At 43.8% G+C, this 144,179-nt stretch overlaps 2 protein-coding genes across 3 annotated transcripts in view; one reads left to right on the forward strand and one right to left on the reverse strand.

The window, feature by feature from the left end:
- Window positions 1–20,026: 20,026 nt before the first annotated feature.
- Window positions 20,027–83,323, reverse strand: C1H4orf48 (chromosome 1 C4orf48 homolog). The gene is made up of 4 exons (XM_033931674.1): window positions 83,212–83,323; window positions 58,512–58,660; window positions 43,263–43,351; window positions 20,027–21,238 (listed from the first exon to the last, which is right to left on the reverse strand). The coding sequence occupies exons 2-4, from the start codon at window positions 58,633–58,635 to the stop codon at window positions 21,167–21,169; spliced, it is 285 nt and encodes a 94-aa protein (XP_033787565.1). The 5' UTR covers window positions 58,636–58,660; window positions 83,212–83,323; the 3' UTR covers window positions 20,027–21,166.
- A 19,771-nt stretch (window positions 83,324–103,094) lies between these two features.
- NELFA (negative elongation factor complex member A) overlaps window positions 103,095–144,179 on the forward strand; it is a 167,887-nt gene continuing 126,802 nt past the window's right edge. Inside the window, exons 1-4 of one of the 2 annotated variants that reach the window (XM_033950882.1) lie at window positions 103,095–103,110; window positions 103,457–103,666; window positions 125,830–126,001; window positions 142,334–142,495. In XM_033950882.1, the coding sequence (XP_033806773.1) occupies window positions 103,457–103,666; window positions 125,830–126,001; window positions 142,334–142,495 (544 nt within the window). In that variant the 5' untranslated portion in view covers window positions 103,095–103,110. Of the gene's footprint in view, window positions 103,111–103,140; window positions 103,194–103,456; window positions 103,667–125,829; window positions 126,002–142,333; window positions 142,496–144,179 lie in introns of those variants that run through there. The other variant, XM_033950873.1, reaches the window with a different exon arrangement.

Genomic DNA, 144,179 nt, shown 5'->3' on the forward strand with positions numbered 1-144,179 from the left:
ATCACAGATTAACTCCGTGCTCTCCTTGCACATTGTACATTTCAAATATCAATGCCAAATAACAAACAAAAAAAAAAATCCTAAATCAAATATAACTTTTAAGGGCCAGCTATCCCTCCCCCAGCTAGATTAAACCGCGATTAAACCACTCCCCATTTCTACGCAGTGAAGTCCGAAAGAGCTAGCGCATGCGTTATCAGCTTCAAAACCAACAAGGATACAGTGCACATGCGCGTCGATCGATGTTTCAGCACTAATAGCGGTGTGTTTACGATTGGATCATTTGCATGGACAAGCTTTACTGAATCGATTGGCTAAAATGACTCGGAAATGGATAGGACACGAATAGGATAGATTTCGGGACTTTAGTGAATCCTGCCCTGTCTTAATGATACACTGCAACAACCAGCAAGGTACATAACTATAATCTACCTGCTAGGGGTGTTGCTAGCATGGAACAGATAGTTAATCCCTCCCTAGAATCAGAGGTTACTGACACCAGCTGTGAATGCCTGTCTGAAGGGAAAAACGTTCCTTATGATATAGAAATTTCTCAGGATTTAACAGTGTCTGATAGTGAAGAAAATACTGCTTTATGTGATCAGGATATGCTCTGGGAGGAGGCCAGTAGCTGTTGTGACATACAAACCTTGAATGTTTTAAACTCACATTGCAGTAGTGTTGAAGTAGGGGGAAGGGAACTTCCCTATCCACTTAATTACACCTCCTGCCGTTATAGTTGCTTACCTAAACTCTAAGAACATTGGGCTAGATTCACAAAGCAAACCGATCGGTTTGCGACCCCTTAGCGATCCCGGCCTGATTCACTTACCTCTCTGCCGACCATCCTCCGATCCGCGCATGCAAATGAGGGCAACGGCATGCAAAGTAGGCAGGGACGCGATTCACTAAACAAAACCCTGCAACACCAACTGGGCTGGCCGATCAAAAAAAAGCGACTTCTGAGGACCAGTCGCTGAAGCCCTTTGCGACTGCCCTGCCTTCTGCAGCCCTGCTCTCTGCCCTGTCAGCCCCGATCTCCTGCTGCCCCGAATGCCTCCTGCAGCCCTTAACTTGCCTACCTGCCTGCCCCGAACACGCCTGCCTTCCAGCCCCAAACCCCCTGCCTGCCTGCCCCGACTCTCCCACCCTTCCCCGCACTGCAAGCCCGTGGTTTTAACCCGCAGGCTTAAGTGGGTTAAAACCATGGGCTCCCAAAAGTTCGTCGATCCACCTATTTCCTCGATCGCTCAAAAAAAATAGAAGAAAAAAACCAACAAAAAAACCAACTCTGATGGCCCGGAGGTCCTGCACATGCTCAGACCATGTACACTATAGCACAGTTCTTCAACCGCCGGTCCGCGGACCGGTATCGGTCCGCAGGAAATTTTTGCCGGTCCGCGCAGGACCGGCAAGATTGACTCATTTGAACTTCCTGCCGGTCCGCGCAGGACCGGCAAGATCAGCATCGGAAGCGTGCGCTGGGCTGGAGAGATCTTGGGGAGCCTCCGACAGTGGCTTTCTCCCCTCTCTGCAGCTCTCCTTTACTTCCCAGCGCAGCGATTCACGAAGGCAGCCTCGGGGCTTTTGCTGAGTCGCGGCTACCTCTGATGATGCAACTTCCTCTTTCCTCAGAGGCGGCGCGACACAACAAAGGACCCGAGGCTGCCTTCGTGAATCGCTGCGCTGGGAAGTAAGAAGAGCTGCTGGGAGGGGAGAAAACCACTATCAGTCTGGGAAGCTGCTGGGCAGGGGAAAAAAGGGACAGCTGCTACTGGAAAGGGAGAAGGAGAGATGCTTCTGGGAGGGGAGGAGGGAAAGGAATCTGGGAAGCTGCTGGGCAAGGAAAAAAAGGTACAGCTGCTACTGGAGAGGGAGAAGGAGAGATGCTTCTGGGAGGGGAGGAGGGAAAGGAATCTGGGAAGCTGCTGGGCAAGGAAAAAAAAGGGACAGCTGCTACTGGAGAGGGAGACGGAGAGATGCTGCTGGGAGGGGAGGAAGGGAAGAGAGTTACTGCTGGACAGGAGGAGGAGGGAAGGGAGAATGAAAAAAGGAAGGAAACAGCTGGCAGAGAGATTAGAGGAGGGGAAGGGGAGACACAGGCATGAGAAAGTAGAGAGATTGATGATAGGAAGGGGTCAGCAGAAAAATAAGCAGAGGGACAACGATGATAGATCTGGTGTAGGAGAGATAAAAATGAAGAGAGCAGTGAAGCTGGAATGAATCATGTAAATAGGAGAGAGGGGCACAAGCTGGATGGAAAGGGGAGAGGGACATAGAAAGAAGACAGATACCATATGGAAGGGGGAGAGGACAGATAGTGGATGGAAGGGGCAGATGCTGGATTGAAGAGACAGAGAGGGCATACGCTGGAAGGAAGAGAGTGAAAAAAAGATTGAAAGCAGAAACCAGAGACGACAAAAGGTAGAAAAAAATAATTTTATTTCTATTTTGTGATTAGAATATATCAGATTTGAAATATATATCCTGCTAGAGCTGGTGTTAGACATAACTGGGGACTGCAAAACCCAGGCAGTGCTTCTTTAGCTTTCAGCTGGCTTAGGGCGCTCTCTGACCAGGGGGCAGTTGCCCTAGTTGCACTCCCCTAAAACTATTCCTGTCATGTGTTACTTCAGTATTCTGTTAGCATGATATTTCTGTGTAGCATTCTGTAATAATTTGGCTTGTTCAGTTTTCTTGATAGTAGAGGGGATATATGTGAAGGGGAGGGGAGACAGGGGTTTTGTTGATCCTTGCTCTGAATTATTTGTATTTATAAAATGACAATTCTACAGAATATTGTTTCTTTTTATACTTTAATAAAATACATTCAATATAAAATCATAACTGAGGCTTGTGTGGATGGGATCAGATGATTTGTGGGGACCGAGCTCGCGGAGATGGGGCGGAAACGGGATTTTTAAATTTTACTCCTAGTAGTTTGCCGGTCCACAAAATAATTATTTTTTTTCTACCGGTCCACGGGTGTAAAAAGGTTGAAGAACACTGCACTATAGTGTGATCCATGCCTGCAGATGGGGGTGTTCCTCCAATCGCCCTCATCTGCATGTTGGAGTTTGATGAATTCGTCGGGCCCAGATCGGGCAGGTTAGTGAATCTTTGCCCTTGCACCATATTTAAGGTAATGCTAGCAGAGACAATCAGTTGTGGAAACGGTTTCAGAGTGAATTACCTTATACTGAACAGTAACAATAATAAAGAGCAGCATAAACTCAGTGTGTAGCACGTGGCAGTCAGTGTGCAGAGACTAATTGAAACAGCTGATGCAGCCACACTTGCACAGGACTGTGTGAAACGTATGCGAAGAATACTTTGCAAACTTGTTTTGTTTGAACCAAATCAGCATTTTGGTGATATCTGTTTTATTTTGTTTTGGACTGTGTTTGCACAAGTGTGAAGTGGAACCATTTTCCAAAAACTCATGATTTGTTTGAATGCTGAACCTGGAAGGGAAAAATAAAGAAAATCTTTAATTTTGAATAAATGTTTGCTGTGCTTTATTTGGGGGGTAAAGCTCACTGGCCACTCCAGTATACTGCTCGGCTGGGCTGAGCTGTGTTGAGGGCGAGGTTCAGTATTCACTGACCCTGCACCCCGCCACAATATTTATTTATTATTTCAGACCCCTGAAGCAGGCTTTTTGCCAAAACACTGACAGTGTTGGGTCTTTTATTAACAAATTAGTCCCAGTTCTTTAGGCCTTTGTGCTGTTTTTGTGGTTGGCCTTTACCTTTGAAAAGGAGGATTGATGAGAATACCACCTGCACATCTGTCTGCTTCACCTTCTCTCCCAGAGTCTTGAAGGCACTTTTGATACTTTGGAGGGGTACCTGGCAATATATATAGTTAGAGCTAGGGACAGTTGCCATAGTAACACCAGAATACTAAGTCAAATTTAAAGGAATAGTGGGAGGACAGCATGCATTCCCCAGTACATTTCTTTTCCAGCAGTTTTGCACTAAATTTATCATCAGCAACAATAGGCAGATTTTACATTATAATGGTATCCTGCAAACATATCATTGAAGCATGAGTAAGTGCATATATTTAATAAAATTTTGAAAAGGAGGAACATTTTGCTGGGTCAAGAAACATTTGCAGGGATTGGCTGAATGTGCAAATCTTACAAGGGGAGGGGAAAGGGGAGAGGGGAAGTGCATCCAAAGATTCTCTCATCTCCAGCCTACCTTAAAACAATGGTACTGTTATTCATCTCCAACTTTATTTCACAAACTTTATGTAACAGAAATGGGCCAATTTCTTTTATTATGGAATTGAGATACACCACTCAACTGGAAATTTTTAAAACATTGTACTGATTTATAAATATGCAGACACAGAAGAACCAATATCCCACGCGTAAAGATCATGAAGCAAAACTGGTCTTCTCAGTTTCACCTCCTGGGTCAACCCTGAGTTACACACAAAAATATTACTTTATTTTTTATTTTTATTATTCTTTATTCATTTTTGACATCAAATACATAGTGCAAGCATATGAACAATCAAGTAATATAACATACTGCACACGCAAAATATCTGCCCCATAAAAAAATGAATAAAAAAGATAGGCAAGCCTGTCAAAAGTACCCCCACACACACAAACGCGCCCCCCCCAAGCACGGCCACCCCCACCCTCGACTGGCACGGCCCTCGCCCGCCCTCCCTCCCTCCCCGCGACCGGCACGGCACTGCCCTCGACCCCCTCCCAGCACAGCCCTCGTAGCACCAAAAAGTTGGAAGCAGGAGGAGTGCTCAGTCTCTCCTGCTCCTAGTCCTCCCACCCCCTGGCCCACCCCTGGTCGGCCCAGGTGGTTAGGCCCAGCCCACTCACCCCAGTACCTTTAAAATAGTTGGAAGCAGGAGGAGTGCCCAGTCCCTCCTGCTCCTTCGAGACTCCCATCTTCTGGAGCAGGAGGGGTGCCTGGTCCCTCCTGCTCCTTGGAGGCTCCCATCTTCAGGAGCAGGAGGGTGCCTGCACCCTCCTACTCCAACGGTCTTCTCTTTGGGAGCAGGAGAAAAATCCTCCTGCTCCTGCTGCTCTGGCCCGCCGCCACCCAATATTAGCCTTAGGCTCCACCCCGCGCATCATCTGATGCACAGGGAGAGGCCTAAGGCCCTGATTGGCTGAGGCACTTCAGGCTCCTCCCTTTGGAGGGGCCTGGGGCACCTCAGCCAATCAGGGACTTCCTTAGGGAGGAGTCTAGGGAAGTCCCTGATTGGCCATTGTATATTCTTTCTCCCAAAAAAGAAACTTGCTTCAAGTTGTAGTAAAGTTTCAGAATCAGTTCTTTATCCTGATAAAATACCAGGGAAACTATTAGTGTAGCTCGTCCTGACAATTCAAGGTTTGATGACTCCAAAAGTGCTGATAATTCTTGTTCAGTTGTTGTATTAATTTCTTTTATTGTTCTTTTTAGGTAATACATCTTTTGCAAAGGTGGTATGTTCACTTCCGGTGAATTTTGTTTCTTAACTATGAGCACAATTTTCATAACACATTTTTGTTCTTAGGCACTGCACACTGCAAATAAAATCAATATAAAAAGCAAGACACGATGAACTGGATATCACTGGCATAACAGAAACATGGTGGAATGATGAAAACAAATGGGACACAGTACTACAGGGATACAAACTATACAGAAGAGATAGAGTAGGGAAGAAAGGTGGAGGTATTGCCCTATATGTTCAGAAAGGAGTAGAATCTGTTAGAGAGGCTACGACAGAAAGGATAGAGGAGCTGGAGTCCCTCTGGATCAAGATTCCTAGACACAATGGTGCTGACACAAAAATTGGCCTTTACTATCAACCCCCAGGACAGATGGAGGAGACAGACGCAGAAATGATAGAGGAAATTAAGCAAGAATGTAAGACAGGTAATGTAATAATCATGGGAGACTTCAATTTCCCGGGGATAGACTGGAACCTGGGAACCTTGAACTGCGCAAGATGGATGTAGGGCAGAAACTGAGGAGAGAGAGAAAAACAGCAAATGGATAAGAAGGTCCTGAAAACACAGTTAAGAACACAGACAGAAGGAAGTACAACCAGAGACTGGGAAAAGATTAGAAAAATAAAATCACAGGACAACAAAGGTAGGAAAAATGATTTTATTTTCAATTTAGTGATTGAAATGTGTCAGTTTTGAGAATTTATATTTGCTGTCTATATTTTGCAACATTCAGGAAGAAATTAATTTCTGTTCAGACAAAAATGAATTTATTGCCATTTCTCTGGTGTTATACTGTCATCTTAGGGTTTCGTTTGTGTATATTAGTACTTTTAGTTTGTGATCCTGTATTTGCATAGGGGTTATCTGAATTCTGCATGTGTGACCGAGGCATACATTGTGCTTTATGTAGTTTAATTTTGTGATTAATCATTATGTATTGTTAATAGGATTATATTGTGTGTATATATGAAAAATAAATGGAAAAATGGTATTACAACTAGTACTATTACCGTATTATGGGGCGTGATCAGGGGCAGAGTGTTCTGCTGCCTATGCTTTAAAGTATAATTTGAGAGTAGATTACTACAATTTGCAAATGGGATGGTCCAAGAGATAACAATTTCCCACCACCATCTAAGTGAACTGCTTGTTCACTACTGGCAACATGAAGTATTTCAGATTCACTCATCAGAAATCTGATAACCTTCCTCAAGCCATTGCACCCGTTAACAGTGTTACATCTTATGAAGTTATTGTTGGGACTACAGAAAAGCTCTTGAAGGCCTCTGCTAGAATCCATGGTTGGGAGGGGAGGAGGAGGTACAGCAGGAGGGCAGCACCAGCCTTATATGTGATGAACTCATATTTGCCCAAATGTGTTTTCTACTTTTTCTATTCTACCCTTCAATTGTCATCTGTATTGAACAGTATAAGGAATTCTTAATACCTTGTATAATTTAAAAGGTCATTAATGAAATCTACATATTCAGATTACAATAAATGTTCAGTAGTTAAAAACAAGGTCAGAACTCATCAAAGATATGTACATTATTTTTTTATTGGAATAATTAAAATGACAACTTAAAAAATAATAAACTGTTATACTGATTGCTTTATTTAGTTTCCATTCTACTGCAAGGATCATTCATGCCCACTTTCCTTAAAACATCTTTCATGTATATCCTTTTCTCAAGTACTAGCTTAGTAACCCTTGATGCTACTCATTATCCTAGATAATTAACCCAAGAAAAGGGGAAAGGGTTTAAAAATCAGGAAATGGAGACCAGACTTTCAATATAGAAATAAATGACATTTGTGAAGTCAGTGACGTATTACGAAGACAAAGATAATTTCAGCAATAAAGTCCGATTTGTTTAAGTGAGATATTTGGGTTGTCTGTATATGACTGTTCAGAGTTTTCTGTCATACCTACTCAGTTTAAAAATCACATTTTATATACAGTACATGATCACAATGAATTAGGTAATTCAAGAGAACAGTTTCAGAATCGACAACAATCAGGACATCCTGAATCTTAAAGGCAGTTGATCCAAGTTAATTTGCCTATGACATTTAGGGCTCCTTTTATGAAACTTTGTTAGCGGCTTTATCGCACACAACTTTTTAGAGCGCGCTAAAACCCCGCGCTAGCTGAAAAATTACCTCCTGCTCAAGAGGAGGCGGTAGCGGCTAGCACGGCTGGCAAATTAGCGCATGCTATTATGCGCATTAAACCGCTAACGCGGCTTCGTAAAAGGAGCCCTTAAATAACTAATTCTGACAATTCTTTTGGTAAATCAAAAATTTCAACATTTTTAATATTATAAAATGAGACTTTTAACAATTTCTTTAAATACATAATCTAGAAAGATTTCAGCCAGTATTTTTTTTACTAGAAAGAAAATTTTCACACTGTACGAGATCTTTACAAAGGAGTTGCATACTCTGCAGAGAAGGTACTGAAAGTTCTCAACCCAACCATCCAACTTCCTAAATTCTGAGCGTAATTTTGCCACTGTAGCTGAAAAGAGTGTTATTTTATTTCGTTAAGTGCCAATTTGCAGAAAGAAATTCTATGTTTTGACAGTTTCAGATCATTAATTGAACCATATCTACGTCATTCCCTTCTTGGCTGGGCTGAGAACTTTTCAGCACCCCCTCGTACAGCAGGTTTGAAACTTAATACAGGGACAGGCATCTTGGAAGAATATAAGGAGCTAAACAGCCCAAGATTTTTTTCTGCAGTATGTGCTTGTTCTAAGTATATGTACAGACTGCCCCACCAAACCTCAAATTTAAATTGCAGCTACCTCCCAAAATTAATCCATGTGTGCTGACATGAAGCAGCAAGCAATATGTTCCAAGGTTCCTATCTCTGTAACCTGCCTCCGTTGAATAGGAAGTGCATATAGAGGAAGAAAGTGGGGTACCAAGAAAGGTGCTGCAGATTGAGCTGCATACTGTTCCATGAGGTGGTTGGCAGAGTCAGCCTCAGGTGGGAAAGTGAGAATCAAATGCCCTGGGGACAGCCTCCCTCCACCACAAAGGTCCTCTTCTATTAAACTGTGCTAGCAGTTTCTAGCGTGGGGAGCCACGATGAATGGCCTGCGCTGCTCCCGAAGCTCATAGAGTTCCTATGAGGGTCAGGAGCAGCGCGGACCATTCAGCACGGCTCTCTGTGTTAAAAACTTCGAGGGCAGTTTAATAGAAGAGGGGGAAAACCTTTTTCAATGTTTCAGTGTCAGCATGCATGGATTGAGAAAGGACATAAATACAGCCACCACTACCTCAGTTTTCAGATCCTGTGGGTGGTACTGTTCAGAACAGTTTCAATAGGATGAGAGGTGGGGGCATAGGAGAGAGAAAGGGATAAGGGAAAAATGGAAGCAGGGTGGCAGAGAAAGATGGAGGAAAATAAATAAGGTGGTAAAATTAATGAGAGAGAGGGGGAAAGAAAGGACTGAAAGAAGAAACAGAGATGAAATGGAGAGAGCAATGGAAAAGAGAGGCAACTACAGACGGGAGTAATATAAGATACAGAAGAGGGAAGGTTGGAGGAAAATGAAGATGAAGGAAGGAAGAAGGATTTATGTGTGACGGAGGAGGTTGGGGAAGGATAAGATTAGATTCTTACCTTGCTAATATCTTTTCCAGTAGATAGGTGTGTCATTCTGGACAAGCGGGTTATATCTCCATGGCCACGAGCCTGTGCAGAAGGAATCCACTCTGGATTTTTTTCTATAACCCTCCTACTTCACTGAAAGCTCTACTGCCATCTACAGTTAGTCTTTAGGCAAACAAGAGCTCTTCCGTAATCAGGTGAAGGAGGGATATGGGAAAACTTCCCAACTAAGTCTACTAACAATAAAGCAGAGGAATAAACATGCCAACAGAAGCATCAAAGGAGCTCAAACAGTACCACAAAATACACCAGTCCAATAATAAATTATTCTTCATGGCCCAAAGGGCTGACTAGCCTCCAAGCACCAGACTTGGAGAAGAACATTCTTAATGAGACAGTAGGCAGGTGCAGGAAAGAAAAGACAGGACAGGGGTCTAGAATGACACACCTATCTACTGGAAAAGATATTAGCAAGGTAAGAACCTAATCTTTTTTTCCAGTGCAACAAGTATGTCATTCTGGACAAGCAGGACATACAAAAGCAGTCCCAGAAAACTAGATAACTGTGCTGGCATTGAGCACTGAGGACCCAAAGGCAGAATCCTCCCTCATCACCACATCTACTCTGTAAAACTTAGAAATGTATGCAGAGTGGACCAAGTTGCCACCCTACAAATCTTTGCTGGAGAAAGATCACTAAAATCCAAGATGGCTGCCCTCAGGATTTTGGCACCAAAAATCACTAAAAAAAACTAAATAAAAGTAAAAAATTGGTGAATTTAGGATTTTTTAGGAGGAGAAACAAAGGAACAAGCATAAAAGAGTGAAAACTGGATTATCTGACACCCTCCCCACACACATACAATTCACCTCACAGGCTGTAACAGCCTTACTTACTATGACTTGTGTGCTGCAGCTTGCCTCAGCTCTGAAAAACAGTAGCTGGAAAGGGAGAAGAAATCACTGCCTTATCCAGAACTTCTTCTCAAATGCTGATCTTTGGAATGCCACTCAGACATGGTGGTGTCTGACTAATGGATGTACAACTAGAAGGGGGAGATGAAAAATGCAGCTGGCACCCTGCGAGACACCGCTGAGAATACTACGGAAGCCTGACAGCCTGCACTCAACCTCCTGCCAAGCAGTAGGTGAGCAATTATAATCAGGGACGGCCTCGAGCTCCAAAAATGTTCTGCAGGCTGGCCAACACGTACCACAAGGAATTGGCCTGTCAGCTGCAGACACTGTCCGCTTCTTTTCTATGCAGGCAGAGTTAGACCCACAAACAGGGAAGCTCCAAGTACTGAAAAACTGAGAAATATGAATAGAACTCGAATAAAATAAAGAGAGCAGAACAGAAACATTCCTTCCGACTCACATGCAAAAGGAAAAAAACTATAGACGGCAATAGAGCTCTCAGTGAAGTAGGAGGGTTATAGAAAAAATCCAGAGTGGATTCCTTCTGCATAGGCTCGTGGCCATGAGGTAATAACCCCCTTGTTCAGAATGACACACCTATTACACTGGAAGAATGTGCTAGCAAGAAGGGAGTGAGGTATATGTTTCAGAGAAGAGGGGAAAGGAGAGAAACAAATACCTTAGAATAGTTAAAGATAAGAAAAAGAAAAAAAATAGGTCCTGAGAATAAGATTAGCAAGAAAAGAGGCAGTAGGAAGGAGGCATAAAAAAATTAAGAGAATAAAATGGGTAGAACTTGAAAAAAATTTAGGAATCATAAGGGAGAGAAAATATAGCAAAATGAAAGAAAATAAAGCTAATAAATGAAAATAAGAAACATAAATATAATAAATGAAACACATGAAATGAACTCATAAGAGATCACAAGAAAGGGTCAAGAAACAAATGATGTAGGCAAGGAGAAAAAGTGATAAATATAAGGGCTTCAAAACATTTTATTGAAAAATATTGGGCTCCTTTTATCAAGCCGTGCTAGCAGGGCTAGCGCACGTGACTTTTAATCATGTGCTAACCCCCGCACTGGCTAAAAACTACCGCCTGCTCAAGGCAGGCATTAGCGGCTAGCGCGGCCAGCGGTTTAATGCGCTCTATTACGTGCGTTAAACCGCTAGTGCAGCTTGATAAGAGAAGCCCATTGTGTTAGATTTAAGAATAAACTGGCAGATCAGACGTACCAGGAAATGGTGGCCTTAGGATTATTCAGGCCCTGGAAAAGGGAGCCATCTGAGGCCTATTAAAGTCTCATTTTTGATGACATATTAGCAAGTGGGCAGATTTTGTCTGGGTCATGCCCTCCCCCCATGTTGGGCAGCAGTGACATGGTGGTGCCTCGCATTGTGCAGGAGAGGGCAGTGGCAAACCACTCCTGCATTATACCAAAAAAATCCTGAAAGAGATCCCTCATAGTTTGGTCACAGGAAGCAGTTTGACTTGAGGACATAACTGGATTTGATAAGCAAGTGGGACATTTTCAATTTCACTTTGTTCAATAGTTTCAAGTTTAATCATAAATTTTCTATCTCAACCATCAGAGCTCTTACAATCTAATAAAGGATAAGAGAAACAGGGTTGAAAACAAACAGAAAAAGAAAGTCAGGAAGAAAGGAGTGAAATTACAATGTTCATGAAACTGCAATAAAAGTATTTAAATAGCAAACTTGTGTTACCAAAGAGACTCAAAAACGAAGAAAGCAGTTTTTGTTATTAAAACCTGGTGTAATTTCAGTGGGAGGGAAATTTTTCCTTAGATTTCCTTGCAAATGTATTGTTCATTATGGTTCTGATAAATATGTTTTCTTTGATCCGACACACCTAACCAAATTTGTGGCATTGAAACGTCTTGAGAAAGGTGAAAAAATAGAAGTAACAACAGAAATACAAGATTAGCTCCCCGCGATTTCATCCATTTAGATTTTCTTAAGTATAAGATTAATCTTATGATCTTCTTGTTTTAATCCACCCTATTGAAGTCTAGGATCCAATTATTGTGGACTAGAGATTGTCTTTATAAGGAGAAGATGTTATGATATTTAATATCTTCTATATTGTATTGTAATTTGTTTTCTTTTTCTTTATTTGTATTCAAAACAATCTTACTGTACAAGATGTTTATGCTTGGAAATAATGTATAAAATTATAAATAAATAAATAAATTAAAAAAAAAAAATAAATAGCAAACTTGGGTGTGATTTATTGCTCTATTATGTAAAACTTTTTCACTCAGTTAAAAAAATTGGGGGGTGCCATAAGATGTGAGGCCTTGCTATTTCCTAAAGCCACCTCTGGTAGTGTGCTTAGTAAGTACTGAATAAGAGACTATAATGCAGAGCACCATTATTATGAGCTCCATTATTCTTGTTTGCACACTACAAGTCTGTGAGGGAGAGAGAAACGTTAGGCCCAAAACGTCCAAACAGCAAAGGTAGAAACACATTTTATTTCTGGTTTACATATTCAAAATATGTCAGCTTTTGGAATGTGAATGTGCAGCATCTTTGATATCTTTACATTTTGCACAGAACAGGAAGAAACATTTCTGATATGCTGTTGCCCAGTTGCAAAGTCTGGGGTTTTTTTTTTGGCGTTTCCATTTTATGAGTATTACTGAATTTGATACATCACCTTTCATAATAGCAAATAAAGGTGGTTTATGATCAAATATAAAAGGAAAAAGGAGGACAAAGAACTCCATTAAACTGATAGAACAGCCTAGCAGGAGAGAGAAAGAAGTTAAACTTAACGAGGAAACAAGTGTAAGGCTTTGCTGGTCTGTTCAGTGCATTAAAGGCCAGGGTTAATAAGTAGGACTTTTTGGGGTCTTTCCTGAACATTTTATATGAAAGTTCAGATCGAACAGAGAGAGGCAGAGCATGCCAAAAGGTGCCAAAGTAAAGGTGGTATGCCTAGTTACCTCTAGTCCAGCACATGTTGCAGGGGGAATTGGTAGCCATCAATCATGCAAAGATGAAGTGTCCATGCAGGAGTGTGTGGGGCAATCAAAGATGAGAGAAAGGGAGGATAGAGCCTTAGGAGCCAAGGATGCTGGAAAAGGAGAATCGATGCATGTTTGAACTTATCTGTGAGACGCAGCATCCTAAAGGCTGTATTCTGAACTGATGGAAGACATTTACAGGGCCATTCCATAACCTAGGCACTCCCATTTACATCTACATTATGCATGTACATGTTTAGAATACAAGCATTTACCTGTGTATGTGCACAGATACATGCATAAGTGCTGGCATGGCACCAAAATGTTGTTTTGCAAATATCCACTTAACTTACACTGTATGCATTTGCTCCCATTAGGTCATATTTCTTTATTTAGTGGCACAGTCATTCAACACAATTTACAACAGACTAATGGACAATCACAATAAAACCAAAAATACACTAAAACATATAAAAATACAGTTAAGACCATTTCGCCCTTTATTCCAGCAGTAGATCAACACAACCCTTTGCCCATCCCAGGTAGGGTTACAAGATATCTGTGGAAACCTGGACATGTCTTCTTTTTACATAGTAACATAGTAGATGACGGCAGATAAAGACCCGAATGGTCCATCCAGTCTGCCCAACCTGATTCAATTAAAATATATATATATTTTTTTAATTTTTTCTTCTTAGCTATTTCTGGGCAAGAATCCAAAGCTTTACCCGGTACTGTGCTTGGGTTCCAACTGCCGAAATCTCTGTTAAGACTTACTCCAGCCCATCTACACCCTCCCAGCCATTGAAGCCCTCCCCTGCCCATCCTCCACCAAACAGCCATACACAGACACAGACCGTGCAAGTCTGCCCAGTAACTGGCCTAGTTCAATATTTAATATTATTTTCTGATTCTAAATCTTCTGTGTTCATCCCACGCTTCTTTGAACTCAGTCACAGTTTTACTCTCCACCACCTCTCTCGGGAGCACATTCCAGGCATCCACTACCCTCTCCGTAAAGTAGAATTTCCTAACATTGCCCCTGAATCTACCACCCCTCAACCTCAAATTATGTCCTCTGGTTTTACCATTTTCCTTTCTCTGGAAAATATTTTGTTCTGGAAAAGATTGTCTGGATGCCCAGAAGGACTTTCTAGAACCCTGAAGTTTTCCAGATTTTGGAAAACACTGGCCACATCTGGAGGGCCTCTGAGCATGCTTGGATGACATCACACGCATCCACCCATGCTCAGAGGCCCTCAGACGCAGGTCGGAGGTCAGGAATAAAAAATGAAGCTCTCTGGAGGTGGGGCTAGGGGCGTGGCTGGAGGTAGAATGGGAAATGGCTAAGGCGAAACAAGGCGGGGCTGGGGGCAGAATTGGGCATGGCCATGCGTATGAGATTTTCAGCGCAAAATATGGTAACCCTAAGCCCAAAAAGATTAACCAAAAGGAAAAAGATTTGGGCTAATATTCAGCACACCGCAGTCAGTGTTTATTTAAATGACGGCTGTCATGGCCTTTTTATACCTGGATATTCAGTGCTTGGTCATATCCTGATACCAGTCCTAACTATCTGGATAAAACAATGACCAATGGATAAGACCCATTGAACATTTACCCTAGTGTTTTTAACCTTTTCCTGAAAGCTAAAAAGTTAACCTACCAATGTAAATGATGCTAGAAGCTTCTTCTTACTTAGACTTCAGGAAATTACTAAAGACTCAATTATTTAATAGGCCGATATTATAATGATCTTACTTTTTCTCTCTTACTTTAACCATGTTTCCATTTGATTTTCATGCTTCTTATTTGCATGGTTTACCCTTTTATCTTGTTCAATTTTATTGTAATATTTGTACTTTTATTCCAATCAATTTTATTGAAATGTATGCATCATTTTATTGTGATTTTCATTGAATATGTATGTATTGTTTTCCTCATGCTGTGAGCCGCTTAGAACCTCCCTGGTATGGCGGCATATAAATAAAATTATTATTATTATTAAATCCAGGGGGAGATTATTCCATTAAACAGGGGCTGCCACCGCAAAGGCCCTCATCCTCCAATACGATTTTTCCAACATTCTCATTAAAAGAACTACTAACTGACTTCCTTAACAAAACACAGGTTCCTCCCCAGCGTGCACCAACACAGTTTTCAACCAAATATTTGGGTTTAATAATATGTAATGCTTTAAATCACAAACTGATAATTTTGAAAAAGATGGATTCTTTAATCAGTAACGAAAGAAGCTTCTTCAGGGCAGGGCAGACTACATTTACGGTTTCTGTACTTAGATGTTTATAAATTATAGAGTCAATATTCAGTCAGCAACAGTAAGTGTTTTTTTAAACTCTGACCATCGCCAGCAAAGTTAGACCCAGGTATTCAATGCCAGACTATGGCTAGGCACTGCCATTGAATACCTAGGTTAGCCATGAAACACAGAAGTTATGTAGGTATGGTGAATATTCAGCGTCATAGCTAGCCAGACATTAGGAGCAGGGCCAGATCAACCTATGAACAAGGTGAGGCTCCGGACTAGGGCACCAGTGATAAAGGGCGCCTAAACTCCCAGTTTGATCTACCGTCAACCTTCTAGAAAGATAGATGCCAGACTGGGATTTTAGTGATCTGAGCCAGTGACTCATCTGGTCCTGCAAGAGGGGGAGACTTGAGAGAGAGAGGGAAATACGAGATCACAGGTAGAGGGAAGATTGGGGGGTGCCAATGCAAAAGCTGGCTCAGAGTGCCACAGTCCTTTGAGTCATCACTGATTAGGAGTGCTATTTATGTGACCTGCTTGCCCACTTTGCTTTATGGACACTGGCACTGCATATCACCAGTGCCCATATATCTTCCAGGACTATCCCAAGTCCACCCACAGACCGCCCCTCAACTGGTTGGATTCATATGGCCAGTTGGAGTCAATATTCAGCAGCACTGCCTGGTTAAGTGTCACTGAATATCAGTAGGTGGCATGCTCAGCCTCTCCTGCCCAGTTAAACCCTTTTAAATATCAACACCTATAAATTTATCTATTTATTATTGCCCCCCTCAGTGTTTCAGTGTTTTTGCACCACAGAGACTATTGTTGAGTACCTTTTCTGGAAGAAACAAATTATGCCCCCCCTTTTCTCAAGTCACGTTAGGTATTTTTAATCGCCAATCGCTGTGGTAAAAGCTCTGACACTCTAGGAATTCTATGAGTGTTGGAGCTTTTACTGCAGCAGCCAGCGATTTTTAAAAAAAAAACCCTAATGCGGCTTGATAAAAGGAGGCCAATGTCATCACTGATAAGGCACGGAAACTGAGCAAAAGACAAATCAAGGATGAGGTGAATAGGCACTAGGGGAAATGACGTTTTTCTAATGTTTAACCCAGAAGTTAACCATAGAAAAAGTTAGGAAAATCTTTTTTTTCTGTCCTAACTTTATCTGCTTACGTAAATAGTTAGCAGACTATATATCACCACTAACTGGTTATTATTATGAAACTTTTTTTATTGGTAAATAGAATAACAACTCACAGCAACAGAATGCAGAAAAGGATTGTAACATATCCCTAAACAGTCAAAGGAGGCCACCTCCCCCCCCCCAAAGAGGACTGGACTCAGATGTCCTCTCAGGGAACGAAGAGGCCCAAATACCCCCCAACAGGCCCATACCCCCCCTGTTCCCCCCCAAACCCCTCCTCCCCCCTACCCCAACAGAAAAGCATCCCAGGTCAGACAGGTGGTGCAGAATACAATTGCAATCTATTCACAATTTGACTACGACTTCGCGGCGGCAAACTGTCCAAGTAAGGAGACCAAGTGTGAATAAAGTCACTGCTCTTACGCCGAGAGGAACAAGCCAGCCGGGTCTCCCAACTCAGCAACTCATGGAGTTTGTTTCTCCAATACCAAAAGGAGGGAGGAACATCGGCCAGCCAATAGTTCAAGATACACTTCTTCCCTAAAATATAACATTTGCTCAAAAACAATTTTTCAGCAGAAGAAAAAACAGAAAAGGCAGGGAAGTGAGCAAACAACATGTGATAGACAGAAAGAGGGACAGGAACCCAAAGAAGGCCCTGCAGGAAGGAGGCCAAAGCCCCCCAAAAACCCTGTATACTCTCACAACTCCAAAAGCCATGAAAGTAAGAATTCACTTCAGTGTTACAGGTGAGACAAAACTGGGTATCCACACATCCCATATAAAAGGCCTGGCTCTGGGAGGTATAGGCCCGCAACAGGGTCCTGTAATGGCACTCACGCAGTTCCGCATTAAATACTAAGGCCGGAACCCGGCGTATAGCGCGGAGCAACCAATCCGCCCCAAGCTCCTTTCCCAAATCCCTCCGCCAAGCCTCCAAAACGGAGGAAAAATCACGAGGAGGCCCCAGGGCCGCAAGCCTCCGCTGAAAAAAAGAAACTGAGATCTGAGGTTCCGGATCCTCTCCCCCCTCCAAAAAAGCCCTAAATTGCTTCCCAAAGGATAATGAAATGGAGGCTCTAGGAAGCGAGTGCACATAGTGCTGCAACTGACAATGCGCGTAAGCAAGACCAAGAGAGGGAAGACCCCCATGCTGCAAATCAACGCAGGACTGCAGATCCCCGCCTTCTCGCAAAACCTGAAAGAGAAATTCACATCCCTTAGCCCGCCATCTTCCAAAAATGGAAGGCACCAACCCCGGAGGGAAAGAAAGATTACCGGCCATAGGCAACAACACGCTAACCCGGGGGTCCTGATGCCACAGACGAAGAATCCGCCACCACACCTCCCAAAGAGGGCGAAACAAGACACTACGCCTACCAGGAATAGGCACCTCCACCAACCGAGCGTGAAGACGAGACAAGGGATGAGCAGGATAGAAATAATCTCGCTCGAAGGAGATGTCCGTATAGAGAGCGGTACCCAAAGCCCAATCTCGAATATGCTGCAATAGACAAGCCCAGTTATAAAACATGAGATTCAGCACCCCAAAGCCTCCCTGGACCCACGAGCCCACCAGTAAGCGCCACCTCAACTTAGGCTTCCGGCCCCCCCAACAGAACCGCGAAAGCAAAGAGTAAAAGGTCCGAATGTCCCGTTGCAAAAGACATAAGGGAAGCGTCTGCAGAACGTGCAACCATCTAGGGAAGAGCACCATCCGAAAGAGATGCACTCTCCTCATCAGGGAGAGCGGCAAATCTCGCCAAGAAGCCAGAATCGATCCCATAGAAGTCAAGAGACGCGTAACGTTCAATCTATAAAGTTCCTGCACATCCATAGAAAGCCGAATTCCCAGATAGCGAAAGGAAGAATCAGCCCATTTCAATGGAAAAGTCCCTACCCAGGATTCCCGGAGCCCCGCCGAAGAGGCCAACGCCTCAGATTTAGTCAGATTCAGTGCAAACCCCGAGAAGTCCCCAAATTCCCGAACGCTCTCCAAGAGAGTAGATAAGGAGCGGCATGGATCTGACAAAAATACCAAAAGATCATCCGCAAAAGCTGCCACCTTAAAATGTGTGGCCCCCAATTGAAGGCCACAGATGTCCACATTAGATTGCAGCTCCCGAATCAACGGATCCAAATAAAGAGCAAAAAGCAAGGGCGATAACGGGCAGCCCTGGCGGGTACCCCTACAAATTGGGAAGGGGGCCGAAAGGCCCCCGTTCACCGAGATCTGCGCCGTTGGATCACCATACAGCGCCTGAAGTGCATTGAAAAAGAAAGGGCCAAATCCGTACGCACGAAGCACAGCAAAGAGGAATCCCCACCCCACCCGGTCAAAGGCCTTTTCAGCATCAAAACTAATAAGTAGGGCAGGGGTGCCCTCCACGCCAGCCTTCTCCAAAGCCAACAAAATGCGACGAATGTTTTTGGAACCACTAACTGGTTAAATGCTGGCTCTGCCCAAGTTCCACCCAGACATCGTCAGCATTAACTTGTTAGTACTTTGGCATTCAGAACCATCCAGTTAAGTGCCACTGAATATCTAGGCATGGCCAGCTCAGCAAGGTTTAATCAGGTCAGAGCTTTTCCTGTGAGTTAAGCCCTTTGGAATATTGGGCCCTAAGGGGCTCATAATCGAAAGAGAAAAACATCCAAAAAACGGCCTAAGTCGGCACTTGGTCAAACATTTCCCAAATACGTCCAAGTGCCAATATTAAAAACGGGTTCTGGACATATTTCTAAATGACCTAGGCCTTCATAGTGCCGCTGAATGACCAAAGCTAAACGGGGCGTTTTGGGAGGAGTGTCGAGGTTGGGAGTTGGGTGGGACATGGGCCGACTTAGACTTAGTCATACAGCATGTATAACCAAAGATTATACAGCCAACGATCGACGGAACTTGGACGTTGTGACTTAGACCATGTAAAACATGGTCTAAGTCACAAAAACCCACCTAAAGTCAGCAGAGAAGCACTGCAAACACATAAAACAGACCCCAGTGATCCCTGACTCCTCATCTCCCATAAAAATATTAATCACACCTTTAAAATTCAGCCTCCAGACCATCATCACCTGGATGCCTGGCATAGGAAAGCCTAGTCGTCCAGCACAGAGGCAGCTTAAGTCGTCTTGGGGGTGGGTTAGGGACTCATGGAAAGGAGGACCCATGCCCATAAGCCCCTGTAATCACTGCATTGATACTTAAACATGTGCACTCCCCTATACACCCCCACAACCCTTTTTTACTGGCATATAAGTGGCTCCTGCAGCCATAAGGGCTATTGGAGTGGTAGATAAGTGGGTCTAGGGGATTCTGGAGGTGGTTTTAAGAGCTGTAGTGAGGAGAAAACATGGCACCCTTTTTGTGAAGTTCACAGCAGTGCCCTGTAAGGTACCCCACTATTTAGGTGGCATGTCTGGGTGTTCACTCCATCACTTTGCAGACCCCTCCCACATCCAACAGGGCTTGTTCTAGGCGTTTTGGACTTGGACAAAAAGTTAGACGAAAATGTGGTATGAAGATGTACGATTTAGCGACTTGGACAATCAGATCTGCAGGACATATAATTAGACGATTTTCAAAAGTAAAAACATTTTGGACGTATTTTTCAAAAATGTGTCCTAGGCTGTTTTTTACTTTGGACGACTTGCGAGTTGGACGTAAACGGACTTAGACGTCCCTTTCGATTATGCCCCTCCACGTATTCAGCTGAGAACATCTTAATTTAGGAGTGTAAAATTTACGGACCTAATGTTCAAAATCAGCTGAGCTCCTAATTTTATGCTTCTAAATTTGTACCCTATTTTTCTTTCTCGATTATCTGTCCTATAAATATTGGCGCTCTTTTCCTTTTAAATTGTCATACACCACGCTGATGTTGCAATGAAGAGCGGTATATAAATACTAATAAAAATGTATATAAACATTTTCAGCCAAATTGAAGAGCATTAAGAGTGGAATTCAACAAGCATCTTATTGCTTTAACGCACATTAAGGGAATTACCACGAACTAAATGCTAAGAAGTCCATTTTATATCTATGGGCTTCGTAGCATTTAGAGAGCGTTAATTCCCTTAACACATATTAAGGCCTTGTCACCCATGTAAAGGCCCTAATACTGTTTGATGAATTTTCTCTCTAAGTTTTCAGCTGAAAGTTCATCTAAAATTAAGAGTTTAAAAGGTGTGCCTGTAAATTGATGCCTACTATTCATTTGCCTAGATTTATAAGTCTAATTTATGAGTGTAGTGCTGAAAATCAGTGCTAACTTTTCCCCCCACCCTAAATCAGACCCTATTGCCACTCACTTTTTATGCTCCTAATAGTAAGCACTTAAGCCCTTAGTGACATTTTGAATGTAAATTTAGCCCTTAGCCCTAGTAAAATTTCAATGAAGCCAATTTAACAGCATAATTTTCAAACCCCCCCCCCTCTTTTACAAAGCCGTGTTAGCGGCTGCCGCATGGCAAAAGCCCTGAAGCCCTTTAAATCCCTCTGGGCTTCGGGGCAGTTACAGCTTTGTAAAAGGGGGGAAAGTGAGAAGCATAAATCCTTTGAATATTGGGCCATTAGAACATCTGGCCCAATGTTTACAACAACAACAAAAAATTTAAAGTGATTGCTAAAGGTAAGAGCCCCCTTTTAGTTCAACATGATTAGGAGGCCTGTCATGTCTGCTTCATAACGGTACCAGTATTTCATAAATTTAGCGGCATTGGTCGCCTATTTCCAGGGTTTAGCTCAGTGCATTTGCTGTTGTGCAGTCACACAGAGTCCGTTTTTCCACCTGGAGGAGAAGTGTTTCTGTCTAGAAAATAAAAGCAACGGCACAGAATTAGCAACAGCCTGTTAATAAAAAAAAATTCATTGCAATTCTTTCCAAAAAGAAGCTTCATAGGTTTTACCACTTGCTGCCATGTTACCAAGAAGATAATTCTTTAACAGTGCACTCTCATGTTTTAGGGACCGAGAACTGGAGCCTATTCTATAAGGAAAAGTAGCACCTACTTTTCTATAGAGAATATTGGCATAACAGGTCAAATACGAGCACTTACATCTGCCATAAAGCTGGTGTAAATGCTAGTGCCTAGATTATGAAAGTACATACCTTTGGTGAATTTCATCATAAAGAGTTAATAAATAAATAGATTATAGCATTTTATAACCTGTAGGGCATGTTTGCTAAAAAGCATTAGGTGTTTGCATGGGTAGTTAAGACGTGCTCACCTAACGCTACCTCAGTAGGTTGCATTAGATGCATCAGTGCTTACTGTGCCTGAATGTAAGGCATGTTAGAGCTTACCTGTGTGGAAACAGCAGGGGGGGGAATGTTGGACATTCCCCCAACAGTTACTGCAGAACTTTTGCACTTAAGGCAAGTTTCTTTTTAACCTGTGCCAGAAATCAGTGCTAAGCTCCTAACTCCTTTTCCATGCCTTAACCCCTACCCCTTGCGGCCACCCATTTTTATGCTCTTAAATTTAAGAGTTTAATAAAATTTTGAGCAAAATTTTATGCACGCAGCCCTAGTAAATTTTCAAAGAGGCCAATGTAGGAGCATAATTCTCAAAGGGGCCCTTTTACTAAAACGTAGCACACGCTAACGGATAACAGTATGCATAAATGCTACGTGGTCCACAGGTATAAAATAAAATGCAGCATTTACTGCAAGCTATTGTCCATTATCATGCGTCAAACCTTAGTAGGACCCCAAAGATGGGAACATAAATCCTTTGAATTTTGGGCTCATACAGGTTGATATTGAGATGCCAGGAGGCAGCCTGGCTACTTCTTGGCGAATCCAGAAATTCAATGCCAGGGCCATATCCGGCCATCGGCATCGAATTTCCAGTATAAGTTCAGCCATGGTAGACATTGCCAGCTGGCCGGCTAAGTAATAATGGCCAAAGACAGACCTGCTATTTAGGAAAGTCTGGTCAGCCAGTGAATATTGGCGCTGACATAACCAGTGACCAGGATATTCAGTAGGAGACAGCCAGCTATTTCCTGCTGAATATCGGCAGTTAGTTGGCTTAGTGCCAGGAGCCGTTCCCAGCTGGCTAAATTGTGCTGAATATCAAGTGGATAATGTTTATTATACTAGCCTAATAGGTTGATAAAATTCAGGGAGGACAATTCTTCAGCAATTTCATCCAGTTAACTAGGTAGCTACCTACAGAAAAATCCTCAGCTGAAACTAGGCTTACCATATAGCTCCAAAAAATGGAGGATGGATTGAGACATCCGAGTTTTACTTCCATTGCTTTCAATGGAAGTAAAGCCCAAATGTCTGAATCCCGTCCTCCTTTTTCTGGAACCATATGGTAACCCTAGCTGAAACCTGCCTTATCCTCTGTAAAAAGACTTGTACTGTATCATAGCATGGAGTTCTTTTACCTACATCATAAAGGAATGGGGCAAGGTGGTTTGCAGATAAATATGCAGGTATTTCAACTGAATTGATTAAAACAGAGTGTGTTTCCATTCATTCCTGTTGTAGGATTTTTCAGTATTGTATGTGGCCTAGCATCAGATATGGTGGTAAGAGGGATAGCTTGTTTTCAATAGTAAAGCAACCATTCATATGTTCTGGGGGGGTTTCATATAATTTTTATTGAAAACTGCAACAATGACTGTACAACCAGGAACTAGTACAACCAAGCTCTTCCATGGTCTTCTCTGATCATACAGACTTTTTTTTCATTCACGTATTGGAGTCGCAGATTTATCACAGCTTGGTTCTAATTTTCCTGAAGTGCAAAGATTGCTCCAGTTAAATACAATGGGATTTTTTTTTTAACTTTTTGTCATTAAACATCAAGTATGTTACCTTGAATTAAAAACAAACATAGTTAAATTGAACTTCAACAGTAGAAATTAACTCTTTAAAACCAGATCCACAAGAAGTAAGGGAAACAAAACAAAGCAAAGAAAATATAAGGGATTAATTAAACAACTAACATAAGTGGGAGCCCCTTGGCTGGTGCTCCCCATGCATAAAAAAGCCTGTCTGAAGACTACCAGATATTTTATTTCCTCTCCCCTAAACTATGGAACAATTTTCCATCTTCTATTCATGGAGAATTGACATTCAGATAATTTAAAAACAAGCTGATAAAAATATTTTTTCTCCATGGTCATTGGGCAGCAGGCCTCAACCGATATGTGTAATTGAACATTTTTCCCAGTATACTGTTTCCAACAGTGGCCAACCCAAGTCCCAAGTACCTAGCTAGATCCCAAGTAGTAAAACAAATTTTATTCTGCATAGCCTAGGAATAAACAATGGATTTCCCCCAAGCCATCTCAATAATGGACTATGGACTTCCCTTTTAGGAATTTATCCATACCTTTGTAAAACCCCACCAAGCTAACTGATTTCACCACATTCTTAGACAATGAATTCCAGAGTTTAATTACACGTTGTGTGAAGAAATATTTTATCCGGTTTGTTTTAAATCTACTACTTAGTAGTTTCACCACATGCCCCCCTAGTCCTAGTATTTTGTAAAGAGTAAACAAATGATTTACATCTACCCTTTCCACTCCACTCAGTATTTTATAGCCCTCTATCATAACTCCCCTGAGCAATCTCTTCTCCAAACTGAAGAGCCCCAGCTACTTTAGCCTTTCCTAATAGGGAAGTTGTCTCATCCCTTTTATCATGTTCGTTGCCCTTCTCTGTACTTTTCCTAATCCCACTATATCTTTTTTGAGATACAGAATTGCGCACAGTATTTGAGGTGCAGCCATACCATAGAGCGATACAAGGGCATTATAACATTTCCATCTTTGTTTTCCATTCCTTTCCTGATCATTCCTAATATTCTATTTGCTTTCTTAGCCACCGCCACACATTGAGCTGAGGGTATTAACGTATCCTGAACAATGACACCTAGATTCTTTTCCTGAGCAGTAACTCCTAATATAGAACCTTGCAACACGTAGCTATAGTTCAGGTTCTTCTTTCCATGGGCATTGAAACAGGGGTGGCCACAGGGGCCATGGCCCCCCAAAAAAATTGGTGGTCAATCAGAAGAGTTGGCTCTCCAGCCTCCCCCACCCACCATCTCCTCAGCCACTCTCATTTTAAATCTTTGGCCAGCAGCAACGAGTGAGCCTGCTGTCGTTGGCCATGGACGTCTTCATTCGGCAGTGTCCAGTTGCTGCAGAATGAAGACTTCCGGGGCAGGTCGATGACAGCAGATTCACTCATTGCTTTCCAAAATTAAACTATTTAGAGCTAAAGAAACCTTTTTTATTTTATTTCCTTTTGTCAAAAGGGTAAGTTTTAAAAGGCTTCTTGAATGTTCTATAAATTTCCAAGCAGTTGAATTCTGGAATTTATTATGTGAATTAAAAAATGTTAAGTCTAATTTCATATTTTGTCACTCCCTTAAGGCTTTCTTATTTAAAAAATATTTAGGTTAATTTTATATTTAACTATCATTTAATTTTTTTGTGTATAACTCCAAGGGTTCTGACTTGGCTTTGAGTTTAAGTTGTAATCTGTTTTGAACCCCTAGGGGGAGCTGGCAAAATACAAGTGCTATTAGATTAGAATATTGGCCCCATTACTTTCAATCCTGCCAAACCATGACCCTGAGAATGCTTCCACTAAATGCAGCAAAATGTATGTGAGTTATAAAACAACAGACAGACTTCTAGATATACTGTGGAGGGCACTTTTCACACAGCCAGTTTACATCTGTAAATCACTACTGTGCTCTCTAATAGTATTTAATTTAACATTTATATTTCATATCATATCCATTATTAAAGAGCTAGATAGTATTTACAAGACCAAGAATAAAAACAGAAAAACAAATACAATTAAATGGATTCTATAGCAATAAAACTTAATTAACAAATATAATATAGAAACTAAAATCAACTCAAAATAATTAATAATGCCCCAAGAAAGAACTGGAGACATTCCAGCTGTGAGTTGCCATCAAACTGATTGTTTCATTCATCACTTTGCTAGTAAAATACCTTAAAGAAGATCTCTCAATAATGCTGTGGTTTCTCATGTTACAGAACAAAGAAAACTGAGGAAATGCTATTTCATAGTAACATAGATGACAGCAGATAAAAGGGGATAAGGACTTGTATACTGCCTTTTTATAGTTACACAACCAATTCAAAGTGGTTTACATACAGGTACTCAAGTATTTTCCCTATCTGTCCCAATGCCAAGGCCAACCCAGTGTGCTAAATAAGCCTGGTATGCAGCACCCAGCTAAGTTAAAAGACCATACTGCGAGACAGTACCAACCAATTCAGCAGTAGTGTCCAATAAACAAAAAGCATAATATATTGGTGAGGCAAGATTTCCCTTGACTAAATCCATGTTGTCTTTTTCTCATTAATCCATTCTTATGTATATGTTCCATCATTTTGTTGTTTATAATAGTCTCTACCATTTTGCCTGGCATCAACATTAGATTCACTGGTCTATAATTTCCCAGATCTCCTCTGGTACCTTTTTTAAAAATTGGTGTCATGTTGGACACCCTCCAGTCTTCCGGTATTATGCTGGAGTTTAAAGAAAAATTACAAATTACTAACAATAGCTCCCTGTGTCCTCCTTGTTATTTATCCTATTTAGAAGTTATCCATTGCTTTGATATGAACTGAGGGAGAAGGGCACTGCTTGGTGACACAAGGAGGTAGAACTGAAGAAATTGTGTTTGATGCCTTCTACAAGTTTCCCCGCGAGTATGGGGATAAAACCTATGGTCCAGACTATTATACCCATTTAGTGGAAAGAAGATTATCGATGAAAGAAACTAATCTTTCCTTACTCCCGATTCTACTGTCCCCCCCCCCAACATAATTTCCATCTTATGTTAAGACCCTGGCCCCTGATTTTCTAAGATTCTTTGCCTGTTGAAAGGTCTACAAATCTATCCCCTCCCGTGGAGTTTGCTGGTCATCATGGGGAACCAGGTGGCTGGACAGTATAAAACACAATAAAACAAAACAATATACAAATAACATTTCCATTACTCACTTCATTCTTTCACTCTTAACCACTTATAAAGCTTCTATAAAATATTTTTTTTTTAATTTTTAAATTTATTTTATTTATAAGTTTTCAATATACAATCAAGATAAACTTGTACAGAAAGAGGATTCATGACAAGAAAAATTAACTATAACACCAAAACTAAATAAGCTTTAATATGTTAACATAAATCTTCTCAAGTTCTCAAATTGATCCAAATTGTAATTCAAAAGCGAGTTAACAAAGAAAAATATTCTTTATTAAATCATAAGCTATCAGAAAGTAAGGACATTTATTCTATTGAGCACTCTCCTTCTCCAATCGGGACAGGGACAGGAAAGTCGTCAGCTGAAGAGGCTGAAAGAAAACATACTTCTGAGTCTTATAGTGAATTACACAATTACAAGGATGTCTAAGAAAAAAAGTTGCCCCCCAAAGCCAAAACACCAGGTTTCAACAAAAGAAATTATTTTCTACGCCTTTGGGTCTCCCTTGCCAAATCTGGAAACATTTGTACCTTGTAACCTAGAAATTATTTTTGCCTATGTTTATAAAACATTCTCATGAGCCAACTCTTATCGGGGATAAATGCAAGTGTCAATAATAAAGTAGCTGGAACAGACATTTCCCTATCTGATGATTCTAATACTGCTGAAATGTCTATTGGTTCTTGATTTGCCACATGTTGAATCTCTCGAGTCTTAGTCGGAAGATAATAAACTTGCGTAAAAGGTGGTAATGAAGACTCGGGAATTTCCAATATTTCTTGAAGATGTCGTTTCAACATTTCTCTAGGTGTTATCATAGGGACTTTTGGAAAGTTAATCAATCTCAAGTTATTTTTCCTAGAAAAATTCTCCAGTGATTCAATCTTTAATCAATGTCTCTTAGAGTTTCTTTGATAGTCCCATATCTTCTTGTAAATTATTTGTTAAAGATTTAGAGACTTCTAGTTCTTTTATCAAATTCCCAATTTCACTATCATGACTTTTAATTTTCCCTTCTATTTGTTGGAACTGAGAATTAAAGGTTTTTCCCAAATTAGATATCAAGTCCCAAAGGGATTCTTGTGTGATTTCATGGGGGTTTTGTGGCAAGAAAGGTTGTAAAGTTAATTCAAACTGCTCACCAGCTGCTAATTCTTCCTGCCTCTGTATCATCTGGGATGATCTTGCTCCAGTTGGTGTTAAATCTTCACTTTCCAAGTTCAGGCTCTCTTGAAGAAAATGAGAGCCTAAGCTTCTACTCTCTGGATTGATTTCTCTGGCCTCTGGCATCTCCCGGCAACACCCCCTCCCACAGAGAGCTAGTGGTGTGAGGTTGTTGGGGCGGTGCTCTAGCGTCGGGGCTAAGTGTTGTTTCTAGCCCCAAAGAGATCGCCTGCACCTCGCCTCATTGCCACGCCTCCAGCGGGGAGTCTACCGATGCCGCTGTCATGCCCTACATACGCCGCAGGAGTTCATCAATATTGCCAAATGCAGCCAGCCCGGAGCGCCGCAAGGCACCAGCCGTGCTCCTGCCTCTTCTCTTCTGCATACCCAGGAAAAGTCACTCTCGGTGAGAAGAAATAAAAGGGTAAATTATTGATGAGTTCCCAGGCGTCCTCTCGTTGAGCTCAGACAAACGCCATCTTGGATCCTATATGAAAGATGTTTTTAATAATTTTTAAAACTCTGAAAGTAATTATTCATTCTCAATTGTCCAATCAGATTATTCCAAAGTTTCACCCCTACCACCAAATAGCCATAACTATGGTGATACTATCATACCTCACATTCTAGGATCCTCCAAAATTATGCCAATTTTTATAAAGTCAACCTAGGAATCTGAGTTCCAGAGCCAACACCAATATGAGTCACGGCCTAGGAAAACGATCTAGGTATCATCACTGATGAATTGTTGAAATCTTCTGTTCATGGTGGCTAAGAAAGTAAATAGAATGTTAGGCATTTTAACAAAAGAATGGAGAACAAAGCAATGTTATAATGCCTTTATATCATTTTATAGTGACCACACATTGAATACTGTGTGCAAATTTGTTACCAAATCTCCAAAAAGATATAGTGGAATTAGGAAAGGTACAGAGAAGGGCAATGAAAATGATAAAGGAGATAGGGCGATACCTTTATGAGAAAAGGCTAAAGAAGTTAGGGTTCTTCAGCTTGGAGAAGAGATGGCTGAGGGGAGACATAATAGATTTATAAATTTACTCAGTGGAATGGAATGGGTAGACGTAAATCACTTGTTTTACTCTTTCCCAAAATACTAGGACTAGAGGGCATGCAATGAAGCTACTAAGTAGTAAATTTAAAACTAATCTAAGAAAATATTTCTTCACTCAAGAGAATGTAGTGAAAGCAATTAGCTTAGAAAGGTTTTTTAAATGGTTTGGACAATTTCCTAAAAGAAAAGCCATTATTATGATGAACTTGGGAGCATCCATTGCTTATTTCCAGGATATGTTTCAACATTTCTCTAGGTGTAGCATAAAGTCTGCTTTACTCTTTTGGGATCTTGCCTGGTACTTGTGGCCTGGATTAGATACTGATAGAAACAGGAAAGGGCTTGATGGACCTTCGGTCTGTCCCAGTATGGCAATATTTATATTCTAATAGCATGCAAATGCCAATGCAATTTGCCCATGCTCTGAAGATAGTGTAAATTTGTGTGTGCATGCTCCACATATACCCTTGTATTTTATAAAATAAGCACATAAATTGCAACTTCACCTTCACTCGATGCAATCTATGCCCTGAGAACAGTTTTATGCACAGTAAATATATACAAGTCATGCCCAAAGTTAAACACCAAGTGCATGCCAAAGTTTATAGAATAGTGACACGTGCAGGATTGGCACCATTAATTGGCCCTTATGCAGGTAAATGCTTGGCGCTATTCTATAAACTTGGTTGTTGTTGTGAGGTGCCATTGACTCGTGCTGGGAAGGGGTAAAACGCAGACCTCCCGGACCTCGTGGATCTAAAACCACACGTCCTTAAAAATCTGAGGTCCGTGTCCGTGCCACTTGTAGTTTCTGTCTCTTACAGACCTCTATGACATTTTAGCTCTGAGGGATCTGTCTCAGCATAGGGAGGGAAAAGTATTAGGATCTGTCAGCGCTAAAATGTCATAGAGGTCTGTCAGAGCCAGAGACTAGTGCTGGAGCGGCTCTAAAACGAATCCTTTAAACCAGTTTTCTAAAATATGAGGTCCCCACCACTTTTAGTCTCTGGTTCTGACAGACCTCTATGACATTTCAGAGCTGATGGATCCTAATAATTTTCCCTCCCTATGCTGAGACAGATCCGTCAGAACTAAAATGTCATAGAGGTCTGTAAGAGGCAGAAACTACAAGTGGCACGGACGGATCTCAGATTTTTAAGGACGTGCGGTTTTAGATCTATGAGGTCCATCAGGTCCGTGAGGTCCGCATTTTACCCCTTCCCACTTGTGCTCAAGTCCTAGCGACTTGATGAATTGCGGATCTAAAATGAAATCAGTTTTGTGCTAGTCCAGTAAGGTCCTCCAGCTTCATCCCCATGGTTGTTTTCAACGTGTCCAGCCATCTGATTGCAGATTGCCCTCTTCGCCTGGTTCCTTTGATCTTCCCAAACATGATGTCCTTCTCCAATGATCTTTCTCTTCTGACAGTGACCAAAATAAGACAGTCGTAACTTCATCATTTGGGCTTCGAGTGACATAGCTGGTTTGATATCTTCCAGAATCGATTTGTTAGTTCTTCTGGCAGTCCACGGCATGCCTAAAATCCTTCTCCTGCAGAAAAGCTCAAATGAGTCAATCTTCTTTCTGTCTTGTTTACTTAGTGTCCAGCTTTTGCATCCGTAACAGACCATTGAGAAAATGAGTGCATGGACAAGTCTGATCTTCGTTTGGAGTGTTACCTCCTTATCTTTGAATACTTTGTTGTGAGCCTTCTTTGAAGAGCGACCAAGTGCTATTCTGTGGAGTATTTCCTCCCTGTTAGTTGCTTCTTTGTTTACAACTTAAATAGTATATACCTGAAAGTGGGCTATAGCCATGGGTGATGCACTAGTGAGTCATAGGTGTGTCACCATGCAACACTTGCAATTTATTAAATATGCTGCATAGTGCACTCAGGCGTGGCAATTTACGCCAGCCATTAAGCTGGCATAAATAGTCATATCTAAGATTCAGCATGCTAAAATAGCTTTGCGTTTGTATACTATACTAGGTTAGGTGTGCCATAACACTGTTATAGAATTGGCACCAAGTGTGCCCATTGTGGTGCCTTAATTTATGTGCCCCCGTGGAGGGGCATAATCGAAAGGGACGTCTAAGTCCTTTTACGTCCATCTCGCAAATCGTCCAAAGTTAAAAAAGAGTCTAAGACACATTTTTGAAAGATACGTCCAACTTTTTTTGACTTTCGAAAATCGTCTAATTATACGTCCTGCCAATCTGATCGTCCAAGCCGCTAAATCATCCATCTTTATACCACATTTCCGTCCAACTTTCTGTCCAAGTCCAAAATGCCTAGAACAAGCCCTGTTGGACGTGGGAGGGGTGTGCAAAGTGCACACCCAGACATGCCACCTAAATAGTGGGGGTAAATTACAGGGCACTGCTGTGAACTTCACAAAAAGGGTGTCATGGCTTCTCCTCACTACAGCTCCCTTATAGGTGATGGTAAGCCCCCCAACCCACCTCCAGAATCCCCTAGACCCACTTATGTACCACCTCAATAGCCCTTAAATGCCACTACAAAAGGATTTTGGGGTGTATAGGGCAGTGCACATGTTTAAGTATCAATGCAGTGATTACAGGGGCTTATGGGCATGGGTCCTCCTCTCCATGAGTCCCTAACCCACCCCCAAGACGACTTAAGCTGCCTCTGGGCTGGACGACTAGGCTTTCCTATGCCAGGTGGTCAGGTGATGATGGTCTGGAGGCTGAAATTTAAAATTGTGAATAAAATTGGGGGTGGGGGTGGGGGGGTTGTTGATCACTGGGGTAGTGTGTGGGGGTCTGTGTTATGTGTTTGCAGTGCTTATCTGGTGAGTTTAGGTGGGTTTTTGTGACTTAGACCATATTTTACATGGTCTAAATCACAACGTCCAAGTTCCGTCGATCGTCAGCTGTATAATCTTTGGTTATACATGCTGTACGACTAAGTCTAAGCCGGCCCACGTCCCGCCCAACTCCCGCCCTCGACACACCTCCCGAAACGCCCAGTTTAGCTTTGGACGTTGAGCGGCACTATGAAGGCCTAAGTTATTTAGAAATGCGTCCAACACCCGGTTTTATTATCGGCGCTTGGACGTTTTTGAGAAATGTTCGTCCAAGTGCCAACTTAGGCCGGTTTTTGGACGTTTTTCTCTTTCAATTATGAGCCCCATAGTGTATACACTCCTTTTGATGCATTTACCTATATACACATATATGGCTGAAAAATTATATTAGTGTCCCTTTCCTTGTGTAAAACAGGCTTTACTTGGGGTGTAGGGGGGAACCTTTATAAAATTACCATCTTAATATTTTTCTAGATACTGGACTTAATACAAATCCAGTAAAATGAAACCTCTCAAATGGAGAGCCTCATTATTGTCTTTTAACAAATTAATATTATCAGTTAGCAGACTTGTTGAAGTTAATGCAAGATAACATCAGCCCTGTCTGATGAAACCATATGTAAGCCCTTCCCACATGTCTTGACTCTTTTCCTCTGTGAAGCACCCTGGGGATCTGTGAAGCAATGGCTTCCTCCCTGGACTACCTCAGTTATATATATTTTTTCAGCTCTTATATTATATCAAACCACAGAGAAGCAGCTTTTTTGCACCCCATTTTCAGTGGCTGCTGGCTGTTTACATGGTGCCAGTAAATATATGTGTAAGTGGTGACTACACTACTTCTACACATAAAATAGACCTTTTACAGCTTTTTCGCTAGCTTAACTTATGTGTGGATATTATATAAAGAACATTCATTGCTCTGTGTATAATATAACTGCCTACAACAACCCTATCTCCCAGTTCATGCATATGTCTTATGCAAAGAACCCATACATATAAAATTCTGCATAAGACAGGAGGTGGGGTTGGGATCAGTACTGACTGCATAAGTCTATTTAAATACAGCTCCTAGTTATCTAGACCTATATATTTTATTTCTCCTAGGACAAGCAGGCCTCAATTCTCATATTAGGGTGACATCCTCAACAAAGCCCGGCATGGTTCTTGGCTAGCTTAAAATATGCAGAAATTTCTAACCACATCATACCTTGCATGTGCAAGTAATGGTCCCTCAATCTTTCTTTATCCGCAGAGCAGATAAGATGTGTACATTGTGGTTCTTTGTGTTGTGTGTGAAGTGGAGCCTTCTCTTCGGGTTTGCCTTCTTATTTTCTTTATTTTTTTCTCTCATAACTTTTTTAGTTTTCAAAGTAGCTTTTTTTTTTTGTTTGTTTCCTTTAATTTTCGTTGGGCTAGGCCTGTGTTTGTGTTGGAGAATTATCCTCGAGTTGAACATGTCCTCCTTTCAACTCAAAATTGAGGAATTTGGTTGCGATACTTTTCAAGATGTCTAAGAAGACCCCCAGTGGTTTCATTATCTCTCTTATCATTCCCTCTGCAATTCTCCCACCTGAGCACAGTGTATTGATGCACCTTCTTGACCAGTTTGTCTGTCTTGACTAAATTGTAAGCTCTTTTGAACAGGGACTGCCTCTTCTATGTTTTGAAGCACAGTACTGCATAAGTCTAGTAGCACTATAGAAATGATTAGTAATAGTAGTAGTAAGAGATGTACCCAGTGTAATTGGGTCATACCAGTGATGGACCACATAGTTGGTGCATCGGGTGCCTTGGATTTGACCATGATCCTAATGCTTGTTCTCTACATTCTCAAATGCAGACTAGAACTCATAAGGCTTAGCAAGTTCAACAAAAGAAGCCTTTTGGCTCCTCAATGGCCAGTTCATTGACATTGATAGCTGCCCAGGCATCAAAATCCACTGGCATAAAGTGGGTCTCCACTTGTCTTGACATTAGGCGTTGTTAGTCAGCCCCAGGAACAGTTTGAATCGGACCCAACATCGAGGATGCATAAGGGTTTGATGTCATCCTCACTGGCTCCTCCCTTTACGTACGGATCTTAAGGCGGTTCCCTTGGACGTAGCTTCCCTGGTGGCTGAATTGAAAGCAGAAATCCAGGAATTAGGCACTAGAGTCAAGGATGCCGAATGCCTCGACGATCAGGCTGAATTAATGACCACGGTAGATAAACATCTAACCACCCTCCAAGAGGGCTATACCTCCTTGCAAGACAAATTGGAGGACTTGGAAAATCACAGTAGACACCATAATCTATGCTTCAGGGGTGTCCCTGAAGTACCTACCTATAACTGTGTGCAGCAGATTGCCAGTTCTCTACTGCAGGTAGAGGCCGAAACTATTCTTCTAGACAGAGCACATTATATCTTGGGCTCAGCATATACTAACTGCCCAAAGAACATTGTAGCCTGCTTTACAAGCTACCAGATTAAAGAGCAAGTGCGGCAAGCAATAACGAAAACAGACAACTTTTCCAGGGACTCTTATTCAATTGAGATTTATCAGGACTTATCCAGTACAACACTATGTTGCCACAAAGACCTGAAGCCCTTTACTCGGTATCTTCGTGAGCTGAATATTAAATATAAATGGCAACACCCCTTTGCTTTACTTTTTTATAAAGAGGGGAAATTGCATCAAATCCGTGCCCTGCAGGAAGCTCAAGACAACTTTCCCCAGGAAGAAGCAGCCACTATTTCGTCACCGAGCTCGGGCCCTTCAGTCTTGAATATACGGCCCTAGCCTAAATGGCAACAAGTCTCAGTCTTGAATATACGGCCCTAGCCTAAATGGCAACAAGTCACCAAGGGAAAGGGTCGACTGAGGTGCCAACAATTGTTCTCTGGAGGAACTGTGGCAGCGACTGACACTTGAGTGAACAGTTCTTTTTCTTTTGTCTTATAGGCTAGTGCTATCATGTGGAGGTATGGGAGCAAATCACCATGGACAGATGGGTACTAGATATCATTCGAGAAGGCTACAAGCTCAAATTTGCCCTTCCTCTGCCAGATTTGTTTGCAAACTCACTGGCTGGCAGGTCAGAGAAAGTAAGCAAAATTCTCACTACAGTGCAAACATATTCAAGCCATAGAGCCTGTTCCTCCTGAAGAATCGAGCTCAGGCGAATACTTTGTCGTGCCCAAGAAAGGATCAGACAGATGTACTCCATATATTTCATCATGCCCAAGAAAGGATCAGACAAATGGAGACCTATTCTGGTCCTCAAATCTGTCAACACGGCTCTGAAAATTCCACGATTCCACATGGAGACCGTCCGGTCAGTCATTGCAGCTTTAATGCTGGGGGAATTCCGGTCTTCCTTTGACCTGATGGAGGCTTAGCTCCATATCCCCATTTTCAGGTGCACAGAAAGATTTTAAGATTCCATGTGCTGCAGAGACATTATCAGTTCTCAGTAGTTCCCTTCAGACTGGCAACAACACCTCGCACATTTACCAAGGTGATGGTGGTAGCAGTTCTTAATCCATAAAAGGACACTACCTCCTATCCCATGACTTTCTAATTTCCTCAGAAGTCTTTCATTAGGTACTTTGACAAATGCCTTTTGAAAATCCAAATTACACAATATCAACCAGCTCACCTTTATCCACATGTTCATTCACCCCTTCAAAGAAATGCAGTATATTGGTGAGGCAAGATTTCCCTTAACTAAATCCATGATAGCTTTCTCTCATTAGTCCATGCTTATGTATATGCTCTGTTATTTTGTTCTTTATAATAGTCTCTACCATTTTGCCTTGCACCGACGTCAGCCTCACTGGTGTATAATTTCCCAGATCAGCTCTGGAACCCTTTTTAAAAATTAGCATCATGTTGGCCACCCTCCAGTCTATGCTGGATTTTAAAGAAAAATTACAAATTACTAGCAATATCTCTGCAAGTTCATATTTCAATTCTAGCAGCACTCTGGGATGTATACCATCATGTCCAGGTGATTTGCTACTGTTCAATTTCTCAAATTGCCCCTTTAGATCATCCAGTGTTACAGAGATTTTTTTAAAAAAATTTTCTCTGAATCATCAAAATTAAATACCATTTCTGGCACTGGTAACTCCCCCACATTTTCCTTGGTGAAGGCCAAGGCAAAAGATTAATTTAATCTCTCCGCTATGGCCTTGTCTTCCCTGAGAGCCCCTTTTATCCCTCAGTCATCTAGTGGTCTAACTGATTCTCTTCCCGGCTTCTTGCTTTTAATATACATAAAAAAGTTTTTAGTGTGTGTTTTTTGCTTCCAGCGCAATCTTCCTTTCAAGGTTTCTCTTCACCTTCCTTATTAGCACCTTGCATTTGACTTGACATTCCTTGTGCTGTTTACCATTATCTTCAGTCGGATCCTTCTTCCACTTTCTGAAGGATTCTCTTTTAGCTCTAATATCTTCCATCACCTCACTCATTGACCACATCAGCTGCCATTTGGTGGTCTTCCTTCCACCTTTTTAAAACCAATAGGAGGAAATACATGGAATATATCTAGGTTGGTATTTTTGAATAACATCCATGCCTGATGTATATTTTTGACCTTTGCAGCTGCTCTTCTAAGTTTCTTTTTTTACCATTCTCCTGTTATCATAGTCTCCTTTTTAAAGTTAAGTGCTGTTCTATTGGATTTCCTGTGCGAATTTATTCTAGGGATTATAACAAATCTGATAATGTTATGATCACTGTTATCATCAGGCCCCATCTAAGAACTAGATCTAGAATTGCTTCACCTCTTGTTGGTTTTTGAACCAACTGCTCCATAAAGCAGACCGTGATTTTATTTCCCTAGCATGCCTTGGTGTTACATTTACCCAGTCAATATCGGGGTAGTTTAAATCACCCATTATTATTGTGTTACCCAGTTTGTTAGCCTCCCCAGTTTCTGATAAAATTTCAGCATCTGTCTAGATACATTGATAAAGAAAGCTAAGAAAGAATATGAAGAGAAATTTGCCAAAGAGGCAAAAACTCATAACAATTTCTTTAGGTACATCAGGAAGCAGAAAACCAGTGAGGGAATCCGTGGGACCGTTAGATGATCAAGGAGCAAAAGGGGCACTCAGGGAGGATAAGGCCATAGCGGAGAGACTGAATGAATTCTTTGCTTCGGTCTTTACAGAAGAAGATGTAAGAGATCTACCAGAACTGGAAATAGTATTCAAGAGTTATGATGCGGAGGAACTGAAAGAAATCTCTGTGAATCTGGAAGATGTAGTAAGCCATATCGACAAGTTAAAAAGTAATAAATCACCTAGACCAGATGGTATTCATTCTAGTGTTCAAATATGAAATTGCTAACCTATTGTTAGTGACCTGTCACTAAAATCATCTGTAATACCTGAAGATTGGAGGGTGGCCAATGTTACGCCGATTTTTAAAAAGGGTTCTAGGGGAGATCTGGGAAATTACAGACCGGTAAGCCTGACTTCAGTACTGGGCAAAATGGTGAAAACAATTTAAAAAAATTAAATTGTGGAACACGTAGACAAACATGATTTAATGAGACAGAGTTATGCTGACTCTGTCTCATTAAATCATGTTTGTCTACGTGTTCAGTCGAGGAAGATCTTGCCTTACCAATTTGCTTGACTTCTTTAAAGGTATGAATACACATGTGGATAAAGGTGAGCCGGTTGATATAGTTATCTAGATCAGGGCTGCCCAAGTCCGATCCTCAAGATCTACTGGCAGGCCAGGTTTTCAGGATATCCACAATGAACATGCATGAGAGAAATTTGCATACCAAGAAGGTAGTGCAGGCAAATCTCTCTCATGCATATTCATTGTGGATATCCTGAAAACCTAGCCTGCTTGTAGATCTCAAGGACCGGACTTGGGCAGCTCTGATCTAGATATTCAGAAAGCTTTTGACAAAGTTCCTCATGAAAGGTTCCTGAGAAAATTAAAGAGTCATGGGATAGGAGGCAAAGTTCAGTTGTGGATTAGTAACTGGTTATCGGATAGAAAACAGAGGGTAGGATTAAATGGTCACTTTTCTCAATGGAAGAGAGTAATCAGTGGAGTGCCACAGGGATCTGTACTGGAACTGGTGCTATATATAAACGATCTGGAAATTGTAACGACGAGTGAGGTGATTAAATTTGCAGATGACATTAAACTGTTCAAAGTTGTTAAAACACATGCGGATTGTGAAACGTTGCAGGCAGACCTTAGGAAATTGGAAGACTGGGTGTCCAAGTGGCAGATTAAATTTAATGTGACCAAATACAAAGTGATGCACATTGGGAAGAATAACCCAAATCATAGTTACCAGATGCTAGATTACACCTTGGGAGTTAGCGACCAAGAAAGGGATCTCAGTATCATTGTAAACAATACGATGAAACCTTCCACCCAATGTTGATCGGCGTCCAAAAAAACCAAACACAAACAGCTGCAGTGGGTCTCAAGTTGTTCTACTAACCACTAGGCTGTTTACATATACTTCACTAGTTACAAATACTGCATGAAGCACTAACCATTGTACATAAGTGAAATATTGCACATGCACTCTCCCATATGCACTCTTTTAGAGTGTGTCCTCTTTGCATTCATGACATTGCTCTGAGACAAAATAACCAAGAAAGCACAAATGAAATTAACATTCCTGGAAATGACATGAAACCAATATTTTCCTGCTGCCCATCCTTACAAGATATACTGTATACAATCTATATATTTAATAGTTACAATTGTAACCCAACTTAAGTAATCCAATTGGAAAAATGAATAACAAATCTCTATAAATAAGTAAATTATTTTATCACAGCAACAACCTATTCCAGATGTATTATTAAAATTTGCCAGTGCATTGAATGGGAACAATTTCTGCAGTTTGGGAAAACTGAAACCATGCTGTGATAAATCTGTACCTCCTACACCAATGTGAAAAAAAAAATAAATTTCAACAGCGAAGGCTATGGAAGAACTAGTTTTCTCTTCACATTAGAATTTATGAATGGTTTCTTTACTATTGAAAAGATACTGTCCCCCTTGTCATTATTTTGGCATATAGTACTTGCCATAGGGGCCAACAATTCCAAATGACTGGGGATGCTAAGCACAACATTTTTATCCATAAAAACAAATAGGTTTATACCAGATGCCAAAGTACACCAAATAAATCAATACAGATTAGACGGGTACTCAAAACTCATTTGTTTGTGAAGGAGTTTTGTTGCTGAACTCAACAGAAAAGAAAAAAGGGTATTATGTGCTAATGTGTGTAGTCGTTGTCTTCTCTGTAAACAAATTGTATATGTGTAGTTGTGACCCACCTAGATGTTTGGTGGGAAATACGTTTTTAAAATAAATAAATATAATGCGATCTTTGCAAAGAAATTTAAAGATATCGTTTTTTAGCAAATCTTTATATCTAAGATAAAATGGAAGATTAGGTTCTTACCTTTGCTAATCTTCTTTCTTGTAAATCCACACTCTACTCCTGGACTAGTGGGTTATTTTCCCATACTTGCCAGAGCTTGTAGGAAGCCCCAATACATAGTCTTGAGCCCCTCCCCTCTTATCTTGAGCAAAACTGCCCCCCAGGAATCCAGTCTGTGACAAAGCAGCCAGGAACATTTGTAGAGGACAAAGGCATAAGAAATAGAGAATGACACGGTGAAAAAATTGGTCCCCGTCACCGCCCCGTCCCCGTCTCACCATCCCCGTCACCGCCCCGTCCCCGTCTCACCATCCCCGTCACCGCCCCGTCCCCGTCTCACCATCCTCTTCACCGCCCCGTCACCGCCACTGCCACCCCATTCACCGCCCCGTCACCGCCACTGCAATCCCATTCACTTTTCTTTATTTACGTATAAAGGAAACATTCTTTAAAACTTTAAAACTTAGTTAAATATTAGTTAATAACTATACAAAAACAAAACACGCAGAGAAAAAATTAATTAATATAAATTCCCTGACTTCCCGGCACTGTCCCCCCTTGAAGGTCTGTCCCCATCCTGAAAGCCTGATGCCCCCCCCCCCCGACGTCCGATACATCCCTCCCCCCGAAGGACCGCCGACTCCCCAACAATATCGGGCCAGGAGGGAGCCCAAATCCTCCTGGCCACGGCGACCCTCTAACCCCACCCCGCACTACATTACGGGCAGGAGGGATCCCAGGCCCTCCTGCCCTCGACGCAAACCCCCCTCCCCCCAACGACCGCCCCCCCCAAGAACCTCCGACCGCCCCCCCAGCCGACCCGCGATCCCCCTGGCGACCCCCACGACCCCCCCACCCCCCTTCCCCGTACCTTTGGTAGTTGGCCGGACAGACGGGAGCCAAACCCGCCTGTCCGGCAGGCAGCCAACGAAGGAATGAGGCCGGATTGGCCCATCCATCCTAAAGCTCCGCCTACTGGTGGGGCCTAAGGCGCGTGGGCCAATCAGAATAGGCCCTGGAGCCTTAGGTCCCACCTGGGGGCGCGGCCTGAGGCACATGGTCGGGTTGGGCCCATGTGCCTCAGGCCGCGCCCCCAGGTGGGACCTAAGGCTCCAGAGCCTATTCTGATTGGCCCACGCGCCTTAGGCCCCACCAGTAGGCGGAGCTTTAGGATGGATGGGCCAATCCGGCCTCATTCCTTCGTTGGCTGCCTGCCGGACAGGCGGGTTTGGCTCCCGTCTGTCCGGCCAACTACCAAAGGTACGGGGAAGGGGGGTGGGGGGGTCGTGGGGGTCGCCAGGGGGATCGCGGGTCGGCTGGGGGGGCGGTCGGAGGTTCTTGGGGGTGGCGGTCGTTGGGGGGGAGGGGGGTTTGCGTCGAGGGCAGGAGGGCCTGGGATCCCTCCTGCCCGTAATGTAGTGCGGGCTGGGGTTAGGGGGTCGCCGTGGCCAGGAGGGTTTGGGCTCCCTTCTGGCCCGATATTGTCGGGAAGTCGGCGGTCCTTCGGGGTGGGGGTGCGAGTGGTCCTGCCGGGGGGGGGATGTATCGGACGTCGGGGAGTCGGCCGGGCAAGAGGGCTTGGGCTCCCTCTTGCTCCGATCGCGGGTGCGGGTGGGAGCGCGTGCGAGCGGTCGTTCGGGGTGGGGGTGCGAGCGGTCCTGCTGGGGGGGTGAATCGGGCGTCGGGCGGGGTGGAAACTATGTTTTAAAACTTTTGTATACCATGCGTGAAAATACGGTAAATAGCGGTTCCTAGAAGGGGGTACATTGGCCCGCGGGGACAAACCTGTTCACCGTTTCCGCGGTCGGTGAATGGCCTTGTCCCCGTCACCGCAGCGACTGCTAGTTTTCTTCCCCGTTTTCGGCGGTGACCCGCGGCTTAAATGCGGTGGCCGCGGGTAAACCGTCACCGTGTCATTCTCTAATAAGAAAGGGATACAGGGACACTATGTGACAAATAAGTCTAATTGCTTATAACAAGAAATTTAGAACAAACAGCAACAATTGAAACAGGTTATTAAACATTAGAAACCTGAATGACAAAAAAACAGTGCTATAAGGAGACACAGCCTGCACTGTCAGAAGGGGTGCCTGAACTAAGGACCCCCAAAATGAAGTGCTAAACCCATTCTGATGACACTCTTATAAAGGCTGGTCAGAAAACAGAAATACAGCTTACCAGTACTTGTAAAGGCAGACAATCAGTGAATCAGCAAATCCCAAAGTGGGTTCCAGGAATAGAGTGTGGATTTACAAGAAAGAAGATTAGCAAAGGGTAAGCACCTAATATTTCGTTCTTGTACAATCCCACTCTATTTCTGGACTAGTGGGATGTAACAGAGCAGTCCCAGAGAGCTAGGGTGGGACTGATGAGCCTGTTACCAAAACAGAGGAACCAAAAGCAGCATCCTGCTTGGCTGCCACACCAATCTTGTAAAACTTGATGAACGTATGGAAAGAGGACCAGGTAGTGGCCCTGCAAATCTCCTCCAAAGAGACCACCAAAAATTCTGCCCAAAGGAAGAGATGCCTTTGCTAGCCCTCAGTGCAAGGAGGGGGGGGGCTTCTTTCCAGCTGCTACTTAAGCAAATGATATGGTCATATGGATCCATCTGGAAATGGTAGCCTTGGAAGCCGGCCTGCCTGACCCGCCAGAACAAAGAGATGGTAGGAGAGATGAAAATCATTCGTAACCCCCAGGTACCGCAAAAGGATCTTGCATACATCCAGGGACCGCAACACCTGATCCTGTTCCCTTGACCCAGAGGAAGCAAAAGCAGGAAGCTGGATTTTCTGATTAACATGGAAAGCCAAGACCACTTGCAGAGGACAGTGCACAGTACCACGCCAGAATCTGAATCAGAAAGGGATCCCAGCAGGAAAGAGCATGAAGCTCCAAAAACCTGTGGGCGGAAGTAATAGCCACTAGGAAAACAGTTGATGGAAAGATCTATTAAGGATGTTTGCTCCAGAGGACCATAAGGTAGACGAGCCAGAGAATGGCAAACCAGGTTGAGATTCCAAATCAGACAGGGGAGCTGCAATGGGGGCCGAAGCCTCATAGCACCGCACAGAAAACAGACGACATCCAGATGAGTGGCTAGGGAACCCTTCAAGGGATTAGGGCCTATACAAGAAAGACTAGCAATCTGAACTCAGAGAGAAGCCACTTCCAGGTCTTTCGTTAGGCCGTCCTGGAGGAATTCCAGAATACGAAGAACCAACAGGATAGATGTATCCTCATGCTTCTGGATGCACCATGCCTAATAACATCTCAAGCCTTCATGTAGGCCACCACTGTGGACTTCTTCTTGCTGCAGAAAATAGAAACAACAATGACCAAAGAATAGCCCCTGCTAACTAAGGTCGCACACTCAATAGCTAGGCTGTAAGATCAAAGCAGTCTGGATCCTGCAGCGTGAATGGGCTCTTTGTAAGAAGGCAAGGAAGCCAGAGCCCCTGATCTCGCTGTAACCGAACCAGGTCGGCATACCATGGGCGCCTCAGCCAGTCAGGCACGACAAGGATCACTTGACCCCTGTAGACTGCTATCCATCTCAACAGACGCCCGATCATGGACCACGGAGGGAAGATATTCAGAAGACATTCTTGTGGCCAGAGCTGAACCAGAGCATCCAGGCCTTCGCTGGCAGCCTCATGACATCGACTGAAGAACTGATCTGCTTTCTTGTTGGCCGCCGATGCCATGAGGTCGAACATGGGATGACCCCAGTGTTCCACTATGTAGTTGAACACTCTGTGGGACAGGGACCACTCCACAGGATCCAGACTTACGACTGAGATAATCTGCCTGGACGCTTTCCACTCTGGCCACATGCACAACTGAAAGCGCCATGAGGTGTCTCTCTGCCCACCGGAAGAGAATACAAACTCCTACAGTCTGGCTTGTAGGAAAGAAACTAGATGTCTGGGGGGCAGACCTGAGGTAAGAGAGGAAGGGCTCAAAACTCTGTAATGAGGCTTCCTACAAGCTCTGGCGAGTATGGGAAAATAATCCACCAGTCCAGGAGTAGAGTGGGATTGTACAAGAATGACTCTTAGGGGTCCTTTTACTAAACGGCAGTAGAGATTTCTACTGCAAGCCGGCAAGGTAAATGCTCCAACGCTCATAGGAATTCTATGAGTATCAAAGCATTTACCTTGCTGGCCCACAGTAGAAACCTCTACTGCTATTTAATAAAACCCAGCACTAGTTTTTTAATATTAGGTAATAAAATATTTTCTCAGTGCAGTTTGCAGTGTGTGTTTGATTTTAGGAATCTTACTCATATTAAATACTGTATTGTGCAACAATACCAAGTTTTTCATGCATATCTTGTCCTTACCCGGGAATCTAGGTTATAAGCTGTCTTCTTCAAATCCTGCAAAGCACGCTGCATGAATTCAAATGCATGGCAGTCAACACAAGGGCGGCCTGCAGAAGAAGGAAATCAGAGCAAATTTGTCCAAAAACTGAATGAAATGCCTAATACATGAAACAGAAAAATATTGCTTCTCATCTAAAAAAAAAAAAAAATAGATAAATGAAAGGGGTACTGTCCTAAGCTACACAATGGACCGGAAATGATTGCAAATATTTCCTACACTGTTCCATAGCCAGTACACTAGTATACCATAAAACAGGTAACACAATTAAGATGTAGTATCAAAATGGATTCCAATAAATGTATGTTCAGGTTTCATAGCACATAGAATTCCTCCCAAATTACTTGTTTACTCTTTCCATATGTACAAAAGCTAGGGGGCAATTATTAAAATTGTTAAGTAATATATTTAGAACAAATCAACATGTAATTAAGCTCTGGAATGAATTGTCAGATAATGTGGTAAAAGCGTTAGCATAGCAAGGTTTAAAAAGAGGTTGGACAAATTCCTGGAAGCTCATAAACTGTTGTTAAGGTGGAATTTAGGAAAATCTAATGCTTATCCCTGGGATAAAATCTATTTTACCTTTTTTAGGATCATGTCAGAACCTTTTGACATGGATTGGCCACTGTTGGAAACAGGATAAAGGGCTTGATAGATCTTCAGTCTATTCATGTTTTGACGGCCTCAAGAATTCTTTTAGCTGGGACTCCTGAGCAGATGATTCAGCAACAGATTCTGGAGTTAAGCTACAGTGCTCCAGTGAAAAGAGGGGGGGGGGGGGGTAAGCCATCCCACTCCTTGCAGGATGATCTCTTGCTGAATCTTCCAGCTCTTCAGAAATAGACATGGGGCTCCTTTTATCAAGCCGCGCTAGCGGGGTTAACGAGCGCGACTTTTCATCACGCGTTAACCCCCTCACTGGCCCAAAACTACTGCCTGCTCAAGAGGAGGCGGTAGCGGCTAGCGCATCCGGCGGTTTAGCGGGCGCTATTACGCGCATTAAACCGCTAGCGCGGCTTAGTAAAAGGAGCCCATGATCTATGGGGTGTCAGCCTCAACCCCCTTGCGCCCCATCAAGGCTAACCCTGCCTCTATTCCTCCTGCAGTGAGGAATAGGTTTATGGGACTCTGGGTTCAAGGTGACATCAAGCTCCACTGACTACACAGGGCCTTCTTCTATCCCTTTTGAAGCAAGTGAGCTTCCCAGAATTACAACATCCATTAGAACAAACAACTTACATATTCATCTGAACAGATACTTGCTGTCTATCTATCCAATTATGGCCCATCAGTAACAAGCAAAGAAATGTCTTTAAAGGAAAAAATAGTGACAGCTAGCAGCATACCATCTTGAGTTCCCTTCTGTCTTATGTTTTTAATTCTCTCTGTCCCTGAGCTTCACTTGCACTTACATGGATCAGATTCTACTTGTAGAAAATGATGCAAGTTGAAGAAATGATTTTCTTGTGTCTCTGGAGGATGCTTATGATGAATAAGAAGAGCTAAAGTGTCCATTATAAACCAACTTCTCATAGCCCTACACTGAAACAGATGCTACAATACTGAGAAAAAAAGGTATTAACCCAAAAGTATTAGAATGTGAATTGCAAGTTCTTACCATGATACTGGTTTCAGTTAAATTCAGGTCTTTTCTTACATAACAGAAAACATTTAAAAAATACACCAGGAAGGAGCCTAAAGCCCTGATTGGCCCAGATGCTTAAGGCTCCTCCTATGGGAGAGGTCTTTGACATCTGGGCCAATCAGAGCCTTAGGCCCCTCCCAGTGCATCCCAGAATGCACTGGGAAGGAGAAGGCCTGTCATTTTAAAGAGGTGGGCCTGCAGTCCAGAAGGAGTAGGCATCCCTCCTGCCGTCTTTCTTCTCTAAGGTACAGGAGGGCAGGGGGCTGACAAGGGGAGGGGGCAGGGGTGGGGGACCCCAGTAGCAGGAGGGAGAGGGCAACCCTCCTGCCATCCTTCATCTTTAAGGTACAGGGGGCGGGGGACCCCGGCAGCAGGAGGGAGTGGGCATCCTTCCTGCTTTCCTTCATCTCTAAGATATAGGGGGTAGGGGAATGTCGGGGGGGATTTGGGGGACAAGGGACCACAGTTGCAGGAGGGATTGGGCATTCCTCCTGACGTCCTTTGTCTGTAAGGTATGGAGGATGGAGGACCCTGGCAGCAGGAGGGAATGGGCATCCCTCCTGCCGTCTTTTGTCTTTAAGGTACAGGGACAGGGGTCTTTCGAGGGCGGGGGACCCTGGTGGCAGGAAGGAGTGGGCATCCCTCCTGCTGATCTTATACAGGATGTGGGGGGAGGGTGGACAGGCAGAGGCAGGCGCGGGGGGGGGGGGGTTGGCTGGAGTGGGAACTTTTCTCTCTGCTGCTCTCCCTTCCAGTTAATCAGCTCTAGCCAGTAAGACTTGGGGAGACCTACAGCTCAGTTGATTAGTGCAGGAAGAGCAGCTTTGACTTGAGGAAGGAGCTGTACATAGCAATTACTTTTCTGAGCAAGAGCCAGGCACATTTCTTTCCCCCATTTACTGGTGATTCTCTACACAAATAGCATGCATATGATTTGCATGCTATTATGCTTAGAATCGTCAAAAAAAGAAAAATTGTTCCCACTATGGCCACTACATTAACCTGCAGGATTTTAATTGATAAATTTTTAGAATCCGCCCTCATTCTCTGAGAGCTAGGAGCTCTTTGCAGTGAGCACACACATATAACTTCTCGCCAAATGGGCGATAATCATACATGCAGGGCATGCTGGCCATCTTGCTGATGGACTCTTGTCTTATTATTGTGATAATTAATTAAACCCTTTTAAGGTACTAGGAATATATTAGACTAGTATAGAAAGCCTTATGATTATATTGTAAACATTATTTAGTGTTTGATTCTTAGAATATAATGCAAACACTAAGACCATTAACAAATCAAAAAGGACTGTAGACTGATGAACTAAATAGTTAATAAATATTTTAGTTAAGATTTTAGATGGAAGGTTAATTAAAGAATTTAATAAGAATGAAATAGTATTCAAAAATTAGCATTTTAAAAAAAAATTAGCATTTTTGTAAAAATATCAATTTGAATTAAAATTAGTAGTAGAGTTAGAAGTCAGTAATTAATTTGATAGGTAGGTTAGGTCAAGCCGGTGATGTTATAAAAGAGTAAGAGAAAGATGGCGTCTTTTCTCTTGAAGAAATCCCAGAACGGGACGATCTACTCCACAATCTGAGGCTTGTCCCTATATATAAAAAAATCTTTAATTAACCTTCCATCTAAAATCTCAACTACAATATTGATTAACTATTTAGTTCATCGGTCTACAGTCCTTTTTGATTTGTTAATGGTTCTTAGTGTTTGCATTTAATCAATAGATAACCACTTAAATTTGGATTTTTTTTTTATATATTAGAATATGTAATAAAGAGGGGAGTGTGTGGTACAGTGGTTAAAGCTACAGCTTCAGCACCCTGAGATTGTGGGTTCAAACTCACACTGTTCCTTATGACCCTGGGCAAATCACTTAATTCCCCCCCCCCCCATTGTCCCAGGTAATTGTGAGCCCACCAGGACAGACAGGGAAAAATGCTTGAGTACCTGAGCAAATTAATGTAAAGCATTCTGAGCTCCATTGGGAGAATGGTATAGAAAATTGAATAAATAAGTAATAAAGAGAATGACACAGGGACAAATTTGTCTCCATCCCCACAGAATCTCAATTTCCCCATCCCATCCCCATGAGTTCTATTCCTGTCCCTGCCCCATTCCTGTAAGCTCTGCCTTAACTGCACAGGCCTCAAACACTTAGGATTTTAAATTGTTTGAGGCTTGTGCAGATGAGGACAGAGTTTGCAAGAGTGGGGCAGGGACAGGAATAGAACTCATGGGGTTGGGACAGGAAAATGAATTCCCACGGGGACGGGGAAAAATTTGTTCCCATGTCATTCTCTACTCCTGTTGTCCTAATTAGAATAATTGACTGTAAATTAAGACTAAGCAAAGAAATGAGCTAGGAGTGGGTGGGAGTGGTGAGCCGCTGTACTGTTGCCTGGACTCTGACTGCTTTCTCCGGATGTCCTCCGGTAGAGTTCACAAAGAGATCCAGCAAAAGGCAAGAGAATCCCAGTTTTTAGCCATCTCGAATAATGTCCAGCATCCACTGGTCTAAGCAAATAGCTGCCCAGGCCTCCCAGTGGACCAAAAGCCACCCTCCTATGCAGGACAGGTCGGTTTCTAGCCTGGCATCATTGTGGCTTTTTGGGAGTCCCTGCAGAACATGGGACTGCTCCTTGGGCATGTCTGGTCCTAAAGTTTTGTCTAGAGACTTGAAATGCCCTCTGGGTATAAGATCCCATGGCAGTCTGATGAAAATGTTGAGACCCTTGAAAGGAATCATACCCAGTCCAGCCAGAGGCATGTGGTCTGCTATCTAGGAGCAACTTAAGCTAACAATTTGCTACACTGGCCATAAGATCATCCAGTCCCTTACCAAAAAGCATAAGTGTGGCACAGTAGTTAAAGTTACAGCCTCAGCACCCTGGGGTTGTGGGTTTAAACCCATGCTGCTCCTTGTGACCCTGGGCAAGTCACTTAATCCCCCCATTGCCCCAGGTACATTAGATAGATTGTGAGCCCGCCGGGACAGACAGGGGAAAATGCTTGAGTAAATAAACTCATGTAAAACCGTTCTGAGCTCTCCTGGGAGAACGGAATAGAAAATTGAATGAATGAATGAATGAAAATGAATGAAAGAATGTTCAAGGTAGCTTTAGATGCTGCATCTCCAGCCCATTGTCAAATCCATATCATTCTCCAGGCAGAAATAGAAAAGCCGAGACTTTGAGAAAATAAGAATCACCGCTACTGGGTCAGACCAGTGGTCCATTGTGCCCAGCAGTCTGCACATGCGGCAACCCTTGGTTTAAAGACCAGTGCCCTATCCGAGCCTAGCCTGCGTACTTTCTGGTTCAGCAGGAACTTGTCTAACTTTATCTTGAATCCCTGGAGAGTGTTTTCTCCTATAACAGCCTCCGGAAGAGCATTCCAGTTTTCCACCACTCTCTGGGAGAAGGAGAACTTCCTTACGTTTGTACGGAATCTATCCCCCTTTTTTTAAAATCTATCCCCTTTTAACTTTAAAGAGTTAAAGGTGTCACTCTACCATAGAGAGAATGAACAACCTATCTCTATCAACTAAGTCTATTCCCTTCATTATCTTGAATGTTTTGATCATGTCCCCTCTCAGTCTCCGCTTTTCAAGGGAAAAGAGGCCCAGTTTCTCTAATCTCTCACTGTACGGCAACTCCTCCAGCCCTTTAACCATTTTAGTCATTCTTCTCTGGACCCTTTCGAGTAGTACCATGTCCTTTTTCATGTACGGCAACCAGTGCTGGACGCAGTATTCCAGGTGGGGAAGTACCATGGCCCGGTACAGCGGCATGATAACCTTCTCCGATCTGCTCGTGATCCCCTTCTTAATCATTCCTAGCATTCTGTTCACTCTTTTCGCCGCCGCCACACATTGCGCTGATGGCTTCATCGACTTGTCAACCAGTACTCCCAGGTCTCTTTCCTGGGGGGTCTCTCTGAGTACCGCACCAGACATCCTGTATTCATGAATAAGATTTTTGTTACCGACATGCATCACCTTACACTTATCTATGTTAAACCTCATTTGCCATGTAGCGGCCCATTTCTCTTGAGGATGACCCTGAAGATATCATAGAGAGTACTGGCTACATAATCCACCCCAGAACTAAAAGCTGAGGATAGGCATCCTCCTCTCTGGTCAGGGTCTGACACAAAAGAGTTTGGCAGGCTCAGGATATAAAAGAAGTCACTGCTGCTTCTTTTAGCCCCAAAGGCAGAGATTCAAACTGGTATTTAAGCACTAAGTCTACCCTGTGACCTTGAACATACTTAAGGGCCACCCCACCTTCGCTAGGTAAAGAAATACATCTGTCTGATAACCTGCTCTACCAAGAAATCCACTTTTGGCGGGACAATGAACTCCTGAAACTCTAGAGCCATCAAATACAGTTTAGCTATGGTCAGAGCTACTTGCAGGGGTCTTTCTGGGGCATTCCAGTGTTCTGTGAGCATCATAGTGATATCTGAGTGCGAGGGAAAGAAATTAGATTGAGTCTTATTACTGCTCTTCATTACTAAAGCTAAGTATTATTTAGTTTAACATAAGTAGATAAAATTAAAAAAAAAACTTTTGAAAAAAAGAAACAAATATAAGTTAGTCTTGATTCAATGAAGATCGGGTTCTGTGATCTGTCTCACATGAACCAGTGGGGATAATAATTATTTCAAATGATGATCTGGTTTAGATCTGTAATGAATGTTAAGAACCTGATATACTGGAAGTTTTGAAGTTGAATTATATGTATAAAATTCCAGTAAGTGGATAGCCATTTATATATTGCTGACAAACAGACACCATACCGCTGGGTCTTCTCCCAGTCCAGAGGTATTAGATACTCCTGACTCTAAGCTCCCATCTGGGACCCTATATCCTCCCAAACTGAGAATCCTGTTTGAGAGAGCAGGGGCATCGACTCAGACCCCCCAGTCCTCTCACTCTTTTTCCAACTGGACTTCTATCTCCATCATGGAAGGGGGGGGGACACTGATTGAGGGACAAAACCCCAGTGAGAGGCGAAACTTCAGCGGGGATAGATGGGCCCTGATAACCCATATACGAGTCGGACAAAGGCAGGTGTAAAGCCCTGAGACGGTGGCGATGTGCTGACATCCAAAGATTTCTCCTGCCTTTCTGCAGTCCTAGATACTCCCGTGTGTCACCTTTGACAAAGTTCCTCATGAGAGACTCCTGAGAAAAATAAAGAGTCATGAGTTAGGAGGCAAAGTTCAGTTGTGAATTAGGAAATGGTTATCAGATAGAAAACAGAGGGTAGGGTTAAATGGCCATTTTTCTCAATGGAGGAGGATAAATAGTAGAGTGCCACAGGGATCCATACTGGAATGGGTGCCATTTAACTTATTTATAAATGATCTGGAAATTGGAATGAGTGAGGTGATTAAATTTGCAGATGACACTAAACTGTTCAAAGTTGTTAAAACACATGCAGATTATGAAAAATTGCAGGCAGACATGAGGAAATTAGAAGACTGAGCATGCAAAAGACAGATGAAATTTAATGTAGACAAACGCAAAGTGATGCACATTGGGAAGAATAACCCAAATCATAGTTACGAGATGCTAGGGTCAACCTTGGGGGTTAGTGCCCAAGATAAAGACCTGGCTTTCAATGTAGACAATACACTAAAACCTTCTGCCCAATGTGTGGTGGCGGCCAAGAGCAAATAAGATCCTAGAAATTATTATAAAAGGGATGTTATAATGTTATAATGTTATAATGCCTCTTTATTGCTCCATAGTGTAACCTCACCTTGAGAATTGCGTTCAATTCTGGTCACCTTATCTCAAGAAAGATATAGCAAAATTAGTAAAGGTTCAAAGAAGAGTGACCAAGATGATAAAGGGGATGGAACTCTTCTCATATGAAGAAAGACTATAAAGGTTAGGACTCTTCAGCTTTGAAAAGAAATGATTGAGGGGAGATATGATTGAAGTCTACAAAATACTGAATGGTGTAGAATGGGTACAAATGGATTGATTTTTTACTCAATGAAGTTATAGGTAAATACTTTTAAAACCAATATGAGGTTGCCAGAGGTTGTGGTAAGAGTGGTTAACATAGCTGGTTTTAAGAAAGGTTTGAACAATTTCTGGGAGGAAAAGTCCATAGTCTGTTATTGAGACAGACATGGAGAAGCCACTGCTTGCCCTGGATTGGTAGCATAAAATGTTTCTATTTCGGTTTTTGCCAGGTACTAGTAACCAGGATTAGTCTCCATGAAGACGGACTACCGGGATAGATCGACTCTTTGGCTGCCCCAGTAAGGCAATTCTTAAATTTCCCCAACACCAAGCCACCTGTGACTTTGAGGGCCTAGCAGGTCCAGAGGGGCTGCATTCAGTGCACCTTCCCCCTCACATGATCCGTGACACATGGAATGAAGGAAGCTTCTCAGGTGGCCATCCAGCGCAAATCTAGCATGAATCGGGGTGCAACATCTTAGGAGTCCATCACAATTGATTTTGGCCAAATTGATAAAATTCTGAGGCAAATAAAAGCTTTAACAAATCAGATTAAAAATCCAAGATGGCCACCGTGGTAGTGTTTTGGCGCCAAAAAATGTCCCGGGGCAACTAAATAAATACCCCCAAAATATGGGAAAGGGTTTTCTTGAGGTGGGAAACCCAAATCTCAGCTACAAAAACCTGCCAAACCCCCCACAGCTCCTCAATCCTCTTTGGGAGGGTTGCAGCCAGCATCCAATAAAGTCCCCAGGACCGACATGTATGCCACTCAGCCTGCGCTCCAGCCCTGGCATAGCCTGGGGAAAGCATAGCTTCAAGGGGAACAGTACCCAAGCCTTAAGGGAATTAATGCAGGCCAGCTAGGTAGGTGCCCTATAACAGGGTGACCCTCCCAGATACAGACCTCTGCCACAGAGGCTCTATGTCTTCACAAAGGCAGAGCTGACCCAGGGAAACTGGGTGCCTCTTTAGCACTATACAGAGCAGACCACATTGACACCTTCAACTCGCATGAAGAAGGATGAAACTGAACAACACAGAATAATGCAGAGGAGGTGGAACCAAAGAATTTAAAGTGATATCTTCTACACAGACTCATGAGTAGGATTACAAAACCCACTTGTCAAGACTCATGCCTTTTGCACTAGAAACCTCCTTTTTCTTACTAGCCTTTCCTCTCTCTATGCACCCAAGCATCCTTCCAGCTTTCGCCATCACAATTTCAACCTGTCTGGCCACCTTCAGATCATTACATACTATCATACCCAAATCCTACTTCTCTTTTGTGCACAAAAGTTTTTCACCTCCTAAACTATACTGTTCCTCAGGTTTTTGCAGCCCAAATGCCTGACCTTGCATTTCTTAGCAATGGAAGTAAACCTGGATGTCTCAATCCATCCTCCTTTTTCTGGAGCCATATGGTAACCCTAGGCAAATCAGGATCTGGTATCTGATTGAGCTCATGGGTATAGTGCAATGAAGTAATATGTTTTAAGCTGACTTTCTTATTTTCTAAATGACATTGCTGAATGAAGGAATAAATACGAGGCGGTGCTGAAGAGTTGTCAGCATAACCAAGAAGAGAATGATGTGGATATGGTTCAATAAATGTTCTGAAACAATGTCAAAACATAGAATTTTGTTTCTGCAAATTGGCATTTAATGAAATAAGATAACACTCTTTTCAGCTACAGTGGCAAAATAATTGTCAGAATTTAGGAAGTTGGTTGGTTGGGCTGAGAACTTTTCGGCACCCCCTCGTATATAAATGAAGAGAGCCCAATGCTCCCTGTTTTATCGGATGCCACCTGATGATCATCTGACTCAGAACTGAAGATGAAAGAGATGGATGATTCTTTGAGAGAGGTAAAGATTGCTCTTAGCTCCAAAGACAATTGATGTGAAGGAGTTCCTTAGCTGTTGACCAGATGCCCTTTGCATGCTGTTGGCTGAGTTAGGCTCTAAGGTAAAGAACTCATAGTGAGATTATACTGAATTTTAAGGATAAATGGGAGTCCTTTAGTAGGCTGATTTCTTCAATCAACCACTGCAGTATTAATTACAGGCAGGCAGAAGGGAAGGTCTGACTGTATAAAGAATGGTCAGTTTTGATTCCATAGAAACTTAAGAACATAAGAATTAATGCTGCTGGGTCAGATCAGTGGTCCATCGTGCCCAGCAGTCCACTCCCGTGGCAGCCCTTAGGTCAAAGACCAGTGCCCTATTGAGTCTAGCCTTACTTGCGTACGTTCTGGTTCAACAGGAACTTGTCTAACCTTGTCTTGAATCCCTGGAGGGTGTTTTCTCCTCTAACAGCCTCCGGAAGAGCGTCCCAGCTCTCCACCACTCTCTGGGTGAAGAAGAACTTCCTTACATTTGTACGGAATCTATCCCTTTTTAACTTTATAGAGTGCCCTCTCGTTCTCTCTACCTTGGAGAGGGTAAACAACCTGTCTTTATCTACTAAATCTATTCCCTTTTATCTTGAATGTTTCGATTATGTCCCCTCTCAGTCTCCTCTTTTCAAGGGAGAAGAGGCCCAGTTTCTCTAATCTCTCACCGTACGGCAACTCCTCTAGCCCCTTAACCATTTTAGTCGCTCTTCTCTGGACTTTTTTGAGTAGTACTATGTTCTTCTTCATATACGGCGACCAGTGCTGGACACAGTATTCCAGGTGGGGGCATACCATGGCCCGGTACAGCAGCATGATAACCTTCTCCGGTCTGTTTCTGATCCCCTTCTTAATCATTCCTAGCATTCTGTTTGCCCTTTTTGCCGCTGCCACACATTGGGCGGACAGCTTCATTGACTTGTTTACCAGTACTCCCAAGTCTCTTTCTTGGGAGGGTCTCTCTGAGTACTGCACCGGATATCCTGTATTCGTGTATAAGATTTTTGTTACCGACATGCATCACCTTACACTTATCCACGTTAAACCTCATTTGCCATGTCGCAGCCCATTTCTTGAGCGTGTTTATGTCACGTTGCAGGTCTTCGCAATCCTTCTGTGTCTTCACTACTCTGAACAACTTTGTATCTTCTGCAAATTTAATCACCTCACGCGTCTTACCAATTTCCAGGTCTTTTATAAATATGTTGAAGAGCACGGGCCCAAGCACCGAACCCTGCGGCACTCCACTCGTGACGCTTTTCCAGTCCGAGTATTGTCCATTTACCCCCACTCTCTGTTTCCTATTCGCCAACCAGTTTTTAATCCACTTGAGTATTTCACCCTCGATTCCATGGCTCGCAATTTTTCGAAGTAGTCGTTCATGCGGGACCTTGTCAAACTTTAAGTGCCATTACAGTTTTCTCATCTTGATATATTTAAAGAGAACTACATGCACTTAGGAAGCCATATGCCCCAGCAGCAGAGCACAGACCCATTTCAACAGGCTGGTCAATAATTGTCCTAAACAAGAAAAGTTTTTACTTGTTCTGTGTCCAGAACTTCCCCCAACAAAGGATATCTTTCATTGTGACAGGAGGGCTGAGTTGTAAAACTATATGCAGAACCCCAAGGACTGAGGAAAGTGTATGCCTAAGGTCCTTAAAATAATTATAACATCTTAGGGTGATGCTGCCAGCAGCCAGTTGTGAAGGTAAGGGAAACCAGGAAACCTGTCTGTGTGAGTGATATGAGACTACAATAAAACACTTGATGGGCACCTGGGAAGCTAAAGAAAGTCTAAAAGGAAAACTTTGCATTGGTAGTGATTGGCCTGCGATGAATTGCTACATGGACGGAAATGTTCCTGAGGTCCAGAGAACAAAGCCAGTCTCCTCTGTTCAAATGAAGGGTTTCTTCTATTGTGAAAGGAGGCCTGAGGTGCTGAAGTTTATGAGGAATTCTATGACTATGTCCTATAACAAAGATCTTGAGGCAACAAAGACCATTTTTGATTTAGCCTTCAGTCCATAACCCTACTCCCCTCTGCTCACCACCCTAGTCAGCAGATTGTCCTGTCCATCCCCCCTAACTGTATCCCTAACCTAGCATCCTGTTCGTTTGTCTGTCAGGTCTGTTCAGATTGTAAGCTTTTTCGAGCAGGGACTGTCTTCTTTGTGACTCTGTACAGTGCTGCATACATCTGGTAGCACTCTAGAAATCATTAATAGTAGTAGTAATAGTAGGACATTCTGCCACACATGCTTCTAATAGTCTTTCTGCTGGAGAGTGGGCCTAAATAGAGCGCATACAATTTGTATGCATCGCTGCTAGTAATTCTTCCCATACAAATGCCTGGACCTAGTATTCTGTGGTTCTCCCTGTCCTGGGAGGCCGTTCTATCTTCTATCATCAGCTTCAGCTAAGTCGGCTTTTTGACCTTATTGGGAGTTCTCTGGGGGAGGTTCTCAGAGTGACCTTGCATGGCCTTACTTGTGTTATTATTGTGCTTTATTTTGCACTTTTTTCACGTTTTGATTTATTTATTTCACACATCACGGTAGTACTCTATGATGGTGTGGGGGCAGGGACTGGTTGGCCCTTGTCTCAGATGTGAAGTGTAGGAGTATTGCTCCCTTCGCTGCTTTATCATACTGAGGGTACACCATTATCTAATTACTTTAATTTCAAATGTGACTCTTCACTATTGGTGTTCATAGGCTGGTCAGCAAACAGTTTCTCTCAGAACCATATGATCTTTACTGCCTCCTTGTTGGTGGCTTGTTCTGCAGCATGTTCCATGACTGGAAAAGAAATCAAAGCAAAGAAAGAAAAGAAAATTGATAGATCCTCAGCATAAACAAGAGAATTTCTTGAAATAAGTTTTGGGACAGTTTTATTTTCATATTCATTTGGCAGAGCAGAAAATAAGAATCAAGACTGAAGAGACTGAGGTGAGTTGCTGCGCATTCAAAGAGCAGTACATGCTCAGAACTTTAGAGCAGTTATGAGCTCTGGGGTAAATAGTCCATCTCGTTGCCATCAGAAAACATCAGTCCACTTATGTACCTGATTCAATTCTGCTTGTCAACAGAGAATTTATATAACCAGGATCTTTTCCCTCAATCATGTCTTCCAAGCTGAAGAGTCCTAATTATTTGCTCTCCTTGGGTGGAAGATATCTAAGGAAGGCAATAGACAAACAAGTAACATTTTCTACATCTACGATCAATATCATTGCCCTTCTCTTCAGCTTCCGGAAGTGTATATTTTTTATTTGTGATGGAGATAAAAAGAATTGCACATCACAGCTTTTAAAACAGCATACTGCATCACTTCCCAAATCTGTCATGGGGAAGAAACATAGAAAGATGACGGCAGAAAAGGGCCACAGCCCATCAAGTCTGCCCACTCTATTGACCCACCCCATTAAGTCTGAGTGCTAGTGACCTGGTTTCTTAACTCGACCCTCGAAGGGATCCCACGTGGGTGTCCCTTTTTTCTTAAAGTCGAGCACGCTGGTGGCCTTGATCACCTGCACTGGTAGTTTGTTCCAGTGATCTACCACCCTTTCTGTGAAGAAATACTTCCTGGTGTCACCACTAAATTTCCCTCCTCTGAGTTTGAGTGGGTGCCCCCTTGTGACCGAGGGTCCCTTGGGAAAGAATATATCGTTTTCCACCTCGACACGACCTGTGACGTACTTAAACGTCTCAATCATGTCACCCCTTTCCCTGCGCTCCTCTAGGGTATAGAGCTGCAGTTTGCCCAGTCTTTCTTCGTATGAGAGACCCTTGAGTCCGGAGACCATCCTAGTGGCCATCCGCTGGACCGACTCGGCTCGAAGCACATCTTTCCGGTAATGTGGCCTCCAGAATTGCACACAGTATTCCAGATGAGGTCTCACCATGGTTCTGTAGAGTGGCATTATGACTTCAGGTTTGCGGCTGACGAAGCTTCTATTGATACATCCCTTCATTTGCCTTGCCTTGGATGAGGCCTTCTCTACTTGTTTGGCAGCCTTCATGTCTGCACTGATGATTACCCCCAAGTCCCGTTCCTCTGTAGTCCTAGCTAGTGTTTCTCCATTCAAGGAGTATGTTCTGTATGGATTTCTGCTGTTGAGATGCATGACTACATTTTTTTGCATTGAAGCCCAGCTGCCATGTCGAGGACCAGTTTTCCAACTTGATCAGATCCTGCTACAGGCAGTCAGGTTTTCAAGATATCCATAGTTCATATGCATCAGAAAAAGTCTGCGTACAGTGAAGAGTTTTCTGATGCATGTTTATTTAGATATCCTAATAACCTAACTGGTTTTGGAATACCTGGCACAGTGGTGGCCTCTCTTTTGTTTCTAAATTATTTCTTCTATTCCTTTAACGTTTTTGAATGACGCTGCACATGGGGCCATTGTTTGATGAGAACTATCCACAGTGACTGAAAGATCTTTTACAAGCTGACAATAATACACATTATACACTCAGCAGGATGTTAACCTAGCTTTTAAGCATTCTGACTAGTTGAAGCACAAAGCTCAAATTCTCTTGATGCACTCTGCCTCATGAATTTCACAGTTCTGAATGACTGAATCAACTTTTAATATCATGAGAATCGAAAACACAAAAGAAACCACATTTTAGTCCAGAATGCCAACAATCCCCTGTGGACAGGATATTTTTTGGAGCTAATGCTGTATCCCAGGCATAAAGTCAAAGCTAGACTCTCCTGGACATGGCATTAAATGTTGACAAATACTCAAGTCTACTGGGGATTATTGCATAAAGAATATCAAAGGGGTGCACCCAGGGCAGGATTAATTTGTCGAGGGCCCCTAGGCACACAAGTACACTGGGTCCCCCTGCCCCGCCCCACCCCACCATATGCCCAGGCAGAAACAGGAAGTTGCATCAGAGGGAAGCTTTGGGCATGCAGCACCGCTTGCAAAATTACAGTTCCCGTTGCCTTTTTTACCTGTGTTGCTTGCTTGTCTTACTTTCTGTCGATGGGGGGGGGGGGGGTGCGTTGCCGATTGGGGGGCCCATGTTGCCGATCGATGCTGGAGGGGCCCATCACTGTTTGGAAAAAACAATGTTGATGCCCTCCTTCAGCGGGCCCCCCTGACCATTTCAGGCCCTAGCCAGTGCCTACTGGGCCTATTGGTTAATCCTGCCCTGGGTGCACCAACAGTGAACTCTGTGAAGTCTCAGTTTCCTGCTCTCAAGCAAGCAATGACAGCAGCAAAAGAGCATTGCATCATCCATCTCCCTACACAATTAATTCCCAGCGCTGTCTCATAAGCACTGCATAAAAAAGGACCTTAGGATACAGTACTAGAGAGCTGTAACAGGGAGAATGAACAGGAGAAGAGGGCTAACACAGTGCTGGGATTCAAGGAGGTACAAGGACGAGCATAAAGGATCCTTAGCAGAGAGAAAACAAGAGTGAAGCTACAGAGCCAGTAGGATCTGCAGCACTGCAGCCAGCCGGTAAGGAAAACAGGCAGACTAGAGGGGTCTGTGTGGGCCTTTTGTTGTCATTGGTTTCTATGCTGTTATGTCTAGTAGGCACATCTTGCATGTAAGAAATAATGAACATTAAGTTTTTCCTGCGCTCACTGAATGGCTTGAAGTAATACTGATATGCTTTGGTGCAGTATCCTACATACTTTCTGCTGGAATAGTAGTTCCTGATTCTTGATCGGCTGCAGTAGGTTCCATGTACAGCAGCCCAGCCACTAAAATGAGAAGGAGCATGAAGTCTGTTCTTGCTGAGGGACAAAACAAAGCCATTCTCTGAGCAAGGTCTTTCTTTGTACTAGAAAAGGGGAAAAAAAGGCACAGGGGAAAAATAATAAATGAACAGGAAGTGATACCAAACAAGAAGGTATAAGACAAAACTGATTTTGCATTTACAATAAATTCCTGGAAAAATTATACATATTACAGTATATGTTGACAAAAAGCAAAAATTATTTTGGTCTAAAGTCTTTGCCCATAGCATGTTAACAACTGTGCAAGGCTTCCTGATAACAATTCCCACTAATGAACAAAATCATCCAAAGTTTTATAAAATTTCCTGCACTTTTCCTAAATCGGTTATTTTTTCAGATCCATTGCTGCATTTGGGAAATCCTAGCTGGCTGGGTTGGTACCTTTTTTCTATCTTTAAAGCATAAAGTTGAAATTGAATGGACCCATAATCCCTCCAAATCTATAAACTTGGGCACACAATGTTGCAACTAGTGTGCAAAAAAATGCTAGGTTTTTAGTTCTAGCGCATAACTGTAAAGGGAGCATAAACATGGGAGGGGCATGGATGGGTCAGGCACTTACGCGCTAGGGGCTCATAATCAAAACTTAAACACGTCTAAAAACCCGCCCAAGTCGGCACTTTGAAGACCTAAAAGACAGGTCATCCAAGTGCCGATAATTAATCCAACTTTTTGGACATGCCACGGGACTTTTATGCTTCTGAATGCCACTGTGCGCTGAAAGGGGCATATCTCGAGGAGCGGTTAGGGCAGTATGTGGGAGGGATGGGGGGGACCAACCTAGACTTAGTTGTCCTGGATATCCTGGACAAAACTTAAACGTTGTGAGTGCCAAAAAGGTATCCAGATAACCACTGCAGAGACAAAGTAAAGACCCCCACATACTCTCCCAGTGTTCACTGACCCCCCTCACACCCCCACAAAGATCAGAATTAAAAGTTCATACCTGTTTCCAGAACATCAGCACCTGATATAGGAAAGCCTGCTAGAGCTGCACACAGGTGTCTTAAATAGCCTAGGGGGGGGTGGGCTAGTGAACCATAGAGAGGAGGACCCAGGCCCATAAGCCACTCTAACCATTATATATACGGTGGAACATGTGTGCCCCCCAAAAAAAACCCCAAACCCTATTCTACTGCCATATAGGTGTCACCTGCAACCATAAGGGCTATTGGAGTTGTAGACAGGTGGGTATAGTGGGTTTTGAGGGGACTCATCATAACCTATAAGGGAGTTCTGGTGAGATGTTTATCTGGCACGCTTTTTGTGAAGTTCATATCAATGCCCCACTGCTCTGTTGCTATGTCTGGGTGGCCAGTCCATTACAAGACTGGCGTCTCCCATGTCCAAATGTTCTTGTTCTGGGCGTTTGGGACTTGGATGAAATTTTGGTCGAAAATGTGGTATAAAAATAGACGTCCTGGAAGTCTGGATGAATAATAGCCTGGATGTCCAGATAGAAGATTTTAAAAATATATATATATTCTAGATGTATTTTTCAAAAATGGGCATTTTCCCACTACCGACTTTGGGTATCTTAGTGCCATACACCCAAATTGGACTTAGACATATGTTTTGATTATGCCCCTCCATGGTTATAGAATACTGTTAACTACATGCACAACTAACATTATTTAGGCATGAGCATGTACACCAACCTTTGACATGGTGGAAATGCTCATGCCTATAATTTGGCGCTCAAATACCAAGTATCAAGTCTACAGTGATAATAAGCAATCCTGCAGTTGGGTAAACTCTTGCGGAGTTCCGCAGGGTTCTCCTTTGTCTCCTACTTTGTTTAACATTTATATTGCCTCTTTAGGGAACTTACTGCAAAGTTTAAAAGTAACATTTTATATCTATGCAGATGATAGCACTATAGTTATTCATTTTACTAATCTGACTTCTTGAGATAAAAAATCATCTGTCTTTTATTTTAAAGCAAATTGAATTGTGGATGATTGCATTTAAACTGAAACTCAGTTCTGACAAAACCAAGGGATCCTTTTACAATGGTGCATTATAGCCTTAACGCGCGGAATAGCGCATGTTAGCCGCTACCGTCTCCTCTTGAGCAGGCAGTAGTTTTTTGGCTAGTGTGTGCTATAACCGGTACATGCGCTAAAAACGCTAGTGCACCTTTGTAAAAGGAGCCCCAAATTCTTTCTGGCAAGCCCAAATGACAAAATTAAAGATTTATTGATTTTTTTGAATGTCAGGTCTTTCCAATTGACTATTCCATAAAAATTTTGGGAGTGACATTGGATCGATCCCTGACTTTAGATGAACATGCATTGGTTAGAAAATGCTTCTCAGTATTATGGAAACTTAGATCCATCAGAAAATATTTTGATGCTGTATCATTCCGTTTATTGGTTCAATCTTCCATTCTAAACATGCTTGATTACTGTAACATCATTTACTTGGGAACTTTTAAGAAAACCCTTCAGCGACTTCGAGTTATTCAAAACTCAGCTGTTAGATTGATCTTTAGTTTGAAAAAATGGGAATATATAAGTCCCTACTATCAAAAATTACACTGGTTGCCCCTGGAGGCAAGAGTTCTGTTCAAATTTTCTTGTCTCTGTTTTAAATCAATATTTGGGTTGGCCCCTATGTATCTGGTCTCTCATTTTAAACTGAACTGTTCTAACAGGCCTACTCGTAGAATTCATATGTTCACATATCCTACAATAAAGGCCTGTCGATTTAAAAGATTATTGGATAGAACTCTTGCTTTCCAGGCAGGTATATTAAATTAATGGTTGGATAATATCATCATGCATTCTTCATCCTACTTTAGTTTTAGAAAATTAGTAAAAACAAAATTATTTAATCGATTTTTAAGTTAAGGATTTACTGTTTTACTTTTACACAGTATGTATGTACTGATGATTTTATATTGTGTTTTATTCCCTGATTGTCCAGCACTTCTTGTTGTAAACCGCCTTGAACTATTATGGCTTTGGCGGTATATGCTTCTGTGCCCAACTTTGCCATTACAGAGTACAATGGTCCCTTGGAATCTGAACTTAATCCGTTCCAGAACCCTGTTCGAGTTCCAAAACGTTCGAGTTCTAAGACAATTTTTCCCATTGAAAAGAATAGAAACTGGATTAATCCATTCCTTGGTCCCACAAACTCTGCAAGATCAGGCCTACCTGGCAGAAACAGCAACATCGGGACCCCCAGCAGCAGAGGTAGCAAGATCGGGATCCCCAGCAGCAAGAAAGCAAGATCGGCAATGGCAGCTGCAAGTGGTGTTCAGCCCAAAGCTTCCCTCCCAGGCAGAAACAGGAAGCTGCGTCAGAGGGGAAGCTTTGGGCTGAGCACTGCTTGCAGTTCAGATTCCAAAGCAGCATTTGGATTCCGGGGCAAAAATAAAGAAAAAAAAAAGTTCAGATTCCAAATCGTTCGAGTTCTGGGGCTTTCGGATTCCGAGGTACCACTGTACTTGTTTAGTGCTCAGTGTTCTTGTGCCTAACTTTTGGAACTCTTTATTGAATCTACCCCAATATATACTGAATTTCTTTTTAAGTATACATCAACGTTCTGAAATTCCATTTTCACTTTGCACTAACATGGGCAAAGGTGCCTGAGTTTACATAAGCACATTCAGTGCAAGCATTTAGCCTGAAACACAATGCTTTGGACTAGGCAGAATAGCATGACAAATTAATGCATCAAACTGATAGGCAGACATTTCAAATACCATAAATGGTTTTTCATGGTTAGGTAATGAAAAATCATTGGCAGTAGTTTTAAACTACTTAGATGTACAAATGAATGGTCCAGGACTGTTTCTATAGAGGTGACCTGGGTTCATCTCATATACTTTGTTTCTCGAGCCTGTGAGGACTGAGGTTGCTATGGAGGCAGGGTGCCAACCAGCTAGTATATGGCTGGCATGGCAGCTTTTTAAAATGAGATGCTAGCAGCAAGATCAAAAACTGGCCAATGTAAGAACCAATTTTCTGCTGACAACAACCAAACTCAGGGTTAATTCTCTGCTGCAACTTTCCCATACCTGCATGAGCTGAGATAGAAGTAATAGCAAGAAGAACATGCCTTCCGCATATGCACACTGAAGCCAGTCCCAACCCATAGAAACAGGAAGCTTGCGTCAGAGAAGAAGGAACCAGCAACACTTCAGTGTGTATTTGTGAAGAGCAAGCTTCGCATCTCTTTTACTTCTATTGTGACTCTAAGGTTTGTACTTTGAATGCTGCAACAGGCAGAGAGGAGAGATTGGGGAGACATGCTGGGGCAGTGGGGTGGGAAATAAGGAAACAGATGGGGGAGATGTTGGACTGGAGGATGGTGAGGTTGGAGGAGACATGAAGTCATGATGGGGCTGTGGAAGAAAGAACAGAGACAAAGACAGGGAGGATGCAGTACCACGAAGGGACAGGGAACTAGGGAGACAGAAAGGAAATGCTGGATGTAAGATACTGGGTGAAGGGTAAGACAGAAGGAATATGTTGGACTTAGGGAAGCAGAAAGAGAAAGGGGAAGGAGAGAGCAAGATGGAATGACAGGGCTGAGATGAAGGAAAGAGATAAAAAGTTGTAAGTAGATACAGTTAAAAAAAAGTAAGACTGAGGTATGAAAAAAAAGTAAAATCTGAATAAAGAAGCAAAAAATGTATAAAAGAAAGCTGAAAGGAAAAGATCAATGTTAGAGGTGTATTTAAGAGTGAAGACAGAAGCAGAGAGGAGAAATGGTCAATGGACAGGTAACTGTGGAAACAAAGTTAGGAAAAGAGAAACAGAAACTACAGCCTGGAACCAACACAATTAGAAAAATAGAATAGCCAGATAACAAAGGCAAAAAAAATAATTTTATGTTCTATTTTGTGATTGGAATATGTCAGTTTTTGAAATGTAATCAGCCAGGGCTGTGTTAGAAGTGGCCCAGGGCAGAAATTTGAGAGAGGATACCGAGGTCCACTAGCAGGTTATGCCTTCTTCAGCTTTATGCAAGCTTGGGGCCCTTTCTGGCCTTGAAGCCCCCAACACCAGCCCCCATATTGTTATCTTTAGAACTTCCACAGTACATTGCCTACTGCACTACATACAATGCTTTCGTTAACTAGGTAGAGGTCCTTAGAAACATAGAAAAATGAAGGCAGATAGGCCATATCCATCTACTATCTACTAACCATGCCATTTACTATCCCTTTCTCTCCCTTAGAGATCCAATATACTTGTCCCTTGTGTGAGATTTGGAAGTTAGTAATTAAATGGCTTTAGATTCTGAGTGACGTTTTTGTAGACTTCACAATATGCCTAGTACTAAAAGAGTTTATATTGTTTTTAATGAGATTACACTAGAATCAGAAATGGGTTTTGTATGGTAAGTTCTATGGGGAAATGTCCTATTTTGTTCTGCAGCCACAACTGGTAGAGGAATCAGAGAAGGGTTCTCTGGTGGTTGAATATGTTTGAATTTATAGGAGGAAGTGCTGAAAAGTTCTCAGCCCAACTAACTTCCTAAATTCTGAGGGTTTTTTTTGCCACTGTTAGAGTGTTATTTTATTTTGCAAAGTGCCAATTTGCAGCATTGTTATGCTATGTTTTGACATTGTTTCAGATCATTGATTGAACCATGTCAATGAAAAGTGTGGAATATTCAAGTGTGGAACTCTGAGCCATTATGAAGTTCCTATTCCTACAGAAGAAAACTCCAAAGGAAATCCATGAATGTATGATGCAAACATTGAGGGCTTCTTTGACGAAGGCGCGTTAGGGCCTTAACGCATGGAATAGCACTTGCTAAAATGCCCCACGTGCTAGCCGCTACCACCTCCTCTTGAGCAGGCAGTAGTTTTTCGGCTAGTGCGCACTTAGCGCGCACTAATCCAGTGTGTGCACTAAAAACCCTAGCGTACCTTTGTAAAAGGAGCCCTGAGTGATAAATGACTATCATACTCCACAATGAAGAAATGGTGTGCAGACTTTCAGGATGGAAATTTTGAGACCGATAATGCAGCAAGGGCTGGGAGGCCTCAAACAGTGTCAGCTCTTGAAATTGTTGACCATGTCCATAACCTGATTTTGGCAGATCGGCAAATATCAGCTAAAACAATTGCTGACACACTACAGATATCCAGGGAACATGTTGGGTGTATGATCCACGAACAACTGGGTATGCAGAAGCTGTCAGCCAAGTGGGTGCCCAAATGTTTGAATGCTGACGAGAAATGAAGTCAAGTAGACACTTCCAAGTTGATTTTGCAGCATTTTAAGTGAGCTGGTGCCAACTTTTTGGAACGACTAGTTACAGTTGATGAAACAGGGTTATACCACTATGATCCTGAGACAAAACAACAGTCCATGCAATTGCAGCACTCATGTTCTCCAAGGCCAAGGAAATTCAAGACCCAAAAGTCAGCAGGAAAAGTCATGGCCACAGTGTTTTGGGATCAGGAAGGTGTTGTAATGACCGACTATTTTCCAAAGGGCCAAACAGTTAATGCAGACTACTACTGTAACTTGCTGTGCCAATTAAAGGAGGCATTTAAAAAAAAAAATGAGAGGGAAGCTGCGGAAAGGAGTTCTCTTTTTGCAAGACAATGCACCTGCTCACAAGGCTGTAAAAACGATGGATGTTTTGACACAGTTAGTGTTTCAGTACAAAGACCATCCACTTTACTCACCAGATCTTGCACCATCTGACTATTTTCTGTTTCCAAACTTTAAAAAGAGTTTGAAAGGATAACAACTTTCAAGTGATTGGAGGTGATTGCAGCAGCACAGCAGTATTTCACTGACCAGACATCAGAGTATTTTTTAAAAGGGTTACAGAAACTTCAGACACCAAGGCCCCGATTTTAGGCAGCTGTAGGCGTCCTACTTGGGAGAGTCTTTGGACGTCGTGTACCTGGACTTCAGTAAAGCTTTTGACAGTGTCCCACACCGCAGGCTGCTAAGCAAGATGGAATCGATGGGGTTAGGAGAGACACTAACTGCATGGGTCAATGATTGGCTGAGTGGCAGACTTCAGAGGGTGGTGGTTAATGGTACCCTCTCTAAAACATCAGAGGTGACCAGTGGAGTGCCGCAGGGCTCGGTCCTGGGTCCATTCCTTTTCAACATATTCATAGGGGATCTGACTCAAGGGCTTCAAGGTAAAATAACACTATTCGCCGATGACGCCAAACTATGTAATATAGTAAGTGAATGCAGTTTACAGAATTATATGGCGCAGGACCTGCTTACATTGGAAAGTTGGTCCTCAACCTCGCAGCTAGGCTTCAGTGCTAAGAAATGTAAGGTCATGCACCTCGGAAGCGGAAATCCATGCAGGACGTACTTCTTGAACGGAGAAACTTTAACTAGGACTTCAGCAGAACGAGATTTAGGAGTAATCATCAGTGCAGACATGAAAACTGCCAATCAAGTGGAGAAGGCTTCATCTAAGGCAAGGCAGATATTGGGTTGTATCAATAGAAGTTTCGTCAGCCGAAAGCCTGAAGTCATAATGCCATTGTACAGGGCCATGGTGAGACCTCATCTGGAGTACTGTGTGCAATTCTGGAGGCCACATTACAGTAAAGATGTACGCAGAATTGAATCGGTTTAGCGGACGGCCACCAGGATGATCTCAGGGCTCAAGGGTCTCTCGTACGAAGAGAGACTGAACAAATTGCAGCTCTACACTCTTGAGGAACATAGGGAGAGGGGAGACATGATTGAAACATTTAAGTACCTCACGGGACATGTCGAAGTGGAAGATGATATTTTCTTTCTCAAGGGACCCTCGGCCACAAGAGGGCACCTGCTCAAACTCAGGGGCGGAAAATTTCACGGCGACACCAGAAAGTATTTCTTCACAGAGAGAGTGGTTGATCATTGGAACAAGCTTCCAGTGCAGGTGATCGAGGCAGACAGCGTGCCAGATTTTAAGAATAAATGGGATACCCATGTGGGATCCCTACGAGGGTCAAGATAAGGAAATTGGGTCATTAGGGCTTAGACAGGGGGTGGGTAAGCAGAGTGGGCAGACTTGATGGGCTGTAGCCCTTTTCTGCCGTCATCTTCTATGTTTCTATGTTTCTACAGCTGTCTAATCAGCCAATCGGGATGCATATTTTTTTAAAAAAATGCTCCCCAGGCAGGCCGCCTATATTGAAGGCGCCTCCGGAAGCCCAGGGAGGCCCGCAAGACGCCTAAGCTCGCCTAAGGGCCTTAGGCGGATCTTAGGCGAACCTAGGCAGCCCTACGCGTCTCCCTAGTAGAGGAAGAGATGCTTACAATGTAGGCCAACAAAATGCTGGTCTACATTGTAAGTAGACGCGGCCGCTATACTTATTGCGGCAAGGGATCTCTCTGCCGCTATAAGTACAGCGGGCAGCGGCCGCCTGTCCAATTGCCGGCAGGAGGGTGCCCAAACCCTCCTGCCAGAAGATGCCCCCCTGACACTACCGATCGCTGGCAGGAGGGTGCCCAAACCCTCCTGCCGCCCCCCCCCCGACACTACCGATCACCGGCAGGAGGTTGCCCAATCCCTCCTGCCGGAAGACGCACCCCCCCTGCGCTAACAGCCCCCAAACCTCCCCCTCACCAAACTAACCTTTTCTTGTTGGCCAGACGGAACTTGCCCATCCAACCGGCAGGCCCGCCTCGTCGAAATGAGGCGGGCCCCCCCTTCACGGCCCATCCTTCCGAAGCCTAAGTGGGGATGGGCGGACCCGCTATGCCTAAGGCCTGATTGGTCCAGGCTTCTAGAGCCTGGGCCAATCAGGCCTTAGGCTTCGGAAGGATGGGCCGGGAAGGGGCAGGCCTGCCTCATTTCGACGAGGCAAGCCTGCCGGATGGACGGGCAACACCCGTCTGGCCAAGAAAAGGTTAGTTTGGTGGGGGGGAGGTTTGGGGGCTGTTAGCGCGGGGGGGGTGCGGAGGGGGTGCCGGTGATCGGTAGTGTCGGGGGGGGCAGCAGGAGGGTTTGGGCACCCTCCTACCAGTGATCGGTAGTGTCGGGTGGGGGGGCGGTCGGTAGTGTCTGGGGGGCATCTTCCGGCAGGAGGGTTTGGGCACTCTCCTGCCGGCAATCGGACAAGTGGCCGCAGCCCGCTATACTTATAGCGGCAGAGAGATCCCTTGCCGCGATAAGTGTAGCGGGCCATGTCTAATCTAACCCGATTCTCTAACCAGCGTCTGTACCATGGACGCTGGTTACAGAATCGGGGTTTAGTGTAGGCCCGATTCTGAATAGGACACCTCTCCCCGGCGTCCTATACAGAATCAGGGCCCAAGTGTGTCAAGTGTGTTGAACTCAGGGGTGAATATGTGGAATAACTTATACGTTTCAAATCTAGACAGAAAATTGAACCTGCCACATTCTGGGATAAAGTGGATCCTGTAATCGTCCCCACTGACCCTACTGACTTCGTAAATCACTGGCGCACCCTAAGTGAAACAACCTTGAACGAGTTAGCCCCTGAAAAAACCAAACATAGAACCTGCAGACCCTCAGACAAGTGGTTCGACTCCGAACTCCTCCTACAAAAAAGGCATTGCAGACAACTTGAAAGATCTTGGAGAAAAAAGAAAAATGATCAAACCAAATCCGCTTGGAGAACCCAAATCAAACTATATAACATCAAACTTAAGGAAAAGCGCAAAACATACTACACTAAACTAATTGGCACAAACACCTCTGACACAAAAACACTCTTCAACTTAGTAAAAAAACTTACGGACACAAACCCATTCCTTGCCACTCAAGGCAATAAACCACCAACAGCTTCCCAACTAGCAGACCATTTCAAACACAAGATCATTACAATTAGAACTACCTTCAACAACTCAACTACCAAACTCTACGAGATAATAACAACCCCCACAACGGAAGAAGCCATATCTGCAGACAGAACATGGACCACCTTCCCAACTCTACAATGGCCTGATTTGAACCGACTATACAAAAAATACAGCCACACCTCATGCGACTTGAACTACTGCCCATCGTATCTGCTTACAAATGCCTCCCTTAAATTCAAAACCAGCCTCATGCAATGGATACAAAGCACTCTCATTGAAGGTCAATTCCCACAAGATCTTGGAGAGATTATAATCACACCCCTACTGAAAGACCAAAAAGGCCCTATAGACGCTCCTACCAACTATAGACCTATCGCTTCGATCCCATTATATGTCAAACTGATTGAAGGACTTGTGGCTCAATACCTCACCAACTACCTAGTTGACCATAATATACTTCATTCCTCTCAATCAGGATTTAGATCTCACCACAGCACGGAAACACTACTAGCAACACTACTAGACATATCCCGACAATACCTCAGTAAAGGACACAGGATCCTAATTATCCAACTAGATCTTTCCGCCGCCTTCGATCTAGTTGATCATACCATACTACTCCAGATACTTGATGCAATAGGGATCTCAGGGGTGGTTTACAACTGGTTCCAAGGATTCCTTAAAACAAGAACGTACAGAGTTAAGACAAACGACACGAAATCTAACCCATGGTCAAATCCATGCGGAGTCCCGCAGGGGTCTCCACTATCGCCCATTCTATTCAATCTCTTCATCTCCTCCCTCGGTACCACTTTAGACAACCTAAATGTAACATCATTCAGCTACGCAGATGACATAACTATTCTCCTCCCCTTCGAAACCCAAGACCACACCTCAACAGGACACCTGGAAATAATTCTGGATGAAGTAGAAAAATGGATGACAAACCATAAACTGAAACTAAACTCGGACAAAACCAAATTCCTAATGCTTGAAACGGACAAAAACCCATCCATAACAGACCTAGAAATTAAAGCAACCAAATACCCAATCCAGACCTCACTCAAAATCCTGGGAGTGCTGATAGACAGATGCTGCACTATGCAGACTCAAATCAACAAAACTACCCAAAAAGCATTCTTCACAATGCGCAACTTAAGAAAAATAAGGAAATTCTTTGACAAAGAACACTACAGGATCATTGTACAATCCCTGGTACTAGGTCTTGTGGACTACTGCAATATCCTATATCTACCATGCCCCACAAACATGATCAAAAAACTACAGACCGTTCAGTACACAGCTCTTAGACTAATCTACTCACTCGGAAAATTTGACCACATCACCAATGCCTACCTAGACTCACATTGGCTACCGATTCGAGCCAGAATTCAATTCAAACTATACTGTCTACTCTTCAAAGTAATTAACGGTACTGCACCTACCTATCTAAACGATCGCCTAAACCGTAACCTTCCACCCAGAACAAGAAGAACACTGACACCATTCTCATACCCACCACTCAAGGGTACTCATCGCAAAAAGCTTTATGATAGCCTCCTGGCAACACATGCAGCAAAACTTGAACCCTCCATCACCAGATTGTTAACCACAACATCTGACCTCAAGGCATTCCGTAAAGAAATCAAAACGACTGTTAAAAATATGTTCAGAGTGGACCAAGATGGCGGCGATGTAGAGAAGCTGCGAGAGACGCTGACAACAAGCTCCTAGCCTGTATTTTCATTATACCTGATATTGATGCCTTCTAAGAGGAAAGGAGTGCTTAGGGTCTCTGCCTCGTCGGCCCTGACGTCCACCCCGATTCAACAGACGATGGATCGTTTCTTCGCGCCTTCTCGGGCGCCCATACAAGCTGAAGTGGAGAGCTCGGCTTTGGGCAGTGACGGGAGGGAGTCACTGGCCCTTTCGGGCACTGAGACATCGCTGTCTCCTTCGGCCCCAATGACGCCTTCGTGTCTGGCAACAGCCGAAACGCTGTGGCGAGAGACACACGCTTCCGGAAGTGAAAGTGTGGGGTCTCTCGGCGAGGACACAGCGTTGTCGGCAGAACGGCAGATGGAAACAACAACAGCAGAGAGAGGGGATTTTTCTCTCTCCCAGATGGAGGTCTCCATGAATAGTATCTGGCAATTGCTGCAGAGGATGGAAGGGAAAATTGAAAAATCAACTGAAGAGGTAACAAAATTAAATGAGAAATTGGAATTATTGACTGGGTCAGTTGAATCTATGAAGTTAGAGTATACAGGCCAAGCCAAGCAAATGCAGGTGGATATACAACAATTGCAACAATTCAAATTGGCTTCAATCAAAGACAGCTCCACCATTCATAAGAAATTAGAACAATTTGAAAATTTTAATAGGCGTTTGAACCTCCGCTTTCTAAATTTTCCTCAAATTTCAGGAATGTTACCTATTGATTTGTTGAAAAGATACTTCATTGAGAATTTGGAAATTTCTTCAAACTGTATTCCTCCAATTAATAAAATTTATTACCTACCAAATAAAAAGATGCCTGACGGAAAAGGAAAGGTAAATGGAAATGAGATTGGGAAAGTAAGAGAAGGAGAGACAAATGTGATAGATTTTGCAAATGTGACGGCTTTACTGGAACAAACGATAACATCTGAAATGGACAGAGCAACATTACTAGTATCATTTGTTTTTGAAAAGGATGTGAATATGATTATGAAATTGTTTTTTAAAAATTCCCAAAAATTATTTGGGGGACGGAAAATATGGATATATCCTGATGTAGCTAAGACTACACAAGAACGGAGGAAAGAATTTCTTGCAATGCGACAACAGACTATAAATATTGGAGCAACATTTTTATTGGTGTATCCCTGCAAATGCCTGGTTAGGTACTTGGGTGTTAAATATGTTTTTTTCTCTCCTAACCATCTGAAGGAATTTCTAGATGTTAAGCAGATCATTAAGGATTAAGGGATAATAATAGTAATGGGCGCTAGATACATTATGCCTTTTTTGTTTGTATTATTCCTCTAAATTTCTCTCTAATTTTAGTTTTGGTCACCCCCTGTTTATTGTGGTCTAAGAAGGGGTATATCACTATGATAAATGTTGTAAAAGTATTATTGTGTTAAAAAATTTCTTCCCTGTATTCAATGTAACAAGAATTAATTCTTGTAAAATAAGATTGTATAATTATAAATAAAAAATAAAAAAAAAAGAAATCAAAACACTGCTGTTCAAAAAGTATATACAATCTACCTAATCTCCCTCTCCTCATCCCCCAAAGAAATCAAAACACTGCTGTTCAAAAAGTATAAACAATCTACCTAATCTCCCTCTCCTCTTCCCCACTTCTCCGACCAGGCTCTGCTCACTCCCTGGCACCATACCCTCAATCAACCAATAAAAAACAATAAACAAAAAAATAAATAAATACAAAAAAAAAAAAAAAAAAGGCAAATAAAGCTAACTGAAACCTAAATTATCTCACTGAAATCGACTATCCACCAACGTATGGAATCAGACTACTTACTATGTAATGTAATGTAACCTGACTTATCTTCCGATGTTATTAAGTCTTTACCATCATTCTGTTATTAAGTCTATATCCTCAATCTGTATTCTCCAATGTCATGTACCCTCCTGGAAATGTCCAGTTCTCTTCTTATGTAATCCGCTTTGAACCACAAGGTACAAGCGGAATAAAAATCACTAATGTAATGTAATGTAATGTTTCATGGCTGCACGTCATTCCCTTCTTGGTTAGGCTGAGAACTTTTCAACACCCCCCTCGTATGGGGGGGAATGTGTGTATGTTGGAAGACCTTGCAAAAATATTAGACTGGTTCACACACCTGATCACATGTTACCAGGGCCATTCCGAAGGCTGTGTGAGTAGCATAAGAGAGAAAGATGTGCAAAAATTGCTCCCTATTCATTGTTTCCCCTGCTTGGTTGCAGCATAGTGAGCAAGACAGATCAGAATGGGCTGGAGTTAGCTTTGACGGCAACTCCAGCAGTGGGGGCAAGGTAACCGATGTCAGACATGACTTCTACAGTCTGTATCCTGGATCACAAGCAAATGTGCATATTTTATACCACCTTCACATCAATTGAGTACAGGTCTTACCTATCCCGTGGGGGGGGGGGGGGGTTGACATCTTATAGTGGAACTTAGCAAGTAAAATGAATACAGTAATTACTGGATTGTTCTCTTGGACTTCCGCGGCTGGTGTCATGATCGTTGCTGTTGTCCGGGACTTGCTGCATCTGGGTAGGGTACCCTGAAGAAAGCCACAGTATGATGGTTGAAATGTTGGTTCTACCTACCCAGACGTGGTGAGATCCGGAAAACAGCAACAATATTTCTGGATTGTTAGTTAAACATTGCTTTAATTAATGTGACTGTTGGGAAGACTGGATGAACCACACAGATCTTTACTATTACTGTTACTAAGTTACAAGGGGACATTTCGCACAGGGTGTGATTCTGGATCAGGATGTTCTCCCTATAATTTTTTTCACAGTAGGAGATATACTCAGTACATTGCAGATCACAAGCTTTGTTAGTGGTGGTTCCAACAATAACAATTGTTGGATATTTTTTCTTTTAGACAAGTTAGATTATTTATGTATAGAGAGTCAATGTTTCAGATTGAAGGAGCAAAGAGATGGAATGAACTGCCTTTTGATTTATGTGTTACATTTTTGTAAGCAGCTAAAAACATTATTATTCACTCAAGTGTATTGCACTTAAGCATTAGATATATTCCTACTGTATGTGATTAATGATTACATGATTTATTTAAGTACTGTATTAGATATCCAAAGCAGTATGTAATATTTGGATGGGTTTTTTGGTTTTTTTTTTTGTATGTCTTGTCTTGTGTATTGTTTTATTGTGTATGTATTAATGATTTGCACCCTGTTTAGAAGTATGGGATAATGCAGTCTATAAATATTTTAAATAAAATAAATATAGAAAAAACATGTCATTAGACATTCAGCCTGAGAAGGCAAAAATAGTTTATGACATGGAAATTTCCTAATCTCCAAAAAAAACAAAAACCTGTGGTTTTAACTAAGACTAGAGAAGATTTAAAGAGGGTTGCTTCTGTTTGGATTTCAGGTGCCACTAGCTGACTTCCATACAATCTTTTAGTTGTTTACTTAGGGCTCCTTTTACGAAAAGGCAGCAGAGATTTCTACTGCAGGCCGGCAAAGAATTCTATGAGCATGAGAGCATTTACCTTGCTGGCCCACAGTAAAAACCTTTACTGCCATTTAGTAAAACCCAGCATTAATGTTATCCTTTGGAAGATTCAGGAAATGGCAGGATGGGAGATTTCTTCACTCACAGATGGAAAATATTTTTGCTGTTTTTGTACGCTCTCTTTTTATTAGCAGATTCAGAAGGCTACAATTGGATGTAGGTGTGATAGTGATCCTCCTTGCTCTGAGAGATCTCATTGGTTCTTTGGTTTCCATATATATTCATTTGTTACATTTGATGGCACAGTCTCTAAAAAAAATCAAAATTTAGAGAAATGAATGGACTATATTTCCATAAAGATGAGCTAATTATACTGAACATGGACTGTCACTCCTATTAAAAATCTGGAAGCAAGAACAAAAAATTTAGAACTTTAAATGATATACAGCTGGGGGCCCACACTTTTTTGGCTTGCGAGCTACTTTTAAAATAACCAAGTCACAATGATCTACCAACAATAAAAATCCTAAACATATACCCCCTCTTTTACTAAGGCTAGCATGCGCTAAGTACTAATGCGCCCATTATATTCTATGGATTAGCGAGCGCTAAATCGGCTAGCGTGCCTTAGTAAAAGACCCCCATATTTATTTATATATATACTGAGTGCACCTCTTCTGTCCTCCAGACCTCGTTCCATTCCCCAACCAACATATCTCTCTGTCCCTCCAGGAATCCAACTTTTCTTCCTCCCTCCTCCACCCCTTTTGGCAACATGTCTCCCTCTCTCTCCCTCCTCTGTTATGATCTTGAATCTCTCTGTTCTTCCTCAGGGTCTCTCCCCCTCTGTCTCTTCTGTCTGCACCTCTCATAGTCCAATATCTGCCCCCCTCTCTTCTGCCTCCCCTTTGTTTCAGGTTTCTCCCTCTCTCTTACTTCTGCTAACATTTTGAGTCCTCCCACCTTTGGTCCAGGTCTTTCTGTCTCTTTCACTCTCTTTGTCTTCCCCCTCCCCAGTGCCTGTCATCTCTCTCTCCTCGGTTCAGGGTGTTTCCCCTCTCTACTCCCTCTAGTCCAGCATCTGCCCTGTCTTCCCCCTCCCTTTTGGTTCAAGTCTGCTTTACCTTCCCTCCTCAAGGTCCTTTTTTCTCTCCCCCCCCCACCCCCCGATTCAGCATCTCTAAGGCAACCCCCATCCCGACGGGGCCCTCACGACGGGCATAGCCTTACCCCAACGGGCGGGATCTTATCTCTGCTGCTTCCTGCACACAGTGACTGTCAGGTCCTCAGACTGGATCATCCAGCAGGATTGCAACTGTCAGTTCTCGCCTCCGTTCTTCCCTCTGGGCCTAACTACCACAGTTTAAAGTTAATTATGGCAGCCTGCAGAGCAAACCTAGCAGGCTACCGTCGGTCTCTGTAGCACATTCCCTCTGCTGCAGTCCCGCACCTCCTCTGACGTCAGGGGCAGGACCGCGGCAGAGGGAATGTGCTGTGGAGGCTGATGGCAGCCTGCTAGGTTCACTCTGCAGGCTGCTGTAATTACTTTAAAGGTGAGACAGTGACAAAAGACGCTAGGGAGAACACTGGCTCTGCGATCTATCGACGTTGCCTTTGCGATTGATGTTTTGGGCACCCCTGGTATACAGCATTGGTAAAGAAGTAACGTCAAGGAGGTGGGGATACCTAGGTTTAGGTGACAAGAATGCATCTAAATTCCAGTATACTAGTCATTTATGGGGGCAGTTTTATAATACTATAACTCCAGTTACAGTATGTGTCCAGATAATTGTGATAGGAGCATATAAATGACTCCTGGATGCCTGGTGTTATAGTATACTAGTGTAACCCAATATCTAGCAGTGCCTGGCATTTATAGACAAACATTTACACCAGCCATAGAGTTGGCATAATTGTAGCCATATTAATGTGAATGAACACATGCAACTTACAATATTCCATAAGTTACACATGTGAGAGCTCCCACCACTCATGCTCTGTTCATGTATATACCCCTCATGCATTTATTTTGTGAATTCATGCATACAACAGGCATGAATCTGTGAGTGCCTAGTTATAGAACTACCCTTCAGATGTATAGGTGATCACATATGTGCATAAATGGCAATATTCTGGATATACACTATTCTGTAGCAGAAAGAAAGGAACTGTGCGCAAGGAAATCCTCATCTCCGAGATCTGGAGAAATTGTTAAGAACATAAGAATTGCCACTGCTGGGTCAGACCAGTGGTCCATCGCGCCCAGCGTCCGCTCCCACAGCGGCATCCAGGTCAAAGGTCAGAGCCTAAACTGAGATCAATCCTGCGTACGTTCCGGTTCAGCAGGAACTTGTCCAACCTTGTCTTGAATCCCTGGAGGGTGTTTTCCCCTATAACAACCTCTGGAAGAGCATTCCAGTTTTCCACCACTCTCTGGGTGAAGAACTTCCTTACGTTTGTACGGAATCTATCCCCTTTTAACTTTAGAGAGAGCCCTCTCGTTCTTCTTACCTTGGAAAGGGTGAACAACCTGTCTTTATCTACTAAGTCTATTCCCTTCAGTATCTTGAATGTTTCTATCATGTCCCCTCTCAGTCTCCTCTTTTCGAGGGAGAAGAGGCCCAGTTTCTCTAATCTCTCGCTGTATGGCAACTCCTCCAGCCCCTTAACCATTTTAGTTGCTCTTCTCTGGACCCTTTCGAGTAGTACTGTGTCTTCTTCTTTTACGGCGAACAGTGCTGGACGCAATATTCCAGGTGAGGGCGTACCATGGCTCGGTACAGCGGCATGATAACCTTCTTCGATTTGTTCGTGATCCCCTTAATCATTCCTAGCATTCTGTTCGCCCTCTTCGCTGCCACCGCATATTGCGCGGATAGCTTCATCGACTTATCGACCAGTACTCCTAAGTCTCTTTCCTAGCAGTCTCACCAAGAACCGCTCCGGACATTCTGTATTCGTGTATAAGATTTTTGTTACCGCCATGCATCACCTTACACTTATCCACGTTAAACCTCATTTGCCATGTCGCAGCCCATTTCTTAAGCATGTTTATGTCCTGTTGCAGGTCTTCACAATCCTTCTGCGTCTTCACTACTCTGAATAGCTTTGTATCGTCTGCAAATTTAATCACCTCGCTTGTCGTACCAATTTATAGGTCGTTTATAAATATGTTGAAGAGCAAGGGTCCAAGCACCGAACCCTGCGGCACTCTGCTTGTGATGCTTTTACATTACATTACATTACTGATTTCTATTCCGCCTCAACCTTGCAGTTCTGGGAGGATTACAAAAGAGACAACTGGACATTTCCAGGATAATTACAGAGAGAATTCTGGTCATTTCCAGGAGAAGTTACAAGAATAATGGAGCTGTATATTTCAAGAGCTACAAAATAGGAAATAGTGCAGATCCAGTATATATACCGTTAGGGAAGCAGTTGACATGCTTGAGGCTAAAGAGAAGGGAACTGGTGAAGGGGGGAGGAGGGGGGAATTGCGTTGAGGGGGGTCTGTTTGGGGTTAAGCCATCTGTATAAATTTTTTGAATAGGTGGGTTTTGATTTCTTTGCGAAAATATTTGTAGTCGTTTGTTGTTATCAGCAGGTTGGAGATAGTGTGGTCCAGTTTCGCTGCATTCGTCACCAGCATACTGTCAAATATCTTCTTGCGCTGGGTGCCTTTGAGTGGGGGGTAGGTAAAAGGGGTCTTATTTCTTCTTTGCCTAGTGGTGGCATTTTGGTACAGGCGGTTGTTTAGGTAATTGGGGGCTATGCCATTTATTGCTTTGAATAATAGACAGTATAGTTTGAATTGAATTCGTGCTTGTATTGGTAACCAGTGTGAGTCCAGGTAGGCCGCGGTGACGTGGTCAAATTTTCTCAGTGAGTAGATTAATCTGAGTGCAGTGTTTTGAATTGTCTGTAGTTGTTTTATCATTGTTGCAGGGCTTTTCCAGTCCGAGTATTGTCCATTTACCCCCACTCTCTGTTTCCTATCCGCCAACCAGTTTTTTATCCACATGAGTATGTCACCCTCGATTCCATGGTTCGCAATTTTTCATAGTAGTTGATCATGCGGGACCTTGTCAAACGCCTTCTGAAAATCCAGATATACAATGTTGACTGGCTCACCCTTGTCTATCTGCCTGTTTAATCCCTCAAAGAAGTGCAACAAGTTTGTCAAGCAAGATCGCCCCTTGCTGAAGCCATGCTGGCTGGTCCTCATCAGATTGTGTCCGTCAAGGTGATCAATGATGCGGTCCTTTATCAGCGCCTCTACCATTTTTCTCGGTACCGAGGTCAGATTCACCAGTTTGTAGTTTCCCAGGTCTCCTCTCAAACCTTTCTTGAAGATCAGCGTAACATTCGCCACTTTCCAGTCTTCCGGAATCCTTCCCGATTTGATCAACAGATTGGCTATCAGTTGAAGCAGTTCAGCTATAGTCCCTTTCAGTTCCTTGATTACCATCGAATGGATGCCATCCGGTCCCGGGGATTTATCATTTTTAAGCCTATCAATCTGCCTGCATTCCTCTTCTAGACTAACCAGCAACCCTGTCAGTTTCCCGTCTTCGTTTCCCACTTATAGCCTGTCAGCTTCCAGTATGTTGTGTATATCCTCTTCAGTAAATACAGATGAATAAAATGTGTTCAGTTTGTCGGCGATGGCTTTGTCCTCCTTTAGCACTCCCTTTATTCCATGGTCATCCAACGGCCCCACCGCTTCCTTCGCGGATCGTTTCCCCTTAATATATCAAAAGAACAGCTTGAAGTTTTTCGCCTCTTTGGCTATTTTGTTCCTCGTAGTCTCTTTTGGCCCCTCTTACCGCCTTGTGGGACCTTCTTTGATGCTGTTTGTGCTTTTTCCAGTTTTCATCCATTTTTGACCTTTTCCATTCCTTAAACAAAGTCTTGTCTCTGATTGCTTCCTTCACCGCTACAATGAGCCACACCAGTTCCTTGTTCTTTTTCCTCTTGGATCCCTTGTTGATATGTGGTATATATAGATTTTGTGCCTCGGTGACCGTGTCCTTAAAAAGGGACCATGCTTCACTACAAGAAAGAGCCTGGAGTTCAGAGACATGCCTTGCTGATGGAATAGCGACCAGAAAGACCATTTTGAGTGTCAAGTCCAAGATGGAAGCATCCCTAAGGGGCTCAAAGGGAGTCTTGGAAAGACTAGACAGCACCAGGTTGCGATCCCATGAAGGGAACAGCAGAGTAATTGATGGTCTAATGCAAAGAGCCCCTTACAGAAATCTGGCCGTCAGGGTGAAACACCAAAGACAAAGGACGACCCCGGGCTCGAAAACAAGAGAACTCAGCCACTTAGACCCAAAGAGATGTCGCAATGAGACCGTGATCAAGACCAGCCTAGAAAAAAGCCAGCACAACCGAAAGTGGAGCGGAATACAGCTCCGCTTGGTCCTGAGCTAACCAAGGCTGGAAAGTCTTCCATGCCATAGCTTAAGAAGATACAGTAGTCAACTTCTTAGAGATGAGAAAAGTGCTAAGGACCATATCAGAAGAGCCCTTGTGGTCTAAAACTGCACACTCAAGAGCCATGCCATAAGAGCAAAGTGACCCGAGTTCTGCATAAGTGGGTCAGGATGGCCACTCAACCGAAGGTTACGACCCTAACTAAGATGCATCAGATCAGTCTGGAGCCACTAGAATGATACAGCCCGGATGGTCCACAATCTGCCAACTCGGCCTATCTTGGGCCAGGAAGGAAAGACATACAGGAGGATTCCCTGAGACCACAGTGTCAAAACCCTCGCTTCCGAGCTCAGACCTTTAACTAAAGAATTGATCTGCTTTCATGTTCTTTGCCTTGGACATGAGGTTGAAGCGGAACTGATCTTAGCACCGCACAATGGTTCAGAATGCCGCCGGTGCCAGCACCACCTCACCCTGATACAAGGGCTGTCTGCTGAGGAAGTCGGCCTGAACAATGTCGACTCCCGCCACATCCACTGCTGAGAGCACCTGGAGGTGGTGTTCCGCCCACAGAAAGAGAAGGTGGACCTCCTAAGCCAGAAAGTTGCTCCTGGCACTTCCCTGGCAGTGCTACTGCCATTACATTGTCAGAGAAGACTGTCTTGCTTGGCCCTCCAGAGTCTTCTGCAAGCACATTAGAGCCAGCCGAATGGCTCTGAGCTCCAACTGGTTGATCGACCATTTCCACTGAGAGGGTATCAAATATCCCTGAAGGGGATGCCAAGTGCAGTGGACTCCCCAGAAGGTTGGCATCTGTCAGCACCATGACCCAGGAGGCAATCTGCAGGGATATGCCCTTGTATAGTGATTGCAGGAGAAACCACCAATCATGCTGGCCCAAGCCTCCAGAGTCCACGTAAGACTGGTCTATAACACATCTCTGTGCAGAGCCTAGCGAGAAAGTAAGACATGCTGGAAAGGATGCATGCATGCTCTCGCCCAAGGAACCAGATCCAATGTGGCAGCCATGGATCCAAGAACCTGAAGATAATCCCACACCGTAGGAACTGGAGAAGTGAAGAAATCTGGGAAAGCAGATTCTGTCTGCATGCTCCTGGAAGACAGACGCAGCCCACAGCCATGTCGAAGAGAATACCCAGGTACTCCAAAGACTGCATGGATGAGAGACTGCCCTTTTTGTAATGCACAAACCAACCAAGGTCCTCTAGCATCGCCTGGATCACCTTATCCACTGTGTATAGACCCTCAGCCAACGAGGGAGGTCTGATTAGCCAGTCATCCAATACAAGGTGTACTTGCAGACCTATCTTACTGAAATAAGCCGCTACGAATAAGAATAAGAAGGTATGAGGAGCCGTCACTAGTCCAAATGGCAGAGCCAAAAACTGGTAATGGTTGTGTAAAACATGAAACCGCAAGTATCTGTGATGTGCTGGAAAGATCAGAATATGCAAGTATGCCCCCATGAATCCAGAGAGTCAAGGAACTCTTCTGGAGCCACCACTGCGACCTGTTTATGGATCTGTCCTGTAGCCTGCCTCAGCTCTCTTACAGTAGCTGGATCAGAGAATCGCTGCCTTATGCTGAGAATGCCTCTGCAATGTTGATCTTTGGGCTGCCAGTCAGACCCCATGCCTGACTGCACCTCCACCCCTGCGGATCGATGGACATATACCAGGATAGGAGGAGGTGAGAAGATGCAGTCGGCACCCTGTGAGACACCGTCAAGCCTCCTAAGGGCGCATAATAGCCTGCGGGCAACCCTTGCTTAACAGGTGAGACAACTTCAGGGACAGCACTGAGCTCCAATGAAAACGAAGCAGGCAGGCTAACAGGTACCCACTGGGATTGGCCTGTCTGCTACAGACATAAGTCTGTGTGTTCTCAACACAGGAAAAGCTGAAGAAATGCTCCAAGCACAAAAATCCCCAAAAAGGACTAAAAACACCAAATAAAATAATAAAATGTGGAGAACAGAATGAACACACTCCCGCAGGCACAAAGGAAAAAACTGTAGGTGGAGCTAAGGAACTCAGTGAAGTACAGAGGAGGCGCAGAGAAAAAAATCTGAACTGGATTCCTTCTGCAGATGACATGCGGCCATGGGGACACTACCCACTTGGCTAGAATGTCTCACCTATTGCACAACAGAACAGAGCAGAACAGAGAGGCTCCCTACTCCTCGCTAGTAGAAAGTAAGACTGAGGGGGTGGTACTCATCCCAGAGTGAAGTACAATAAAAACAAACAGTGGACTCTCTACAACCATGACAACTAATGGGAGTTTAACCTGAGGGTCAAGGCTACCAGTCCTGTTGTTGAAGAAACTCCTTCACTGTTTCAAGGGAGGGGTAATTGTGTTGCGTTTAGCACAACCAATTGTTTTGATAAGTGGTACATGGCCTAATGGGTTTTTTTTTCCTGCCATCAATTACTATTACTACTATTTATCATATCTATAGCACTGAAAGGTGTACGCAGCGCTGTACATTTTGACATTTAATAGATGGTCACTGCTCGGAAGAGCTTACAATCAAACTTGGATAGACAGACATGACCTATAGCAGTGGTCTCAAACTCAAACCCTTTACAGGGCCACATTTTGGATTTGTAGGTACTTGGAGGGCCTCAGAAAAAATAGTTAATGTCTTATTAAAGAAATGACAATTTTGCATGAGGTAAAACTCTTTCTAGTTTATAAATCTTTCCTTTTGGCTAACTCTTAATAATAATATTGTAATTTATAGCTAAAGAGACATATGATCAAGAAACTGTTTTATCTTACTTTTTATGATTATGATAAACATACCAAGGGCCTCAAAATAGTACCTGGAGGGCCGTGAGTTTGAGACCACTGACCTATAGGGTTAGGGATGCAGAACCTAAGGTGAGAGGATTTAGGAGTTCAAAGCAGTTTCAAAGAGGTGGACTTTTAACTTGGACTTGAACACTGCCAGAGACGGAGCCTGCTGTAGGGATTTGAGCAGTTTGTTCCAGGCATAAGACGCAGAAAGATAGAAGGGACAGAGTCTGGAGTTTTGGCATTTGTAGGTCAGTAAGAGGAATTTGAATTGTATTTGGAAATGGATGGGAAGACAATGAAGTGACTTTAGGAGATGGGTAACGTGAGTATAGCGGCTCTCATGGAATATGAGTTGTGCAGCCAAATTCTGCATGAACTGAAGGGGAGAAAGATGCCTGTGCAAAAGACCTGAGAGTAGCGAGTTGCAGTAATCTAAGCAAGAGGTTGGTCCTTATGCTTGGAAAGTGATACATGGCCAAATGTTGGTTTTTATTGCCATCATCTATTATAGTATCATGTTATGATGATTGCACGTAACATGTATTACTAGCACAGTCAGATTTGTTCAATCTGTAATTAGCTGTCTGATAACAATCTGTGTATCATCTACAATAATTGGTGATTAGTATTCTAGAGAAGTAACACTGTCAGGTTCATAAAAGCCAAGGTCAGAAATCAGCAATATATTTTCTTAGCCAAGAAGAGTTTTTAAGCTATAGATAAATTCTACAAACCCATCAAACAAGCATCTTCCAAGATGCAATAAAACAATTAATTCCAAAGAAAGGATTGCAGGAGTTCACCACTCTCCCTGAGATGCATTATACCAGAAGACAAATTATATGTGTGCATACAGACAACTAATTTTTCAACAACCCCCGACTGTGCCAGAAGAAAGATCTGGCACACACCCATTCTTTAATATATGCCAGCCTCTGTGGCTTCTGTCAGAGCAAATAAGTTGTGCTAATAATAAACTGCTCTTTGCCAGTGCTTAAAAAAGGCATTTGTGTTCCTGCATTACAGGCTTGCTGGCAGTGTTTGCCTCCCAATATGTAGGGAAAAAAAAAAAATCAAACAGATGCTCTTCCAGAGTTTGCCAGTGCATCCCACACCTCTTGAAGCCAATGCTTCCAAACCCTCCATTAAACAACAACAAAAAAATTAAATTAAATGTTTTCTAGTATACCAAGGGCATGCAATATACTGTGGGATGTGGACACAAGTGCAGCCTTGCTGTGTATTTGGGTGTCTGGCTGCTTCATCCCTACTGCATCATCACATCATTGAAAATACACGATGCATCACCGAGAAATAAATGGGGGGGGGGGGGGAAGATAAAGAAAAAAAAAAGACTTACCTCACCCACCGATGCAAAGGCCTTTTGAAGGATAGCCGATCTCCCTCTCTGGTATCCCTCTCAAGGCTTTGTGCTGATCTTTGAAATGGCCGCTGTTGGCTGGCAGCACGGCAGACTCACGCCCCTTCTCTTTAACCTCTGTTATTGCCATGGTGAGCTCCCATGGCAACAGAGCGCTGCACTGCAGGGCTCAGATTTAAAACTGAGAAGACGGAAAGAGAGCGAATGCTAATCCAGGAAAAGGTATTTAGTGGGAGACAAAAAGGCCTGTAGCTATGATGTAACCCACATCTCAGAACAGCACTAAAAGACAGAAGAGAACAGATGCTTGCTATATCTGCATTTTGCTTCAGGTCATCCTATGGAAGAGTCAGGATTTAACCTGTATCTAAATGTGAGGGGAATAGGCGGAAATTTTATAACTCACCAAATACTAGTGATCTAATACCAATATACATAATATATAGGTTACAATTTGCCATAGTTACAGTGCAAGATTTTTCAATACAAGTTTTTATCCTTATGACACATACCAAGGATCTAGTCAGTGACGTACCGTGTTTCCCCATGATATCTGGTTGACAGATTTGATATTCTATCACAGAAGAATAATAGAAATCACATGCTCTGTTTGCGTTTCCTTCGGTTAAGGGCTGCAAAAGTAAGAAATATCATGAACATACCCTTGCTTATCAGGCAGCATATCATGACAAAGATTTCCGATTACTCTTAGCGAGTTCCATTTCATATGAGCCCTTTAGAAAGTTGCTGAAAACTTATCTCTTTTCTAAATTTCTGACAAACTAGTTATCTCTGTATTCTTCTTAAAATCTATTTGTTTTCTCTTCCCTAGTATAATCTTTTTTAAACCGCATAGAACTTACGGTTATGCGGTTTAGAAATTTGTTGTTATGTTTCCCTGAAAATAAGACAGTGTCTTATATTCATTTGGTGCTGGGGCCTTCTGTGTACTGATGATGTCATCAGCACACAGACGGCCCCAGTGAGAAGGCCGTGAAGCAGCCTCTGAGTGCTGTTCGCCTGATGCTCCTCTGCAGCAAGGTATTTATGGTTGCAGTTGGCGGGGATCAGTTGGGAAGGATGGAGGGTCAGCGGGGGTTCGGCGGGTTGGCTACGCGGCGGGGCAAGGGGAAGTGCGGCTGCCTACGACTAAGGCTTATTTTCGGGGGTAGGGCTTATATTAAGACCTACCCTGAAAATCATGCTAGAGCTTATTTACGGGGTAGGTCTTATTTTCGGAGAAACACGTTAGTAAGGGGAGTGCGGGGGGGGGCAGTCCACCCGGGCGTGGCACCCCTCTTCCTCTCTGTCTCCTGCTCTTCTCCTTGTTGTGCATGTGCATTCCTTGCCTTCCCCCATACCATTTTTACTTCCCCGGCACAAGGATACTTCCTGCGTCGGCATTGGCGCTCTCTCTGACTTCAATTCCAGGACCCAAGTTGACACCGATGTGGGCATGCTTCTCACACCGGAGAAGTTAAAAAGGTATGGGGAAAGGGAATGGGGTGCACACATGGCGGGGGTGCTGCTCACCCCCCCCCCCCCCCCCCCCCGGAAGATCCCTGCTCATAGAAACTGCCCACAAACGATCCTACAGCCACTTCATTCCACACCTCTGGAACCAACTCCCCCCCCAACTCAGACAACAGAACTCATTATTAACATTCCGTAAATCGGTAAAGACCCTCCTCTTCAACTAAAGGTCTCCTCCATCTTCTCCCCCCCTTACGCCCCACCCATCCTCTCTCCTATCACCTCCCCAAACTCCAGTATAATCCTCTCTTACTCTCTCCACTGACAAATTGTACCTAAACACATATAACTTTCCTTAAACTAAACTACTGTATTTCCCCCTTCTCTCATTCTGCTGTATTCTCCCTGTATTTAATTCTCTCCACAATCTATAAGTCCAATCACTAAACCTGTTATATTCTTATATGTCTAGTTACTCTCCACTGTGTATGTTCATTTGTAAACCATTCTGAGCTACTGGGAGGACGGGATAAAAATCCAAATAAATAAATAAATAAAATACTATGCCACTGGATCTAGTACCAATATACATTTCTTTGCGTGGGCAGAAGAGTTAAGTGAAGAGGTATGTTTTTATTGCTGTCCTAAATTTAAGGAGTCCTTTAAGGGATCTGATCTATGGGTACAGTTGATTCCAATGGCTTGGTATGAGGTGGGTGTAGGAACATCGTTTGGTGGTTTGCAGTTGAAAGACACAACCAAGGAGCATTTTGAGGCATATTTCATCCTAGGAGTGGAGGAACCTGTTTGTCACGTACGGAAGAAGCTTGGTTGTTATGTACCCTGGCGCCATGTCGTGCAAGGATTTGAACGCTAGCATCAGGCTCTTGAAGACACTACATTTGGCTAAGGGCAGCCTTGTATAGTCTTTATTCACAGTCAGGCATTGAAGGTGTTAATGAAAGACTCAACATGGCCATGCTTCAGTTGGTCTGCCTTCATCAGGAATCAACTGAACCTTATACACAAAAAAATAAAATAATAATTAATTAATTAATAAATAAATAACAAGTACTCAGTTAAAAGGAGAATATATAAAAAAACAAACCTAACATATACTGTACAAAACTATACATAAATGGCGCATTAAAAAAAAATAGGTTTGAGATATATACAGATATACAGGAGGTTTAGGTGCCTGGGCCAACTGGAATTGACCCAGTTGCCTTAGGCCCCTCCTGTGGGCTGGGTTGGCCCCATGTGCCTAAGGCCCCGCCCACAGGAGGGGCCTAAGGCTACTGGGCCTGTTCCTAAGCAAGAATCGGGCTTAGGCAGATACTCATTATACTTCATCGTGCCAAAGAAAGACTCAGAAGACTGGCGACCCATTCTGGATCTCAAATCAGTCAACCGCTTCTTGCGGATTTCTCATTTCCATATGGAAACAGTGCGCACAGTCATAGCAGCTGTCTCTCCTGGAGAGTTTCTGGCATCTTTGGATCTCACAGAGTCTTGCCTTCATATTCCAATCTTTCTGGAGCATCAAAGGTTTCTGTGTTTCCATGTTCTGCAACAGAATTTCCAGTTCACAGCTTTGCCCTTTGGCCTCGCGATGGTGCACCACACTTTCACCAAGGTGATTGTAGTTGTGGTAGCCTTTTTCTGCCTGCAGGGGATCCAGGTCCATCCTTACCTGGACAACTGGTTGATTTGAGCTCCATCTCGTTTGGAGTGCAAAAGTGCAGTGGAGACGGTAATGTCTCAGTTGCAGGCGTTGGGGTGGATTATCAACTTCAGGAAGAGCATCTTGACACCCTCCCAGTCCTTGGAGTATTTGGGGCTTCTCTTCAATACCAAGAAAGGTCAGGTGTTTCTTCCCAAGGCATGTAGACAGAAACTACAACAGCAGATCAGAGCTCTCCTGGACTGTCTAGCTCCCATGGCCTGGCTGTATCTTCAGGTTCTGGGGTCCATGGCGGCCTCTTTGGAGGCAGTTCCCTGGGCCCGACCACATATGTGCCTGTTTACATGAGTCCCTTCTCTCTCCAAAATCATGGAGTCCCTCAAGGCTCCATACTATCACCGTTGTTTTTCAATATCTTCATAGCCCCATTACTAAAACTCCCTCAATAAATAGGATTCATGGTATTCGCCTATGCTGATGACATCCAACTACTTCACCCCCTCAATTTACAAGTCACAGACAAAAGTCAAGAAATAAATACCAAGCTGACAAAAATCAGCACCTAGCTACATGAAGACATGCTAGTATTTAATATCACCAAAACCAAAGGCATACTTTTCCCAACCTCAGAAAAGGAAGACTTTACCCTACCAATGAGCATAGATACCATACTGATTCAAATGGATTCAAAAATTAAAGTTTTGGGTACAAAAATTTAATCTTTCATGAACAGATCAGTTCAGTTGTTCAGAAATGCTTCTTCAGACTAAAACTCATACGCTCAATCATATCATTTTTGGATCCCCCATCTGTTAACATACTTATCCACTTTTTAGTAATATCACCTATAGACTACTGTAACTCACTCTACCAAGGCATAACACAAATAGAAATTCGACGACTTCAAATTCTGAAAAATACAGCAATCAAACTTATCTACAAAGCTAAGAAATTCAATCACATTACCTCCCCTTCCTTTCTGATGCCCATTGGCTACCTATAATGCATCACATCACCTTTAAAATACTTCTCCTCATTTACAAAACTAAACAAACTCACATTCCAGCATTTATCGATAAACATTTGATTCCTTATTCTTCCTCTAGATTAGAACACTAAGATCCAATAATCAAAACTTACTAGCTACCCCCTATTCTATGATACCACCCGAAAGGCCATTTTCTCGGTTATCGCACCCTCGCTTTGGAATACTCTATCACTGGATATTAAGTTAGAACCCTCGCTGCAAAAATTCCATTCCAAAGCTAAAACTTTTCTCTTCAGGGATGCATACGGAATCTGAGATCTCACTTCCTCCTCAAACATGGATGAACACTTTAGTTGAGAACTACAAACACTTCCTAAGAAGCAACCCCACCCTCTCTTTTATGACTTTCCACCCCCCATCACTTTTATTTTATTTGTATCTCGATGTAATTATATTTCCTAATGTTCTCTTCCATGACCCTATCTGTTCTTAACCCTTTTTATTATATCATACCTGATATTGTTTTTAATTTCTTTTGTGTTGGGTTTTTTTTTTTTTTACTTTACCATATTTTTCTTATATTATGCCTATTGTAAACTGTTTAGCTATTGCTTGATAGATGGTATATCAAATGATAAATAAACTTGGAAACTTGGATTCCTACAGCATGAGTCCTATAGTGTAGAAGTTTCCAAGTTTATTTAATAAACCACATGTAGAGCATAGCATAACAACATAACTTTATTCTTCTATACCACCATAATCAAACAATTTCTAGGCGGTTTACATAGTAGAAGACTGGACAATCAGTGAAATACAAATAATTAAAGTCAATCAGCGAAATGCAAATAATTAAAATACAACAGTTTTCCTAATATATTCAATGTAGAATTTTGATTAACAGTAATATCCTCATTTAGGAAATAAATTTATCAAACAACGCTGACTTAATTACTTTTCAAAATGCACCATAAGACAACATACCGTAACTCCACCAATATAATTGCCCTACCAGGACTGCTGCTTACTTGCTTGAAATGCAAGGGTTCTATCCAAAAAAGTCTTGTATCTGCAGCCAATCATTTTTGGATAAGCAAATAAATTGGAATTCCTGGTTATCCTCGTTGGACTGTATAACACAAAATGAGATAAAAGGTAATTTGGGGCAAATCCTCAAACCAGTTTAAAACAGATTCAAGAAAATTTGAATAGTACTCGTGCCTCCACCAGGAGCCAATGCAGCAGTCGGTAGTAAGGACTAATATGGTCATTTTTCTTCAACCCAAATATCAGTCAGACAGCCGTATTCTGTACTATTCTCAATTTTCTCAAGATTTTCTTTGGGGCTCCCAAATAAACAATATTACAGTAATCTAGTATGGATAAAACTAGTGCCTGCACTAATAATCTAAAAGATAGAGGATCAAAGTATTTTTTGATGGTCTTTAATTTCCATTGGGCAAAAAAACACTTCTTTACCACTAAATTCGTATGTTCTACCATAGATAGTTGTGAATCTAGTATGACTCCCAATATTCTAATAGATTTTGAGATTGGGTAGTCATATCCATTTAAACAAAGCGATGGTCTGGTTATTTTGACTTTTGGGCTTGCCAGAAAAATTTTTGTCTTTTATGTATTGAGTTTCAATTTAAAATTGATTGTCCATTGCTCTGTCTCAGTCATGATATGAGAAATGTGTTTTAAAATATCATTACTTAGATCATTTAAAAGAATTAAAATAGAGTTATCGTCAGCATATATATAAAAGTTTATATTTAAATTTTGCAATAGATGTCCTAGAGATAAAACATATATTAAATAGCGTAGGAGATAAAAGGGAGCCCTGGGAAATCCCGGATGGATTTCTCCAAAAGTGAGAGTATTTACCATCACAAACCACTCGGTATGATCTTTTCATCAAGAACCCCTGAAACCAATACCACACTTTTCCTGAAAGTCCTATTGCATCTAAGCAGTTCAACATTATTTCATGGTCCACTAGATCAAAAGAACATAAGAACATAAGCATTGCCCCTGCTGGATCAGATCAGGGGTCCATCGTGCCCTGCAGTCCGCTCCCGCGGCAGCCCATCAGGTCCATGACCTGTTTGTGTTCCTTACCTAGGATGTTTATATCCCATTTACTTAATGTCCCGTAAGTAACCCTCTATCTGTACCCTGCTATTCTCTACTCTTTCAGGAAGTCATCCAGTCCCTTTTTGAACCCCAATAATGTACTCTGTCCACCACCCTCTGAGTAAAGAAGAACTTCCTAGCATTTGTTCTGAATCTGTCTCCTCTCAATTTTTCTGAATGACCTTGTGTTTTGTTGTACCCGCTAGTCTGAAGAATCTGTCCCTCTCAGCCTTCTCTATGCCTTTCATGATTTTATAGGTCTCTACCATGTCCTCTCTAAGTCTCCGCTTTTCCAGGGTAAAGAGCCCCAGCTTGTCCAACCTTTCGGCATATGAAAGGTTCTCCATGCCCTTAATCATCCTTGTTGCTCTCCTTTGGACCCTCTCGAGTATCGCCATATCCTTTTTAAGGTACAGCGACCAGTATTGGATGCAGTACTCCAGATGCAGGCGCACTATTGCTCGATACAGAGGCAGGATAACTTCCTTCGTTCTGGTAGTGATACCTTTTTTTGATAATACCCAGCATTCTGTTCACTTTCTTCGAGGCTGCTGCACATTGTGCCGCTAGCTTCATTGATTTATCCACCAATACTCCCAGGTCTTTTTCTAGGTTGCCTTCCCCCAGTACCTTCCCTCCTATCGTATAGCTATACATGGGGTTCCCTTTCCCTATGTGCAAGACCTTACATTTCTCTACATTGAAGCTCATCTGCCATCTATTTGCCCACTCACTCAGTTTGTTCAGGTCTCTCAATTGCAAGATTAAGGCACTAGTACCTTTACTAAAAAGACCATGAAGATGATCAAGGATTGAAGCTAAAACTGTACTAAAACCTTTTCTAAGTCCCGATTGATGTTCATTAAGAATATTAAATTTATCCAGGTAATTTACCAGTTCTAAATTAACCAGTCCTTCCAAAAGTTTGGTAAACAGAAGAATGCTCGCTATAGGCCTATAGTTGGATTTCAGGGCAATTGATGCCTTCTGGTCTTTCAGGATAGGTGTAATCAAAATATGTCCCATTTCATCATAAAATAATCCCTTATTAAGTGTAGCAGATAGCCAATTAAATAAATTCACTTTAAAATCAAGTGTTGCACCTTTCATAATCTTCATCCAACAAACAATTCATCCAACAAACAATTTGATTTAGTGCATTTGTTAAATAAATTTAAAAATTTATGCCAATTTGGACTCTCGAAGTGGTCCCAAAACATATCCACTCTGGAATCATTTTCCTGGTATCTAGGGCTGGTAATGGGTGAAAGTACCCTAGAAAAGGACTTGGGTGTAATAGTGGACAAGACAATGAAGCCGTCAGCACAGTGCACAGCGGCCTCTAAGAAGGCGAATAGAATGCTAGGTATTATCATGAAAGGTATTACAACCAGAACGAAAGAAGTTATCCTGCCGTTGTATCGGGCGATGGTGCGCCCACATCTGGAGTACTGCGTCCAATATTGGTCGCCGTACCTTAAGAAGGATATGGCGATACTCGAAAGGGTTCAGAAAGGAGCGACGTGATTGATAAAAGGTATGGAAAACCTTTCATATGCTGAAAGATTAGAGAAACTGGGGCTCTTTTCCCTGGAAAAGCAGAGGCTTAGAGGGGACATGATAGAGACTTACAAGATCATGAAGGGCATGGAGAAAGTGGAGAGGGACAGATTCTTCAAACTTTCAAAAACTACAAGAATGAGAGGGCATTCGGAATAATTAAGAGGGGACAGATTCAGAACCAATGCTAGGAAGTTATTCTTCACTCAAAGGGTGATGGACGCTTGGAATGCGCTTCCAGAGGGTGTGATAGGACAGAGTATGGTTTTGGGGGTTCAAGAAGGGATTAGATAATTTCCTGAAGGAAAAGGGGATAGAAGGGTATAGATAGAGGATTACTATACAGGTCCTGGACCTGATGGCCCGCCGCGTGAGCGGACTGCTGGGCATGATGGACCTCTGGTCTGACCCAGCAGAGGCACTGCTTATGTTCACCTATAGGAGAAGGTATAGTTGCTCTTAAATCAAGAATTTTATTATTGAAGAACTCGGCAAGGATTTCCGGCGATGGAGTGCATTCATTATCGTTTTTCAGAACCCAAGTGGTATCTGTTGATCTGTTTACCAACTTAAACAGTTCTCTGCTATTTATTTTGGATGAGCATATTTTCTGTAAGTAGTATTTTGAACGTTTTTCTTTAATCAGAGTTTAATAGTTTTTCACTTTATGTCTCCAATTTATTTTATCTTCTTTATTTGATTTATGCCAGATTCTTTCCAATTTTCGTAGTTCCTGTTTACAAGCTAATAATTCAGAATCAAACCACTCATTTAAAGCCCTCACCTTCTTTTTATATGTTTTGAATGGGGCTATTTGATCCAAAACTGAAAAGGATAGACTTAAGGCTCCTTTTACAAAGGTGCGCTAATGTTTTTAGCGCACGCACTGGTTTAGTGCATGCTATAGCGTGCGCTAGCTGAAAAACTACCGCCTGCTCAAGAGAAGGCGGTAGCGGCTAGTGCACATGGCATTTTAGCGCGCACTATTCCGCGTGTTAAGGCCCTAATGCACTTTTGTAAAAGGAGCCCTTAGTAGATAAGGGCAGGTTGTTCACCCTCTCCAAGGTAGGGAGAACGAGAGAGCATTCTCTAAAGTTGAAAGGGGATAGATTCCGTACAAACGTAAGGAAGTTCTTCTTCACCCAGAGAGTGGTAGAAAACTGGAACGCTCTTCCGGAGTCTGTCATTGGGGAAAACACCCTCCAGGGATTCAAGACAAAGTTAGACAAGTTCCTGCTGAACAAGAACATGCGCTGGTATTGCTAGCCTCAGTTAGGGCGCTGGTCTTTGACCAGAGGGCCGCCGCGTGAGCGGACTGCTGGGCATGATGGACCACTGGTCTGACCCAGCAGCAGCAGCAATTCTTATGTTCTTACGTACTAAATTTTCCCCAACTCATAGGGAAATATTGGTCCTCCTCAGTTTTAGGGTGTAGTTCATAATGAGTCCAGAATTTGATTGGCTTTACAAGTCCTCTACTAGTAATTAATTTTGTCCTTATGTTTTTATTTTTTTAACAGATTGCTTTTTTTACCAGCGTAATTCAAAATTACAGATATAATGATCTGACCAGATGCATTTATCCCATACCCCTTGTAAATGTTGAATCTTTGAGTCAGATAATTCTTTTGATGAAAAGGTAACTAAATCTAGTTGATGTCCCTTATAACGTGTAGTTCCTACATCTAGTATTATAAACCCTAGGATAGTTAGAAATGAAAATAGTTCAACCACTTTTAATTTTTCCACGTGTTCCAAATGAATATTTATGTCACCCATTAAAAGATCACATCAAGGTGTTAGTAGTAAGAAATTCAAAAAATTATTTTTTGGCATTTAGCCATTTTTTAGGAGGGATATAGAATAGTGTTACAATTAATGAATCTTCCAAATGAGTGTTTGAAACCTTACAAGTTAAGATTTCCAGGTCCTCTGTGGATTTCAAATCAATCTTATTAAAATCTAAAAATTCTTTTAAAATAATCGCTAAGCCTCCGCCCCCCCCCCCCCCCCTTTTTTCCAACTCCTAGCTAATGGAAGGATTTTATATCCTTATGGTAGGATTTTGTTTATAATAGCATCCGTATCCGAGACCATCCATGTTTCTGTCAGAAATAGGAAGTCTGGATTTATTTCCTTTAACCAATCTTTTAAAGCCTGTGGTTTATGTCTCACAGCTCGAATGTTCAGATAGTATCCCTTAAAATTAATAGAATTAGATGGAGTTGGTAGTTCACTATATTTCAACTTTTTAAATATTCTGTTCCTGGTCTTAGTACTACGTGGTTTAAAAGGTTTGAGTAAAATTTACTGCAGGGATTTGTAATGGGCCTAACTAACAGTCTTATAAAAATTGATGAGCACCAATTGTTTTTATCATCTTGGCTGGCCGATGCCAGGAAAGGTGAACTGGGATAGGCTCAGAACGCCCTTCATCATTACCCCAACTCCTGTAACAAATCAAATAAAACATCCCTAATATCAATTGAAATTTGTTTAAAAAATGCCATTTTGACTAAAAATGAGAATAGAGTAATGCTTCCTATCTCCAAACTTTAAACTCTATCAACAGTCAGCTTAAATTCAATTTTTCTTGTGTAAAACAAGATATACTTATCATTAGTCCTCAGTCCTTCGCTCAGTCGCTTCAGCAGCGCGCCAAAACAGCTGAGCGCCACTTGGTGCTGGGACTATTGAATGTCCCGGCGCTCACATTACACAGGCAAGGCAGAGCAAGCTCGCCTCGAGATAGCTGGATAGCCAGTCCCTGTTTTATGTGACACATACATTACATATATCTCCCCCTCTCCTCTTCTTCAGTGAAAGTTACTGATGCTCCCCTAGCTTTTCTTTTAGCTATAGGAGCCGTCTTCCCAGTCCACATTGTGTGGTCTGTGGAAGCTGCTGAAATTCACAATATTTTTTAAAATGTAGATGTGCTTTGCGCTTAAAAGATTAGAGGTCCTGGGCAGGATTAATTCTTCAAGGGCCCCTAGGAACACAAGTACACTGGATACCCCCTGGCCCTGCCCACACCCCACACCCATTTATCTGTTTTCATATTTACTTATTTATTTCCACTTGTATTTCTTTTTTTTTTATTCAAAACAAACAAAGATTAGCATACCAGTGCATAGTTTTTCTTCTATACAATCCCCCCAAACATCTCTGAACAATCCCCCTTCCTTCCCTTCCCACCTACTTATCCAGGACTTTAACTCTGAACCTTTTCCATACATATATAAAAGTGTTCAAATATATTGTAAAGCAGTAATACTATCCAAAATCAATAACCAAGTTTGCTTGCTGTTTCCACTGCCCTCATTGCCTAGTCTTCACGACAGACTTTTCAAACTCTGCTTGGGGGGCTCATCTTGACGTTTTCCATCCTCAAAGTTTTTGGTCCTCACAGATCTTCCGTGTTACACCACTCAGTTGACACTCAGAGCGCTCTTCAATGCTCTCCCTCTTTGCTAAACAATTCTTCAGATTTCAAATTGGGCAGACCTCCACATCTTCCTGACAGTTGTCTACAGTCGAGCAGTACGAAATTGTCTGGCGGCTCCTTTACTCGCCTCTTCTTCATATTTTTTCTCAGTGGAAGACTCTTCTCATGGATCTCTTTGCTTTCTCCACTTCCACTGCCTCAGTTCTGCTCTTCTCCTCACCAACTGTAGGCAGATACTTTCTTGCGGGAATGGATGCTTCAGTTCCTCTGTGCGTTTCCTCCATTCCTTCTTATATTTGTCGCATTCCACCAGGAATGTGCCACCATCATTCTAATAGCTCTTCGGTGGCCCAGGTACCTTTGGTTCTCCCTTCTCCTTCATCTCAGTTGCAGGGAGCCCTTTCTTCTACCTGTTTTTGCCTCTCTGTTTTCACAGAGTCAAGGGCCTCTCCTTCACTACTTGCAGTCAATGTACCTGAATATTCTACTGTCAGAAATGCACTTGCTTTCTGTTTCATCTTCTTCTCATCACAAGGAGCTTCAGTCTCCCTTCTTGTGTTAACTTTTGGATTATCTATTCCACTTCTCTGCCTCAGGCCTCAACTCTTTTATTCGAGTCCATCTCATTGCAATTGCTGCCTTTCATCAGTCTATTCTAGGGACACCCCTTTCAGCGTATCCTGTGGTTTCCAGATTTCTGAAAGGACTTTTCAATGTCAAACCACCTCTCAAACTTCCTCCAGTGGTTTGGGATCTCAGTGTTCTTCTTGCTCAATTGATGAAGCCTCCCTTTGAACCAATGGATTCTGCTCATCTTACATACCTCACTTGGGAAGTGGGTTTTTCTCATTGCTTTCATGTCTGCTCGCAGGGTTAGTGATCTACAAGTTTTAGTTGCAGACCCACCTTTTACAGTATTTCATCATGACATGATGGTCCTCCGTACTCATCCTGAATTCTTACCTAAAGTGGGTTCAGAATTTCATTTCAATCAATCCATTGTACTTACAGTGTTTTTTCCAAAGCCTCTTTCTCATCCAGAAGAAACAGCTCTTCATACTTTGGACTGTAAGCGTGCTGTGGCTTTCTACTTGCAACGCACTCAACCGCATAGATCTGCTCCTCAACTTTTTGTCTCCTTCGATCCAAACAAGTTGGGACATCCAATTTCCAAGCGCACCATCTCCAACTGGTTAGAGGCTTGCATCTCTTTCTGCTCTGCTCAGGCTGGACTGCATCTACAGAGTCGAGTCACAGCCCACAAAGTCAGAACCTTGGTGACATCAGTAGCTTTCCTTACATCTGCTCCTATTGAGGAAATCTGTGACACTGCCACTTGGTCCTCGGTTCTTACTTTTACCTCTCATTATTGTCTGGATACTTTTTCCTGACGAGATGGACATTTTGGCCACACAGTATTACCAAATTTATTCTCCTAAGTTGCCAACACTCCCACCATCCCATTTTGGTTAGCTTGGAGGTCACCCACATGTGAGAATATGCTGCCTGCTTGTCCTGGGATAAAGCACAGTTACTTACGGTAACAGATGTTATCCAGGGACAGTAAGCAGATATTCTCACAACCCACCCACCTCCCCTGGTTGGCTTCTCTGCTAGCTATCTGAACTGAGGGGACGCGCACCCTGCACTGGGTGGGAAGGCATTCGCGCATGCGCAGTGCTGCAGTTGCAAACTTTTTGAAGTTCTTCAAGCAAGTCTGCTTGTGAGGCTGTCCGCATCGGGGCTCTGTGGATGATGTCACCCACATGTGAGAATATCTGCCTGCTGTCCCTGGATAACACCTGTTACGGTAAGTAACTGTGCTTTTCATACACACAGAACACAGATACACCCTCACCCAGTATGGAATAAGTAATCACAAGCTAAAAATAGAAATATGTAGATAAAGGCTAAACTGAACCACCATGAAGCCAAATTGCATACAGTGAAACACCACAGAAACAATGACACATAGCCCCCTAATGCTCTATCTATAATAATAAAACACTAAGCGTGCATGCACATTCAACGCCTTGTTGCCTGATCTGTAGTTCCGTGGCCGGCAGAGTGCACATGCGTGCTTACCACACATCTCTCTGTCTCACAGCGGGCTTGCCGGCTCCGACTAGACAACGTTCATTTTTTTGTTCAAAGCCCCCGCTGCGGCTCCTCTATCGAACCTCACCAGAGTCGGAGAAGACTTCCGACTCCGGCGGGGATCGAGAGAGGAGACGGAGACAGAGAGATGGCATCTGAATATTAACAGCAACTTGGCAACAGGGGAAGAAACCTAAAGCTTACGTCTGACCAGTCCCTTACTGCCCCCCCTTCACTTCCCATGGTCCCGACTACAAACCTGCCGATTCCAGCAGCGTGTGCAGCACTCTACACATGCTGCTTCGGGGCCTTCTACTGCCCTGATTTGCTCTGCCGCATCTCTGATGATGTCATCAGGGATGTGCCAGAGTAAATCAGGGCAGTAGAAGGCCCCGATGCAGCGTGTGTAGAGTGCTGCACACAGCTGCTGGAATCAGCAGGTTTGTCGGGACCGCGGGAAGGGAAGGGCGGGGGCAGTAAGGGAGCCGGCCAGACCGCGGGAAGAGAAAGGGGAGGTAGGGGAAACGCTGCTGCTGCACAGGGAAGTAGTGTGGGGGAGGGAAATGGAGGGGTAGGGAATGCTGCTGCTGTGGCTGCTGCACAGGGAAATGGAGGGGGAGGGAATACTGCTGTGGCTGCTGCACAGGGAAGTGGGAGGAGAGAAATGCTGCTGCATAGGAGGCAGGGAGAGAGACAGATAGATAGATAGAAAGAAAGACAGATAGCGGGAGGAAGGGAAACAGAAAGAAAAGAAGAAAGGCACAGGGGCAGAGAGAGACACAGAAAGACAGACAGACAAAGGGGGCCGGTGAGAGAGACAGACAGAAAGAAAGACAGCGGGAGGGAAAGAAAGAGACAGAAATAGACATGTATTCTAGCACCCATTAATGTAACGGGCTAAAATATAGCAGATGTAAATTTGAAGAAACTGACAAACAATCACCACTTTACAAATTAACAAATAGAAATAAAACAAAAATGGAAAATAAGAATATACCATTTTATTGGACTAATCCATTTTCAATTAACTTTCAGAGGCCAGGTTCATATAGTATATTGCTGTTGAATTATACTGTCCTGACCTGAGAAAGGGGGTTTTGGTCTCTAAAAGTTAGTAAAAAATGTATTAAAATTAGTCCAATAAAAAGATTACCTTATTTTCTGTTTATAAAAGTTTTATCAATACAACTACAATACTATTTTATTCTAAAGCAATAAAAAAATCTTAATAGATATCAATATGAATTTGATAAACGGATTTTTATTATTTTTATGGAATAAGGTTTACAGAAGTTATCTATTTTAGTATAAATAATCTGTATTATGCACACTTTGTTTGAATAAGTTAGGGTTGTAGTTTGTCAGTTAGTATCTTTTATTGAATTGTGTTATTTCCTTTTATAAGACACTGTTATCTGGCTCTGTATTTTAAATACTTTGTAATTTACTGTGTAAACTGCCAAGAACTGATGGTGTGGCGGTATACAAAAATAAACTATTATTATTATTATTTTCTACCTTTTGTCATTTCTGCTTTAATCATCTTGTCTTCACTCTCTTCTTTCTAGCCAGCATCTGTCCTCTCTGTCTTCTATGCAGCATCAGCCCCTTCCATTCAATGTCTTCCCTCTCTCTCTGCCCCTTCCATCCACTGTCCGCCCTCTCCCCGTTCCATAAGGTATCTTCCCTCTTTCTATGCTCCTTCCATAACCTGTATATCCTATGCCCCTTCTTTCCTTTGTACATGATTCATTTCAGCTTCACCCCCTCTCCATTTTTCTGTCTCCACCCCCTCCCCTATGCTCTGGCATCTCGCTCTTCTCCTTTCCTTCCTTCTTTCCCACTACACCTCATGGTCTGGCATCTCTATCTCTACCTTCCCTTGCCCCATGCCCTGGCCTCTCTCTCCTCTCCTTCCAATTCTCCCTCCCCCTCCATTATCAGGCATCTCCTCTCCTTCCTTTCTCTCCCACCCTCCTTCCTTTCCCCTGGTCTGTCATCTGTCTCTTTCCCTCCCCCATGCCCTGGCATCTCTCCCTCCCCCTTCATGGTCTGTTATCTCCTTTCCTTTCCCTCCCTCCAATGGACTTGGCTTCTCTCGTTCCTCTCCCTTTTCCTTCTTCCTCCTTTCCTCTCTCTCCCTAATTGGGTGCAGCAGCATTTCTCATCCCCCCTCCCCTGTGCAGCATTAGCATTTCTCCCGCCTCCCCTGTGTAGCATTAACATTCTCCCCCTTTGTTTAGCAGCAGCAGCAGCATTTCTCCCCCTCCTCTGTGCAGCAGCAGCATTTCTTGTGCCTCCCTTCGTCGAGTGTTTTGTTTCTGGCCAGCTCCCTTGCTGCCTGATCAAAGCTGCGGGCATCAGCAAATCATGCGATCCGCGGCTGCATCGGAAGCCTGCTCTCTGATGTCATGATGTCAGATGGAACGCTTCCGACTCAGCCGTGGATCGTGCGAGGAGCCGATGCCCACGGCTTTGAATAGGCAGCAAAAGAGCCAGCCAGAAACGAAACACTCGCCGGAAGGAGGCACAGAAGGAAGGGAGAAGGTCATGTTGGTACGCGAGAGGGAGCACAAACTGGGCCTGCGGATTGGACACGTCTAATTTAAAGGTTTGCTGCCGCTGCTGCTGGTTAAGGAAAGCAGCAGCGGCAGAATAGGGAGGGTGGTTCTGGCAGCGGGACCCCCTGACCATTTCAGGCCCTAGGCCTGTGCCTCCTGTGCCTACCCATTAATCCGGTCCTGGTCTTGGGGACTTTTATAAGGTGGATAAATATCACTTTGGATTATCTCCTCTAACAACTGGTTTGTACCCTGCCCCGTCCCCCAAAAACTTAGAGCTAGTAACACCACTGCTGTGGGTAGGATCCAGCCAATAGGAAGGCTATGGGGCAGTAGTATAGTAAGGGGGGAGGGTGGAAGCGGAATGCCACAGGCACCATCTTGAGGAGGCACAGGCACCTCTCTACCCCCCACGCTATGCTCGCACCCTCCCTTCCCCTCCCCATTAAATCTTTGCCAGCGCAAATAACTTTTCCAGCCTGCCTGGCTTTCCTCAGAAATCACTTCTGGGTTGCAGGGCCAGGAAGTGACATCAGAGGGAAAGCCAACGCTGGCACGAGCAGCAGGTTGGAAAAGCTGCTTGCACTGGTGGAGATTTAAAGAGTTAGGGGGAGGGAGGGCACAAGTGTGGCATGAGGGAGAGGAGGGCGCGGGGGCACGTCCATCCCTGGCACTCCCTACCCTCACTACGCCACTGCTATGGGGACAGAGCATTGGAGTGCAGATGTAGTCACAGTTAAGTAGGAATGAACAGAGGGAAGTTCTTATGCTTTAGAAGTGAAATTTATACGTTATTGTGGGCAAAGACAAATGAAGCTCCACAAAACTATTCCTCGATTCACACCTATGTGAGAAGCAATTCAGATTATGTGACACCATATTATCAAAGATTGCACTGGCTCCCTGTAGAGGCAAGTGTTATTTAAGTTTGATTGCATTTTTATAAAGTTCTGCATGGTTTAGTACCAAGTTATTTGACTGATCAGTTTTTATTCACTACATCAGGTTGTTCATGCGCAACTATTCATTTTTTTGCTTTCCCTTCTATAAAGTGTTGTTCTTATAAAAGAGAGGAAAGCTGCATATCAGGCTGCCAGCTGGGATTCTGAGTTTCGACCTTTAGTGTTGGCTTCATCATTTTAGAATGCTATTATAACTTATCTGTATTCTAAATTTATTGTAGATTGATATGCGCTGTTAAGATAGGTTAACTGATACGTGTTATTCATTGGCATTGTTCTGTTCTTATCTTTGAATTCTCTTTGAACCAAATGGTATTGTGGGATATAAACTTTTATGTTATGTTTCAACATAGAAACATGATGGCAGATAAAGGCTGAATGGCCTATCCAGTCAGCCCATCAACAGTATCCACTACCTCCTCCTCTCCCTAAGAGATTCTACATGCTTGTTCCATGCTATCTTAAATTCAAATACAGTCTTTATCTCTACCGGGAGATTATTCCATGCATCTATCACCCATTCTATAAAGGGTGGTAGATGTGTAGAATATACAGATTCACTATAACATAGCAGTTACCTTAGAAACTACCTCCCCTCCTCCAGGGCCAACCCAAGATGCCCTGGCCTAGGTGAATCTTCATCTATGTTCACCTTTCCCAGAGGCATCTCACAGCCCTTCCCCACTCTCCACTGTAGTTTAGCATTTCCCCCTCCTGTAGTCAGTATCTCCCCATATGGCTCCAGAAAAGAGGCCGGATTGAGACATCTGGGTTTTACTTCTATTGAAAGTAAGGAGGACAGATAGGTTTAGTAAAACTTGGAAGTGTCAATTCATCCTCTTTTTAATGGAGCCAAACCCCTTCCTCTCCATACCCCCCCCTGCTTCCAGCATCTCCTCATCCCCAGGTGGCCAACATCCCATAAGCCCCTTCCCTACCTCCACCCCACATCCAATATCTCTCATCCCTTTTCTAGGCCACTGCTGATAAAGCCCTCTTCCTCCCAGACTGGCCTGAGGCTAAAAGAAGGCCAAGTGCTGGGTTGACCCCATAAGTAGAGACCTTTGCTCAAACACTCCATATGCTGCCCCCCTCTAACAGGAAGTATGCCTCAAAGGGAACTAGACACAGTATTGTTTGAGTGTCGACCTTTGCTTACAAGGCCTGCAAAGCTCTCAGTTTTCTTTAAGCTTCATACCAGAACCATACCAAAACCGCTAAATGCTGCCACTCTAAGGCAGACACTAAGACTGGATGCACTAAAATCAGTTGTTAAAACCCTGTGGGTTGCTGTGGGCTGATTTCAAAATGCTGATCGATGTTCAAACAACTTCTCATGCAGAGGGCGGCAGCCATAATTCCATCCAATCGCTCATTTTGAAAGCGACTCTCACACATGTGCAGAGCTGATAGGGAACGCCGCAAAGAAGCCTCCTGCCACTCGGCTGTTTAGGGCTTTTTTTCTTACGACATCCAGGCCCTTATGCATCCAGACCAGGGCATCCCAGGATGCACCGGAAGGGGAAGGCCCACCATTTTGAAGAGGTGGGACCTGCTGACAGGAGGGAGTGCGCATCCCTCCTGTCGGATTTCAATGATGACGATGCCTACAAGGTACGGGAAGGGGGGTTGGGGGAGGGTCCTTGAGCTGGGGGGTTTAAATCTGACCCCCTCCCAACCCAACAGGGCCTTTTTGGGGGGACTTTGGTAGGGTGGTGGGAGGGTTAGAAGGGGGCCTTCATGTTGGGGGGGGGGTAGCTGGCTGCACTAAAAAGTGCTGATGTAGGAGGAATTGAGCATCCCTCCTGCTAAGGATCTTCATGGGGGGCTGCGATCTTTGGGGGAAGGGTCGGGAGTGTGGGGTGTCTGGGTGGTGCGATTTGATGGTGGTGGGCCATCATCGGGGGTGCAGAATAGCATGGCATGGAATCACACACACACTTCAGCCCACCTATTTTTTTTTGGGGGGGAGCAGATATTGTGTGTGTGTAACACACACACATAATCTGTGGCCATAAAAAAATAATAGTGCAGACTTGTCGGTAACAACAGGTCTAGCCTAGACATCCAGAAAAACCAGACATCCAGAAAAACCCGGACTTTCAAAAACCCAGCAGTTTGTCCAGGTTTAGGAAAGACCCAAGCTCCAGCCACGTCTTGAGTCTTCAAAAAGCATGTGCAGATGAATTCACATGCATCTTTGCATGTTGGAGGCCCTCCAGATGGGCCTGGAGTTGGTAAAAAAGAGATGAATCTTTTTGGGAGGCGGGGCTAGATGTAATGGGGAAGGGCTGGAGGTGGAACAAGGTAGAGCTGGGGCAGAACAGGGCGGGGCCATGCATCTGGGTTTTACTGTCCTTAAATATGGTAACCCTAGTCCACTCTAGGGCATTGACCAGAGGACTCATTTTAATATAAATGACCTCATTTAAATATCAATGAGGTCATTTGCATGGTAGAGACGGTGGTCGGAGAGTTTGTGCACCCAGGCCATAGTCCATCTAGTAGGGTCCACCTGCCCTATCCTCTTCTCTCAATAACAGATCACAAATAGATTCACACTACACACAGATAAACAAACAAAACAGAGATACACAACAGAGGTGAATGAAAAAAATTCTATGAACTATGCTGTGCATGCTTTCCCCACTTATATTTTCTGAAAACTTTCTTATGTGGGTCTGGTACCAAACAGAATGTGTTTTTTAAAAACACCTCACTTCATAAGTTTTCAGTTAACAGAAAGCGAATTTTTTGTACAGTACATTTATTTTATTTGCATTTGAATAAGTAATAGGAAGTGCGATCCAAATATATTCCCTTCTTGCCTGAAAGATTAAATTGGCCAACACTGTATAGAAAGGAACTACAGTACTTATCCAGAAATCTACTCAATACTTTAAAAAACAAACAACTCAACAACAACACACACACACCCCTGAGCGCGTGAATATGTCGCGCGAGAGGTAGGTGGGCACGCAACCGTTTTCGAAACAGCGCATTACGGCTAACGGTCGTGGACAGTATGACGCCAGGTGACTCGAGCAGAGTAGGTGGTCTCACTGCTCCTCTGCTGCTGTCGGCCTGGCACACCGCTTTGCATATATGGGTCAGAAGCTGTGTCTGCAGAATATGTAGTGTACAGCCCATGGTAGCTGCCATCTTGTGTTACGGAAAAAAAACGCGTCAACTACTAAGAGCCAAAAAAAGCTACCAGGAAAAGGCTATCACCCAGGGGTCCTCACGTCAACGCCTGGCTGGGTTTTAGGTGTCTGATAAAATGCCCGCTGACAATCTTTTTCTTTTTGCAAGATGGCGTCGATGAGAGAGAGTGACACCGGCCTGTGGCTGCACAATAAGCTGGGTTCCACGGACGAGTTGTGGGCGCCGCCGAGCATCGCGTCGCTGCTCACGGCCAGTGTGATCGATAACATCCGCCTCTGCTTCCACGGCTTGTCGTCGGCGGTGAAGCTGAAGCTGCTGCTGGGCACCCTGCACCTCCCCCGGCGCGCCGTGGACGAGGTGAGAGCAGCAGGGGCGGAGAGTTCAAGTGAGCCGCCGGGGAACCCACACGCAGACATTACCAGTCAGCCAGCCTCCCTCTCCACTTTTAGTACACACGTGTTCATTTGTTCTCATTGCACGTCTGTTGTATTGGTGCTCTTTAAGTGTGCGCGTAGATATATATATATACACACACACGTGTTACTTTATACCTACTCGTGTTAGCTGTTCTTTGCACACTATGCTTCACACAACTCTTGAGGATTGTGCGGGGAGCGGTCGGCTGCTTTCTGGCATTCCCAGGGCCCTTTCTCGGTTCAGAAGAAATGTTTAGGCAAAGCTTGTGCGAAAGAACAAGCTTCAGATTAAGGGTAAATCTTGTCTAAGAGTTACTGTACTTAGAGATGGAAGTCCACGCTGAGGCAGTAGTATCTTGGTACTGTTGGAAATTATGCTGTTTAATATACTGATCATAAATACTAATAATGACGTACATGTGATACAATATGCTTGCAGTTGAATATGTCTCAACACAAAAAGAGAGACGTCTTTTAAGGCGATCCTTCACGACTGACAGATTTTAGAGGATTCTTGAGGTGGAGCTGACTACTGTGCACCGTTTCAAAGATAATATACAGGGAGTGGAAATAGTATCTCTCTATCCAGTTAAATCATTTATTTTGAAACGTTTTAATCTACTGTTCTCTCATATTCTCTGGAGAAGCGACTATTTATAATGAGAAGAGATTGATGCCTGTAGTTTTATTTTGAATCTGGTGAATGTGAGGTCTTGTTTATTAAGGCGTGTGGCTTGTAAGGGCAAAATTGACTCTGGTTTGTCAAAAGATGATACCTTAATCCAGTACTCCAAAATATTAATCAGAATCGTTTATTTTCTAGCAGTTATGCTTTTACAACATGGGTGAGCCATCTCTCTGAAGTAACACAAAACTCTAGAAAGATTCTCAACACATAAGTAACAAATGGGTACACAAATTCAGTGCAGTATGAAGTGCCACATGCACCTGGTAACATCCAAAACTCACAGCTATAACTCAGCCTTTGAAAAGGCACCAGTGCAAGCACTGCTGCTTGCATACTGGATACATATTCTCTTGGGAGATGCAGATTGGGAAAACAGGACAGATTGCTACAGATCTCTACATAAACTACACGATGCCAGTACAGCTGAACCTGTTGAAGGTGCAAAACACACAGATCTCACTAAATACAGAAAAAAATACCCGCAGACTAGAAATGTGTGATCATGTCTGGGAAAACATGATTAAAATCACAGATCCAAAATGTTGGTACCTAATTTTCATGTCATGGGTCTGAATCAAAACTGAGTTGATGTTCTGCAGTTTATCTAATGCATGATTTTCTAACTTCCTGTGTAATAAAAATGAGTTTGGTGTTTTTATGGAGTACTTTAGTTATGTTTTCCTAGAGATGATCACAAATATTTGTAGATACAGATTGAATTTGAAATTTCAGGAAAACTATATGGAATGAAAAAAAAGCATGCAAAAGACAAGATATCAGCAGTGCATATTTTTCAAAGCTGAGTTCCAAAATGAAGACTCCTCCCAAAAGAGTAAGCAGGAAATACTTTGTATAATATAGAAGAAACAGCAAAATGCTGTATAATTTGACCAAGCACAATAGAGACTAGCTTCATAATCTGGACATTCTGGCCCTGATTCTGTATATGATGCCCAGGAGAGGCGTCCTATACAGAATCAGTCCTACACTAAACCCCGATTCTCAACCGGCGTCCATGGTACAGACGCCGGTTAGAGAATCGGGTTAAATTAGACACAGTCGCTACACCAGTGGTCTCAAACTTGCGGCCCAGGGGCCACATGTGGCCCGCCAGGTACTATTTTGAGGCCCTCGGTATGTTTATCATAATCACAAAAGTAAAATAAAACAGTTTCTTGAACACGTGTCTCTTTAGCTATAAATGACAATATTATTATTAAGACTTGGCCAAAAGGAAAGATTTATAAACTATAAAGAGTTCTACCGCATGCAAAATTGTCATTTCTTTAATAAGACATTAACTATTTTTTCTGCGGCCCTCCAAGTACCTACAAATCCAAAATGTGGCCCTGCAAAGGGTTTGAGTTTGAGACCACTGCGCTACACTTATCGTTGCAAGGGATCTCTCCTTGCTGCAATAAGTATAGCGGCCGCAGCCACCTGTCCCATCGCCAGCAGGAGGATGCCCAACTCCTCCTGTCAGAATCCCCTCCCTCCCCTCCCCCCCAAACTGGTAATCGCTGACAGGAGGATGCCCAACTCCTCCTGTCGGAACCCCACCCCCCTCCCCCCAAAACTGGTAATCGCCGACAGGAGGATGCCCAACTCCTCCTGTCAGAACCCCGGACCCCCCCCCAAACTGGTAATCACTGACAGGAGGATGCCCAACTCCTCCTGTCGGAACCCCGAACCCCCCTCCCCCCCAAACTGGTAATCGCTGACAGGAGGATGCCCAACTCCTCCTGTCAGAACCCCGGATCCCCCCCCCAAAAACTGGTAATCGCCGACAGGAGGATGCCCAACTCCTCCTGCCGGAAAGCCCGACGACCCCCCCCCCCCCAACTAATCTCCCTCCCCCAACTAATCTTTAAATGTTGGTCGGCTGGACGGTTCTTGCTGCCGTCCAGCCAACAGGTCCACCTCGTGGAAATGAGACAGGCCTGCCCCTTCCTGGCCCATCCCCGCTAAATCTGAGGCCTGATTGGCCCAGGCTCTAGAAGCCTGGACCAATCAGGCCTTAGGCATAGCGGGTCCGCCCATCCCCACTAATCCTAAGGCCTGATTGGCGTATATATATAAAGCTCTTTGACAGGAAAGTTCATTTATTGACTATAATAATCTTGGTTTTTAAAAGCAGTAGATCTTGCTATATGTTTAGAAAAGTTTCTGTATAGATATATAAAATGTCATGCAGCTTAGCATCTTTACTATCTACATTTTTAAAAGTTATTGTTCCAGAAACTAACAAAAATACAAACTATATAATTAAGGAACATTTCTGTCCATTGGGTTAATGCCGTTTTGTCATATTTGATTTCTGGCTTTCACTTTATTCCCTCTTTCTTGAATTGGTTTTTATGGATAAGTCTCTGGCCTATTTGGGGATATTAGCTACTGTTATTGTTTGGACATTCCTGTGAAAGTTGTGTTGGAGGTAAAGACATTAGGGGTCCTTCTTTGCTCTTGTCTTAATGTTGGAGAACCAGATTAATAATGTAGTTAGCATAGGGTGGGCTAAGTTGAAGATGGTAGGGCAATTGATCCCTTATCTTGTACAGTGGTTTAGGATGGTGACTGTGTGGATTACTGTAATGTTTTGGGCCTGTCCAAGTTAGCTTTTAAAAAGTTAGAGAATACAGAATATAGAGATAATGGATAGGGTGATATCTTTACACAATGCACTAGTTACCAGTGGAATCTAGAATACTTGTTAAAATTTTATTTGATGTTTTTAGAGTCCTCCAGAGAAGTGCACTCTAGCAATATTCATGATTTGCATCTTCTGTTTTCTAAGTTGTTTTTTTTCTTTTGTAAAGGGCTCAGTTTTTCATGTGCTGTATCAGTTCTTTGGAATAAGCTTCCAGTGGAATTTCCAGTTTACTTTTCAACAGTGATTGTAAACTTAACTTTTTCTAGAATATTATTGGCCTCTTGGATTTTGATTGGGTGTGGGAAAGAGTCTGTATGTAAACTGTAACTGTTTAGAATTGTGTCTTAAGGCTGAAAACGCAGGCTATAAAAACTTAAATTGTGATGCTTTCATCTGCTCATATTCCACTAAGGTGCTTGTGAATTTGCCATTTTCTAATGTTGCTTATGAGCTAATGTTTTAAGAAAGTGCTGGATTTGTATGTAATTTGATAATTATGTATATTATGGAAACCGCTTAGTTATAAGTGGGTTAGAAATGCAATACATAATTTTAGGAGTCTTATGCACTGATTACTTGTTTTAGAACATTCTTGTTAAAAAGGATTTTGAATCTTGTGAATTATTTGGCGTATTTTGAATATTTCTGAGTCACTTGTCTTCACCCCCTTCCTCTAGAGCAGTCATTGGGACATGCCCAGCCAGTCAGATTTTCAAGATAACACAGGATGCATGAGAGAAATTTTGTATGTAGATCTCAAGAAAACAAAAAAGGAGAAATTGTGTCCCACATAGTAATTTTCAGGATTCGATGTCAACTTTAATCCACAATTGAAAATAGCAAAAGTTCATAAGAGTGAAAACTAAATCATATAAACCTCTCGATAAGGCCGTGTTTTGGCAGGTCTGTCTTCATCAGAAAGAACACTCGTTAATATCAAGATGAAATATTATGAGAAATGCACTTAGGTCAACAAATCCAACTCTGGAAAATCTGCAAAGTGTAAGTCTCTCCCACTGTCATACTCGTAAAACAGTGTCGAGAGGTTTATATGATTGAGTTTGCACTCTTATGAACTTTGCTATTTTCAACAGTAGATTAAAGTTGACATAGAATCCTGAACATTCACATGTCCAATTTGGTTTGAGTTCTGCTTTGGAATAGACGTGGAGAAATTAGTTAAAGATTTTGGGGATTCCAAATCTCAACACTTACTGGAGAATAAACCCAGAGGGTCCTTTTAAGACCTCGCAGGCGTATCCTCGCTTTCATCACACAAGGTGTTATAGGCAAGAGAAATCATCCTTTCCTGAAAAGTCTAAATTTGAGTTGAAGCAGCCCTTCACACAGACAAGCGGACAGGCTCCCACTGTTCTGCCTACCACGCTTCACAATGACGGGATTTCAGCTCACTCCTCAGGAACCATTGGGGGATGGCTGTCTCACATCCTTACAGAGTGGACCAAAATTACTACAGATCAATGGGTGCTGGATGTTATTCAAGAAGGTTACAAGTTGACATTCTGCTTTCCTTTCACATTTTTCCTTGGAGTTCCTCTGCGCAGCCTCAGCCAAGCGGTCAGGGAGAATGAGTTGTCTGACAGAAATCAGGGTAATAGTTCCATGCCCCTGTTGGAGTGCAGTCAGGGCAGATATTCAATATATTTTGTAGTTCCAAAGAAAGGGAGCTCATTCCGCCCAGTCCTCGATCTCAAACGAGTCAATGAGTTCCTGAGAATGAAGCATCTCTGCAAGGAAACCGTGTGTTCAGTCATTTTGGCAGTTTAGTCAGAAGAATTTCTTACAGCTCCAGATCTCAAGGAGTGTATTTTCCATTATCCCAGGACAAGCAGGCAGGTATTCTCACTAGTGGGTGATGTCATCAGACAGAGCCCCGGTACGGACGTCTCACAAGCACGTGTTGCTTGTAGAAACTTAAAAGTTTCTAGATGCCCGCACCGCGCATGCGCCGGTGCCTTCCCGCCGGGAGGTCCGGGCGTGTCTCCTCAGTTCTTTTCTTTCCGCGGAGCTGAGAAGTTCAACTTCATCATGCGCTAGCTGAATTCAGTTAAATTTGCCTTCCTTGTCCGCGTTTTCGCTTTCTTTTAATTACAGTTAACAGTACTTTTCTTTTTCAGTAAAAAAAAAAAAAAAAAAAGAAGATTATTTCCTCCGGCGGGTCGAACGGGCCGGCCACGTGGCTCAGGCCCACTGGCTTCGACCTCGCGGCGGAGATTTTCCGGCCTATGTCCCGGCCAATCACCGGGTTTAAAAAGTGCAGCAAGTGCCAACGCGCGATTTCACTCACGGACCCTCACCGGCGCTGTTTGCAGTGTTTGGGCCCTGACCACATTCCGAAATCGTGCAGGCCTTGCTCTACCCTTACGGCACGCTCATTCAAGCGGCGTTGCCTATTGTGGGAATCGATGTTCAAGATGGACGCAGCTAAGGATCCCTCAGCCTCCACTTCATCTGATACCTCCCCGGTTCGGGCGAAACCGGTATCGACCCCTCCTGCATCGAGTGTGGTGAAACCGGCATCGTTCATCCCGACACCATCCACGAGCTCGACATCGGTGCCTGCCCCGGTCTCCTCGGTTCAGGTACCTCTTCCTTCCACAGTGCCACCAGTGGTCATCAAAGTGCCGAAAGCTACTAAGCAGAAGCACTCGACCTCGAAGGAGCGCGATGACCGTGCAGGAGGACCCCCTTTCGGTGCGGATCCCTCCTTATCGGCTTCGCTACGGTCCATGCTGGAAGCTCAATTCGTTGAGCTCATGCAGACCATCGGACCCGGGCTCATCGCTGCCATACAGGGTGACCTCCCGGTACCGGTCCAAAGGGGCGGTCCGCCCCCTCCCCCTCCTCCACGCCGTTCGACCTCGAAAACCGACGAGGACGAACGGGGGAGGGCGGCGATGCCCATGCGGCAAGCCTCGCTTACCGATATGCCGCCATTAGAGCCCATTACGCCTCCGCGCCAACATGGGACCAGACCTCCGATCGATACTCAAAGCCCTGGGCATAGTCAGGAAGAGTTCTTCCGTACTCCTTACCAGACTTGGGTAGCATCGCAAGAATCCGCATCGCAACCCCAGTTGCGATCCACCGCTTCCAGCCCTATCCACCACTTGGGGGCCTCGGGAGACCATGCGATGCACAGACGATCCCGATCCCCGTCCCGCCACCGAGACGGGCACCGATCAAGACACTCATCCTGGCACTCTTCACGCCATTCGGAGGTGTCACCGCAGAAAAAACTGCAACGTATGGGATACTCCTCATCAGAGGTGTCCCCTCCGGAGGGACCGGAGTACGAGGAGACACCCGTACCCGATTCTCCTTGCCACTCCCCGATGTCCATGGACCCGGAGGCCTCCTCCTCCTCCAGCCCGTCCCACAGACCGACGCTGGCGGATCAATTGTCTTTCTCATCATTCCTCCGACAAATGGCGGATGATCTGGATGTGACCCTTGACACGGGCTCCCGATACTCCAAAGAGTATCTGGACACCATGCATTTACCTAAAACGGAGTCGCTTCGGCTCCCCCTGCATAAATTGCTGGATCAGACCTTCATGCAGTGTTTCGAAACACCGTACTCCATACCGGCGATTCCCAGCAAACTCGATGCTCGATACCGCATCGTGCACCATAAAGGGTTTGAGGGCCCTCAACTCTCCCACCAATCCCTACTGGTCGAGTCCTCTCTTAAACGCTCTCATCCCTCCCAGGTCTACGCCTCTGTACCGCCGGGCCGAGAGGGGAGAACGATGGACAAATTTGGTAGAAAATTCTATCAAAACTCCATGATGGCGTCACGGGTGCTGAACTACAATTTCTTTTTCTCTTCCTATCTGGAGTTCTTCTTGCCGGTGCTCCGCAAGTTCACTCCGTTCATAGACACCCAAGCTCGATTCGAGTTCGAGGAAGTGGTAGCCTCCCTCTCCCAATTACGCCTCCAGCTGATGCAATCCTCCTTCGATGCATTCGAACTCTCGGCACGTGCTGCCGCAAGCGCGGTAGCCATGCGTCGCCTGGCATGGCTCCGTACAATCGATATGGATCCCAACCTCCAGGACAGACTCGCCAACGTACCATGTGCGGGAGCTGACCTGTTCGATGAGTCTATCGAAACTGTTACCAAGAAGCTGTCGGATCATGAAAAATCTTTTCAATCCATCCTGCGGCCCAAACCCAAACCTCAACAGTCTCGACCTTCCAGGCCACCCCTGATTTACCAGTGGCGTTACATGCCCAGACAAACGCCTGCTGCGAGACAACCTGCGAAGAGACAACCTCCCCAGAAGTCTCAGCAAAAACCTCAGCCACCGGCTGCACCTAAGGCTCCCCAGCCCTTTTGACTCCCCTCCCGGGAGCATAACCGACACCGTTCTGCACTCAGCCTCTCCCATAGGGGGCCGCCTCCATCTTTTTTACCATCGATGGGAGGCCATAACCACGGACCTATGGGTCCTTACCATCATAAGAGAAGGATACTCTCTTCAATTCCATCGGGTCCCCCCGGACCATCCTCCAAGAGAGTATCCTTCAAGCTCGACGCAGACCGCCCTTCTTCTTCAGGAAGTCCAAACCTTACTTCAGCTTCGGGCTGTCGAACCGGTCCCGTCAGACCAATTGAACCGAGGGTTTTACTCCCGGTACTTCCTCGTCCCGAAGAAAACGGGCGACCTGCGACCCATTTTAGACCTTCGGGCCCTCAACAAGTTTCTGGTCAAAGAGAAGTTTCGCATGTTGACTTTGGCTTCTCTATACCCCCTCCTCGAGCAGAACGACTGGTTATGCTCCCTGGATCTCAAGGAGGCCTACACTCACATCCCCATTCACCCGGCCTCCCAAAAGTTCCTCAGATTTCGGGTGGGAAATCTGCACCTACAGTATCGAGTGCTACCATTCGGCCTATCTTCGTCCCCCAGAGTCTTCACAAAGTGCCTGGTGGTAGTGGCCGCGGCACTCCGGGACAGGGGTCTACAGGTGTTCCCATACCTCGACGACTGGCTCATCAAGGCCCCGTCAGCCCCAGAGGTCACTTCGGCGGCCTTGGCTACAACCTACTTCCTCCAGAATTTGGGCTTCGAGATCAACTTTTCCAAGTCTCATCTACAACCCACCCAGTCCCTCCCCTTCATCGGAGCGGTCCTGGACACCACCCGACTCCGAGCATTCCTGCCTCTGCAACGCATGGAGTCTCTTCTTCATCTCTGCCAGTCGGTGTCTACTCGCCAAACCCTACCGGCGAGACAACTGATGGTGCTCCTGGGCCATATGGCCTCCACAGTACATGTGACACCCTTTGCCAGACTCCATCTCAGGATCCCCCAGTGGACCCTGGCATCACAGTGGAATCAGACGTCCGATCCACTATCCAAACACATCTTAGTCACACCTGCTCTTCGGCAGTCTCTACTTTGGTGGATGACCTCTTCGAATCTATCCAGAGGTTTGCTGATGCACTCTCCCCCCCATCAGAAAGTTCTCACAACCGATTCGTCGAATTATGCATGGGGGGCCCACCTGGATGGTCTCCGCACCCAAGGATTCTGGACCAGTGCGGAAAGACTACACCAAATCAATCTACTGGAACTCAGAGCCATCTTCAATGCGCTCCAAGCTTTCCAACACCTACTTCACGACATGGTGATCCTCATTCGCACAGACAATCAGGCCGCCATGTATTATATCAACAAGCAAGGAGGCACGGGCTCGGCCCTCCTTTGCCAGGAAGCTCTATGAGTCTGGGACTGGGCGGTGCGCCACAACGCCTTCCTCAGAGCAGTCTACATTCAGGGGGAGAACAACGTCTTAGCAGACAAACTGAGTCGTCTACTACAACCGCACGAATGGACTCTCCATTCCAGCCCCCTTCACCAAATCTTCACACAGTGGGGGACGCCTCAGATAGACCTCTTTGCGGCTCCCCACAACTCCAAACTGCCTCAGTTTTGCTCCAGGATCTACACCCCTCATCGCCTCGAGGCAGATGCTTTTCTACTGAACTGGGGGAAACGATTTCTATATGCGTTCCCACCATTCCCGCTGATCCAGAAGACTCTGGTCAAGCTGAAACTCGAACAGGCCACCATGATTCTAATAGCTCCTCGGTGGCCCAGACAACCTTGGTTCTCCCTCCTACTTCAACTCAGCAGCAGGGAACCAGTACCACTTCCAGTGTTTCCTTCACTACTTACTCAACATCAAGGATCACTGCTTCATCCCAACCTGCAGTCTCTCCACCTGACAGCTTGGTTCCTCTCAACGTAACCCCTCACCAATTCTCTCAAGAAGTGAGGGAGGTCTTGGAAGCTTCCAGGAAGCCCGCCACTCGACAATGCTACTCCCAGAAATGGACTAGATTCTCCTCATGGTGTGTTTCTAAATCAAAGGAACCTCAGCGAGCTTCCTTATCCTCCGTGCTGGACTATCTCCTACACCTATCTCAATCCGGGCTCAAGTCTACATCCATACGAGTCCACCTGAGCGCTATTGCGGCGTTCCACCAGCCCCTACAAGGGAAACCCCTCTCGGCCCATCCGGTGGTCGCCAGATTTATGAAAGGACTCTTCCATGTTAACCCTCCTCTCAAACCACCCCCAGTAGTTTGGGACCTCAATGTAGTCCTTTCCCGTCTCATGAAGCCCCCGTTTGAACCACTCAACAGGGCCCCTCTTAAGTATCTCACCTGGAAAGTGCTTTTCCTGGTAGCCCTTACGTCCGCTCGCAGAGTCAGCGAACTCCAGGCATTGATGGCGGATCCACCATTCACAGTATTCCATCATGACAAGGTGGTCCTCCGCACTCACCCGAAATTCCTGCCTAAGGTGGTCTCAGAATTTCATCTCAACCAATCCATTGTACTTCCAGTATTCTTCCCTAAGCCCCATTCTCACCACGGAGAATCGGCCCTTCACACTCTAGACTGTAAACGTGCGTTGGCTTTCTACCTGGATCGCACCAAGCCACACAGAACCACTCCTCAACTTTTTGTCTCCTTCGACCCTAATAAGTTGGGAAGACCCGTATCAAAGCGCACCATCTCTAATTGGATGGCGGCTTGTATCTCTTTCTGCTATGCCCAGGCTGGATTATCACTTCCTTGTAAGGTCACAGCCCATAAGGTCAGAGCAATGGCAGCCTCAGTAGCATTCCTCAGATCAACACCAATCGAGGAAATTTGTAAGGCTGCCACCTGGTCCTCGGTTCACACATTCACCTCACATTATTGTCTGGATACTCTCTCCAGACGGGATGGACAGTTTGGCCAAACAGTATTGAAAAATTTATTCTCTTAAGTCGCCAACTCCCCCTCCATCCCACTGAGGTTAGCTTGGAGGTCACCCACTAGTGAGAATACCTGCCTGCTTGTCCTGGGATAAAGCAATGTTACTTACCGTAACAGTTGTTATCCAGGGACAGCAGGCAGCTATTCTCACGTCCCACCCACCTCCCCTGGGTTGGCTTCTCAGGCTAGCTACCTGAACTGAGGAGACACGCCCGGACCTCCGGGCGGGAAGGCACCGGCGCATGCGCGGTGCGGGCATCTAGAAACTTTTAAGTTTCTACAAGCAACACGTGCTTGTGAGACGTCCGTACCGGGGCTCTGTCTGATGACATCACCCACTAGTGAGAATAGCTGCCTGCTGTCCCTGGATAACAACTGTTACGGTAAGTAACATTGCTATTTGTTCACTTCATCAGCACTTTCTTCATTTTGCTATTCTGGGCAAGCAGTTTCAGTTTTTCAGCCATGCTATTCAGTTTCGCAATTGCTCCTCACGCGTTCTCCAAGATGATGGTGTTTATTGCGGCCTTTTTAAGAAAGGAGGGTATCTCAGACAGTGTTCCCGCTAAGCTGCGCTGGCGCGCGCTGGCGCACAAAATATTACATCGCAGCGCACAAGTTTCTCGTCACAGCGCACACACGTGCTTGCAGGCAGGCGAGCTGGCAGTCCATGTAACGCGTCGCAAAGGTAAGGGGAGGCTGGGGGAGGAATCGGACGTCGGGGTGGGGGTGCGAGCAGGGAGGGGGGCGATCGGAAGAGGCGTACGGCAGATGGCAGGGCGGCGAGAGGAGAGTTGGGTGGGGGGGGGGGAGTAACACCGGAAGAGAGCGGCAAATCCGGGCAAGGCAAGACTTGCAGAGGCGTACCTAGGGGGTGCGGGGGGTCGATCCCGACGGTCCGCTCAGCTCGCCAACAAGGAGAGGCAGCCGGACTCGCGTACGCTCCAACCGCCTCTTCTTGCAAGAAGCCGGGTCTTATTCAATCAGGAGCTGCTTTGACATGCAGCTCCTGATTGGATAAGGCCCGACTTCGTGCAGGAAGAGGCGGTCAGAGCAGACGCGAGTGATTTCCTGCACTAGGCACCACATGAAGTCACCCACCGTACCACTCGATTCGGGTAAGCGCAGGTATCGGTGGGTGGCTTATTTGCGGGGGTGCCTTATTTTATATTTTTGTCTAAAAAGGGGGGGCTGTCTTATTTGATGGCCCTGCCTTATCATCGGGGAAACACGGTACTACTACTAGTAAATTAGTAATGCGCTACAAAACTGAGGCTGCACGAGCGCCATTGTTTATCTATACATGCATGAAGCAAGTTCTTTTCAAGTTTCGATCGTTTGAAGCGTGTGCATAAACTTTCTTTTGCGATCTTCCATAGATTCAGTCAAATAATTTTTACATCCATTCGAAAATGTCGAAGCGTAAAGAGAATGAAGAGTTTGGTAGCAGCACAAAGAAAAAGCGCAGCCAATTTAAGAAGGAATGGCTGACCGAGTTTTTGGTTGACACCACGTTGCCGCACGCGAGTGGACGGAAAACAGTGGCGATGAAAGAAATATTCGAATATAGCGACACGGACAACGCATTAATTTGCTCCCTATGCCGAAAAGCAGGTGTTAACGGAGAATGGAGCACAGGGAAGACTTGGTCTGAGTGGAAAATTGATTATTTAAAGCGTCATCTGAATCATAATTCTCATTTAGAAGCGGTTCAAAAGCTTCACAATCAAAGCCGAGGTTTTCTAATGAATTTCTTGAAAGAAACTCCCGATAGTCGGAACAACAGAATCGAATACGCACAGAGATATAAATCAAGTCCAGAGGAAGTTAACATTTTAATTGATAATATATTGCTAGCGGTAAAGTTGAATTCGTCCATGCTATCCGTCCAGGAAATTCACAATCACATGGCTAAATACGTAAAAATACCTGATAGCTGGAGAAGCAAAAACTATGCTTTCGAGTTCCTTGACTGCATAAATGCCATTGTTAAACGGGAAACATTTACAGAAATCCGGAGGTCTCCTTTTCATACCCTAATAATTGATGAAAGTACTGATATTTCTGTTTCGAAAATGCTCATAATATACATTAAATTTAGAAGAAGTGGCAGCAACATTCATGAGACAGTTTTTGCTGGCATCAAACATCTAACTGCTTGTGACAGCACAGCTATAGTTGATGCTATAAAGCAGTTTTATAGTGAGAACGATTTAGATTTCAGTCGTATGGTCATGTTCACGTCCGATGGAGCATCAGTCATGCTTGGGAAGCATAATGGTGTAGCTGCAAAGTTACGTCAATCAGTTCCTCATCTTCTAGAGCAACACTGTGTAGCTCACCGCGAAGATCTAGGCATAGACGATGCATGGAAAACGATCCCATTCATGAAAGAGATCGAAACTCTAATACGCACCGTGTATACGATTTTCAGTAGATCGAGCGTACGAAAAGCCAAACTGGAGGATATTGCTAATGCTGCAGACTCAGATGTCATTTCATTTAAAGCTATACATGATGTTAGGTGGCTGTCTCGGCACTTTGCTGTAAGTGCAGTGGTTAGAAATTATGACATCCTGTTAGAATATTGTCAAGAACAGGTGGAAGAAGACAATGATCCCGTGCACAAATACTGCCTGACTAAATTGAGTAATCTGGAATTTAAAGTTGCGCTATTTATTCTCTGCGATGTTCTTGAGGAGCTTGGATCACTGTGTAAGCTTCTTCAGAAGAGTTGTTTGGCACCTTTGCATGCATTCCAGTTCACTAAAGCCAAATTAAGGAAACTCAGATCTCAATATCTGGGAGAAAAACCACATTTCAATGAAAATGTTGAAACTCTCATTTCATCTTGTAATTCTGTAATTAAAACAGATCATATTCTTACATTTATTACACAAACTTGTGATCATATGGACAAAAGATTTCCTGACAATGAATTAGAGGACTGGCGTGTTTTCGACAAAGACTGTATCTCAAATCCGTCCAACTTAGAGGAATTTACATTTGGAAACGAACAATTTTCACGATTATCTAACCGTTATTTTCTGTTAATGAACAAAGATGATGAACATTGTTTCAAAAGGCAGCTTATTTCAGAATATTCGGAGTTCAAATATATTATTGCTGAAAAAGTAAAAGCAGGAGCTATACAAACGCTTCAGGAAATGTACAATTTTGCTCAGCAGCATAAACAGTTCAGTGGACTAAATGCTCTATTAGACGTGTGTGGCACCTTTCAGGCTTCAAGTGCCGATTGTGAGAGAGGATTTAGCTTGATGAATGCTATAAAGACAAAGACTCGTAATAAGTTAAGAGTAGAACATTTGGAATGCCTAATTAGAATCAAACTTTATTTAGCCACAGGAAATAATGTAAACATAGACAGTGTTTACAATTTTTGGAAATCAGAAAAAGGCAGAAGAGAACAATCTTAATAAAGAATTTTGGAGCCTAAAAGCCTATGGAGAACTTCCAGAACATGCTAAAATCAATGAAACGGACACATTTGGCCCCGGTGATGACGATGAAATCCAGTTTGATGATATTGGGGATGATGATGAAGATATTGATGATATCTAACTTGAGTGAAGAATTGATTCCATTCCAGTTTCACAACAATTATTCTACAACATATTGAGTGAACTCTTCTCACTGAAGGCAAACTTTGTGCCCAATAAAATGGTTTTCAATATTTTGTTTTAATGTATTTATACTTTTGTGTAGAAGCTGGAATTGATAGATTTTCTAGAAATTGAAAGCATCAAACGTATTGTCTTCTGGACTGTTTTTAATTTACAGTTTACACATATGGATGTAACAGACATAACTACATTTGTTGTAAAACATTTATTAAGATATCATTTCATCCCTACAATTTCTGTAGACTGTTTTAAAATAAATTTGAGTTTTTCTGGTAAAAAAAATAAAAATAAAAAATAAAGAATTTTGTACTTTCAAGAATTAATGCGTTGTTTTGTGTTCTTAAAAATATTATTTAACGTTATTTAATTTAGCGTGTAGGCCTAAAATTCCTTTGAATACCTCGTCCTCATGTATCAGCAACTTTGACAACATATTTATTTGGCTCATAACTTGCTGGCGCCCGATATTTTTAGCTCACAGTGAAAAAAGTTTGCTCACAACACCCGCCCGCTTAGAGGGAACACTGATCTCAGATGCACCCTTATTTGGCGACTGGCTCATCCGAGTGTCCTCAGCGCAGGAGAGTCTGCAAGTGATGGCAAGAGTTATTTCCTTTTTGTAGTCTTTGGGTCATCAACTTTGCCAAGAGCTCTCTCTCCCCGTCGCTGTCTCTGGGTGTTTAGTTTAATACATCCCAGGGCAAGGTGTTCTGCCCAACCGCAAATGTGTCAAACTTTAATCGCAGATTCACGGACTATTCCAGACCTCTTGTCCATGAGTGTTGGGACTATGTCCAGGTCTTGGGATCCATGGTGGCAACCTTGGAAGTGGTGGGCCTGCTTTCACATGAGGCCTTTGCAACAGTCCCTTCTGTCCCAGCGGTCTCTGTTGTTGTAGTCAGAGAAGCTTCCGCCCACACATGCACACTGCTTGCAGGCTCTGATGGCTTTGAAGAAGTTACTCAAAACGCATTGCAAAGGTAAAGGAGAGGGAGGAAGGGAGAGAGAGATACACGGTAGGAAGAAGGGAAGGGGCCGCTCAAGAGGTGCCGAAAGGTGGTGAGGTGGCGAGAGGGAAGGGTGGTGGAGGAAAGGAACAGACGCTGAAAGGAAATGGGGAACAGATAGTGGAGAAAGACGCTGAAGGGACTAACTAAACTAAATCTTAAGTTTGTATACCGCATCATCTCCACAATCGTAGAGCTTATAAGTTTGGTAAGAGATGCGATAGCCTGTGTGGGAATTTTCTCATATAGGTGGGGATGTGGGGAAGACAGAGTGGGGAAGGAGACGCTGAAGGGACGTGGGAGAAGATAGAGATGCCAGACCAATTTTTTTTTTTTTGGGGGGGGGGAGGGAGAGGCACAGTAACAGAGCAAATGGAAGGCGCAGAGAGAAGACAGACAGTGGATGGAAGGAATTGAATGAGAAGATGAGGGAAGCAGAAACCAGACAACAAAGGTAGAAAAAAAAATTTCTATTTATTTTTCTTTTTTTTGGTTTTAGGATAAAGTATTATATTAGTTGTGTTTATAAAAGTTTATAAACAAAGCCCTGCCAGCTGAACATCTCTTTCTCTAGTTTAGCAGCCAGAACTTTGATCTATAAGGAAGGAATAAGCTAAATATTGCAGTACTGAGGCTTGTATGGTTGCTGCGGGGACAGTGGTTGCGGGGACGGGGCGGGGACAGTGGTTGCGGGGACGGGGCAGGGACAGTAGTCGCAGGGACAGGGCGGTGATGGGGACAATTCCCCCTCCCCCCCCCCTGGTGTCATTCTCTATGTTGTAGGATATGAACAGTGGCTTTGTTAGACAAAACGAACATGCAGCAGCCTTTTCTGGTGGCTACAGATCCCCTTGCTCTTTCAGAGAATGCCATTAGCTTTTCTGGACTGGATTCTTGTCACCACAGATGCAAGTCTGACAGGATGGGGAACCCATTATCTGCAGAGCGCACGGCAGTTGGACCATCAAAGAGACTCGAATGCCTGAAACTGCGGGCAGTATGCAAGGCATTACTGGCCTTCCAGAACATGTTAGAGGTCAAAACAATTCAATTGTCTGACAATATTAACAGTGGCTTATATCAACAGACAGGGAGGTGCATGCAGTGTTCTTTCATGATGAAGGCGGAGCTACTCGAGCTGGGCAGAGTTTCATCTTCAAAGCATCTCGTCAGCTCACATAGCGGGAACTTTGAATGTTCAGGTGAATTTCCTGAGTAGAAATCTCTTGGATCTAGGGGAATGGCAGTTGTCAGCGACAGCCTTCAGGTTGATTATGTGGAAGCAGGTCATACCAATGATGGATCTCATGACCACAAGACAATGCCAAAGGCCTCAATTCTGCAGCAGGCACAAGGACTTAGCATCCCAGGGCTCAGCTGTGGCCTCGAATGCAGCTTCTTTACATCTTTCCTCTTTGGCCAATGAGCGGAAGAGTGTTTCAATGCGCGTTTCAACATGCGGACTGAGTGATAATGGTGGTGCTGGACTGGCCATGACAGCTATGGTATGTGGATCTCATTTACCTGTTGGCAAACAAACCATTCCAACTCCATGTTGTAGGATCTGCTTTCTCAGGATCCCCTTCCAATAAAGGATCCCTCCCGCTTTGGTCTTACGGCTTGGCTATTGAATGGACAAGGCTTGAAGAAAAGGCTACTCAGAGGAGGTCATAGCCACATTGCTACAAGTGAGATGGCCCACATCCACAGCTTTATATGCAGGTATAGCGAGCTTTTTTGAATCATGGTATGCAGTGTGCTCAAATGTCACTATCACCGTTTGTTGCATCACCTCGGATTCTTTTCTTTCTGCAAGACAAGATTTCTAAGGGCCTCACTTACGATTTTCTGTGAGTGAAAGTAGTAGTGATAGATTGTTATAGGAAGTGAATTGCTCATACTATTTTGGCCTCACAGCCTGATGTGGTGCAATTCTTGCGAGGCGTCCCTCTTCAGCCTTCTCTTTGAAAACCTTGTCCAAACTGGAGTCTTTAATCTGATCCTTCACTCACTACAGAAGGCAGCCTTTGTGTAAGACTACACTCAAGGATCTTGCTCTCGAGTCTGTATTTCTTGTCGCTTTATCTTCGGCTTGCAGAGATTTAAAACTGCAGGTGCTTCCAAGGCGGGGGGGGTCCCTTCAGACAGTTCTCTCCTTTCCGCCTAAGGTGGTCTTGACTTTTCACCTCAATCAATCCCTTTTCCTACCTTTCTTCCGAGAGGAAGATTATGGTCAACAATTCCAATCTCTGCAGCTCCTTGATGTCCGCAGGGTTATTCTGCAATATCTACAGACCACTAATGCCTTTTGGAGGTCAGATCATTTTTTTGTTCTGTTTTCAGGATGCAATAAGGGGGCGACTGCCTCCACGGCTACAGTGGCACGATGGATCCAGGAAGCTATTCTTTTGGCATATCTTCTTGTGGGTAGATGGCTTCATTTGGCATTTACAGCTCATTCCACCAAAGTGGTGGCAACTTCGTGGACAAAAATGTATTGCTTGTTACTGGAGAAAATTTGTAGTGCAGCAACTTGGTGGTTATTGCATACCTTTTCCAAACGCAAACAAGAGGTTGACCCTTGGTACTCCATAGAAATGAAAATCTAACAAAAACAAAATTGCTGTAGAGAAGATGATGATCAAGATGCAGGCTTTTGAACTGTACTTTTAATAAAGCCTGCATCTTGAACATCATTTTCTCCACAGCGTTTTTGTTTTTGATACCTTTTCCAAACAACATTGGTTAGATGTGGTTGCACGTTCTGCTGCGTCTTTTGGAGCTTCAGTTACGACTTCCCTCTCTATTTAAGGACTGCATTGCTACATTCCACTAGTCTCTGGATTCATCTGCTTAAGGCGCTAAGGAAGGAAAATTATGCTGATAATTTTCTTTCCTTTAGATACAGCAGATGAAAGAACTTTAAACAACTCTCAAATTTTATTTTTTGTTGGTTTTGCAATTTTATAATTTCATTTATAACCTGCTGCACTGGAATTTGCTCCATTAAGTGTGCCGGAGCTAAAAAAGTTGAGATGCATATAGACAGAACCCATTAGTCTTTGGATTCATCTGCTGCAGCAATTCTAAAGGAAAGAATTATCAGACAAGACATAATTTTTCCATTGTGAATGGAGCCTTTAAGTATAGCTTCTGCCCCCTTCATGAGCTTCCAAAGGTAACATTAGGTGTCCAAGTGAGCCCAGAGAAAATTCTGGGCGTACAACTGGATCAGGAATTGAAAGGGAAAAGCTTAAATTAGGGAACTGCACATCTTGCCTAATCTCTGTTTGTGTAACACTCCAAGGTCTGGGAACCAATATTGGAGACCCTTCCTTGGGGAACGTTAAAGAAGTCATAGGAGAGGAAGGAGTCAGGGAACCTCCAATATGGAGAGATGCTCCTAAAAGTGATTGAGGAGTAGAGGAAATGCCCAAATGACCTGTTTGGTCAGTCAACCTTTGCACTTGTCTATCCATAGGACTAACCAAATTTTTTTCCATTGAGGAGCAAGACCTTCTTTCACCTATATTTTCTCCATATTACATAAAGTCATAATGTACTCACAGCTTGGCAGGGTTAGCTTCCAATCTCTGGCCTCCATCTGGCTCCAGAGGAGCATGTCCTTTTTCATCACATCCCTTCAGGCAACATCCCTGTGGCTGCACAACACAGGGCTTGCAGCGCTTTTATGGTCTTTCTAAAGTTCCCTCAAATGATGTCACAGGAGCCCTCGTGCAGGCATCCAGCACATCTGGTCGAATTGCATCGCTCCAAGTCAGGTCAGCAGCCACCATCATCAGGATGTTTAGTAACGAGTCGCCTTTTCAACAAAGAAGGCTTCATTGAGTAATAGGTAGTGTTCACTACATATTACATGTAGATATATGGAAAGAATGCTCTGGTTTGATGGGAATCCATATGATAAATACATTTGATCATGTTTTCAGTGGTAGTGACATTTGTACGCTCACTGTCATTGCTTTTTTTCTGAAAGTGGCTCATCTGACCCTACAAGATGCACAGTACTCTGACTACTTTCTCTGGTATTGGAGCACTTCCATTTTTAACAGAAAACAATCTATTACGTAATACAGTGGTACCTTGGTTTATGAGCATAATCGTTTCAGAAGCATGCTCGTAAACCAAAATACTCTTATATCAAAGCGAGTTTCCCCATAGGAACTAAGGGAAACTTGCTTGATTCGTTCCCACACACCCCCATCCCCCAAGGCCAGCGGCGCTGCTCTATTCCCCCCCCCCCCCCGAGAACCGGCATTGCTCCCCCCGAAGGGCCTCCCCCGCACGCTCGGTTTCCGAGGCACCGATTTTGCGAATGTTTTGCTCGTCTTGCAAAACACTTCCAAACCAGTGCACTCATGAACCGAGGTACCACTGTACTTAACGTTTTAAAAGAAATAAAAAAGCAATTCTGATGTATCAAGTGTTTTGTGAAGAGTTACATCGATAAACTTTAGTTTGGAAAGTGCATCTGGGGTGGCTGCTGTTCTCTATGAATGCTTGACTCGTGTGCAGTTTCACATTGATAGGGAAGGAATGATACAAAAGCTATCTTTGCCTTATGCATGCCTTTCCTTTTTCCTTTGGCTGAAACTAGACAATAAATATATATATTTTTTTTAAACTTCTGCCTAGCAGTGATGATCCAGCTTCAGCGAGTGGCATATATGTTCCCATGTGTGTGCCCATTGATCATAGGAAGGCAGCATATTGAGGAGTAGCCCAGTATTTATTGGAGAGAATCTGAGGAACTGAACAGCTTGAGCAAAATAGGAAATCATCCCAGATCAGCATTTAAAGATATGCTGATTTGCGCACCAGCCAATGGGGAAAAGCTGAATGGGGTGGCATTTCTTTGGTCTGCTTTCACCTAGTCTATATTCTTTCAAGAGTGAGGTCCTGCAGATCACCAGTACAGAGGTATCCTTGCCTTGTAGTCCCTGGCTGTGCAACTAAAATCAGTCTGGCTGGGTAAATACTGGGATTCAATGTTAGTCAAAGTACTTTTACTATTAAAATATACATTTTGACTTTACTCAAAAGTACAGTGAAAAACACGTTAAAAATTTTACTTGAAAGTAAAAAAGTTATTGCCTAATACTTTTACCTCAAAGTATTATAACTATAATAAATACAACTATTAACATTTTTTACCCAGTGACTTTACTGTTCTACAATTCAAGCCACTTTGCTTTTAGTAAAAGTAAATTTTGGAATTGACGGTTAATAATAATAATAATAACTTTATTCTTCTATACCGCCATAATCTTACTGATGCGAGTGAGCTTGTGAATCATTAATACAGTACTGCTAAAAAGGTGTTCAGCTGCACTGGCAGAAAGTATAGTATTCAGTCTGATTTAAAAGTTCCTTCAAATCAGACCAAGCTGAAAACTACTGATGTCTTCTAATAGAGTCTGCAGGTGTGAAGAGAATCACTGTGAAACATTTGATTTCCTTGTAGCAAAGAATGCTGCTTCATCATCAATCTGCATTAAAAGTAGTGATAATTCCTTACTCACATCTTCATCTTTATCATAATCATGCTGGCCAATTACAGAGAAGACTTTCACAAAGCTGGAATCGTTGTCTGTTCTAATAATTTTTTTTAAATCTAATGGCAAGCTGAAATAATTTTTTTTAAATCTAATGGCAAGCTGAATTTCTTTAAGAACCGATGCAAGCAAATCAAATGTGTGTGAACCCTTCAGTTTTAAAGTCAGACAAGCAAATATATATTTTTTTAAATTCTTTATTCATTTTCACTTCAATTAACAAGTATACAATATATCTTATACTATACAAAATCACTTGTACATTCTTAACCATAAATCTTAAATACTTTAAATTACCCCCCCTATCCCATCCTCCCAACCCTCCCTATATCAATAAAATTTATTCATATATGTATTATATCCCTTCTTATTATAAAATTTCAAGTATTTAAAGGTGTCTAATCATTTGAATATCAACTCAGTAGACAGTCACTCCAATGTAAAATTTTCCATGGGATTACCAGCAGTCTTATGGTAAAAACATACAAGGTATGTCTTGTTCACCAAGAATTGCAATCATCTTCATATTTGCTTCAAGGTGACTTAACTCATCACTATTCGATTTGTCTGGAGACCTGCAACCAATTCAACAAATCCAGGCAATTCCTCTGCCTGGATAAGATCTGTTTGTGTGACAAAGTTTGCAATAGCAAAATCCTGTTTCAGGTTTTGTTTCATTTGGTTTACCAAGGAACCTTCATTTTACATCTTCTGTTTTTACTTTTAATTGCAAGCATCCGATGTAACTGAGTAAAAGTAGTAAAATATTGGTGAAATTATTACTTCAGTTAAAGAAACAAATGTTTCCTGTACTTCTTTACAAATAAGTGACAAAAACTTTTACTTAAATACAGTAACTAATTACATACTTAATCCCAGCAGTGCTGTTTAGTAATTATCATATAGGATCATTCTGATGTCTTTTCCCTTGTTGCACATCAGTATTTGACCCCCTTTGAGTGCTGCTGCTTTCTTGGGTTTCTGCATCAAAATTAGCAAACCACATCCTGTGATAGGCATATACAATGCCTCTGGACTGTGCCAGGCAGAGTAGAACACTTTTTTCTTTCAAAACTAGCTTAAAATGTGTGTTACTCTGGCATTTGCTCTCTGTGTGAAGCTGAAATCAGGAGAATTGAAAATCTACTTACAACAGCTGTTTATATTCTCAGCATTCTGTTTGCAGTCCTTGTAAGAATGTGTTGTGGTTTTCTTTTTGTTCTTTTCTCTATTGTATAGATGAAGGGTGCACTGACAGAAATCATCCAGCTTGCGACTTTGGATTCAGACCCCTGGGTTTTAATGGTGGCCGATATTTTGAAATCATTTCCAGATACAGGGTCTCTTAACCTTGACCTTGAAGAACAAAATCCAAATGTCCAAGATATTTTAGGAGAGCTAAGAGAAAAAGGTAATATATTTATTCGTTTTTCCCTTTTGATGACCTCTTTTAGTGAGGACAACACATGAACTTATTTAGAAAGGACACTGGTCACAAGCTCTATGGCCCCTGCTCCTTGAACGAAGCAAGAAGTGAGGGTATTATTTGACTCACTAAGTGCAGCCTATGAGAGACAGGATTTAGCCACACTTGGATGGGCATCACAGAAAAAGGGAGGAGATTGTGTTTGATTCTAAGTCTCTCATACCTCTAACCATCAATTTAAATTCTAGTTCAACAGGAACATCAGTCTTGAATCAGTAGGTTTATGCACCTTCATCCATTGGGTGTGTGTAGAGAGCTCATTTGCATTTTTCCACTCCGCCTCCCTTTTCCTTGGTCTGTCCTGTACTCGGGGGAAGATTCTCAAAACTTATTGTGGCCTTAACGATGTTTGCTAAACCTGTTCCAACCGGTTTAGCATGCATGTATTTTAGCGGCCAATTATCAAAATTGCTCACCGCAGTCTCTTCTGAGCTTTCTAGCTGTCTCCGACTCTGCCATACAAATGTAGTACAACAAAGTCATTAATATTAAAATAAGCACTCCGGGTGATTCTCTATCATCATTAGGTGATTCTCTAAACTCATTGTAGTACATTTGCAGGCAAATTTGTCCATCAGGGTCTGAGCTGTCGAAGCCTTACTTTCCTATTAGTGCCTGAGTGCAGATTGGCTCAGGCACTGAAAGGAAAGTAAGGTTTGACAGTTCAGATCCACCCCTAATGCAAATTACAAAAAAAAGACCCCAAATCGAAGATTGGCAGGAAGGATACCCACTCCCTCCGCCGCTGTCAAACAACCCCCTGTCACCTCCTGGCAGCAGGGGTGCACACTCATGTGTTCTTCCCCCCCCAGTCCCCCCAGCAGAGGGAAGGCTGCTGTCGTGCCCTCGATGACCACTGCCCCACTACCTTCAGGAAGGCTGGCCGGAGGGATGCCTACCGGTGAGTCTAACATCAATAGTGAGCAAACTAATGGAAACTCTAATCAAACGCCAATTGGATACGATCCTGACTGAGGAGAATCTACGGGATTCCCGTCAACATGGATTTACTAAAGGGAGATCTGCCAATCCAACCTGATCAGCTTCTTTGACTGGGTGACAAAGAAGCTGGATGTTGGGGAGTCCCTGGACATCGTATACCTGGACTTCAGCAAAGCATTCGATAGCGTACCACCCGCAGGTTGCTGAGCAAGATGAGTTCTATGGGATTGGGCGATACATTGACAAAATGGATTGGGAACTGTCTTGGAGGTAGGCTTCAGAGGGTGGTGGTGAACGGCATCCCCTCTGAAATGACAGAGGTGATAAGTCGGTCCTGGGCCCGATCCTTTTCAACATCTTTATAAGAGACTTAGCGGAAGGGCTGCGAGGTAAAATGACATTATTCGCCGATGACGCCAAACTGGGCAATGTAGTGGGCAAAAGCACAACGGCCATAGATTCAATGCTCGACAACATGATGCACGACCTACTACTACTGGAGCGCTGGTCTAGGTCCTGGCAACTCAACTTCAATGCCAAAAAATGCAAAGTCATGCACCTGGGCAGCCAAAATCCATGCAAGACTTACACCCTTAATGGTGAGATCTTAACAAGAACTGAAGCAGAACGAGACTTAGGGGTGATCGTCAGTGAGAACATGAAGACTGCCACTCAAGTGGAGCAAGCTTCATCCAAGGCAAGGCAAATCATAGGTTGCATACACAGAAGTTTCGTCAGCCGTAAGCATGAAGTCATTATGCCATTATATAGATCATTGGTGAGGCCCCACCTGGAGTACTGTGTACAGTTCTGGAGGCCGCATTACCGCAAGGATGTGCGGAGACTTGAGTCGGTCCAGAGAATGGCCACCAGGATGGTCTCGGGATTCAAGGATCTCCCGTACGAGGAACGGCTGGATAATTTAAAGCTATACTCACTCGAGGAACGCAGAGAGAGGGGTGACATGATCGAGACATTCAAGTATCTCACGGGCCGCATCGAGGTGGAAGAAGATATCTTCTTTTTCAAGGGTCCAGCGGCAACAAGGGGGCATCTGTGGAAAATCAGGGGCGAGAAACTGCATGGGGATACCAGGAAATTCTTTTTTACTGAAAGGGTGGTTGATCGCTGGAATAGTCTTCCACTTCAGGTTATTGAAGCCAGCAGCGTGCCTGATTTTAAGGCCAAATGGGACAGACACGTGGGATCTATTCACAGAGAAAGGTAGGGGAGGGTCTTTGGGGTGGGCAGACTAGATGGGCCGTGGCCCTTATCTGCCGTCTGTTTCTATGTTTCTACTCCCTCCGGCTGGCAGGCCCACTTCTTCAAATGGTGGGCCTTCCCCTTCCTGATTTATCCTGGAACATGCCTGGGAGGGACCTAAGGCTCTGACTGGCCCATGCACCCAAGGCCTCTCACATAGGAGGAGGAGAATTCAGTTTCTACTCTCCCAGGCAGGGTCCTCATTAGCAGGCAAGGTCGGGAAGGCCTCAAACAGTGTCAACTCCTGAAATTGTTGACAATGTCCATGATACGATTTTTGCAGATGGTGAATATCGGCTAAAACAATTACTGAAACATTGCAGATATCCAGGGAACGTGATGGGTGTATAATCCACAAGCAGCTGGGTATTCAGAAGCTGTCAGCCAAGTGGGTACCCAAATGTTTGAATGCAGATGAAAAATTACATTGAGTGGATACTTCTAAGTTGATTTGCAGGATTTTCAGCAAGCTGGTGCCAACCTTTTGGAATGACTGTTTGGAGTTAACTGTTGATGAAACATGGTAACATAAGAATTGCCGCTGCTGGGTCAGACCAGTGGTCCATCGTTCCCAGCAGTCCGCTCATGCTGCGGCCCTTGGGTCAAAGACCAGTTCTCTAAATGAGTCCAGCCTCATCTGTCTACGTTCCGGTTTAGCAGGAACCTGTCTAACTTTGTCTTGAATCCCTGGAGGGTGTTTTCCCCCACGACAGCCTCCGGGAGAGTGTTCCAGTTTTCTACCACTCTCTGGGTGAAGAAGAACTTCTTTACATTTGTACGGAATCTATCCCCTTTTAACTTTAGAGATTGCCCTCTCGTTCTCCCTACCTTGGAGAGGGTGAATAACCTGTCTTTATCTACTAAGTCTATTCCCACTCAGTCTCCTCTTTTCAAGGGAGAAGACACTCAGTTTCTCTAATTTCTTACTGTACAGCAATTCCTCCAGTCCCTTAACTATTTTAGTCACTCTTCATGTATGGTGACCAGTGCTGTATGCAGTACTCCAGGTGAGGTGCACCATGGCCCGGTACAGTGGCATGATAGAAACATAGAAAGATGACGGCAGAAAAGGGCTATAGCCCATCAAGTCTGCCTACTCTACTGTCCCACCCCATTAAGTCAGAGTGCTGCTCGACCCACATAGAGATCCCACGTGGATGTCCCATTTATTCTTAAAGTTGAGCACGCTGGTGGCCTTGATCACTTGCACCGGTAGTTTGTTCCAGTGATCCACCACCCTTTCTGTAAAGAAATACTTCCTGGTGTCACCACCAAATCTCCCTCCTCTGAGTTTGAGCGGGTGCCCCCTTGTGACTGAAGGTTCCTTAGGAAAGAATATGTCGTTTTCCACCTCGACACGACCTGTGACGTACTTAAATGTCTCAATCATGTCACCCCTCTCCCTGCACTCCTCTAGAGAGTAGAGCTGCAACTTGCCCAGTCTTTTCTCGTATGAGAGACCCTTGAGTCCGGAGACCATCCTAGTGGCCATTCGCTGGACTGACTCAGCTCGAAGTACATCTTTACGGTAATGTGGCCTCCAGAATTGCACACAGTACTCCAGATGAGGTCTCACCATGGTTCTGTACAGTGGCGTTATGACTTCAGGTTTACGGCTAACGAAGCTTCTATTGATACATCCCAACATCCGCCTTGCCTTGGATGAGGCCTTCTCTACTTGTTTGGCAGCCTTCATGTCTGCACTGATGATTACTCCCAAGTCCCGTTCTTCTGAGGTCGTAGCTAGTGTTTCTCCATTCAAGGTGTATGTTCTGCATGGATTTCTGCTGCCGAGATGCATCACCTTACACTTCTACCTTCTCTGATCTGTTTGTGATCCCCTTCGTAATCATTCCTAGCATTTTGTTTGCCTTTTCGCTGCCTCTGCACATTGCGTGGACTGCTTCATTGACTTGTCAACCAGTACTCCCAAGTCTCTTTCCTGGGGGGTCTCTCCAAGTACCGCCCCAGACATCCTGTATTCGTGTATAAAGTTTTTGTTACCGACATGCATCACCTTACACTTATCCACGTTGAACCTCATTTGCCATGTTGCTGCCCATTTCTCGAGCATGGTTATATCACGTTGTAGATCTTCGCAATCCCCCTGTGTCTTCACTACTCTGAATAACTTCATATCGTCTGCAAATTTAATCATCTCACTCATCATACCAATTTCCAGATCGTTTATAAGTATGTTGAAGAGCACTGGTCCAAGCACCGACCCCTGCGGCACCCCATAGCCGCGATTTTGGTGCCAAAGGCAAATAAATTCTCTAAAGGCTCCAAAAGGAGTTCTCAGGAGGTGGTTGCTGGCTCGGAGAAAGGTTTGTTCCCCCCCAAAAAAAAATAAAAATTAAAAATATTAATGTGCTTTTCCAGGCTTATCTAGCCAAGAAAAAGTTGCCATCTGTGCCTCCTTTGTCATCCTTGCTGGCTAGAGGGGTTCCCCCTTCCCAGGAAACAGGTCTTAAGTTCGGTTTTCCAGGGTTGATTCACCAACTGAGGACACAGATGACTAAGATGGCCTGATGGTGCCATTGCTTACGCAGGCTGGCACTACCACTGAGTGGCACTCTCAGATCTCCATGATCCAGATCTGGGTGAGGACCCCATGGTGCGGAGGTTCTTTAAGCCCTCAGCTTTGGTTGGTCTAATTTCTGAATCCCTCCAGGAGTTGAAATTGGATGTTGGGCAGTCGGCATTAGCAGAATGCTCTTGTATAAGCAGCATGAAACTGCAGTCTTTGTCCTTTCCTGACCATCCGGACATAGCAAAGATGCTTATGGATCACTGGGAGGCACTGGAGGGTTCTCTGTGAGTTGCTAGAGCGATGTCCAAGCTGTACCCAATGGCAGGTGCGTTTTGCGTCCCCGAAAGTGGCATAGGTCACCAAGCGCACTTCCATAGAGATGGAGGAATTGTGTTGAAGGACACTCGGGACTGTAGGATTTATTTTGTCCTCAAACAGCTCTTTGATTCTGTGTCCTCCGGACTGAAAGCGGTCATGGCCGCTCCCTTTGTGGCCAGAGCTTGTGATTCTAAGCTTCGCCATGATACAGACAATATAATGCTCCAAGATATCCCCTTTTTGATTTCGGGTGTGGATTATGTGGTGGATGCCTTATATGATCTTTTCCGAGTGGAGAGCAAGCTCTCAGCATACTCCATTCTGGCACATAGGATGTTGTAGATCTAGCAGTGGTCTGGTAACTCATTCTCTAAGGTTCATCTGACTAAATTACCTTTTTAGAGGGCAGTTACTGTTTGCTAAAGGTCTAGACGACCTCATGGCTAGTGTGCAAGACTGTAAATCCAAGTCCTTGCCTGATAGCAGGCCCTGTTCCTCTCGAAGCCTGGGGCGTTTTAGCTTTCATTCCTCCAGATGTTCCAGTTGGTACTATGAAGGCTCTTCAGGTCAGAGATCCTATCTGTCAGCCAAACAGCAGTTTGAATCCCAACTTCCATAGTCTATGGGGATCCGACCTGCATATACCCTTAAAAAGCAATTCTGAAGCCAGGCCGTCGCCTGGTCCTCCATAGATCAGGGGGCAGCTCTTGGTCTTCGTGTCAGAATGGTTGGCTATCGCCTCTGATCACTGGGTCCTGGATATTCTTCGGGAAGGCTACAAACTTGTTTTATTGGCCCTGTCAAAGCACTTTCTAGACTCCCTGGTGGGAGGCCAGACAGGGTGACTTGGGTAGAGGCTACAGTTCAGAGGTTGCTGAACATTGCGGCCATAAAACTCATCCTGGATCGTGACGTGGCCTCTGGCAGATATCCAGTATACTTCATCATGCCAAGGAGAGGCTCTGAAGACTGGAGACCAATCTTGGACCTCAAAGCGGTCAATTTTAGGATGGAAATGATGCGGTCTGTTATTGCCTCAATGGCTCCGGTGGAATTCTTAGCTTCCCTGGATTTGATGGAGGCATATCTTCATATCTCTATTTTACCAGACCACAGAAGATACCCGGGGTTCCATGTTCTGCAGTGGTACTTCCAGTTTGTGGCCTTGTCCTTAGGGTTGGCAACTGTACCCAGGACTTTCACCAAGATGATGATCATCCCGCCTGCCTGGATGACTGGCTCATCAGAGCCCAGTCAGAGTCCGAGGGATGTCGGACAGTTCGCCAGGTTGTTCAGCTGCTCCAGCACCTGGCCTGGGTGATCAATTTTCAAGAGTCATAATGAAGTGAATAAGAGAAAATCCTTTGAAGGAGATACAGAATTGGATATAGAACACATAATTGGATATAGCAAGTGAATGACTGAATGCATTGAATATTGTAAATAGATATTTACATAAGAATTTAAAACGATTCATTTGGTAAAGAAGAGGACTCTATTTGTGTATTTAGTGTCAAAACAATTTTTATTTATTTGCAATGTAAAAACGCCATACACAATAATAAAGCTGAAACCAGAACAATCCTCCCCAACCCCCCCCCCCCCTCCAACAACAATCCACAAAGAACAAAAGAAAAGAAGAAGGGCCCGCAGGACATCTATTTGTGTATTTATGGTAGAAAAATTTAAATTGAATGTTTAAGAAAAGTTGAATCATTCTCGGTTTTCATGTATGAATACAGGTGTATAGCTTCATTTGTTTAAAGATATAGCAATATATAATAGAAGCATATTGAAAATAAGTTTTTCCTGTTACATTTTTCAAAATGTCATTGCTATGTTCACATTGCACCAGGATACCCCATTTAACTGGGATAGCCACACAGTTTGAAGCTGTCATTTATACCCTGAATCTCTTACATTTTTACCTTTTGTCTGGTCTGCAGTAGGAGAAGCTCTATTTGTAAAACTGATTCTTGCCCCTGTATCAATCAAAGCTAATTTATCCTGACCCTTTATAGTGCTGTTAATGTTGGGGCGGCCACAAGTGTCTAGTCTCAAAGGTGCCATGTACCTTAAGCTGAATTCTGAGTCTGAATCCTTCTCATCCTGAGGCTCCTGAAGTGAGTTATTGGATAAGTGAAAGGAGTCAGGGCTTTAAGGCCTGAGTCATCTTGGTATTTGGACTTAAGGACAAAAGCAGTGCCTTTGCTGGGTCAGACCAGAGCTCCATCACACCCAGCAGTCCGCTCACGCGGCGGCCCATCAGGTTCAGGACCTGTATGTTAATCCCTTCTATTCTCTTTTCCTTCAGGAAATCATCTAATCCCTTCTTGAAACCCAATAGCGTACTCTGTCCTATCACATCCTCTGGAAGCGCATTCCAGGTGTCCACCACCTTTTGGGTGAAGAAGAACTTCCTAGCATTGGTTCTGAATCTGTCCCCCCTCAATTTTTCTGAATACCCTCTCGTTCTTGTAGTTTTCGAAAGTTTGAAGAATCTGTCCCTCTCCACCTCTCCATGCCCCTCATGATCTTGTAAATCTCTATCATGTCCCCTCTAAGTCTACGTTTTTCTAGGAAAAAGAGCCCTAGCTTCTCCAATCTTTCAGCGTATGAAAGGTTTTCCATACCTTTTATCAAGCATGTTGCCTTTTTCTGAACCCTCTCGAGCATCGCCATATCCTTCTTAAGGTACGGCGACCAATATTGGACACAGTACTCCAGATGCATTCGCGCCATCGCCCGATACAACTGCAGGATAACGTCCTTTGTTCTGGTTACAAAACCTTTCTTGATAATACCTAGCATTCTGTTCGCCCTCTTAGAGACCGCTGCGCACTGTGCCGATGGCTTCATTGTTTTGTCCACCAGTACCCCTAAGTCCTTCTCTTGGCTACTTTCACCCATTACCAACCCTCCCATCGTATAGCTGTACATCGGGTTTCTGTTTCCTACATGCAAGACTTTACATTTCTCTACATTAAACTTCATCTGCCATTATTTGCCCACTCTCCCAGTTTGTTTAGGTCCCTTTGTAAATCTTCACAATCCTCCTTAGTCCTAACCCCACTAAAAGTTTTGTGTCATCTGTGAATTTTATAACTAGGCACTTCGTCCCTATGAACTACCGTATTTTCACGCATATAACGCGCGCGTTATACGTGGTTTTTACGTACCGCGCATACCCTCGCACGTTATACGCGTGAGCGCGTTGTACAAAATTTTTTTTACATAGTTCCCCCCGACATCCGATTCACCCCCCGCAGGACCGCTCGCACGCACTCCCACCAGCACCCGCACCCCCACAGCCTCCCAACCCCCCCCCATCATGTAGAAGCTCCTACCGGTGTCCTGCTGCTTCCTCTTGGCGGTCCCGACACCCGACACGATCGGGGCAAGAGGGAGCTCAAGCCCTCTTGCCCCAGCCAACCGCGGCACACCTGACACGATCGGGAAAAGAGGGAGCTCAAGCCCTCTTGCCCCAGCCAACCGCGGCACCCCCGACACGATCGGGACAAGAGGGAGCTCAAGCCCTCTTGCCCCCCCCCCCGACTCCCCGACATGATCGGGGCAAAAGGGAGCCCAAGCCCTCTTGCCCCGCCGACTCCCCAACTCACCGACAATATCGGGCCAGGAGGGAGCCCAAGTCCTCCTGGCCCTGGCGATTTCCCCCCCCCCCGCTAGTTGTTCGGGCCAGGAGGGAGCCCAAACCCTCCTGGCCACGGCGACCCCCTACCCCCACCCCGCACTACATTATGGGCAGGAGGGATCCCAGGCCCTCCTGCCCTCGACGCAAACCCCCCTCCACCCAATGACCGCCCCCCCCAAGAACCTCCGACTGCCCCCCCCAGCCGACCCGCGACCCCCACGATACCCCCACCCCCCTTCCCCGTACCTTTGTGTAGTTGGCCGGACAGACAGGAGTCAAACTCCCCTGTCCGGCAGGCAGCCAACGACGGAATGAGGCCGGATTGGCCCATCCGTCCCAAAGCTCCGCCTACTGGTGGGGCCTAAGGTGCCTGGGCCAATCAGAATAGGCCCGGGAGCCTTAGGTCCCACCTGGGGGCGGGGCCTGAGGCACATGGGCCCAACCCGACCATGTGCCCAAAGACCCGCCCCCAGGAGGGACCTAAGGCTCCCGGGCCTATTCTGATTGGCCCAGGCGCCTTAGGCCCCACCAGTAGGCGGAGCTTTGGGACGGATGGGCCAATCCGGCCTCATTCCGTCATTGGCTGCCTGCCGGACAGGCAGGTTTGGCTCCCGTCTGTCCGGCCAACTACACAAATGTACGGGGAAGGGGGGTGGGGGTCGGCCAGGGGGGTCGCGGGTCGGCTGGGGGGGCGGTCGGAGGTTCTTGGGGGGGCGGTCGTTGGGAGGGGGGTTTGTGTCGAGGGCAGGAGGGCCTGGGATCCCTCCTGCCCGTAATGTAGTGCGGGGTGGGGGTAGGGGGTCGCGTGGCCAGGAGGGTTTGGGCTCCCTCCTGGCCCGAACAACTAGCGGGGGGGGGGGGGTCGCCAGGGCCAGGAGGACTTGGGCTCCCTCCTGTCCCGATATTGTCGGGGAGTTGGGGAGTCGGCGGGGCAAGAGGGCTTGGGCTCCCTTTTCCCCGATCATGTCGGGAAGTCGGGAGGGCAAGAGGGCTTGAGCTCCCTCTTGCCCCGATCGTGTCGGGGGTGCCGCGGTTGGCTGGGGCAAGAGGGCTTGAGCTCCCTCTTGCCCCGATCGTGTCGGGGGTGCCGCGGTTGGCTGGGGCAAGAGGGCTTGAGCTCCCTCTTGCCCTGATCGTGTCGGGGAGTCTGGACCGCCAAGAGGAAGCAGCAGGACACCGGTAGGAGCTTCTACATAATGGGGGGGGGGTCGAGAGCCTGTGGGGGTGCGAGCGGTCATTCAGGGTGGGGGTGCGGGTTCGGGTGGGAGTGCGTGTGAGCGGTCCTTCGGGGTGCGGGTGCTCCAATACAAATTTGTTTGTGTATTGGAGCGATCCCTCAGGTTGCCAACTCCTTGTTTCTGACACTGAAATCATTTGGGATGGCTGGGTCTTCTACATAGGCCCTATCCTGAGCATTAAATTGTCAAAAAAGGGTTGTTTTAGGGTCCTCAGAAAACAACAGGAGGTATTATCTCAGGGAATAATAATTCTAATAGAAATTCCTTATGCTGTCTCTGACCATAATCTTCTGTACTGGACCAATGCTCATTCTTTTTCAGTACTGTATCTAGCACCCACACTCTACATTTGTTTGCATATCCCTCAATAAAATTATGCCAGTATAAAAGGTTCTTTGAAAAAACCTTTTTCTTTTCAGGTGGCTAAATTGAACACATGGCTCGCCAAATTTGTGTTGGAAGCCCCTTCTTATCTCGTTTAGAAAACAGATAAAAACTCAATTATTTAATAGGCTACAGTCTTAAACTTTTTTACCATTTTAATCTTTTATTCTTTTTAAAATTGTTAGCATTCTTTTACATTGTATGTATTTCTTCCTGTATGCTTTTTAACTTGCTGAATCTTAAATGACTTGCATTGTCTGTATCATGCTTAATTGTTGTGAACCGCATAGAACTCTCGAGTTTGGCGGTTTATAAAAATAAATTTATTATTATTATATGCAAATTGCTGTATGGTATTGGGCAGAGGAGAAAAAGTTCTAAGTATTTGCAAGGGGGTGTAGCAAAATAGTTGTTCAATACCCCTCTTTACAAACTAGTATGGGTGAAAGAGCCAAACTTATAACAGTGTGGTCCCAAGGCTAGATGCATAAGCTTATCAAAATCTGAATTTTTCCTCTTCTACTTCCCTAGATCCCCGTGAATCAGAATTATCAGTAATGTATTTGCACCATTTATTTATGGTATATTAAAAAGCATAGGGCCAATTTTCTCCACTATCCTTTTGAAGTTACTGTCTTTCAATGAATCCTACAAGTACAATTGTTACTGGAGCTCTAGATTCATTTGCAGTGGCTACAGTAACTTCTCTTTTGCTCTGGTATGGATTTGAAATTTCCTCTTCTGTGTTAGTCTGATTCTCCTTCTCTGATTCTGTGGCTTCTCTACCTTATTTCTGCCCAGCTATAAACATGGTTTTGTTTCCCTATAAATTGACTGCATGGCTTATATGGTGAAGGAACATGATACGCTTAGGGTACAGTGTAGTCCCGGTCATCCGTGTATGAGGTCTGTTTTTCTCCATTCTTGTATTTATGATTTTCTGTCAGTTTGGTTTGGTTTTGGATGAATGTGATTTCCTGCTAAACATACTAACAGCGCGTTTTTTGGTTTGTATATGGTGGAAGTATAGAGGTAGAAATTTGAGGTACAGGGCACAGCGTTAACTTGTCCCTATGAAACCAGTTTAGTCTTTTAAATATTTCAATTCTTCCTTAACCTCGTCTAATTGTTCATTAACAGATAAAAAGGAATTTGTAGCTTGAGATATTCATAGCATTGAGATATTAAGTAGTGCCTCATTCAAGTCCTTAGTTAATTGATTAGACTGAGTAACTAGTTCAGTATTTTCCCTTCTCAAGCTAATGAATCCCCTACATATGCCCTATGAAAAGATACTTTCTTTTATTTGATTTCTTTCTGAATTATTGATAATGGTGTACCATTTGTTTTTGAATGTCATACTCTGAGCCCTGTAGAAATTCACCCTCATATGGCCACCCTTTTTCTCAAAATATTTCTGTACAATTGCTGTCAGTTCTTTAAAATCAAATGTATCCATATTTGAGGCTGCAGAAAACTATTGGTACTGGGGTCTGACTTTTTTTAAAATTTATATTGCTTTATTTATGGACCTATTTAAGTGTGTAACCTTGGATGTAGAAATGCTCCCTTTTTATGAAGAAGGGAGACTGGGGAGAGAGGCAGAAAAAGTGGAGGTTAAGCATGTTTGGCAAGTGGTACCAGCATAAAAGACCATGCTTGGACCCACATTTTAAACCTAGAAAGACAGAAGTTAGAATGAAAAATGTAAGACGTGTTAGAAGATCAGAATTGTCAGCTCCAGCCCAGCCTGAACTGGTGCTTTCACCAAGAGATACTGGCAAGAAAGAGAGAATTAAAAGGACAAAGTTACAAAAAGTAAAGTTGTTACCAGAGACAGATGTGGGCTGTATGAAATGAGGGACTGTTTAATTTAGTACCACATCCAAAACAGAGTTGGATTTTTTTTTATCAGGCTTGCATTATTGGAGAGTCACTCATGAGTTTCACTTTCTAACCACCTGTTGTGGTGACTCATTTTTTTCTGCAGAGTTCTCCCACTTCTAAGGTTCTGATCTCTAGATGGATCCGTAGAGCCATTAAGTCCACTTACATTCTTGTGAGGCGACTGCCCCCTATTAAGGCACTTTCTATCAGAAGTGTAGCTTTTTCATGGATGGAAGCTAGTTCTGTTGCTCCTGAGATTTGCAGGGTGGCGATGTGGTCTTCTTTTCACACATTTCCCAAGTTCCATAGAGTGGATATTCTTGTACAATCCCTCTGTAGTCTGGACAGTAGGGTGTTATGTATCTTATCCAGCCAAAATCTGTAGGAATCTCAAATAACAAAAAAGAGCCCCTCCCACTTAGTCCATCTCTTGGGACATGCTCCCTGAAGTCCAGTTCTGTATTCTTACAGCCAAACTGTAGGAGCTCATCTCTTCTGCTTGTGTTTCTTTTCTTAAAATTTAGTGTTATTTTGATATTTTGCGCAGGTCTTGCCCTTGTGCTATGGACACACCCTGTGGGGACATGCTTTCAGTGGGAGATCACAGATCTTGAGAAAAAGTCTGCATCTGAGGGGTTACCTGCCACTGCAGTAAGCTCCCTGGACAGCCTGCATGTCAGTTTAGGGCTCCGGGATTGGGAACTAGTTCACCCCAGGTTCGTCCATTAAAGGGTGGAGCGGTCCCATGGCCCGGGATTAGGACTGGACTGCGCACCTTCCCTGAGTAATCCGGAGGTCTTGGAAGTTACTGACTAGGTTCAAAACAGTCAGAAGAAGTAAAATCCAGTTTTTCCAGTTTCCTGAGGTAATTGATCTCCATGCTTGCTGTGTTCCGCTTGCCTGCCATTCTTTCCCTTGCAGGGTGAGCAGCTGTATGTATGCCTGGTTTGACGATTTGGGGTGATTTCCCTGCATGCCTAACACCTCCCCCCTCTAAAATTGTAAAATCGCCGTTTTCCCGGGTTCCCTGTGTTTTTCCCGGGCTACTTTAGGGCAAAATCAGCACCTGTGGTGGCCATCTTGGATTTTATTTACACTTTTCAAACGTATATTTTTTTGCATTTAAGAGCTTTGTTTTCACTCTGAACTTCACAGATGGCTTCCTCAGGACATGATGGTATGGATTCATGCCTCGTTTGCGGCAGATGGTTGTGCACTGATTCCATGTCTTCCACCTCTGGTGAGATCTCTCTTGGGGGCTTACTTCTACCAGTGCCATGAAATTTGCATCTGGTGAAATGCTAATTTCAGTTCCGGGGAAATGCATCATAAACCTTCTAAGCACTCTAGATGCGCATAGAGCGGCCCTTGCCCTAGGGGATATTTTTCCCCCAGTTTTTGTGAGGATTATATCTGAGGCATGTTTGGGGGAAAAAAAAATCCATGCTATGTCTCCTCCTAAGAAGCCAGGCTCTCTTTCTTCACTGGTTTTCAGCAAGTCACTGATAGGGACCCCGGAGCTTAGGCAGGCGATGGCTACTGTCACGTCCACATCTCTTTCCATCCTTTTGTGGCCTTAGGGTATTTTGACAGCGTCAGCTGATGTGGCTAGTGTTCAAGATCAGTGTGGGACCCGGGACCTAGTGGAGGCCCGTCTGTACGCAGACTGCCTAATTCAAGCCTGCTTGCGGTTATCGGGTCAGAATCTCTGTGGGAATTGAACCTGCAGTTGGCTCATCCTGCCCTTCTAAAGCCTCATTTCCTGTTACTCCGAATTTGGTCCGGATCCTTTTCAGAGATCTGGGATTTCCTGGTGGATCTCCTGAACTGCGCTCAAGCCATAGCGTGGTTGTACCACATGACATCAGTGTTTTCTCCGCGTTTCTCTTTGCAGAAGGTAATTTCAGTGTGGCTCAGTTCACTAAGCGCACTTCTCTATCCTCAGATGGAGGGATAATCCTGAAGGATTTTCAGAACAGGTGGATGGCTTTTGTCCGCTACACTGTACATTTTGCATAAATGCTCCTTGCTCAGAAGAACTTACAATCTAACTTGGACAGACACATTACTTATAAGGTTGGGGATGCAGAACCCAAGGTTAGAGTTAGGAGTCAAAAGCATTCTCAAAGAGGGCTTTTAACTGGGCCTTGATCACTGCCTGAGGCGGAGTCCACCGTAGGGATTCGGGCTGTTTGTTCCAAGCATATGGTGCAACAAGTCAAAAGGGACAGCAGGATGCTTGAGTGCACAGAGAGAGAAATGGCCAGTAGGAAAAAGAAGATATTGATGCCCCTGTATAAGACAGTTGAAGATATGAGCCAGGAAGCAACAGCCTGAACTCTCTGGTCTAGCCCTGGCCTCCAGCAGAGCTTCTATTTGTGTTTCCCAAGGAGACGATGAGAAGAAGAATCCTTCAAGGATAAGAACCCACAAGGGGTGTGTAATTCTGGTTGTCCCGGACTGGCTGAGATGGCCCTGGTATGCTGACCTGATATGTCTATAGTATGTCAAAGGGCTTAGGCTTCCCTGTCATCAGGGACTCCTTTTGTAAGTCCCAGTTAACTCTGGAAGATCCAGACTGCTTTGGTTTTACGGCTTGGCTCTTGATCACAAAACCTTAGTGCACAAAGGCTGTTTGGACTTGGTGATAACTAACCTGCTAAGATCTAAGAAGCAGTCCACTTTGGCAGCCTATACAAAGGCTTGGAAGTGTTTCCACAGCTAGTGCAGTCACACACATAGATCCGACTAAGGTTCCTATTGCCATAGTATTTCCCTTTCCTGAGGAAGGCTCGATAAAGGCCTTGTAATGAGTTCAGGTACAGATAACCGGTCTTTTCTGCTTTAGAGGGCAAACCAAACAGTGAACCTTGGCATCCCATGCATATGTGTCCAGGTTTTTAAAGGGAGCATTGTGTCTTCAGGCCCCACCCTTTCTATTTTGGAATATTAATTTGATCCTACAGGCATTAGCTTAGGCTCCGTATGAGCCCTTGGAGGATGCCTCGCTCATGGATTTAATAGTCAAGACTGTGTTTTTAGTTGAGACTACGACAGGAACTCACGGCAGCCATTTTGGATGAGTGTTCAGCACGGGACAGGAGTGTAGGAAGATCGCTCCTGCCCCGAAAAACCGCTAGACTACCAGGTAAGATCCGGGAAGTGAGGGTGATTCCAGTTTTAGGAAATCGCAAGTCCTAAAACTGCGAATCGGGAGAGGGAAGTGTAAACCGCTCTGAACTGCTTGTAATATTGCGGTATACAAATAAAATTATTATTATTATTAGTGCTTATTTTCTTTTTTTTAAACACTGCAACTTTATTCATAACTGAATGAATTACTCTATGACTCTTATTCACAATAAGGTTGCATGTGCACATTGAAAATTGGCTCCCTAACACAACTTTTTGTCTTCTTGTTTCAGTCATTTAGACGTGCTTTTTAATTTCTTAAATTCTAATTTATTATATTGAATCTTTTATGTATCTGATTTAATAGATTGTAACTGTATTTTATACTATACTTCAGTTTTAACCCCTAATGCAGGGTCTGGAGTGGGTAAAATGTGGCCACGTCAGACTATTTTAATAGAAACCACTTTTAAATTCATCTTCAACTGACATGCTTCCTTTTCCTAATGCTACTGACTGTGGACCAACCAAGCAAATTCTATTTATAAGCTTTCATGATCAGATAAAAGGATTTAAAATGCTGCAACAAAATTTGGTGAAATAATGATATATTTAGGAATAAATATTCAGCTGTCAGTGGTCAGTAGTTTTTTGGCTATAATCTGGTCATGGCATTGAAAATCCGGGGTTTCTGTGGCCAACTCTCTCTTATCAGGGTAAGTGTGATAATCGGCACTTAACTGCCTAAGTGAATCACATAAGTGCTATCTCTGCCGTTGGACTTTCCATAAAAGAGCTTGCTATGGCTTTAGCAGTCATTGGTAGTAATCAGCAGCACAAATGGCAAAAATTATATATTTCTTAAGATATACAATATTTTAATGTCCTTGTTTCTTTCCCCAAAACAGTTGGTGAATGCGAAACATCCACTATGTTACCATTGGAATGCCAGTACTTAAACAAAAACGCTTTGACAACTCTCGCTGGGCCACTCACTCCTCCAGTAAAGCATTTTCAATTGAAAAGGAAACCTAAAAGTGCCACTCTCCGAGCAGAGCTGCTGCAGAAATGTAAGTGCTTGCTTGTTCAGTAAATTCAAATAAAGATAGAGCCACAGTTAGAACCTGATAAAATGTGCTTCAGGTAGAGGCCAACCAAATTTATGTTTCAGTACCGAAACTGACTTGAAATCTGGGTTTGGGTTTCAGCTGGAAATGCTAGTTTATTTTTGGCTGAAAATGAAACTCCGGTGCCCCTTCCAATCCCACCCGACCACCCATAGACCCTTCCCAGGTCTTCCTTAAGAAGCAAGCCCTGGTGGTCTAGTGGCCTCTTCAGGGGCAGAAATGAACCCCCATAGCAGTCTCAACAGCCATTTTGATGCAAAGGCATGGGTTAGGAACGAGGCCACTAGACCACTAAGTTTGCTTCGTAAGGTAGGCCTGGGGGGGGCCTTCAAGTGGACAGGCGGAATCAGGGTGCTGGAGAGTGAGTGGAGTCACCACCAGGAGGGGGTTCTTTTTTGGTTGGGGGTCGTTTCAGTTTCTATCAAAATCAAGCAGCTAGTTTTGGTCACAGATTCAGTTGGGCTCTAGCTTCAGGAGTAATACTGAAGGGGGAAGCAGAGCCCTCTAGTGAAGGAGGAGGTGTTGAAAAACTGGAGTAGATTCCTACATGGCTCTCGCAAGCATGGGGATATTACCTGAATATCCATAATGACACACATATCTACTAGAAAAGATATTAGCAAGGTAAGAACCTAATCTTTTTATTGACAGTTCTGAAAAACATTTCATCTTAACTTGTTTGACCTATCTTTCTATAGAGAAAAACAGTGGATGCTGCAGAAAAAGCATCCAGGAAAAGTTTTTGCTGGTTTTTTTCAGGAATTTGGGGAGGGATGTAAGTGACAGGCTGTGTGGCACCATAAATAAATTGTCACCATTTGGGTTTATATTGAAGAGGGGGGGGAATATCTATGTTTCTGTAAGGATGGGAAGAGATTTTCAGGTTTAAGAATAAAGTTTTGGAAATTTCCTGTCCATGTCATGGATAATTAAGCAATAGAAACCATGATGGCAGATAAAGGCCAAACGACCCATCCAGTCTGCCCATTCACTATTTCCTCCTCTCCCTAAGAGATCCCACATGCCTCTCCCATGTTATCTTGAATTCAGATACAATCTTTCTCTCCACCATCTCTACCCGGAGCCTATTCCATGCATCTACCTTCTGTAAAAACTTCATCCTATGCCCTCTCCTTCCAAAGTTTGCCTTCGTTTGAAAATGATGGAGATATTTAAATAGCTCTATCCCAATGGTCTGAAACTCGCTGCCCGCCAGGTACTATTTTGAGGCCCTCAGTATGTTACCATTGTTCTGGAACATTGCCCGCCTTACTGCTGTAACCTCACGCAAACGCTTTCCTGAATCTGTATGCAATTGTGAGGTGGAGTGGAGAGGACAATCGCGTACAGGCGTAGGAAAGCGCTTCTGTGAGGTTACAGCAGTGAGACGGGCAACGTTCCAGAATGTAAGGTAACCATTGGGGGCAGTGCAGCTTGTGCGTGTGTACGTAATCTCATGACCTCTCGCGAAATTCGGCACCTGCTCTGTATAGCTGAAATGATCAGAAGCAATTAAGGAAAGATATATAAACTATAAAGCGTTTTACCTCATTCAAAGTTGTCTTTTCTTTAATAAAACATTAACTATTTTTTTTCTGCAGCCCTCCAAGTACCTACAAATCCAAAA

The sequence above is a fragment of the Geotrypetes seraphini genome, chromosome 1 (genome assembly GCF_902459505.1).
Source record: "Geotrypetes seraphini chromosome 1, aGeoSer1.1, whole genome shotgun sequence".
Lineage (NCBI taxonomy): Eukaryota > Metazoa > Chordata > Amphibia > Gymnophiona > Dermophiidae > Geotrypetes > Geotrypetes seraphini.

Coding starts and splice junctions, on each gene's coding strand:
- C1H4orf48 (XM_033931674.1), bottom strand. CDS start 58,635: ATGGCTTTGTTTTGTCCCTCAGCAAGAACAGACTTCATGCTCCTTCTC. Junction 43,352..58,511: donor AACTACTATTCCAGCAGAAA/GTATGTAGGATA, acceptor CTTCTTCTGCAG/GCCGCCCTTGTGTTGACTGC. Junction 21,239..43,262: donor CTTATAACCTAGATTCCCGG/GTAAGGACAAGA, acceptor TTTATTTTCTAG/ACAGAAACACTTCTCCTCCA.